Genomic DNA, 136,989 nt, shown 5'->3' with positions numbered 1-136,989 from the left:
CAGGCAAGAGATGGGGGAGAAAAAAATAAATAATATAGACAATATAACACCTGAAGTTGAAGCATTTCCTGATTTCAAAGAAAAACAAAATAAAAATCTTGTTTATTCTTGAGAATCAGCAATACGATATTAAAGCCATGAGTTACCTTAGCTCATGATTTATTTTTTTCTGAACAGACACTGAATGCCAGATCCAGGTTGTACATCATTTGCTTATCATTCATATAAGATCAAAGGCAATGTTTAAGTTCACAAGGCAATGAAGCTTTCAATTTTACTCTGAATTTTTACTCTAATTTGATTCTATCAATTGATAGGTTTTTTTTTGTTGTTGGTCATGGTTTTTTTTCATCAATGTTAAGTATTTATTTTATTTATTTAAAAGCAAGGCATAACTTTCAACAGCTATGGAGAAAGTGACTGCTATAACATTTGGAAAAGGATTGCTTCTGTCTGCATTTAAGCAGCAGATCATAAGCATTGCAGCTGATCAAGCATATCATATCAATCATTTTTCACAACAGAAGAAGAAAAATTGTGTAGACATCTCCTGCCTGGCAGAGGTAGACAGAAATGACAGAATGATCCTCATGATCTTGACCAAAATAGCAAAATAGTTTAAGCACTTCCACATTTTACAAACCAAGTTGTTTTTTTTTTTTTTTTTTTTTTTGTCTTGGCTAACAATGTTGTATGAGAATTGCATAGACCTAGTAAGGAAGAGATAGATCTCACAGAAACGTGTTTTACACTTGAGTCACTTTGTGATCAAACCATTTAGTCTTAATTGTTTGTTTTAAAACTGTGTCTTAACCACATTAGGAAGAATGTGGCTCTGTTAGTGGACATAGACCAGGCTTGAGTCATTACAAAAGATGTAAACAAACTGGATAGAGTCCAGAGAAGAGTAATAAAAATGATAAGAGGTGCAGAAAATGACCTATGAGGGAAGGTTGAAATAATGGAACTTGTTTAGTCTAGAAGAGTAAAGACTGAACTGGGACATGATCACAGTCTTTGAATGTGTACAGAGATCTCTCTACAGAGGAGAATGATCAACTGTTGTCCATGTTTGCCAAGGACAGGGCAAGCAATAATTTACCAAATTTGCAACAGAGAAGAATAAAGCTTGATATTAAGGGCAGATCTTCGATTAGAGTTGGCTAAATCACAGGATTCTTGGTTTGGAGAAGTTTCAAAAGGCTTTTCATGAGTACAGTTCTAGAAACAATACTGTACTGTAAAAATTCATAGCATTAAGACAAATAATCAGTCAAAAAGGATTAAATATAACAATTTGTCTGAGAGAATTTTCTCATAGTTCCTTTAAAATTCTATTAAACAGTTGAAAACAGTTTTTAACTGCTCATAAGAACCTGGAGATGCTCTGTAGGGCTTGGAGAAACCTTTTTCATGGTTTCTGTTCATAAATCTAATCAGATTTCTCTATATGTGGCATATTTTGTATCTTATTCGCACAAATGTATGGTATACATCTATTGACAAAGTCCTTTAATATAAGCTTAGAAGTGTAGCCCTTTGAAACAAAAGGACAGTCTTTATTCTTTAATATTATATAACTATATATATATAACTATAAAACTGCAGAAAATATTCACAGAGTGTGATTATCTTATAAATAAGGCAACTATAGACACAAAGTTACTCCTTTGGAAGAAAAGATGTTGTAAATTTAATTCTACCCATTCATCAGTCTCTGTATGTATAGATTGTCAATAGCCTATAAAATACTTATTTAAACAAAAGCAAATTTTGCAGTTTATTCAAGAGGTTATTAAACTTAATTGGCTTGAAAAGCTTCTCTCCTTTATAAGTAGCTGAGATAGATAATGAATATATATACATAGTTCAAAACCAAACCAAACCAAACCAAAACAATACATATATTCACATTTTCAATACATATGAAAACTATAGGTGGTATACATTATATGACTCTTTTCTGTCTTATCCTCAGAAACTGTTTACATTCATCTCAGTTGAAAAGACAATAACACCATCTGATGCAATTCTAAAGATTATAGTCTTATACAGACACTGCATAAATCATGCATCTCTACTATTAACTTGAATATACCATCTAAAAATTAAATTATATACTCTGAACAAAATTGTACAAGGTATTCAGAGCTATAAGCCCATTCAAGCATCTTTTGATGTTATCAAGCTGGGGGGTGGGGGGGAAGTCAAGTTTTTTTTATCATTCAACTTAAGCATTCACACTAAATTTCTTACACTTAGTATAGATATTATTCTTGGAAAGATAGCCCAGCACCTTAGAGGTGTTATAACAGAACATGGCTGTTAGGATAAATCTTACTGAAATTAATGGTATATGGATATATAGCTAAACTATACACTAATACTTGTTAAAGTTGGTTGCCTGAAGAAGAAATAAGTTCCATATTTTGAATTTACAGACTTTCATTTTGATCACTGACACTAAAACTGGAGTTGAGATAAGCCATTTATGATCAATACTAGAAGTGTAAGTAGCATCATCCAATCTTAGCATCCCAAGTAAGGTAACATTCATCATGTGAGAAAATATGCTTCATAAACCTGTCTGAAATACAGCTGTACTTGGACTGTTTCCAGAGACTAGATTAAAGATTGGGAATTTACTTACCAGAAGCACGTGTTTCTCTGAGATACACTGTTTGCATACATTACACCATACATTAAACTTTCAACCTAAGAACTGCAGCTATAACCAAAAAGTTCTCTATGCTAGTGCTATAGAGTGAAATTACCTCTGTTCTCTTTATCTAGGATCTTCTCTTACTTTCTTAGAGAGCATGCAGGAAAGAAGGGACAGTTTCACCACTGCCACAGGATGCATCTGACCTGAAATGCATATTAAAAGTGAGTTTATCAAAAGCTTAGCAGATCTGCAAACTGCAGAGTTAGGATCATAGCCCTGGTTGTTGAAGTAGTGGCCACTGCTTTCATAATGTGTGCCCACGCACATAAACTGAGTTAACTTTACTGTGCTATAGGAAGTCCTAAAACACCTTAGAATGGTTGAGACTTCCCAAATCTGCATCAGGAATAAACAGGTGAGAAGGTCTGCATAAAAGCTAATGCTCTGCCTAAATAAAAAGTTAATTGCATATTTAAACATTCTGATATAAATCATGTTGCTTTTGTTGAAGACAACTTATTAGTTCAGCCAAAAATATGTAAGTAAGTAAATAAATAAATAAATAGTTTACCTGACATTCATCATATTATTGTATTTTATTTATAAAATGGAAAACATCCCAATGGGGCAGCCTAGGGCATTCATTATCTATTTTAATACTTACATCATCAATGCCATAATTAGGGTTGGTTTTGACAAGGCTGGCCTTGGCATAGGATATACTGACAGTTACTCTATCAATTAACGTATATTGTGCATTCTCATCAATGCATTCACATGGCTGCACTGCCTTGAGCAATGCTAAACAGGGTCTCTGCTCAATGAGATAGAAAGATAACTTTAAACAGGGATACACCATGAATCTCTGAAATAGCATTTCACTAGCAGCAAGGATACAGAAGAATCCAGGTATGTTTGAGCTAAAGAAGACAAGCACAATTATAACTTGCTGTCTTTTTTTCTGGGATTTCTCAGTGTCAGAGCTCCAATAGCAACTGTACATATGTAATAAGGAACATACTTCATCCCTAAAAATAAAGAAGAATGTAGATTTGTACCCAACCAACTCTATTTTTGGAGGGTCTGGGGGTGTGGGAATGATTTTATTGATAAAACAAGAAGGTACAATAGTTCAAATAATTTCCTGGACTATTGGCTTTCATATGATTTCTTTTTTAAGATTTGAAAATTAATTATTTTTTAAACTGTTGCCTTTTTATAAGTTTCTGTTCAATAATTTTATTGAAAATGTTCACTTTCACCTATCTTCACATGAAAGTATCTTCATGTTTATAGTAGTCTGAATTACTTTTGTTCTGTGTCTTTCTAAGAAACTTAACCCTACTAAAGTCAGTGGATAAAGGATCTGGTTTGTAAAACCAGGGTAACAGAGACTGTAAGTTTCTCATGGAAATGAGAAAAAGGAAAGAAAAAAAGAAACCTAACAATGCTACTTCCCAAGTATAGACTCAATACCACCTGATATGGAGCAACTTCCTTAGACATGTAACTACTGAAAAGACGACCTTGGAATCACCACAAACAGTCCTTTAGAAGCATTAGCCCAGTTCTCAAAACAACAAATAAAGTATTGTAAATCAAAAATTGACAGTAAGGAAAGCAATAGAAAGGGCTTAGAAGCATCTGAATGTCAGCTGAATCTTGAAAACATTTCTATAAATATTGGCTTGGTTTCTATAAATTTTTTTCTATACTGTAGTAATGAACATATAAAAGGGTTATGCCTATGTTTGCTGCTACACTAGTCAACTCTCCAAGGATGTACATGCAATAGCACACACACAGAGCTTTTAAGTTCCTTTACAGTTAGCCAGACTGATTACTGAAGACTGAAAATTGCTTACAGATCATCAGTTTAAGAAACCTATATTAGAATCATAGAATCATTCAGGTTAGAAAAGACCTCTAAGATCATATAGCCCATCCTTTAACCTAGTACTAAAGTCCACCGCTAAACCATGCTACTAAGTTCTAAATCTACATGTTTCTTGAAGACCTCCAAGGATGGTGACTCAACCACTTCCCTGGGCAGCCTATTCCAATGCCGCACAATATATTCAGTAAAGAAGTCTACCCTAATATCCAACCTAAACCTCCCTGGCACAACTAGAGGCCACTTCCCCTCATTTTGTCACTCGGTGCTTGGGAGAAGAACCCAATCCTCACCTTGTTACTACTTCCTTTAAGATAATTGTAAAGTACAGTAAGATCTTCCCTGAGCCTTCTTTCCTCTGAGCTAAACAACCCCAGCTTCCTCAGCCACTCCTCATAAGACTTGTTCTCTAGACCCTTCACCAGATTTGTTGCCCTTCTTTGAACAAACTGTAGCACTTTTATGTCTTTCTTGAGTGAGGAGCCAAAAACTGAACACGGTATTTGAGGTGCAGCCTCACCAGAGATGAATACGGAGGGAAAATGACTTCACTAGTCCTTCTGACCACACTATTTCTGATGCAAGCCAGGATGCTGTTGGCCTTCTTCACCACCTGGGGATACTGCTGGCTCATACTCAGCCAACTATCCACAAATACCCCCAGTTCCCTTCCCAACTGGCAGCTTCCCAACAGCCAGCCACTCTTCCCCAGCCTGTAGCGTTGCATGGGGTTGTTGTACCCCAAGTGCCGGACCCGGCACTTAGTGTCCTTGAATTTCATACAGTTGGTGTCTGCCCATTGGTCCAGCCTGTCCAGATCCCTCTGCAGAGTCCTACTCCCCTCAAGCAGATCAACGCTTGTGCCTAACGTAGTGTCATCTGCAAACTTACTAAAGGGTGTTCTCGATCCCCTCACCCAGATCACTGGAACTAATACTGAAGTGGTTTGTCTACAAAGAAAAGGCAATATTAGGACTAAAGAGTATTTAATAGTGTAATTACCAGGAAAATTATGTAGAAGTTCTGTTTTTCAGCTTGTGAAAAATGACAGACCTACAAGTATTTCTTACTGCTCTGACAGCAAGCTATTTCACATCTTTCACTTTCTTAGTTTTGTTCAAAGAATTGAACAAGATTAAGTTATTGAAAAGTTATTAAGTTATTGAAAAGTCATGTTAGAGTGAGAAATGAAGATAGAAAAGATAATATGCAGGTAAAATAACTTGGTCATATAAAAAAAAGAAGCTATTTAACTGAAAATTAGAGACAATTTGAACCCTGAATAACCTGTGGTTCTTTCTCAAGGACTGGAACAAGGTTCTCCAGGAAAATCAGTAAAGATAACTTACAATGTCATCAGCAGCAGGAAATTGGAATAGCAGCTACTACCTGGAAACTCAATTCTGTTGAGAAGAAGGGTTGAGGGAAGAAACTAAATTGCAAACAGATGAGAGAAGTCTTTTCATTTATGCTATCCATGAGACGAATCTTGCTTTAGGTCCTTATAGGTGGTAAATACCAGAAAAGCTTTATTCAGTGTCTAAAAATAAATGCTTTGGCAGTCAAATCAGCAGTATGTAGGTAGTTCTTGATTTATTTTGCATGATCTTGGAACATATATCTGCTTGTAAATACTGGAAGAAGTGCTGAATTGATTAAAAACTGGGTGTGTCAAATATCACTGTTTTGGCAGGTATTTCACAAGCAACAGCAAAGGATATTTTACCTTTATAATCACATTGATTCCTTGAGAATCACCATCAGCAGATGAATAAATAGTAAATGATCAGTTTTGGAAAACTTCTGTTGCAAGGATACTCGCAGCTTAGTCTTCAGCTGGACTGTATGAGACTCTCCACATCTCTTCTGTCTAAGGGAATCTTCAATACTGCACAAAATTACTACTTGGAGAGCTCCTATTGCACTTAGTCAAACATTTCTTGAGAAAGTGGCTAGAAGTTCAGTCAATCAACTTGTCTTAAGTCAGCCTAGCATTTCATCTATGTGATGACTCCCCTAGGATGGGGAATTCCTAGACAACCCAGAAAATTAACAACTGAAATACACAGGATGTATACTCAGGCACAGCCATGACCACAGATGTAATTAAAGGACAGACATGAATATTACCCTCCCATTCCTCTTACAACTTAAATTCCATAGTTCTATAGCTCGTGCTATAAGTAATACTTTTTCAAATGTGTATTGGTATAACAGTATATTCTTGATTTAATCTTACATCTCAATATACATTACCAAAGCATCATAGTTTCAATTTTTATTTTATTTTATTTTATTTTATTTTTTTTTTTCATTTGGATATGGAAAAAAATGTCTTTATTACTTTTTGGGGCACACACCATATTTTAGTCCTTCCTACTCCTGGATAAGCATATGCCGAAAGCTTAATCAAAAGGTGGGACCACCTGTCTGAAAGTTAACACTTGACGATGTTAACTGTTCCAAATATTCACTTTTGCTTTTCACTTTTATACATGAAAGCAACTGTCCATTACATTTACAAACATTGCTGACAAACACTATCACTAATGGAATTTCCCGTCAGTCATGATCCAGGTATAGCCTTACATTTTATACTTACAATTTAAATTAGGTGGGCAACCCAATTATTTGCAAAGTACTTGTAGCGCAAATATATACCAAGGATATATTGCAAGTATATACCAAGTGCTAAGACACAAGGTAAGAATTGGTGTTCCCAGATGCTAATGTAGTGTAAATTATATTTTAAATGTCTTTCCTCTTTATTCTGTTCTTTAAAGTTTTTGCTGCTTCCTTCCCATGTATTCTATGTCTGTATGATCTGTCCTCTTTCTACAGCTGTGTTGTCCATTAATAGAAAATGATGTTTTACTTACCTGTGTTTTCTATAAAGACTAATCTTTGGTGTGACTCTTTGACTATTTCATAATGTTGACTACCAGGTTCTTTATCTTTCCTCTAAAAGAGCAACCCAGTTCCAGTAGCAAATATCACAAATATTTTTTTTCTTTTGCAGATGTGATTCTGCTGACAGAAATTCAGAATTTGCATATCTTTAAGCTTAACATTTAAAAGTCCCAGAAATTTTTTTTCCATACATTAAATAACTGTTAACTCTGCAAAACTATTTGTAGATCTATCTCCCTAATGTTTACCCAAAGTTGTTTTAGGTTTTCAGGTGAATATGTGCCAGCAGAATTGAGCCATATTCATCTATACAGTTTTTATTAAGCACTTTTACACTAGAATAAATAACTGTAATAAAACTGTTGGTAGATATGAAAAATTTCTTCTAAATTGCAAAATTAGAAAACTCTAGGTTTTCAAGAAAATAAAACAATAGACGTGTTCCTGTACCACATGTATAAATAGTGTTAAAACAATCCATGCTTCTGCAGACTTTTGGTGCTGAACATGGGGCTCAAGGAATTTGAGATAAGGATAGTTGAGAGAAGTAATGGGAAATTCAGTGTGGCCAGCAGGACTAGGGAAGTGATTGTCTCCCTGTACTCGGTTCTGGTGAGGCTGCACCTCGAGTACTGTGTTCAGTTTTGGGCCCCTCACTACAAGAAGGACATGGAGGTGCTCGAGCGAGTCCAGAGAAGGGCAACGAAGCTGGTGAGGGGTCTGGAGAACAAGTCTCATGAGGAGAGGCTGAGGGAGCTGGGATTGTTCAGCCTGGAGAAGAGGAGGCTCAGGGGCAACCTTATCGCACTCTATAGATACCTTAAAGGAGGCTGTAGCGAGGTGGGGGTTGGTCTATTCTCCCACATGCCTGGTGACAGGACGAGGGGGTGTAGGCTAAAGTTGCACCAGGGGAGGTTTAGGTTGGATATTAGGAAGAACTTCTTTACTGAAAGGGTTATTAGGCATTGGAATGGGCTACCCAGGGAAGTGGTTGAATCACCATCCCTGGAGGTCTTTAAAAGATGTTTAGATGTAGAGCTTAGTGATATGGTTTAGTGGAGGACTTGTTAGTGTTAGGTCAGAGGTTGGACTAGGTGATCTTGGAGGTCTCTTCCAACCTAGATGATTCTGTGATTCTGTGAAAACATGGACTGGATATTTTCTATGAATGTAACAGTTGTGAAGAATTCAAGAAAGTAGTAATTGTGAAGAATATGTTTTGTAGTTATGCAGTGAAGAGATGAGGATTATGTGTAAATTGTTCACTTTGTTGGTGTTGTGATGATGTTATGTTTATTTTGGTATGGGGAATTTTTTTATTTTTTTTTTTGGTGTAAGTGAACTTTGAAGACTGTGATGGTTGTGAAGTAAGAGTATATGTGATTATTCTTAAATATGCTTTTCACAGAGGTGAGAGGTGGAATGTAGTGGGTTTAACGTGGAAAAGTTTGGGCAGCAGGGTGCAATAGGGATGGCTTCTGTGAGAAGAGTCTAGAAGCTGCCCCATGTTAGCTAATGGGCCTGCCGCTGACTAGAGCCGAGCCAATAAGAGATACTGTTTGCACCTCCATGGGTGCGTATTTAAGAAAGGAAAAAACAAACAAACAAACAAGCAAAACTGCTGGGGAACAGCAGCTGAGAGAGAGAGGAGTGAGAAGCAGCCTTGCAGACACCAAGGTCGGTGAAGAAGAAGGGGGAGGAGGTGCTCCAGGCTCCAAGGCAGAAATTCCCCTGTGGCCTGTGGAGAGGACCATGGTGAAGCAGGTTGTCCCCCTGCAGCCCATGGTGTACCACCATGGAGCAGATCTCCATGCTGCAGCCCGTGGAGGAGATCATGGTGGAGCAGGTGGATCTGCCCTTGAAGGAGGCTGCGGCCTGTGGAGAACCCCTGCCAGAACAGATTCCAGGCCAGACCTGTAGCCCATGGAGAGGAGCCCATGCAGGAGCAGGTGACCTGGCAGGAGCCTGTGGGGGACCCAGGTTGGAGCAGTGTGCTCCTGACGGATGGACCCCGTGGTACAGACCCATATCTGGAGCAGTTCTTGAAAAACTGCAGCCTTTGGGAAGCCCATGCAGGATCAGTTTGGGAAGGACAGAATCCTATGGGAGGAACCCCATGTTGGAGCAGGGGAAGAGAAAGACTGAGGAGGAACAACGAAGAAGTGCTGTAGACTGACCACAATGCCTATTCCCCTGTTCCCTTGCGCCGCTCAGGGGGAGGAGGTGGAAGAGGGTGGATGGGGGGAAGGTGTTTTTGTGTTTCTTTCCTTTGTTTCTCACTTCTCTATCTTGCTAGTAATAGGCAATAAATCTTACTATCTCCCTACTCTGAGTCTGTTTTGCCTGTCATGATAATTGTTGAGTGGTGATCTCCCCATCCTTATCTCAGCCCTTGAGCCCATTTTATTCTGTTTTCTCCCCTTTTCCCTTTGAGAAGGGGGAGTGAGAGAGAAGCTGGGGTGGAGCTCAGCTGCCCACCTGTGTAAAACCACCACATTACTGCATCAGCAAGTCTCTATGCAGGCAGAGAATTCTCCTGCAACTTTTGAAATATTATTGGGGTCTTGAAATGAGCAGTTTTATGTACCCAATTCCAATGGATATTTGACCCAATTCAATAAAATACTATGCCTAACATTCTGGACCTTAACATATTTCCAGAATTCACATCAATAAACAAATTCAGAAAGAAGGATAGTTATTAACATCACGTTTTTAATTGGATCTCTCTTCATGAAAACAGTCAGGCCTGCATAACACATGGCTTGGCAGGGACACTTTTTAGTAACACATACTCATCCTTGGCTTATCCATTCCTGGTTGGATTGTGACTGCCAATACATATTCAATCACAGAATGCACATGGACAAGCCAACCACCAAATAACCAGATGCTCTGATAGCTCAACTTTGCATTCTAGTCTCTAAAAGAAGAGTGTAGGAAGAACAGAGCAAGAAACTATTTGTGGCACTTCTAAGCATTACTCAGGGTCATTGCCAAGCATTAGTTGTGGTTGATAAATAAAAATCTTTAGCATCTGATTCTCCAATTTGATATGTGAATTTTTAGTGCAGCTAGATCTCTTTGAAAACTTTTGTTTGTTTGTTTTTAACTCGTCTAATCATTTATCTTTCTCCTTTTCTCCTTATCATATCTCCTTTTAATGTTTTTCTAAGTGATCCTGTTTTAACTGCCAAATGACATCCAAAACCATCATTTCCAGCCAATGACTTCCATAGAATCATTTTTTTCACCTTGAGTATTGCAAGATGCAAATTTCCTGCCTCTTTGGAAAAATACATTCCTTAGAAAGGTTGTAAAATATCTCTGTGGACAAGCACAGAAGAAAAACATTCTAAAAGTGCTTTTCTAAATGAGTGGTTTCCAAACGCATGAAACAAAACTTTGCTTAAGTCATGTAATTTCTCTGCAAATGTTGTTCTCCTGCATCAGAGGCCACTTGGGGGGGGGGGGGGGGGGGAATACAAAACAACAACAAAAAAAGTTTATAGTTTCTCTTCTTTTTCTATTTATATTGGGAGAAATACTGCTAAGTATGCTCTGAAGAAAAAGACTAGAGGTAGTCAGTATCCTATTTCTCAACAGTGAATAGGAAAAGCTCTTAAGAATACAAAAACAGAACTTGCTAAGGAGACTTAAAGCCAATTTAAAAACGGAATAATTTGCATTATTTTGCTGAATTCAGCAAACGATTTTTCTAATCATTCAGAGTTATACACACAGTTAAATCACATAAATGAACATTTCTTCAAATAGCTTTTATTCTTGACAAACATTTTTGAAAAAAACACAACACAAAAAGGAGTCAAAATACTTACCTGATGATTTCTAATCTGCTGTTGTACTCCCACAACCGGTTGTCCCAAAACACTTTCTCTCTTCTTAAACAAGACTGTTGACTTGGTTTTTGGTGGATGATAGGAAAGCAGTAATTGTTGCTTATCTCAACTTTAGTAAGTCTATCAACAATTTCCCATAAGCTCTAAGTGGATAGTGAGGAGGACTGAAAACTGTTGCTTGAAAGGGTTGTGATCAGCAGCACGAAGTCCAGTTGGAAGCCAAGCATTAGTGGTGTCCCAAAGGGCTTTAAACCGGGCCCGACACTGTTTAACACCTTCGTTAATGACCTGGATAAAGGTTGAAGATTATACAAAACTGGGAGAAGTGGTTGATAGACCAGATGGTTGTGCTGCCATTCAGAAGAACATTGGCAGGTTGGAGCAATAGGAATGTTGGGAAGTTCAACAGAAGGTATTGCAAATTCCTGCACCTGGGGAGGAATAACCCTAGACACAGTACAGGCTGGGGTCTGACTGGTGGGAAAGCTTGCAGAAAAGGACCTAGGCATCCTGTGCAGCAAAGAAGGCCACAATATCTCTGGCTATAGTGTAAGCCATAGCAAACTTAAAAACAAGACCACTAGATCAGCAAGTAGATAACTAAGGAGAATTAGAATATAACATGCAATGGAAACTATATGTAATGTAACCTAAGATAAGACCGTTATGTTTGAATGAACTACAGTAAAAAGACTTCAGGAAAGTCTGTGATCCCCAGACAAGAGGACTGTCTGGCTGCCTGACCTGTAAAGTTTTTTAGCAGTATTGATCAAGACAGATGCTATTCATCAGTAGAGGTGTTTATGTATATGTGGCATTAGTCACCCAGGTCTTGGCATACTTAAACATGTAATGACAAAGGCTTTAGAAATTTGGTCTCTCTTGAGGAAAAAAAAAAAAAAAAGTTAACTACTTTAAAAGTAGTAAAAGTAGTAAAAGTTGCACCATCAAAAAGCAAAAACAGCATACGAGTCGCAAAAACAGTATACGAGTATACGTGTCAAAAAAAAAAAAAAAAGTGAAAACTTGTTTGGAAGTTGACCTTATCCTCTAAAGAGTTCTTCTGTAAACAACTTGGCTGTATCCCTTGAAAGTAAATTTAAAATCTTTAATTAATTGTCTCCAGTTCTTTTGGAACTTTTTTAATAAAGTTTTGCTGTAGTTCATTTAAGTACAAGATGATGAAACAATGAAGATAATATCTCCACATACTTCTTCACTAATCTTTTAATAGAAATAGAGGACAAAGTATTACAATTTCATAGTAAAAACCTTCCTGCCAATGAGTATGTGGAGATAGGTTTAGCTAGTTTACAAGACTTTTCTAGTTTTTGATTTTCCAGTACTGCTTGCAGTAAATTGGTGTACTACCAGCATGAACAATTACTAGGAAGAAAGAGAGAAAGAGAGAAAGAGAGAAAGAAACGGAGGAGATACAAACAGATACAAAGGACCTACTAAAGATCACTGGCACTATCCCTTGTCAGGATTTGGCTTCATCCTTTGTGATGTGAGTGTGATGTGAGATTGTTAATTATGTCTGTGGTTTTTCCCCAAGAATGCCTTGTTAAAGTGATGGGGAAATGAGTGCAAGCTAACAAGCTTCATCCCAACTTGAAGCATTTCTAAGGAAACAGAGCAGTGATGAGGTAAGTTTTGAGAGGGGCGGAGGACATAGATTTTAAATAATGGTTGCCTTACGACATGCATGTGAGAACACTTCTCTAATTTTGAACATATATAATGCACATAATATATTAAATAAATATAGTAAAATATGTAAAAATCTATTTAGTAACATAATTTTTTGATTCTTCCAAGACTGATTTGTATCAGTAACTTAGTATACAGATTATATAACTAAGTAGACTGATATGCACTCTCAGAAGGTTTTCAAACAGAATTGGGTATCGAATACCGTTCTCATTTTATGACAGAAATATACCAATGGTCTGAGAATTTGGCATTAATTTTGGAGACCAAAAATAAGTAACATTTCACCCAATAATGACATTATTAATCAACATAAAGTCTGCAGAGCAAAACATGCATAACAAACAATCTTGTTTAGTAATGTATTATATGAATTGAGAATAAGATTTTTTCTATATATTTATGATTTATCAGGACTGCTTCTATTCTTAGTTATTACACTTTCCTGTTTTCTGGTGATTGAGACCATGAAAAAATGAATGGGGAGAAAAGAGAGCAGAAGGGAGGACAATATTTCAAGGGTAAATTCAACACGATCTAAAGTCAAACACTACTGATGAAAGAATCCTGGGTCTGTCATTTAATTAGAATCACGGCACTGGGTAAAAGTGGTTTTGGTGGAGTAAGAAGACTGCAGAGAATCTGGAGGATTTAACATTTTTGGTTAGTGTTCTGTACATTATTTTTTTATGAGTTTAGAAATGAAAAAAAAAAGAACTGGTAGTTGGATCTGCACTGAGGCAGCTTCTTAGTATAAAAACATCAAAGAGATTAAACATGCTTTTATGCATGTTTAAGAGAAGGGAAAGAAAGAAAGAGTGAGAAAGGAATAAGTGAGATAATGACCATGAGAGAGATCAGGTAGAGGGATTAGATCAGCAGGGCATGAGATTGGATTAGGATAGCAGATTAGCATCTGTGATGACGAGAGGGAGGGGAAAAAGAAGAGGAAAGTTACCTCAAGTGTTGTCAATTTTCTCTTGGTAGAAGCTGGTTAGGTCTTCTGCAAAGATAGAAACATTCATTCTTCAAATCTGTCTTTTATCCTGCCTCCATGTCCTGAAAGAATCAAGTGTATTATGGACAAACAGGGCTTGGAATTTGGCAATACATTTAAAAACAAACCAAGCAAGGTCACCCAATTTGAATTTTCCACAAAGTTAAGAACAAGGAGAAGAAATAGCCACAAGAGGTGAATTTGTAATGATGCTGGCCAGATGACTCTTAATAAAGAAGGAATTTTAAAAGATCAACAGTTGCAGTGGTTTACCATAGGAGAAAATGACTGCTAGTATTGATGGAAAAAACTGAAGAGTGGGCTAGTAAAGGAGGTCAGAACAACAACAACAAAAATTAACAGTGATGAGTTCATAGTAGGAGCTCAAATGAAAAAGTCTGAAGAGGCTTCATAGCTGAAAGAGTTGGAGAGAAAGAGCTGAGTTACTGAGAGATGAAAGATGAAAATGCTAGGGGAGAAAAATTTTAGCAAAGGGTCATTTAAGTAATCATGAATACTAATTCTCAGCTCTAAGTAAAGAGATATAGTCAAAGAAATATGTCAGCTCACAGATCTGAAATATCATCTAGTTAGAAACTAAAACTTACTGAACAACTAATTGGAATATGACGAAGATAACTAATAAAAAAATCAAGGTAGATTTTTTTTTTTCCCCCAGACTGTGTTGCTGCTAGTGTTTCAGTTATATAGTTTCAAAAACTAGAGAGTAAGATGAGGCTTGAAAAGATCACAGTGACACACAGGAATGACAACCCAGAGGACATAGTGTCAGAAAGGAATATAAAATAAATTAAAGTCACTGAAGACTGAACATAATGTCAGTGAACAGTAGGACTTTGTTGACAGAGAATTTTGTAGCAAATGATAATTTCATCATTGCAGACAATTCAAGTACCACTTCATTATAAATTATCATTTTTCTTGCTCAGTGGAAAATTTAGTTGTCTGTGCCTGTAAAGCTTATTTTCTATCCCATTGGTACCTCTAAATTTCCTGTATGCAGTTATAGATATTTACTATATGGTATTTACTTCCCTTTAAGGTGGAAGCACATATTTTTTAATTTATTTTTTTCTACAGATCTAGTCTTTATGCCTTGGAAGCCTAATTCTTCTTGTACTCATTTAAGGAAGTATTCACAAGGGCAAGTTGTGATTTAATATTTTTATATATATATATATATATATACAGAGAGAGAGAGAGAGAGAGAGATTTTGTTAGGCTTCTCTCTAGTTAATGGAGAAAGAGAAGGTCATTCAGAACCTTTTTCAAAAGGGACACTAAACTGTAGGAGTTCAGAATTGTTTGACTAGCGGAGGTGCTAGCCAAATGTATTTTGTAAAGAGGATGTAAGTTTTGGTCTTTCACTGCTAGTTTTCTCTATTTCATTGCTATAAACTTTTGGAATAGTTCACAAGGTTAGTTTGACCTACTGTTCCTAAGCATCCAAAGAAAATAATAATTACACACTATCCTACCTAACATCCTGAAATTGAACAGAGAAACTAGAGAGAAAATGTGAAAACTGTTATATTTTTTACTCATTTCTCTATTCTGTAAAAATAGTTGCACATGTAGATATGTGAATTTTTGTTTGTTTTGAGTACAGTGTTTCATGAATGTATCCAGTTCTTGCAAATTAATTATAATTTCTGTGAATGTGCATATTTTCTAATTACTCTAAATGATTCATAACTGCTGGGAGATCACCTCATTTTACAGCTCACACTTGTCAGTATCATGGTCTCTGGCTGGTTATATATCACATCTGTTCTACTCCCCAAATCAAAGGAGGGAATCTCTTTATGGAAAGAACAGCAAGTAATCTTGTTTGTCAACAGTTGTTTTTGTTTATGTGTTAATCTAAAGAGAAGACATTTTAAAAAACTTTATTTTATTATTATTATTATTATTATTATTATTATTATTATTATTATTATTTATTTACCTCAGTTTTTGAAGGTGGTCTATAGTAAGAAAATATGAATGGAAGAGGTGTGAATTCTGACCTATCCCTCCAGGCACCATACTTCCCTGTAAACCGAAGTGATGTCAGGATAGCTTGTAAAGGTGTATCAAGTCCTTTGTGATGTATGTTTCATCAACCCAGTCTGCATCCCATGCATCTGTAACCTGGGCTATATAGAGTACTTAATTCAAAATGCAGGGCACAACTAAAAGCATAGAATTTCTGCTGGTAAATTAGATCACTATACCAAGTACTTTCTTCTAGGAATACTGCATAAATGAGTAACAGTTATGAGAAGCTTAATTCTTATTTGATAAGGTTCATATAAGAGATACCACATCACAATTAAAACCCTGATCCTGAATGATGATTTGCATGAATAAATAATATTTTTTTCTTTCCCCCATTTTTAGGAGCTTTAGCAAGAAAACAGTTATAAGAATCAAAAGAATTATTAATCCAAGACTTACAGCACAGGTTGTATTTCAAAGTTATTGTGTATGACAGATCTGGAAATAGACAACTGGAAAATTAGGCCTCATAAATTCTTTTAGAATTCACTTAATCTAATAATAAGTAGCAAAAAAGAAAAATCGCTGATTCCTGACACATAAATGTCATCAGTCTACTTTCAAACATTTTATAAATCTGAAGATGATGACAAAACAATTATTAAAATTAAACAAAAATTTTTTATTAGATTGCTAAGATTTTTATAAAGCATTAAATTCACATTTTTTTCAAACTGCAAATGGCAGAATTCTGAGAAAATACAGTGTAATATGTCTTTTGATAGATTTCCTACAAGTCAAAGATAGTACGAAGTGATAATCTAGCTACACTTCACTGGTATTTTAGTTCTTCATTCCTAATTTAGTTGGACGCTTCATCCTGATTCAGTGCTGCTTATTGTTCTAACTTAAAACAAAATGCCACTGAAGCCCATAGAAAAATGGTCCAAAACTGATTTGCTATATTTTTTTTTGCATACCAATATTTATAAATTTTGCCTTTCAGGCACTAGTAGGTAACACTGATTTAATTGGAGTTGGCTGTTTATGCAAATTGTTACAGTTCAGTGAAATCCACTCTCCCTCTTCCCTAACATGTTATGTTCAGTCTGAGCTACTAATGAGCAGGTGCATGGGTTTGCAGTCAGTATCTGTCTCCATGACAGAATTTCTCTGATTAGAAATATATATATATAATTAGCATTATTTACAAGTAGTGAATTTGTTGTCTGTTTGCTATATACACATATTTTATCTTTCTTCCACTCCCTCTCACACAATAAATAAATAAATAAATATGTTATGAAGATCCAGATAACATTTTCTATTATGCATTTTTAGGGTTCAGCTTGTTTTCCTGAGGTGACAAACACACTTGGATAAACAGAAACAGGCTTAGAAGCTTTGTTTTAGTCATACCTTCATATACTTGATATGGATTAATGCCAGAGGAGCTGGCTTGTTTTCTGTGGAAAAAAAAAATAAAAAAAAGGCACCACCAGAAAAGGAAAGGAGGATTTCAGGTTTACAATTAGTGAATTTCCATTTTAAAAGCAAAGACCTGTTTACGTGAACAGCCATTTTATTCCATGTCTTCACACAGACCTAAATAATACCTATGACTGTTGTGGAGATATTAGTGGAAGACCACCTGTATTTGCATTGTTACTTGCTGTTGAGACAGAGACAAACCAGAGGAATTTTGAAAATTAGCCCAAGAATGGATGAGGAAAAAGTCTTGCAGGAGTACAGCTTGGGGTTAATTTGTATCTAGAGGTGGATTGCAAAGATTTTTTATGTGGAAGATAGAATCATTAAGGTTGGAAAAGACCTCCAAGATCATCTGGTCCAGCCATCCCCCTACCACCAATGTCACCCACTAAACCATGTCCTTAAGCACCACATCCAACCTTTCCTTAAACACCACCAGGGACGGTGACTCCACCACCTCCCTGGGCAACCCGTTCCAATGTCTGACTACTCTTTCTGAGAAGAAACGTCTCCTCATTTCCAACCTAAACCTCCCCTGGCACAACTTGAGGCCATTCCCTCTAGTCCTATCACTAGTTACCTGCGAGGAGAAGCCGACCCCCAGCTCCCCACCACTTCCTTTCAGGTAGTTGTAGAGAGCAATGAGGTCTCCCCTGAGCCTCCTCTTCTCCAGACTGAACAAACCCAGTTCCCTCAGCAGTTCCTGTGGACAAATACACAAGCCCAAGCCCAATGATAACTTGAAGCTCAGGTATATACCATTTATTTGCAGTCATGTGGTCTAAAGATAAAATTTAGCAAATAAATGGAGCAACTGGAGATTGGGTGGAGCAGAGTACTACTATGATTAAGGAGAAATAAAGTAACTATAAGATGTTTTAACTACATTAGCTATGTATACAAATCATACTCAATTACTTGCCATAGTCATAACTTGCCAATTGCACAGACACTTTTGGGTGACAGTTTTTAATCAAGCTAGACGTGTAATTCCTTAAGGGAATAAGAAGTAGGTTGATATGACCTAAGTAATGATTTCTGCCCCCACCCCCGAAAGTATTTCTACCCTTCCTCCCCCTTCCCACCCTGTAAAGGAGAGAATGGTGTTTGTAGGTCATGTGAAAGTAAAAATAATATTTTATTGAGAGGAAATCAGTAATTCTTTTTAGTGTGATAGCAAGTATGTTTTAACTTGTGTCATATGTGAACTTGAAATTCACATATATGGGAAGATCATACACAGAAAAAAAGTATGAGAGTCTGCACTTAGACTACACAGATTATCTCATATTGTTATGGGCTATCATTTTCATTTAATTATGTGTCCTCAGAGGAATAATTTAGCTTCAGTGAAATATGCTGCAGTTGCTATATTCTTATGTTGTGTAACCTGCTTTAGAAAAGTAATCCTGCTTGGTTAAATTCTTAATCTCGAGTATTAAAATTTCTTTTGTTAGATTTAATTAAATTTAATATACTTTTTCCTTATACATACCTGAATAACCCATCCCCATTTTGGTCACAATTCACTTTGCATATTATTGGAATTGTATGAAAAAAGAAAGAAGAGATCCTACACTTGGAAAAGCCCAACAAAACCACATCAATATGCATATCAGTTCCACCTTCCTAATGATACATAACACACTATGTTCAGATAGTTTCAACAACCCCACATATCTCCTTCAGACTGAAACACTTACCGGTTATTAAGAATATGATGTAAATTTCACCTTCCTGGTCTATTGAGATACTGCTGAGAAACTAGACAATATCCTAACTATTAAATTCAGGTTGGGGGAGAGGGGGAGGAGAGTTGTTTTGTTTTCCTGTAGAAGAAAAATTAATTACAAGTATGGTATTTGGATATATTTGAAGAGCCAACCCTTTTTGCAGTCGCTCACGACACTGTATGTGTGTGCTGGTCTCCCTTCTAGCAATGAAGTCATTAGGGGAGAAAAGACGAGCATGATGGGCTTCTCTTCTCAAAATTCCTGTCCACGGAATGAGGCTTGTTTGCCCTCACATTTCTATTTATTTTCACCTGCTGACCATGCCGCATACTGTCCCTCAAAAATAGTAGTCATTTTTCTACATTGTTTCAAATCACACCTATTAAATTTTCTTAATTTTAACCTAACTATCCTCAAAAAAAAAAAAAATCACATACACTCACATAATAAAGAAAAAGTCTATGTTACAACAGCATAACTATACATGTAGTACCTTGGCACATACAATCTCCACCAGGACTCCACTCCAGCACATAGCTTCAGTGTTACAAGAGGTCTAGATGACTATATGCTAGAAGCCCAACTTCATAGCTCTCTGTGGGAGTGAAATAGTACCCACAGTACAGGAAGAAAGCAATTGCTTGACCTACCTGAGCACACACAAGTCCATGTGCCCTGATGAGCATATATCTGAGGGTGTTAGAGGAGCTGGCTGATGACACTGTAAAACCATAATCTGTCATCTTTGAGAGGTCGGGGCAATTGGGAGTCATTCCTGATGACTGAAAAAGGCAGACATCACGTCTATACTGAAGAATAAGAAGGAGGGTCCAGAAAGCTACAGGCCTCACCTAAATTTTAAATTTTAAACAGAATTTTAAGAGATGGTCATTACTTTTGTCTTTTAGAAGATAAACTATTGTATCAGAACAGTAAAGAGGAAGTTAAAGTATTAGTTTCATTACAGCAAAGAAAAAGAAAATAAATTATCATTTTCTGAAAGAAGGATAATTGAGAGCTAAGGAGATAATTTAAATGATGTGATGATTAAGGAGTAGAGTATTTAAAGAGCATCTGCTTAGATTTTCCAATAGAATACATTATCAATGCTTATTTATAAATAAAAATAAATATTATACTCCTTTCTAGTAAAATTTGTAAGGATAATTTGTTGTGGATCTCTTAAGAAAATGAGGCCATGAATAATGTTATACCATGTGCACAATGCTTAATAATAAAAAAGCAAACAAACAAACAAACAAACAAAAAAAATACTGTGTTCAGCAAGTGTATTATCTAGTTAACATTATCATTCAGTTATTTCTGTGTGTTACTTTTCTTAAACTTCCGAGTGGAAGAACATTTAAAGTTCCTCTGAGACTCTATTTTTAAATTGCCATATTTTCTTATCTAACCAGAAAATGCAAAGTTTGCAACTATAACACAAATGTGCATGCACATACACATTAGAGATTTTGAATTTTTTTTAAAAACTATGATTTTAAAAATGCATTTTATTATAAGTTTTTACACAAGCTGAATTTTCTGTTGCTTTGCCAATGACTATCACTTACCTATTCCTTAGCAGGATGTGTTGCTCCTACACATTATCTGCCAAACTGTCTGGCACATTTCCAGTCACAGTGAGACTCAAAATCTGCTAGTTAATTTTTGTGGAGCTGGCACCTATGTGTATTTGCCTGTAAAAATATGATTGCTTCCTTCCTTCATTTATTTATTTCCTGACTTTAATGGTTTTGCTTAAAACATTAGTGAAAGTGCCAGAGAAGTTATTGCTTGAATTGAAAACTTCATGACCTGGAGATTCAACATATCAAAAGGTCGTGTATCTTTATATAATGTGAAAAGGAGTTTTCTGTAGCTTTAATGCATGTACTCTTTTCCTGGTCATTTGCAAAATAATTTGTATTTCTAGAAAATTAAATGCAATACACTTTTGAGATTACTAAATAAAAAACACCAGTATCAACTAAAATAAGGTCTTTGTCCCATAGAAAACATAAAAAGTTCATTGTTTCTTAATGTTACAAGTACCTAATCATAGTATTGTGACTGGAGTGTATTGCAAAGTTTTTGAAGAATAAAACTAACAGGACTAGATGTAGGCATAGATGAAGTATGCAGCTGCCTGTGCAGCAGGGCATTTGCTTCTGGTGGTACCAAGAGGGTGATACCTGGGATGGTTCTGCAAGGTTCAGTGGAGACACTGCAGTCTAGCTCCCACCAACACAGTGTAGAGAGGAAGGAAGGCAGCATGAAGATTAGAGAGAACATTGTTTACTTCAGTACCCAAGTGACTGGAAGCTGCCCTGCCTATGCCCAGGAAGATCATAATCAGCTGTTAGATAGCACACATCTAACAGACTCTTCCTACCCCACAAAGCTACTTCTAAGATTGCAGAAGCCATCCTTGCAGGGCATGATGTCTTTTATTAACAGCACTCCTCACCACTGGCTTTTTCTCAGTATGGGTAGTATCGTAGAATCATTAAGGCTGGAAAAGACCTTCAAGATCATCTGGCCCAACCATCCTCTTACTACCAATGTCACACACTAAACCATGTCCCTAAGCACCAAGTCCAACCTTTCCTTAAACACCCCAGGGGTGGTGACACCACCACCTCAAAGTGTGTAAGGCCAGCTGAAGAAAGTGAGTAAAAATCAGGGACAGATGTGAAAAAGGAAGGCCACAAAGGAGAAGGGAGGGCTTGCAAGAGGCTGGGGTAAGAAAGCAAAGAAAGAACTGAACGGCGGCAGAAGAATTGATAGAGGAGATAGCTACCCAACACTTGGTTCCTCTCAACACTGTCTTCAGTGAAGCCTACCAAACTTCTATCCCACAAAATCCAACTCTTCATCTTTATTATCATAATTCAACTCCCATCAGCCTCTTCACCATATCATATACTCCATTTGAGTAACACAGTGAGGTAGGATTTTCCAAACAGTCACTAAAGCAAGGATGGATGAAATATGGTATTTCCTTTGCACTCTGAAACTCTGCTGTCAGTCAAGAAAAAAAGAAGTGCCCTTGGGTCTCCAGAAAAGTGACTCCTCCACCTCCTGTCTCTCTCAGTCTTCACTGAATCCTGGGACACAGTGCTGCAAATTCTTCTACTGTTAGATTGGCACAGTTATAGAATAAGAGTGTAAGACTGAGGTGTGCTCAAAGGAGGAAAATGATTCAACTCTGTGAAAGTGTTAATGTATTTTCTGCCTGGGGATTTTGCTAGTTTGTTTCAAATCTATGGATGACTTTTCCTTCTCAGGACTCAATTTTATTTCCCTTTTTATTCTGTGCTCATTGCAGCTTTTAAACACATTTCCTTTTATAGCCGATGTTTGCGAGGAGTTTAGAAAAGCATGTACGTGTCAGTGGAATGAGGCTAACAGCCTCTCAGATCTGCTGTTTGCCATACAGGGGAAGTTTGATGAGGTTGTCAGCTTCACATTCACAAGCCATTGAAAGAAACAAGGAACAAAAGCAGCGAGAGCACGGAGAACATAAAAAGAATAAAATAAAATAAAATAAAATAAAATAAAATAAAATAAAATAAAATAAAATAAAATAAAAATAAAATAAAATAAAATAAAATAAAATAAAATAAAATAAAATAAAATAAAATAAAATAAAAGGATGTGTATTAAAGCTGGAAGCAGGCTGAGTAGTGACAGCCATCTTATACCTCTCTATTGAGGAAGCTATCAGAAGGAAGGGGCGACTTGCACACCTGAAAAATTTGAGGGAAATGACAGATCAACTGAACTGGTAGGAAGCCTTGATTCACAAGTGTGAAGTAAAGACCACTTATTTCCAGAAGGTGAGGGGAAGCTGTGGCAGTTCAAAACTCTGCTGATCTAGATAAGGGTCCCCACTGGGAGGAGATAACATTTTGAAAGAAACCTCAGTTTCAGGGCAACAGTATTTGGGCAAATGAGGTTGAGCCTGACAGTCACATCAAGCTGTAGCGGTATAATGATATCCATAGGAGAAACTAGAGGAAGGTTAGTCAAGGTTCTTGAGTCAGTGTATTTCTTTCTTCCACAAAATACCAGCACTTACTCCTGAGCTTTACCACAGGTGGGCTCTAACAGTAACATTTTCACCAGCTCCTTCCTGGCAGGCTCCTGCATTCTAGCTGGTTTCTAGACTATGGCAAGTCCACAGACCACAGTAAGTTCCTATTTTGCAGAGGTGGCCAAAGCAAACAACCTGCTCTTCTCTGTTAAACACCAAATCATCATCAGGTAAGGGTAACAAATATTCTCTCCCAGTCTTCTCCAAGACACTGTAAACAAGGTTTCAAGTCCTACTGCAGGCTTAGAACCTCAGTATGAGCTTCTTCTTACAAGATAACTGGAAACATATAGGCTTGATCACTCAGATTGTTCAATTGAGACTTGAATAATTTTTCAAGGAGTTGCAACTGCCCTGACACTTCAGTGCCTACAAGAATTCTTTGACCTGGATATCTTCTGCCAGGAAGGCTTCTCCAGGCTTCTGCACAGACTTTCTCTAGGCTGGACATTGTTCAGAAAAATCTCATCTCTGGATGTCCTCTGGCAAAGTTTCTTCCTGGCCTGTGAAGAAGCAGCTGTGCTGCTACAAAACCTCTCTGCAACAAAATCACATTGGCTGACATTTCTGGATGACATGAAAGCATGCACATAATTCAATGAGATATGTAAAACCTGTAGGTCTTTAAACTGTATCTGGGAAGGAAGTTATTTTAAGATTCAGTAGGATAAGGAGTACTTGTAGTTGTATTAGAATGTAACTTCTGCCCTGTAATTAAAAATCATTATAAAAAAAACTTCAAATAATTTTTTAAATAGCACTAGACCCCACTCCAAATACAGACTCATGTCACTGCCAAAGTAAAGGTAAATGAAAGAGCAATATTAATCCAGGGTTTCTCCTGTGCTGTTTTGCAAAAGTTTGCAAATAACAAAGAGTAAAGCACACTTTTAGGAAGTAACAGGCAGTAAGAACAATCTCTGGGGACCTGACCCTGAAAAACTGCCTGAACTGAATTCCTGTGACTGTGGGCAGAAATTCTGCATTTTTTTTTATTCATTCAGAGATTGGGGAACCTAAAAATAGTTGTAAATGTATTGCTACTAAATAGACAGCACTATCAAAAACCAGCATATTCAGTCATAACTTCCAAACTGGAAATGTCCATGCTACAGAATTTTTAGCTGACATAGCAAATCAGAAGGAGTAATACTTCTCTTAAAATCACACCATAAGTAACATGCCAGAATATTTAAATTACTGTCCTACCCGGGTCTGTTATTTCTCTCCAAGTTCCATGATGTTCTAATGATAGCATATTTTGAACAGGAGATGAAAAGTTAAGTGTTTCTGTCTCTTACTCTACTAAAAGAATCTCATCAATGTGCATAAATACCTGAGGTGCAGGAGACAGAGGGATTTGGCCAACCTCTTTTCAGTGATTTGTGGGGATAGGACAAGGGGCAATGGCCATAAGATAGAGCACAGGAAGTTCCGCACCAACATGAGCAAGAATTTCTCCACAGTGAGGGTCATGGAGCACTGGAACAGGCTGCCAAGGGAGGTTGTGGAATCTCCTTCTCTGGAGATATTCAAGGCCTGTCTGGACACCTACCTGGGCAGCCTGCTCTAAGGAACTTGCTTTGGCAGGGGAGTTGGACCTGATGATCTTTCGAGGTCCCCTCCAACCCCTACAATTCTGTGATTCTGTGATTCTGTGAAAGAAAGAGGTAAATTCTGTTGTCTGACATGGGCGATCTCTTATAGGTATGACACTTTTTGTTTTTTTTTCTCATTTGGGTTATGAGATCCAGGCCTCTATTTGGTGTTGAAATTCACATTTTCCTTGATCTATGAGAAACTTTTATTTATGTATGTTGTTCATTATTCACCAAATGCCCTATTATATATGTGCTTCTTTATGGGATAAAGTTTTTAGATCACACTCCTTGCAGTGTCTGTTATTTTTTCCTTTTGCCTCACTTCCGTAAGTGCTAACTCTTAAGGACTACATGCATGAAAAGAAACTGACTTCCTCACAGGCCGTGACCTTTCATGCATAATATAAATTCACATATTATGGTTATAACATAGTTATAGTCTTTCAAGAGTACTGCAGAGATCTATTTGACATTATTGTATATAGAGTGAGGGCAAAGGGAGTTGAGCTACAAAGAGAACCAACTGTTTTTATTAATGCACAATTTCATAACTAATCATTTTGTTGAAGCATAACATACATCTTGGGAAGTAATGTATTTGTGTTAGACATTTGTAAATCTAACTAAGCATAAACGCTTGACTTCAAAGCATTCCTACTAGAGAATGATCATATTTTAACAAAATGCTCAAAAAGACTCGTCTTTTTGTTTGAAATAGTTATATCTGAAAGAAAAGTGTATTGCAAGGCATATTCTTGAATATTAGTATATATGAATATATCTCACTTTCACTGGCTAAAAACCATGAGATTAACTAAATATAGTCTGTAGATGAATATATCAGGGACCTGTTTTTTATTATTAATTAGCACTAGAAAACTGTTGTCTTGCAAGCAAACAAACTACTCCAAAGTTTATGCTGTTGCATTCTCACTAGATATTTAAATTGACAACAGCAGCTTCAAGACCAAGACAAAGAGTAATGTTTCTGTGCATTGTCCAATGCATGTTAAATTCTGCACACACATATAGCCCATAGGAAAGAAGAGAAAAATCACTAGGTTGAAGTAATCTTGCACTGAGATTGGCACATTTTACCTACACTTTTGGGTGAAGGATGAGCTAACTAATGCTGTGTTAGTTACTATGGCTCAGCTGACAGGCAAAATGTAGCAATCCTCAAATTTACTAGAGCTGATAAGTCAGCTGTGAAATATAACCTGTAACATGCAGCATTCTTAGCTTGGAAATATGTCTGTCAGTCCCACCAATTTCAGTAATGTTTTGCTAGAGACACTAATAATCTGCTTTGAAGAATCTGCTGGATATGTGGACATCAAGGAAAAATGGCTATGGTTATGTTTGGGGCAGTTCTGCCAAAGTTATGCTGAAAAGTTTGACTGAAGTTGTGTTGGTGTACCCTACTTTTGTAATGGAACTGACATGGGGGAGGGATTGGATTTATACAATTGATTTGCAAACACATTGAGGTGTGCCTTGGGCTTGCTCTAGAAGTTACCGTGTTTCAATGGTCTGTAGGAGCACAGACACACATACCTAAGGCTTGTGAACATTTATTTCAAGACATTGAAGATAACCACAGAGATGAATTTGAGTGAAGTGACACTCAGAGAGAATAAATAATTTCCAAATGCAAGTGTAACTTCCATTCTATCTTGAATGTGTCCACACCACTCAGAAACACTCTCTCCACCCATTGTTTTTTTCAGAAATCCTCTACCTACAGGACTTCTAAAGCTGCTACTTGAATACTAATATTGGGATCTCCTTTCTCCAGTCCCTGATAAATCATCACCCATGTTTGCAATATTAATAAAACTCAGAAATGTTATTGAAGGTTTTATAATCTCTTTGGTTTCTGGTATATAAGGCTTAAATGTCACACAGTAAATAGAAAAATATGCTGTAAAACAACCATAATGTAGCTGTAATAAATCAAAGTATGGTACTTATAAAATTGAGAACAATTAAAGACACAAGGTGACTAATCTCTGCTGAAAAAACTGTTTCTTCAGATGTATGTTATGCTGAATTTGCAGTGTTCTTGGCAAAAACATTTGCAGCCTGAAAACTGAGAATAAAGATCTGCTTATACTTAGTTCTAACCTATTCCCCTTTAGTTACTCGTTACCCTGATTTTTGCCATTCACTACAGCAGGTCAAAAGTTTTGATTGTTGTAAATTTTAATTAAAAAAAAGAACAAATTCACTTATCCCTGCAGTTTCCATCTTTATGAGCTTTAATGATTCTACCTTAGAATTACTTACAGATGGTTCTATGCTGTAGGCCGGCTCACACCAGATGCTGCTTTCCCATCAGATTTTAGTCAGAAGTGCTAAAACATCTCCATGATTTACCAGAGTTCCCAGTATAGCCGATAATGTTACTTAATACTGACTCTCTTCTAAGGCCTACCTTTGTTGGAATCCGTGCCCAAGTTTAATATTGTTTGTATAGCTTCTCTGTATAAATGTCTCAAAGGATTCAGATTTAGCACAGACAAATAATCCAGGAACTTCCCTAGCTGTTTATTTATAATTTTTCATTCTAATGATTACTTTGCTTGGAAAATCAGTACTTACTGGTCTTTAGTAATAGGTGTGAAGAGTCAGACTTTTGATTTCTTCCACTTTCAAGTAGTGGTTAGGTTCTAATTCTCTTTCGAATAAAATAATCATGTTATTGAAAATTAGATTTCATTCAGTTAAGTTACGAAGGAAATGTTTTGAAAACAGGCCTGCCAAGTAAGCATCATGGTATTCCTTGTGATACATGGCTTCATTTTCAGTCAGACAGTAAACTTCACAAGACAATCTCTCATCAAATACATAATTTTCCACCAGTCGTCACTGGATTTTGCTTCTTGAATTATTCAAAGTACAGTCCTTGCCTCAGAAACTAAATTAAGAACAACATGATTTTATTCAAAGAGAAAAAGAGAAAAAAAAAAAGAGAGAGAGAGAGAGAGAAAAGGTTATTCTATCTGGGGATTTGGAGTAAATATATGAGAATGTTAGTATTTGGGAATCTGAATAATTTAAGCTATAGCTGACAGAATGTAAAGAATACTGTGAAAACAAACTACCAGCATGTTATGCTCCTAGTTATTAATCAACATATTTAACAATAACATCCAGAAAAGAAAAAAAAATCTTGATGAATGTAGCTGAATTGCAAATTTTACTCTCTACTTTCCTTACTATCTGCAACCTGAAAAACAACTTGTAATGTATATTCTCTTAGGTATAGATTTTCTCCCCACTGATCAGATAAAAGATAAGTTCCTTTCCAGATTTTTTTGGGGAGTAAAGGAAATTGCTTATCTGAATTCATATTTGAACTGAGAAAGGAAACTTTTTATTTAAGGAAAACTACTTATGCTAAAGTCCTTTGCTACCATAGGGAATAGTTACCTTGGCTAATTATTAACTAGATTTCAGTCCTTAAACTGATTCCACATCTAATATAGTGGAGGTGTTCTCTCTTGTATTGCTAACTCTTCTCAGTACACTTTGTTGCAAGATATAATTCAATCACACACCCCACCCCACCCCACTCCACCCCACCCCCCCCAAAAAAAAAAGTTAAATTTTGAGTTATTTTATAGTAGAGAGGTGAGTGGTAACATTAAAGATATATAATTGAATGCTTGTACAAACTGATTTGTAAAATAATGTTATAACAAAACTCACTGCTAGATTTAAAAGCAATTAGAATAATTTTAATATTTTTTTCCTTTATTGCAACTAATTTTTCAAGCTTAAGATATGAAAACCTGACCTCACCACAGCCAATGGGAAAATGATCACACATTTCACAAGGGTCAGGATTTCATCTGCGGACTTTCCTTATAATCACAGGAGGGAGTTACTGGATGTAACTTATAAAGGGTAAAAGCTAAGTTGTTATTTACATCACTTCAGGCATGGAATGTTCTTCAGAGTCTATCATTGTGTGAGTCCCTATAGCATCTGAAAAAAAAAAAAAGAACCAAACACGCAAATTCACTGCTAATCTACATGTTCCCGTGTAAATGAGCCACTGGCTGTGAGGGTTTGGAGTGGTCCTTTTAAGCCATCTTTACCTGACTGGCCTATCCATTACACACTCAAACTTGTAAAAATCTCTCTGGTCAGCGCATAGAAGCAGGCAATGGGGAGGGGCAGAGAGTGGCACTCAGCCCGGGCATAGTTGTCTCCCTCCGAGAATGTATCACAATTCTCAAAATAAAAACCTACAAAATATTGTGCAGTTGAAGGTTAATTGCTGGTGGATTGGCACTTAATTCCCTGGAATAGTGACATAGGAATGAGCTCATTAACAACAATATTTATTCCTGGAACAGGGTATAGAAACAGCTCCTCTCCTGCTGCTCAGTTTTGCTTCCCTCCTGCAGTAATTCCCCTAACCCATACATTTAATTTCCTTAGACCATAGTGTCATCTGGCAGTAGTTGCACCTGTAACAGCTGTTGCTGGATGTGCCACACAGAGACACAGCCAGCATATTGTAGACTCATCCTCTCTGAGGTCCAGTTGTGTTGCTTGGATAAAGCACATTCCCCAGATGCTTGGTGTTTCTCTCCTCTTCCCCAAGTCCCAACCCTCCTCTACAACATACAATGTACTGCTAGAAGGCATTGTATGATCTCTCTGTAATCTCTTCAGGCAAAATTTTCCAATTTACTCTGAGAATAACACTACATGTTGTCAGGTTACTGAGATGTTTTAAATATTCATCTAGATACAATATAAAAGAGTTTGGTTCTACTGACGTTGTTTCCTGTAAGAGAAACAATTACAAAACAAAAGCACAAGAAAAGAAAACACAGATCTAGACTATGTTTATCAATTCACAGCTATCTGATGGGCCTCATGATCTTGGCTAAAAATGAATCTGGACTATTAGCCTTTCCTCTCTTACGACTTTTCTTGTGACACAAAAATCTCTTAAAGCTGCCTATTTCCTCTTCCTTCTATTAGAAGATGGATTTTCCTCTTGTAGAGAGCTGTGCTTTTTTATCCTTCCAACTTTGCTTACCACTCACTTATCACTTTTAAGAAATATGATTATTGCAAATTGATACTTCAAGTGATTTGTTCATTTTTTACTCTCAAACATAACTAAGATTTTTATTGCATTTGTATAACAAACCATTGCTTCCCGCTTGCTTGCTGTTTCCATAACCAGTTAGTGAAGAATCATGGGTTGGGCTAGATGACATACAGAAGTTCCTTCCAACTTTAGCTCTTCTGAAAACATCAATAAATTTCGCACCTTGAAGAACAATCACATTATTAAACTCCAAACTATGGAAAAATTACATCTTAACTAAGTCCCTATTGCATAACAGTTTCAGCTGAAACTAAAATTCTGAATACAACAAGTCCAGCAAGCATTTTGTTTGAATTATTATTTGAATTATTGATCCCACCAATGACTGGCTTATTTCATTTATGGATATGCTGATTGTCCCAAGTTCACCTGTCCCCATGGACAGTTATATCTCTTATCAAGTTTGTTTCCTTGAGGAAACAGAAAATCAGAAGTATTATGAGTGAATTAAACCAATTTACTGATCTATCTCTAGGGATCTGCAATTATACATTTCTCTATATACAAATTTTGTAGCCAGGCTACACTTTATCATTTGACAGAAATGTCTCTCAGTATGAAAAAACAGTGTGCTTATCCTCCAAGAGTTTAGTAATCCTATCTTTCCTGTAGAATTGTGCAGCCAAATTGTATGCTCATAAAAAAGTTGTCCAAAAATGCATGTAACTTCACACTTCATATAAGTAAATAGTAAAATAATATTTTTCCTACAACATAGTACATATTCTGGATTTTCTCCATGAATAAAAACTCATTTATTAACTTTTTTTGTATCATAAATTATTCTTCTAACTCTGAATATTCAGCTAAAATTTTACTTTATAGATTCACAATCCAATTGCACTGTTTTGGGATTCTGGGCCAGTTTCACCTGTATGCACAGGGTGTGCAGTTATGAACATCCATTTCCCCTAACTACAGACTTTTACAAAAGTCAGCTATAAGTTGCAGCACTGAAACATGGTGTCTATTCATACCCTGCAGCAAGAAGACATAGTTCAAATTTATATAAAGAAACATGTGGACTCTTTTTCTATGAGTGGCTGGACTACCCCTTTTGCCAATCTCATTACTCAGGGCTGCAGATACAAAGCTTGAGCCAGATTCTATTTTTCCTCCACCACCACCACCACTTAAACCTGACAGGCAGACTTTACCCAAGCTCTTGCATGTCTTGAAATAAAAACCTTAGAATCTAGCCTTTTAGGATTCCAGGATTTCTTTTTTCTTTTTTTTAATCATCTGTTTTATTGGAACCTGCTGGCCTTATCTACTTGATCAAGAGCAGACAACCACCACACACTATGACAGAAAAGAAAAAAATCACTTTCTTCTGACCAAGACTCTTCAATTTCTTCCTGCACATTTCCTGCTTTAACAGACGTTTAATTAACAATACATTTTATAAACAGAGGATGGTGGTCTCTCAGTGTCATGTCTGCTTAGCATAAATAGATGACTGCCCCACATCTAAAAAGTTAAAAATGCATGTCATAGGAGAAAAGGACTGCTTGGATTCATGCCAGTGGAATAATTTTTAGTAAAGCTGCATAATGTGAAGCTATGCAATTTTTGTTTTACTAACACTTCCCTTTCATTTAGGTGTAAATGTGCAACCAGAAGCCAATATACACTTTTGTCTGAAATACTTTTACAGCACTTTGCAACAGTTCCTGGAGTCTGTGATCAAACAGTACCCAACATCATTTTTGTGTGAAGCTATGGAGCTATATTTTTTTTTCTTTTTCTTTTTTTTTTTCTTTTCATTTTTTAGCATTAAAACAAAAGGAAATATATTTTTTTCCTCCACATACATTCAGCATTCACTATTCTATTTTGGCCCAAACTACTGTGTTTCAAATGCAAAGCTGCATTTTAAATTTATGGAATTAGCCACACTGCCATGTTAAGGACAGTTTCCTGATGGTGGGAAAGATATTAGAAGAATAACAGCTCTCAAGGTTTAAGTGGTGCTGCAGGGTATTAAGCTCCATAGAAGAGTTTGCATGTCAGAAGTGTCAGGTACTTTATATTCAAGGACAATTTCACAAAGGAGTTGGTCATGCTGTCCTTATGTTATGAAATCCAACAGGAATGGCATGGTTACCAGTTTAAAGACTTCGTAGAATTGGGCCTGTCACAGTGGCTGCTAGAGAGCTTTCTTTATTGAAGTGTTCTAAGGCAAACATTCCTGTAGGTATTTGCTATTAAATTGTTTAATAAAAGCCACATTGAGCTTTCAGTTCTCAAAATACTGAAAATTTGCATGAGAGCCTTAGGGCAAAATGCTGAATATAGGTTAAAACATCTATTGCAGGATTTAACCCTGGATACTTAACTAGAGTTGGCATAATGAAAAGAAACAGATTTACTACTCAGCTATACAAACCTGTGGCAGGCAGATAAATAACTGCTGAATGTTTCTTCTTCTTAATATTGCTCCTAAAATTGTACACAGCATTTTGTTTCATTAAAATTAAAGGAAAGTTAGGTATTCTGCGTACTAATATAGACAGATTACAGGTAAATTTCTACCATCTTCTGTTAAATTACTGTCTGCAACTCTTGAACATTATATGAAGGCGTGCAGATTATTAAAAGCTACAGCTATTCCAAATCAGTACCTATTAATTATCTCTAAGTAAAGCTGTCCCACTTTGTGTGTAACACTTAAAACACTACACCAGCAACTCTATATTTTACATAATTGAATGAGCTTGGTTTTTCTCTGCAATTAGCCCACCCATAAATTGAACAGTTTCAAGCAAAAGAGACGAGAGACCCTGTCCCCATACAACTTTGCCCTCTAACTTGGAGTGAGGAATATGAATCATCCCAAGGAATCGAGGGATTTCAGACTAGGCCTTAGAGTGATCAGAACTGACCTAAGAGGTTGTATTTTTCTCCCCTACTTTGTTTTAGTTGGCGTTAAGCATTAAAGGCTTATCTAACAGGATGCCTGTCTCCTCTGCAGGGTCCAGAGAAACACACATTTGCCTAACCCCACACGTTTGCCTAAGACATCTGAGAGTTCCTCTGCCAGCTCTCTGAGCTCATAGACACAAGCCAGCTGTGGTCTGGAAGCTATAGATCCATTTTAGTATGGCCTTGTGCCCAAACTAAAACATCTTGCTTCAGCAGAGCTGTGTTAATGACTAGATGGCTTCTGGACAGCAGCTGGTAAACATGGCCAGTTGCACTACAGGCAGCACAAGATCACTTGCCTATGCGTTTCCTTCAGACATAATTCTATTTGCAAGTCCCACAGCTAATTAGGTTTATAGAGTTTCCCATTTCTGTCAAGATTTCAACAGTGCCATACATGTCAAGCAACAGAGACAGGCACCCATGGGAATTGTCTGCAGAAAACTCTTAACACTTAGAGAAATTGAGTCTTCTCCACGCATAGAAAAGATTTGGAGTTCCAGATCAGGACAAGAGAATCTTTACCTCCTTTTTGCCTTTAGTTCATAGTCTTGTGAAGCAGATGAATAAACTTAGATGAAAGACATTAATGCATTGTAACCTTGGATAGTACTTAGGTTAAATATTCTGTTTACAAAGTGTATAAACTAGTGTATTCTGCTCAGTCTAATTAGGTTATTAATGATGCAAATTTACAGAAAATGTCAAATTGTTAGACAAAACAAAAACTGTTTTATTTCCACTGAATCTGTGCACAACTGCTGCATATACTTCAGAGACTACACATGGTAGAAATGTTCTTGCTCTACCCAGACAAGACAGGCTGACATTTCCAATACATGGTCTGAATATTTCTGAATACAGTAATTTGTTGTTGTTGTTGTTGTTTGTTTGTTTGTTTTTGTTTGTTTGTTTTTGTTTGTTTGTTTGTTTTGGGGGGGGATTTATTTGCTTTTGATTAAAAAAAATTACATGAAGCCCACTTTCCTAGTCAAACTACTGATAAGATTTGCATGCTTATTTGTTTTGTTTGGGACAATTCTACCATGTATTTTGGAATTTTAATTCCAAGTTTCAGATTCAAATCTGTCAGTGACCATATTGAACATTACATCATTTGTTCACAGTTTAGGTGGATTAATGAAAAAAAAAGGAACAATGTCTGCTGATATTTGCAGGATAGTGGAATTACGTAGTAGATCACATGCATTTCATATATGCCTTACATTACTGCTGGAATGCTATTTGCCTATATGGAGGTGCAGCCCTGATGTATATCATGAATGTGATCAAGCATTCTCACTTGGTACATTATATTAATCAGACAACAATGAAATAAATTGCAGAAGCATATTATTTATTAGCAAGAGTGTAGCATGACTAAAGCTTGGTTGAGCATCAGAACATCTCGTATATCTGAGTAGACAACATAATTAATCCAAGCTGTGCACATGCCATTCTTAGTGATGTGCTTGAGGAAAATATTCAGACTAATTACTATTACACAATGATTAATTTATTAACTATTGTTGACATTATTGTTTTGCTGTTTTGAATAACCTCTAGGGATGCCATTGTAAAGAATCCAGACACTTTTTATTTCATGTACAAAGAGGCAGGCAAAACAGATGGGACAGAATGATCATTCTAACTAAGCATTTTAAAATCTCTGTACATGCACAAACACCACTCACGCGAGAGTTAACATGAGATCTATTGCAAATTCAATATTTCCTATTCACTATGATATGGATTACTCAGTGAAATTCACTGATCTTTATCTTTTTTCATCTTTTTTTTTTTAATTTTAATTGACATGTCTTATGAATAGTCATATTGAAATGTTGTGGATGCCCCATCCCTGGAAGTGTTAGATGGCCAAGTTAGATGGGGATTTGAGCAACCTGGGTCGAGTGGTAGGTGTCTCAACCCATGGCTGGGGGGATTGGAATTAGATGATCTGTAAGGTCCCTTCCAACCTAAACCATTCTGTGATTCTATGATATGTATATAAGCATCATATTTGTGCACACTACCTGAAATGGAAACAGAACAGGTTTTCAGCAGAAAATACTGCCCTCTATAATAATTTGTTCATTCCTTCAGGTCAAAATCGTTAAAAATGCAAATTAAATATCAAATTAAATGGAGAAATGTGACTAGTCTGTTCATAACAGCCAAAGATTTTGTGCAAAGAGTTTTGTTAAATTTTCAGAAAAATATTTTCATTTTGTTGCTTATGAATATGGATTATTTAATACTATACAGGATAATTTAGCCATAGAAATACATGCAGAGCTCTGAGATTCCACTTCTATATACATGCAAAAACAATAAAACCATAAAACATTATTATTCTACATCATATCTATTCTTATAGGAGTAGTACCATTTTAGACTCCCATGGGTATCTGATATACATTGGGCTAGGAAATATGAAAGAGGACTGATGGGGAACCTCATGTTTCTAGATTCAGGATCAGGGACAATAACAAAAGGCATCTAGAATGGCATGAGATTCCTATGTTTAAGTCGACTCCCTAATTGTCTGTAACAGAGGTCGTACTTAAATACATCACTAGTAGAAACCATTATACCTCAAAAACTAAGAGATTGATCCAAATACTTCAGATACATTGATGGAAAAAAAATATGAAAAGCTATTTAGAACTTGCTGGTTGCTTTTGACTTACTACTGTAGATTCGGTAAAGATATAATCTGAAAAACAAATGGAGGAAATGCAGGCAAAATCCATATTAATTCTTCTTTGCTTCAGCAGCAAAAGAATTCACACAATCCCTTCCAAAGTTCTTTTTAAGCATTGTTGCTTCCTTCATTCATCATATGTGGAAGTATATGAATATTTTGCTGCCCCTGAGAATATACATAAAAAGACAGTTTAAGCAGGAAAATTTAGACTAGATTGTAATTAGCTTAACTTCAGCTTTGCCACTGTTTATGTTTGAATCTCTGTCACAATCTCAATTAAAGTGTTAATCCTTCTTTAATTTTAATAATCCTTAATTATATGTGTGCCACAAGTAATACAAACACATTGTTCTATAACCTTATCTACTGCCAGCCTCCTAACTGACTGGGGTCCTCCGTTAACATATATCCAATCATAATGTACATTATCAGGTACTTTCTAACAGCATTTTACCACTGCTACTCTACTGCCATATTTATCTCATATTACTGATCAAGTTTCTGGACTACAGTTGGTTTTATTCCAGTCAAATAAACTTAATACAATATAAACATTTGTGGATATAAATACAGTTTCAGCATTTTATCAGGCTGGCTAAAAGGTCTCACATACCTAGTCCCAGGGTTTTGACTACTGGACATTGAAATGATAGAGTTGTTCAGCAGTCTAAGAAAATAAATATGACAACGATTTTGAAAGAGATCAGTAATAGTGAGATATAATCGAATATAATCTACTGCTTAGATTTAGGAACAGAACCCTTATCTTTAATATTAAAGACCAAATTCCTACTGAACCACACAAAGTTGAACCTCTCCCGTTTCTCAGATCCCTGTACTATCTTGAGGTTAAAAGGACATATTTTTAAAGATCCAAATATAGAGATATTTTAAGTATTTGTGCTACCATCCAGCACTGTAGAAATGATAGTTTTGAGCCTAGAACAAAAGGCAATGACAACAATTCTGGGCAAAGCACCAGCCTTAAGTCACAACAGAAACCAAATGAAGTGCTCCAAGGGCTGAAACAACACTCCAGAGCAGTCAGCAGCAGTTTCCTTTTCATGCCGTTACTCCCAGAAATACCTCTGTGGGCGTGCAGTTTGGGGAGGAAAGAAACCATGACCAGGAAATCCAGAGGAAGTCCTGTGGTCCCATCAGCTTACTTTTAGGCAAATGAATGCAATTGGATCACTCTTTAGTTTCAAATTCTGATGCAGATTGAGAAGAGAGACTGGACAAGCAACTGCACCAAGGAAGAGAAGGCATCTATCTCCAGGCCCCTGTGGAGAAAGCTGAGGGGCAGTGTGTGCAAAAACTAAACCTTATCTAACTTCTATATTTCTTGTGTAATTAAACAGAGCTCTGCAATAGCACTTGCCATTCTGAATGTCTTATTAACCAAAATAGAGACATGTCTTGCTAACTGTGTTTTTCCAATCTTTCTCACCTCAACTCTGCACCATCTGTCTTTAAATCATAAATATACTAATAACATTTATCCTTTCAAGTTCTAATCACCTAAGCTCACTAATCCCTGTGTTATCTTTGTTGTTTTTTTTGACATTGCATGTCACCCACTTGTCAGCTGCTGTAGTATTTAAGCTTTGAATATCTCTCACAGAAAATAAAGACATTTAAATGAAGGCAAATTAATACACAGTTCATTGAACCCCTTACAAATACACATACAAACTCTTTGTATACAACATATTGTATCAATGTCCCCTGTTGTGAATAACATTCTGCTGACAGACTCATGCTCAGCTCATGTCCATTGCACAGACTAGGTAGAGCAAACAGAGGCAAGTTCTGCAGAATTTTGTTGATAATGGGAGCCTCTGAGAGCAGAATCTAACTCAGAACCATGGCTTTTAGGTCATGGTCCCCATTTTTTGATAATAGGAATGTTCTCTATATTTCTCTAAATATTTGTTCAATTAACATTTAAGTATTCAAGCAGTTAGTTTTACACTGTATTTACTGGGAAATTATTCTTAAAAAAAATAAATATCAAAATTTGAGTTAACTTAGAACATTATTTTCTGTTATTTTTTATGTTTCTCCTCATTTCCTAATTTGAAATGAAAGATGCTGATACAAATGCTAAAATATTTAGGAGGCAGCAGTGGTTTAAGTATAATGTTTTAAAATCCCTTCACCTTTTACTGTAGCTCCAAGCCAGCTTCTGAAGAGAGAGGAAAAGCAGGAAAAATAAGGGGCTGAAGAGTGCCAAACAGAGCAGATGCTCTTGGCTTCTTTATACCTTCCTCTCAAAATTTCTAGGGCCAGATTTGGTACATGACTCTTCCTAGAAAGTTGGTCTCTGACATGATAAAATTTCCTGTGCAGATACATGTGCAGATACATTCATCTGCATAAGAAATGACAAAGAAATGAGTAGAAGTCCTAAATTAGAAAAGTTATAGAACACGAAGAGAAGCTGGAAAGCTAAAAAAAAGACTGAAATAAAGGCCAGAAAATAAGTTGACCTTAGCAAAATCTATCCAAATATTCACTCCTTACAGAAAAATATGCAACATGTCACATCCTCCCTATTCACAGTGAAACAAGTATGTCTCTTTCAGCATCTGCTCTTGCTTATCATCTCCGTGTAAGTATGTGCAAAATAAAAGCTACGTTAAAACAGAAAAGGAAGAATAAAGTCAGTGTATTTCTCTCTACATTTTCAGCAATACTCATTTCACCTAGTAAGGTTGCCACTTCCCAGTTCCTAAGCTTGCTTTGGGTGGCCAACATAGCATATTCTGCAAAGACTACCAAAGCTGCTGACATTGTATTTTTCTACTGTTCATCATAATATTTAGAAATTGTTTTAGAAATTTCCATAAGCAAAATCACACATCACTTACATACAAAAGGCTTGTTCAGAAGATCCTACTTAGAGTCCTGTTTATTAACTGGTGACTCTATATTAAAGACAGCAAATGTAGAAAAACACTCATAGGTTTAGTCACCAATAACTGTCCATAGAAGAGTTGGAAAATGAACGATAGACAATTACCTTCACTGTGTAACTGTTTGCCCAGGTTTATTGTATTTTTTTTGAATTATATTTTATGCCTTTTAAATATCTTTTAAAAAGTATACTATTTTCCCTAGAAGAAAATTAAAAGCATATTTTTATCATCTTTTAAAATATTGCTGTCATCTTATTTGCATCTTATTAACATATTTTATAAGCAAATGTTTATGGTATAATTAATCCTCTGAGAAGTAAGTAAAGCCACAGTGTTAAACTATAGCACTTAGGCAGATTTATATCCTTGCCAAAGTAATTATAACTGTATTAATTCAAAGCCTGCTTTCCATGACGGAACTGGAAGAGAAAACAATCAATGACTTGTGGTTCAAATCAGTCTTGAGATATATGTAGACTATATTTTGCATCAGTCTATATTGTTTTCCTCTGTAAAAACAAACAAAAATATAATTGTGTATTTACACATTTTTTCTTATACTTCAATTTCATTCTGAAATCTAAGGGACCAGATTCAAAACCATTTATCCTCAAAATTAAAAACAGAACAAAACAAAACAGTACTTAAATGTCCTTTCAGTACTTAAACTTTAAATTCAGACCAAAAAAAAAAAAAAAAAAAAAGCCCTTTAATTCTCCAAACTAAGAAATTTCTCTGTGTTCCTCCCTAATGACGCAGTCAAGCAGCTCTTGTTTAGTAAGGAATTATTTGAACCATAGTTATCTATCTACTGACAAAGCACATTATCAATACTAGTGTTTGTGTATAAAAATATGTAAGTCTGATCATTTCCTTTTTTTTTGAGATTTGTGCCAGGCCAAGCTGTCATACAGTCCCTTCAAGGAGAAGGCATGCTGCCAATGGCACTCTCTCTCTGTGTGCTTTCCTGCCTCCAATAAATAGATAATTCACCTGGAATGTTTCCTGAAGAGAAAACACCTCAAAATATGTGGCTACTCAATTTAAGGAAAAAAAAAAAAAAAAGTCGTATTTGTTTACACTCATTAGAGATTCAGAGACCTTCAGTATATCATAACTGCTTTTTCACAGAGCTAAATGCTTTTTCGATAAGGCTTCTGTTCTCCATAGCTAATTAGGGCTTGGCTGATCTGGGTTTCCCTGACCTGGCAGGAACAAAGCTCAAATAAAGGCCAAGTACCTGAAGTGGCAAACCAACTTTTTTTTTTAGGTAGGAATGAGGGATTTGTAGTTCAGGCTAGAGATAGAAATTACACCCAAGGAAAAGAGATGACAAAAGTCAAAATTAAAATAGGTTTTCCTCATGAAACAAACAGTAGCATGTGGCTTAAACAGAACAGGGCAAAACCCTGAAGCAGAGAGATTTTGTCAAGGGCAGTGTTTACCAAGAACAGCTACTTGCATGATGCCTTGCCTCCTTTTTCTCTCCCCTTACCATGTGACATGGATGGTTCAGTTATGTGAGAAGAAAAATTACATGGCTTCATGACCACCCATATATACAGCAGCATCCAGTTCTGCTGAAAATGGAAGCTTCAAATAGTCTTCATCTTGGGTGTTAGAGTTCAAGTGTTTCGTATCTCTATTTGAGCAGAGTTCAGTCTCTGTTTCCTGTGAAACATCATGCTTTACCATCTTATTGACCCACTGAAATTCATCACAGAAAGTCGTAAGTGCAAAGTTTAAATAAATATACATATTTTAAAAATCATTTTTAAAGTAGAAATTTCTAAAATTTTTTTAATATTATCTGGGTAAAAATTCAACTTCTATGAATCATTGCTCTCTGTAGCAAATTTCCTGATGCCTCTCAAGTCATTTAGATGCACAAGTGATATATTTCACAAATTTAGGCAGATAATTTAATAAGCTAGTCTACTCACACATCCTATACAGTAAATGGAGAGAATCTGTGTTCTAAAACAACATTTGAACTACATGCTAATAAGTAGGAAAGCTCCCCATCATCTTCCTACGAAACAGTGGTAAAGCTAAGGATTGCTGAACTGGATTTCATGAAACAAACAAACAAAAACAAAAACCAACCAACCAACCAAACAAACAAACAAAAACACCCAAACATACACACACACACACTCTTAGCATAACTGAGAAAGGAGATTTAGGCACCACCCTGAAACTGTGACTCAAAAACACAAGCCCTTTCCTGAAGTCAGATTCTGCCACCAACGCATTCCTTCCCTTTACAAGAGACATAGCAGTAAGAAAAGGAAGTAATTTTAATAAACGCTAGCAGATGAAATGTTTTATTTTATACACACACACACCCCTTCAAATATCTATATTGAAGTTTCACTTTTTCTTACTAGATTTGAATCTGTAATATTTGCTCACGGGGATCCTTCACTTTAGGGAAGTATTCTCTCTCTGAAATTAATTCAGTACATAGTAAACTAAAATAGTTCCTTGGGATACAGAAAGGAAATTACAAGAATAACCAATAATCAGAATCCTTACATTAACGATAATGTCATACACAAGTTATTGCAGAGCTTAGAGACAAAAATGTGTGTCTATGAAGCTGGAAGAAGTAGAGTCAGATCTGTTTCCACATCAGATTCACATTTGAGGTATGAAAATACAGCAGAAGGGAGCAGTAGTATCATTACTTGCTACATGTATTATATTAGGATTTTGGCCTTTTCTAGGCTTAGATGACTCATTATAAATAAATAACTAAACCACATGGTTTATTTAATGGAACAGATATTATAGGATCTTGGTGGCTATGAAAATATTGTAAGGTGATATTTTATATACCTGAGAAAAATAGTTATTTCCAGGGTTGGCAGCAGCTAAAACATGGCTTTCAGTATCTAAGGATCAAGTACAGGCACATAAGTCCTCATTATCTCTCCATGTCTTTATTTTTTTGGAGGTATAATACAGTTAACATGTATTTCCTACTTCCAAAATTTAATTGTGAGGATGAATAAATTAAAAACTGGCAAGCACTCAAATGCCCCAGTAAAAGGATGTGTAAATGTGCTGCAAGTAGATTTAGTTGTGTCTTCTCCATTTAACTTGATTCATAAAATTATGAATGAATAAGCACCTTGAGCAAGAATGTTAGATTGTCCACACAATCATTAACTGCATTTCTGTGTGAGTAGCATACAAAGTGTAGCATTTAGGAGGATTTTGCCTCTGCACAGTAGCACTCTGTGCCTGGTCACTGTGGGGGACAATCCCCAGTCCCTGGGAGACTTTGGTTGAGACTCTGCCTTTGGCCCCCAGCAGCCACAGCTCCCAGTGTCCCAAAGCCAGGTCTGAAATTGACCATGGTTCTGCTGATCTGGGACTCATACTGACCCATGGGCCTACATCCTGGCTTGGCCTCATCCTGTCCCCAGAGAGGTGCCCAGTTCCTGGAGCTGGGGCCCTGGATGCTGGGGCCTTGCCAGCTGCTATTGCCAGAAGTTCACAAGCCTTTCCATTCCATGCTCCATAGGTTCAGCTGGCCCCTCACTACGTGTGAAACCCAGCCCTTCCTCATGGTGCTGACAGCAGTTTCCTTGGCTTGTCACCTTGCCTCTAATGGTCAGTGGTTTCCTGCATCCTCTTCAGCTGGCTTTACCTCTAGCCAGGGCCTAGGCAGTGACCTAGTCACTTTCCTGCAGCCTCAACAGCATGTAATCAAATCCAGAGTCCTGACTTAAATTTCTCTGTAAATACCTCGTTATGCTGCTGGAGGTGCAGATTGGAAAAGGTTATAGTGATGTAGTGATGTTCTACTGGTCAGAAGAGAACCCAGAAACTGTTATACAAACTGACTACAGCAGTTCACCGTGGCTTAAGAAAGACCAAACTTGTCCAAGGTTCTCTGCAGTGGCCTCAAAAAAGTGCTTGCCTTTGGGAAATAGTAAAGTCAATTGTTTAGTAGAGAAGGCCAAATAAATAAATAAATAAAATAAAAACAAATAATCTCATTTTATTTAAAACAAACAAACAAACAGCAACACTGTTAAAAAATGCATAAATAAATAGATGGAGACTTATGAGTACCATGACATAAATCAATACTAAATTTCAGACAGACACAAGAATGACATTAATCTCTTCTGCTGCTAAAGTTAGGAAGAAACAACAAAAACAACAACAAAAAAACACATATTTTATTTTAAATTTACTCTGTCTTTAAGGGAAGATTAACCTTCTAGCTTGCGCAGATTTACCCAGACTTGCAGATTTGGAACTAAACTCACTTAAAGATGTAGCACCATGTAGTCCCAGAAACACCATGTAGTTTCCCTTGGATGCTGGATACATCAAATTCTATGTGCTTCACTTAACCACTTAGCCACAGCAGCCATACACTATCATTTATTTCTGTTTTACCAACTGACCTAGCACACATTGATTCTGTTAGTGCTAATTATAATGTAGCAAAATGTTCTATTTTGACAATATTGTTATATGTCAGCAATGAATTTTTCACTTACCAGTAAAAAGTTTTGCCTGGGAACAGCTAGTGACTCCTTTTCTGAATTGTTCACCCAAAAATACACATCAAAAATGCCTCTTTACAATTGATTGCAAGACTGTTTTCTGTCTTACAGGCTGGACTTGCAGGTGAGTTCAGTAAAGTCCCTGGCCATTGTCTTCTTTCCTTGTGCTGTCACCTAGCCTCAGTTCTATCCCAAACAGCTTCTCCTTGCCCCATCTCTGATCACACTAGCAATGTGGTCTTCGAACACATTATTCCCTTCCTCACCTGTTGAAAACTGCTCTTCCATTCATGGGAGAAAAAAATTAAAAAATTGTCTGTGTCTTACAAATACATTCCCTGCATAACATGGAAACATTAACGTAACATTCTCCTTACCAATGGAAACAATTTGCTCCACTAATCCCTATTTTACAACATCTGATATTGTCCCCTACTCCCTTCACTTAGGAGAAGCACTTTCACAGCAGCCCACAAAATACTCATTCGTTCTTTCTCCTCCTTTCTTATCTTCCTCATGATACCAGCAATTTCTCATCTTTTTTAACCTACCACCTGGATTTATCTATTTAATTTCATCAGTTTGGGAGAACTATGCTTTCACTATAGACACTTTACATACTAATGTAGAAAAGCTTTTTTGGTTAGTTAGATTGTAGATTTTAGTTTTATGTGGAGTCACTGAATGCCTCCATCTCTCTCTCTCCATTTACTGTGTAGGGAAATCAGACAACCTTATTCTTAATTTAGATAGGATACATGCAGTGCTAAACACATGACCAAATCTCAAGAGTAAACTCAACACTATCCAGCAATGCTTCTACTAGAGAATATTTATGAATATCTTGGTGTATAGAATTTGAAGCATTATTTTGGGAGTAGATATATAAACAAAAGAGGCACTGCCCAAGTTATTTTTCCAGCCTTCCTAGCTGAATTTGAACAAAGCAGCTGGTGACATAAGTAAGAAAGCAGCCAGAATTTACAGCTTTCTCAAGACAGACAAGTGACACTACTGTAAGTTTAACCTAAACCATCTAGGGGCTTCAAAAACAGTAATTTTACTGTCTTACAAATCATCATGAATTATTCAACAAGTAACACTTAAAAGAATAAGTGCAAGCAGTCAAATTGCATAAGCTTTCCATTTCTTAGACCTGAGTGTAGAAAAAATTAACTTGTAACTGAAGCTGTGATTTCAAAGATTGTCTGCATAGAGAGGACTATCAAATAGATAAAATGAAGGATATAGAGTAACAGAAATACAAGAAATAAATGTTACCATTGGTTTTTCACAAGAATACAAATGATTTTTTTAGAAAATCAGTTACAAAAGAATTGGCTTCCTTTTGAGCAACCACTGTGTGGACTACACTGGCAATAATTTCTAGGTACACTAGCAGATAAGATATTTGGACACTATTCTGGTATCTTTTTGGTACAGGACAGGAATTATCCTACAAATATTTAGGACTCAGCTGTCCTATACATAGTTAAAGATATCTGGTGACAAAGTCTCAATGTCGATTTGTCTGCTGTACTAGTTTTACATTTCTTATCATTTTTAAAATAGACTCTAATCTTTCCATCTCTGCTAAGATACAACAGGAAAGTAGTTCAGATAAATCCATACTACTTTGATGGACAAGTGGTGCTTGATGAGGGAATTTTATTTAGCAATAGAAGCTACAACATTTAATATTGCTCTGGTTACACCAGAATGAGAAAATCCTTCCTTTAAAAATATGGCGGGATAGCTAAGCAAACACAGGACTGCAATTTATGTACTATATATTCTTTCTGACAGCTCACTAGCATTTCGTTGGTCTGTTCTGAGTGAACAATGTACAATGATATGAACTGTTGTTAGCAAAAGGCAATGGTGATCCTTTCATGAAAGTATCACTGCATAGTGTGTTCAGATAGTTGACCAAACACAAAAAAGACACAAGTGCAACAGAAAAGCACAAGTTCTGTATGAATTACTAAAAGAGGTGTATGTAATTGCTCATATATTAAACACAGGATTGTTTAATGTTATGTTGAAATCCATGCTACACTATTTTGTTCTGACTATCTACCTGTTCTTGCAGTTTTATGAGGTGTTAATAAGCTTCATAAAGCTTAGCAATCTACACTGATGACCCAGAGCACTGAAGTTATCTGTGTAACTGGAGTAACTCATTTTCAAATCACATCCATGCTACAGAATGTGTTTACCTAAATGATTATCTGTATAATTATTCTTAAGATCAAATGGTGAAGATAAATGTATTATTATTGCAGAATAAGCCTGTCACATCAAACATGGTGGACAAGTGCTGTTGAATGCCAGATGGCATAAACATAATGCTAATGAGATCTTCTGCATATAACCGTAACTTCACATTCTTTGAAGACACACACCACTGATGTGAATTAGTGCAAAACTGCCCCCTGCAGTCACAAGGCTTTTCTGAACATGGATGGTCTTTCCTCATGTCTTATATCAGCTGATCCTTGTCATGACTCAGATATACAAAGGATATATGGAGCAGATATCTGGCATTCACAGACTGAGATCTGGCCAAATGGGAAATAGGCCATGCAGGACACAGAGAGAAGGTCACTTTCATCACAAGCCAAGACTGTGGAAACTGTTCTAGACATTAGCAGACCTTTATGTAGAAATTCAGCATGGAAGAAGATGCATAGCCTATGCCATTACAGCCAAAGTAAACAGTCCTAACAGGACTCTCTTATTTCTCTATTTTTGTATGAGACATCAGAAACATTTGCCTATGTGACGGTGAAATACTTAAATTCAGCGCATAAAATACCACATCATTATTCATTTGCAATACTTTAATGTCAGCAATCCTTTCTGGTAGTGACCAGTTAGGCCAAAGACTGTTATATGTTTCTTTTTTAGGTATATAATATTAGGGGAAGGCAAGTAGAGAAAATAAAAATAATAATTAAAAAAAAAATCTAAAATACCAGAAGACCTTTCCTACTTTGTACAAGCTGGCAGTGTGCCCAGGTGGCCAAGAAGGCCAATGGATCCTGGCTTGTATCAGGAATAGGGTAGCCAGCAGGACCAGGGAGGAGATCATCCCCCTGTACTCTGCTCTGGTGAGGCCACACCTCAAGTGCTGTGTTCAGTTTTGGACCCCTCAGTACAAGAAAGACATCGAGGTCCTGCAACATGTTCAGAGAAGGGCTACGAAGCTGGTGAAGGGCCTGGAACACAAGTTCTATGAGGAGTGACTGAGGGAACTGAGGTTGTTCAGACTGAAGAGGAGGGCTCAGGGGAGACCTTATTGTTCTCTATAGCCACCTGAAAGGAAGTGGTGGGGAGCTGGGGGTCAGCCTCTTCTCACACGTAACTAATGATAGGAGAAGAAGGAATGGCCTCAAGTTGTGCCAGGGGAGGTTTAGGTTGGAAATGAGGAGACATTTCTTCTCAGAAAGAGTAGTCAGACATTGGAACGGGTTGCCCAGGGAGGTGGTGGAGTCACCGTCCCTGGTGGTGGTTAAGGAAAGGTTGGACATGGTGCTTAGGGACATGGTTTAGTGGGTGACATTGGTGGTAGGGGGATGGTTGGACCAGATGGTCTTGGAGGTCTTTTCCAACACTAATGATTCTATGATTCTGTTGGGTTGACAGTTTTTAATCATAGCCTGGTTTCCATCCTCAGCTAATTGAATATCATAGTACAGCAAGAATTCCTGGATATTTGGTAGTTTGAATTACTCTGGAGAGACATTGCCTTTTCTGTTTCTTTTTCCTTAGCAATTGTACAGGCTTCACATAGCTGCTTACAGTCAGCCACAAAATGCACATCAAATATATCATTAAATAATGATGGGAAAGCATGGAAGTGTTTTAAATATTTTTAAACTAAATAAAAGTCACTGTGTTATTTCAACTTCAGAAAAACTTAAGTTACATAGAACAGTTTTTCCCTCTATCCGATCTATCACATAGTCAACCACTAAGAGGGAAAATCAAAATTATATATTGTGTCATTACTTATTAACTCAGTATTATATGTCATTACTTATTATATGTCATTACTTATTAACAGAGGTATTTGGCTTGTTCATGTCTATCCTGTGCCTAGAACAAAGTTGTCAAGAAAGATCATTAATTTTTAGGAAATGTAAAACTTAGGGAGTAGGAGAGGAAAAGTGTCAGTCAAAACAGTTTTTATTCTTTAACCTGGTATAATGCAGTTCCTTCAGACAGAAATGTCTTTGCGCCTGAAATTTCACATACATCAAGGTTATTTGTATAGTACAAGTACAGTATATATATAACTGCATTTTCTTGCAGAAAAGAAAATCAATCTATCATGTTTTACAAGACTGTACCTAATTATAGAGTATAGCTGTTGCTAGTCTCCTCCTAAAGTTCTATTTAGAAAGAAACAGGCAGAGAGAAAAGCATAGTATTTAAGGACAGAAAGACTGTTAGATTATCCAATTTTTTATATTTTGGAGGCCAACACATCTTTATATGTGTAGCCTAATAATTTATGAATTAATGTAGTATATTTCTTTAGAAAAACCTCCATCCTTAATTCTTTCTTGATGTTTTCAGAGACTCCATCTGCACCGTTGATATAATTAACTTTATGAAGAGATTGTTAGTGAATTAGAGCCATTCCAAATTTGAATCTGCATAAAACCAGCTTCCAGCTTTTGGTCTGCATTGTACCTCTCCCTACAAATTTATGAAGTCCCTTTGTGTCTTTCTCTTGGGAAAGTAATTAAACATGGAAATCCATTCATTACTCTGTAGCCTTTAAAAATCAACTAGGCAGACTGAGCCTTTTAATCGTCTCATTCTAGCATATATTTTCCAACTTCCAGACAATGGTATTCTTTCCCTGCACTTTCTTCATTTATGCAAAAAAACATACTTAACTTGAAGCTGTACAGATAAGACATAGTTAAGATGCAGCTATAGAGCAGTGCAGAGAAGGCACAGTTACGTGTTGCAATGCAACATGTTACAAAAGCAGCACCACTTCTGCCTATCAGTAAAATGCTTTTAAACACATCTAACAAGAACCTTGAACTCTCCTCAGAGTTTTTGGGATACGATCCTTCATTCTGTATATATCGTCTCTATTCTATACTCCTAGACGTGTAGCCCTGCTTTTGCTAATATTAAAGCAGCATGAAAAAAAGTTCTGTGTTATAAATCAGTCTGTCATCTGATAATCCACATAATGACCAGATTTCAGTGATTACTTAACAAGACTTTTATCAGCAACAACTTCATACTTCCAAATATAAATCAGAAGTATTTAATAGGCTTTAAAAACATTAATTTATGTGTAGACCCTTGTCAACAATACGCCCAGTTAGTAACAAGTCATTGCTGACAATTCCTTTAGAATCAGCTTCTTAGATGTTTGTAACTTGTTTAAACATGCCTTTGGAAGGTACACATAGAAAACATAGAATATATAGAACATAGAAGAAAAAAAAAAAAAGTGTGATCATTGCACTGACAAAATTAGTTAAAATGAGAAAAAGACCCCAAAATGCCACCTTCAAGAACAGATGATTGAATTCACCCAATCTATCAATCACATGCAACTTATATAGATAAATGTGTTTAGAATTAGGGAAAAAAATAGTGAAAGTTCTTCATGTTGTGCCCCTAACATAGTCCTTGCCAGAATCTTACAGACTGAGACAATGAGGTGGATAAACATGCTCTCCCACAACTTCTAATCTGTTTGTGCAGAGTGGCAATTTATTACAGAATCACAGAATCTCAGAATGATTGAGTTTGGAAAGGACCTCTGGAGGCTATTTGGTCCAACCCCCTGCTCTAGCAGGACCACCCAGAGCAGATTGACCAGGACCATGTGCAGGCAGCTCTTGAAGATCTCTGCCACCTGCACAGTATGGATCTTCCTGTGTTCCACTTCGTGCCCATTGCCTTTTATCCTGTCACTGGGCACCACTGTAAAGATCCGGGCTCTGTTTTCTTTGCACCCTCCCTTCAGGTACAAAACGTACTGTACTTCTCTCCTTGTTGAAATACCTGAGTTTGCACTGGGAGATGGTGAGAAGGTAAAAAGCATATGTTTTTTAGCAAAGGCTACAAATACAGAAGCACAGTGCAGTATGTTTTCCAGGATATTTGGAGGGGTTGGAATATGATGGGTAAAAGCTATGATGTTTCTGATTTGGTTGTGCCTTTTCAAGTCTTATCCCTTTTTCTCCCCATACTTCAGGTCCCTTCTTTCCTATGAATAAATGCCAGAAGATAAAAATAAATTAATATCACTTTTATCAGTGTGAGAGCTAAATCATGGAGAGAGTGAGTCAAATCTCAACATTACATCCAACTCTTTTTGTTACTGTTGGATTTTCTGTAGTTAAGAAGATACAGGAATTCTATTTAGGAATGATAGATGAAGAAAACATAGAGCTTCTTCTGCTGGAAGTTTTGACTAGATCTCATCTTCCTTGAGATATTTTGCAAATATCATGTTGCAAATTATTATTAGACCTTATGTTGTTTTAAAAATAAAAAATCCACGTGACAAGAATATTATGGTACATGTGTCTTCACTAGCTTAAAGCTATCAATCATCATGATGAAATAGACATAAGTTATGAGATTTCCATGGAGGATAGAATACTGGACCAGTGAGAGAATGTTATAATCCAGCTGTAGCAATAATTCCAAATAGCTTTCAGACGTTGAAGTCCTAATAAACTTAAACACTTGTGTAAGCCAGATTTATTGAAACAGTTTCACATATCATGAAGTGTTTTTTTCTTCTTTTTTTTTTCTGTATTATTTTATTTTTTTATTATTATTATTATTTTATTATTATTTTCTGGGAATAGCACCAGATTCCTTGGAATATGTACTCCCTAGCCTACCACAGAGTCTACCAAAAACATCACATGCCTTTTCTTCTCTTCATTCCTCATGCACCACATATATTATCAGCATTAAAAAATAACATAGTTCACTATTTTATGCTGTACACATTAAAATTAAAGCAGACCAAGAAGATTGTTTTACTCACTAAAATAAGATGCATGTTACCAAGCTTACATCTGAGACAGCAGTTATCTGACAGCTCACATGTGATCTTGCCTTGAATATCTGGAAAAATTTTCACAGTCTTGTTTATTTCCCTTTTTAATTAGGAAAGAGGTAAGTTTGCTCTAATTTTTGTATCTGCATACTTCATTGATACATTTTTGGCATTCGTTCATATTATTTTAGACTAATATGTTTTTGGCTTAATATGATTTGTCCTATATTTCTTGGTTCTCCCCCCAGTGCTCTAGGATTTCTTCGATTGAGATTTTATGTTTGAGTCATCTCCTGGAATTTCTGTCTTTTCCATGATGGCTTGTTCTTTCAAGAATATATATTTCTTTCCACATCCCTGATTTATTCAAAATAGCTCTTCCATTGGCATCTGCATTTCATTTCTGTCTACAAATTTAAAGGCAAATAATATAATTTGGGGAGTGCTAAGCACCATTCTCTCCTTTTAAGCACAAACCAGTGTGGAATTTCTCCCTCTTCTTTCCAATAATATTTTAAACACATGACAACACAGCTTACTTCTCTTTCACAGAACAGTAGTCTTCACCATGCTGTGAGGTCTTCAGGATCTCTTGAGTCCAGGGACATTCTAGTTCAGTTCTAGTGTAATCAACTAGAAGACAGGCCTGAAATACATTGTTTTGTCTCATGTTAATAAGACTACAAGTTAAATAAGCCCTGAAGGGCCATAGAGTTAAGATATATGGAATAACTTCTTCCTTTTTTTTTTTTTTTTCAGTGCACATTTTAAAATATTGATACTAAAATTTAGTTCTTGCGTCAGTAGAAGATGTTCAGGAACAGAAGAAAAGATAAAGAATTTCTGTATAGTAGAAAGAGAGGCTTCTATATGGAACCTTAGCTAAGAAAGAAAAACAGAATTTTGGAGTGTTAAAGCTGTTTAAGATGGTGTTTACTGAAGAGCTTCCTCATTTTTATAGAATGAACTTAGCTGCTGTTCTGCATTTTTCTAAGAAAAAAAAATCAGTTCAACTCAATACTTCAAAATTCTCAATAATACTACCAAATAACTATTATGAATGCAAGTAAAGAATAATTAGGAGAGCTGACCAAAGCACTCCAGAGAAGATACATCAATTTTAGTAGAAAGGACTCCATTTTCATCCCAGTTACATTGAATGGAAAGAATCATAGAGTCATAGAATGGCTTGGGTTGGAAGAGACTAAAAAGATCACCTACTTCCAAGCATCCTGTCATGGGAAGGGATGACACCCACTAGACCAGATTGCTAAGGGCCTCGTCCAACTTGGTCTTGAACACCAACGGGGATGGGGCATCCACAATTTCTCTTGGCAACCTGTTCCAGTGTCTCACCACCCTCTGAGTGAAGAATTTCCTCATAACTTCTAATCTAAATCTCCCCTCTTTTAGTTTAAAACTATTCCCCCTTTTTCTGTCATTGTATGCCCAAGCAAAACGTTGCTCTCCATCTTTATTATAAGTATGGGAAAGCTGAAATAAGGTCACCCTGGAGCCTTCTCTTCTCCAGTGTGAACATACTCAGCTCTCTCAGCCTGTCTTCCTAGGAGAGGTGCTCCAATCCTCTGGTCAAATTCATGGCCCTCCTCTGGACCTGCTCTAACAGCCCCACATCCTGCTTGTGCTGGGGCTCCCAGGCCTGGATGCACTCCAAGTGGGGCCTCATGAGGGCAGAGCAGAGGGGCACAATCACCTCCCTCACCCTGCTGGCCATTCCTCTGTCGATGCAGCCCAGGATGCAGTTAGCCTTCTGGGCTGCAAGCACTCACTGCTGGTTCATGTTGAGCTTTTCATCCACCAGAATCCCCAAGTCCTTCTCTGCAGGGCTGCTCTCAATGAGTTCTTGCTCATGTCTGGGATTGCCCTGGCCCAGGTGCAGCACTTTGCACTTAGACTTGTTGAACCTCATTAGGTTCACATGGGCCTACTTTTGTAGCCCTCTGAATGAAGAATTTCCTCCTAACTTCTGATTTAAATCTCCCCTCTTTTAGTTTAAAATCATTCCCCCTTGTTCTGTCATTGTATGCTCAAGCAAAATGTTGCTCTCTATCTTTATTATAAGTATTAGAAAGCTGAAATAAGGTTCTCCCTGCCCTTCACTGTGAGTTAATTTGTTTGGAAGTAGGACAAATCATCGTTCCCTTGCAAGGTGCTAAATATATCAAGTTCACAGATGTTTAGAGATACAAAAACATTAAACAGCATTTTCACATAGCACATTGAATTGCATCATCCAGTAACATGAGGAAAGACTAAAAATCTGCTTGAAGTACTTTGAGGACAACACTATAACGTAAGTTTATTGTGTCTAATGAAAGATAAGGAGATCATTAAAGACAAAACAGTAATGGCTGTAGTTGAAAAATAGTGTCTAATAAAAACTTAGAAGCAACTTACAAAGTAAGAGACAATAATTATATCAGTTTGTTGATTACAAAGAAAAACGTAAATGTTAGAGAACAATACACTATACTTAGTAGAACTTAATAGAACAACGCAATCAGATATAAGGTACCCATACATAAGCCAGTAGGTTGGTAGAAGTTTATGTATGTAGCAGATGAAAAGAAGGATGATGACACTTTGATTTAAAAATATTCTTAAGCATACACTACCCTCAAGACTGAGTCAGCTCATATAACTTTATTTGCTCAGTGGAGATTTTACTTTGAAGTGAAGTAAAATTCTCTCTTTATGAAAGTTCTTTTATTCACTTCTGAAAGTATTTCCTCTCAGTATTTGGAAACAAGGTATTCATCAATCCTTAACAGAGCTATTTTGGGAAAAGCAAACAGCAAACATTAAAATAAATAAATAAATAAAACTGAAACAAGCTGTCTTATTTTTTTCTAATTAAAGTGTTATAAAACAGATATTGTCAATTTTGCTACTAAAGGATAGTTTAGGTGGAAATGACAAAATATAGGAATGGGAACAGCGTTTGTTTTACTGTGATTGGAAATAGTCTTGACTGTGAGGTAATGCTGTTGTATCCAGATAGAGATAGCTTTATCTGTCACTGTATATCAGACATATAGAAGCTCTGAGAGAGGGTTAGCTTCCAGGTGATTTTTGCAGCGTTAGGGTTGTGGTGACTGTGCACAACTGACAGATCCCCAAATGGCAGTCAGCACAGATTTATGAGGTGCAGTGAAAATTTTACCCCCACATTTGTCTGCTTCAAGCCTTTTGCTTCTTTAATTTTCAAATCCTCCTGTTAAACAAATAAATAAATAGACAATCAAATCAAATTAAACTTTGCTGTTAGGAACTGTCACAGCAGAAATTTCCACTGGATATAGGTATCAGCATGTTTATGAGCCTTCAGGGACAAAGAGCTTTCGTCTTCAAATATTTAAATTCATAGGAACACAGGATCTTAATTGTGCAAATAACAGTTGATAATTTAAATAAGGAAAGATGAGACAGGTGCAAAAAGGATTACCAGAGGAGCCCAGTAAATCATAATCAATAAGTACACACATCTGCTGGATGGATTAGTCTCTTCACAATACAGGATGCAATGAATTGACACAAGAGGCTACTCTCATGTAGAGTGATATGAGAGGTTAAGTGATATGACAGAATTACTCATAAGCACCTACAGCTTTATGGGTGTCTTCATCTCCAAAAGGCAAAGATAGTAGCAAAATAGAATGAAGAACAGAACTGAATGGCATGCTGCTCTCTGCATAGAGCAGAGATTGTCCTCTGAGTAGTTCCCACCATGTTCAGCTGGACCATCTGTGGCTCTAGTTCTGCCCTACGCAAGTGTTTCTGTACATTACAAATTTCCTGTCTCTACTGCTCAGCAGAGTATCAGGTGCTGTAGCTCTTAGGAATCTAAATGCTTAGTTCTTGTGTCTCTTAACACCTTGCTTCTCCTCCTGTGCTATTCCCCTACACACGTTGTACATTGTCATGCAATTTTGGTAGAAACTTTGATCTTCCCATGGAATTTCCCATTTTCTCCACCTCTGAACCGGTATTCACATTAAACCTAGCCAATTCCAAATGTCCTAAAAAAAAAAAAAAAAAAAAAAAAAAAAAAGATCAGAGAGAGATACAACTTCCATTTCAGTGCATTGCTACTTTTTTTTTTTTTTCTTGCACTGTCTCATTCCAGTTATCAAGAATGTTACCAAAGAGCACTGAGTATCAGTGCTACATTCCCAGGAAATAGAATTACAATAAGCAACACTGAGGTCCAGACCACCTAATTTAGGGAGGGAATGCCATAGCACTGAATCAGCTGGCACAAAGGAGCACTGCCAGCAGCATAGGTACAGCTGGTATATGTCCTGCTTAGCTCCTTATGCAGTTAGCTGCAAGCAATTGTCACAGCTCATTTTCATATTCCAGTTTTAAGGCACTGGTACAGTCCTGTCCTTTTCACACTCAATAGATACTGCAGAGTATCATAACAGTATTCCATGTCTAAACTGCCCTGTGTTGACGCTTTCAAGTGTTTGCCTGGGCACAGAATGAAGACAAATGGAACTGTGGCAGACTGAGTGCTGATCCTATTGGTTTTGAAAACTTTGGTGTACAAACATCAGCTTGTTTGATGTAGTCAAAAGCATGCTTGGATGAAAATAATATTTGTGTTCATATCTCTTCATCTGAGCAATCTCCAAGGGTACTTTATGCCTATTCAAGGTGCCATGAAGAAAATGCATGAGTTATATGGATCTTCATAACTTCCAGCAGGAGCGGGAAAAGTACCATAAGGCAGAGGCACATTTAATGAGAGAAGTAGGCTTCAAAAAGGAGAAGAAATAGAATCTGTGGTTTGTTCTCTCTGTTAGCCCTCTCTTAAGACCAAATGCATAAAATGACCTTCTACTATGAAAAGATCAAAAACTGAACAGTCTTAAATGTTTTTGATGCTGATTAAAAAGTCACTTTTGGTTTCAAAAATGGAAGCTGGCCTGTAAAAGATTATCAACAGACCTTATGATACTGAGTGGCAGGGCACAACAAGAAAATTAAATTTGGTGTGCACAACCATAAAGTAATGCACATAAGAAAAGTCATATTGTTTACTTATGTACATATACAATGATAGGCTTTGAGCTAACACTTACTACCAAAGAGTGAGATCTGTAATCTAAATATTTCAGTGAAAACATCAATTCATTGCTCAACAGTAGTAAAATAGCCAACGAGAATGTTAACTAGGAAAAGAATAATAATTACATAAATTATAATCACTTAATATATATATAACAGAGACCAGAAGACTATTGAAAAAATGTGCTTTGTAAGTAAGAGTGTATGGCCATCAAGGAACATTTCAAATATAAGATACCAATTTAGCTTTTAGCAACTGATATAGTAATCATTTCTTGAACTTGTTGCTTCATATAAAAAAGTACAAAAGCGACCATATTCAGTGTAAAACTGGAGGATGGTTTCAATGAGTATTTTCAGCAAATGTCCTTAGCAGAAACATCTTTAATAAAAGGGCACTGCACAGAAATTTTCTGATACTGCAAGTAGGTCAATGGATCAAATACAATAGCTACAATAGCAAAGGGCAGAATTGTAGCACTTCCATATAATTATGGGAATTATAAGGACAAACGAACATCAAAGGTAAACTGATTGCACTCAGACATGGTAAAATCAGCCTACATGGATGGTAAATTGATGCTGGTATGATATGAACTATTGAAAACAATATAAATCCCTGGGTCAAAGAGTAAATGTCATGCTATCAAATGGCATAAACTAATCTGTCAAATTTTAGTATCATTTTCTTACAGTGAAGGTACATGAGAGCTTTGCAAAAATTTTTGCATCCTGTTTTGCCACTGGTTTCATCTCTTTTATGTCCTCATAAATATTGACATGGTGGCTTTTTAATAATGATAGCTTACATTTGATTTTTTGAACACCTGCCTGTGAGTAGGCGATAAGGCTTGCATATTCACGGAGGCAATGAAGAGGTAAGTGTCCAAGGCTGGGGTTAAGCTCAGCTGTTAAAACAGTTAATGGAGGAGAAAAGAAATGAAATGTAGGCCAGTAACAAATTGTGTAGGGAGTTCAATCCCATACTCCAGTGCAGTAGTAGTTGTGCTATCTCTCCTTATTCCTCTTATTTGTACTTCTCCTTTATTTCTTTATTTTCCCAACTCATCTCCAGTGCAGGTAGCACCTGGCCATAGGACGAAAAGAGTGGTTGGGTTGGATTCTTGCTTCCCCAGAATCACAGCCACTCATCTTAGCCTTCCGCACCAACCAGATGTTGCAACTCACAGCCTCTCACTCTAAACCTCCCTGTGCTAGGTAGTTGTGACATATCTGGGAGAAATGTCTTCATTTTTGTTGACCAATGGAACCTTTGGACCCAAGTGAGTTAGGGATCCCATAGGTTATTAATAGGATTATGTGAGATCCAAAGGGTTCTGACTTCTTTGGCTAGATTGAAATTAGGTCTCTACATAAGGGGGGGTTCCTGTGCCTGATGTATCCATCTATCTTTTCTCCAAGTCTCTCTCTTTTTTTTTTTTTTGTCCCCTGCTGAAAATATCTATAGCCATTTATACAATCTTTATGATATGAACTGAATGTGTATTCATGTTGTTTTTTTTTTTATATCCCAGTAACTCCACCCTCACTTTTACAAGACTTCACAAAGGGTACCTTCCTGTTTGTCCAAAAAGTGAGTTAGCAAATTTTTGCTTTCTATATTTCTGCCTGTCTTCATTTTCAAAGCTTTCTGTGGTTATTTTCTTCTTAAAACTAATGTCTTGTTCTATGCTGAAAATTCTGTTTCTGACCCTTACAATTTTTTTATACTGTCACATTGCCTATTTGGTTTTGGAGGTTTTGGGTTTTGTTTTTCCAAGAATGACTTTTCTGATCACAGAACTCTGCATTGTGGGAAGAGTTCCTTAGAGAACTCTGCCAGGCTGTCTTGCTGCCTTTTTTTGAGTGATGCCTTTAGACAGCGTACAGTGGAGCCACTCTGCACCTCACTGGTCATCATGAAGTCATTCTTTCCATGTATACTTTACTAGATCTGTTTTACTCTATGGTTTAACCTCTTTGAGATGAGAATGGGGTATTTTCCTTGCATTTCTGTAACACCCAAAACACAGCCTAGGACACCTTCCACAGCGCTGTGATAGAAAATAAAAATAGTTTCAGCAACAGAGAAAACTGAACTTTGCTTTATTGTCTCCATCCACCCAGATTCAGGTTAAATCACTGGTGGCCTTGTGAAAATATACCAGAAGATCAATATTATTTGCCTACGGTGGTTTTCATTCAGAAGTCTTTGGTGTAAGGGTGTTTGAGAAAGGTGATCAGTTAACCAGAGTAAAAGACCAGGATGGGACATTACTATAGCTGCTGGCCCTGTCCCTACCCAATATTCTCTGTCACTATAGAAATTAGAGAAAACCTTTTGAACATGCAATGACAACATGTTTATAGGAAAAGACATAAGTAAACCTTATTTTTGAAGCCAAGCTGTTACTTAGGTTTAATGATAAGGAAAAAAAAAAAAGGGGGGGGGAAAGGAAAGCTGGAAGAGAAAACAAATCTGTGAGATTGTTTAACTTGGAAAAAAAACAAAGCTTACTTAAAAGCATACCATCGCCTCTCAGCTTCTATGGCCTGCAGATTTTTATTTATACTTATTTTATTTTTCAAATAACCACCTTCCACAATTGGTCCCTACAATCTAGGCCTATTGACAAGTTTTAAAACAAAAGAAAAACATCATATGTTTCAGGTTAAATAGTACAATGACTATGTTACACTATTTTTTATTTTCTTTACTACTGAATGTAGTAGCTTTGCATCTAGGTGCTATGGTGATAAATGGTGACAGATGTAATAATAGAGGGAGGGTACAGAAAATCTGGTTTTAATTCCAGTCATTCAGAGCATATTGAGCATCAAAAAGCCTCTAGGGCCAAAAAGAAAGAAGGAATCCATGCCACAGCTATCTCAAAGAATATCTTGCTTCCAGAAAAAAACACTTCTTCCAAAAAAACTTCTTCCAAATTAGAAGAATGGTGGGTTTGTCTTTTCTAATTCATTTCACATACTATTTTTCCTCTTTGCCAACATTTTAACTCTGTGTTTTAATCTCTGCTTAGTGTCTTATAACATCTGTTTATAAATTCCCAAAGGTAGGGAGCTGAGCACTTAATAGGAAGAAGATGTCTTTATTCTCACAAAGTAAGATGAATTTCTTGATTTAGCATATTGGATTTGAGACCCAAAACTACATTAAACAAACCAGATGAGGTTTTCTCGTTGGAATTCTCATTTCCCAAAAACTCCTTTTCAGAAAAGGGCATTTTTTCTGTTTCTCCTTTCATTATCTTCAGTCCCTTGAGGAGTGAAAGAAGGGATGAGGGACTTTTTTTTTTTTTTTTTTTTTTTTTTACTTGAGAGATTGAAATGAAAACAAATGAGAGTGGAAAATACAAACGCAAGACTTAAAACTGAAGCTTTTCTCAGAACCTCTGATCTCTATTCTGGGCTTCCCTGGCCTCATCCTTTCTCTTCTAGCTGTAGTACTTCTGAGCCACCCACAGACTTGTTTTGGCCAATGAAATATGGCCAAACTTCTATGAAATCTGTAACTCACAGAGAAACATGGTTACCTATCTCACCATTCTGACACTAGATTTCAGATACATTTCTGTATTTTCAGTATGAATATTGCCTTCAACATGGATTAGAATGTAGCTTGAAATCTTTGCTCTTATCAAAAGAATACAAAGACAACAAGTTTGAGAAATAACCATGTAAAGAATAAATAAAAACAGCAAAGGACAGCAACATTCTAGCCAGGACTACAGAGGGAGTAACTAAGCCAACAGCTGTGAGTAAGGAGCTGATTAGAAACAGCTGCTTTAATATATTATTGCCCAGCCAGAATGTAACAGTACCTGGAGAAGGTATGGGCTGGTCTGACTGGTGTGTGGTAGGACCCAGCATAGCTTTGATGCTAAAAGACAGCAATTTAGAAAGAAGAAACAAAACCCCTTTCGATGTAAGAATAAGGCAGCTGTACACTATTTGACAAGGAATCCCTGGGCAACATTTCCATGCTATTCTGTAGAGGGAGAAGTAATCACAGAATCACAGAATGGTTGAGGTTGAAAGGGACCTCTAGAGATCATCTAGCCCAAGCTCCCTGCTCAAGCAGGGTCACCTAGAGCATGTTACACAGGATCACATCCAGGTGGGTTTTGAATATCTCCAAAGAAGGAGACTTCACAACATCTCTGGGCAGCCTCTTCCAGTACTCTGTCACCTGAACCATAAAGAAGTTCTTCCTTCAACTTGCCAAGGTGATCGGCTCCGGGGCAGACATGTTTTGCAGTGTAGTGGGGGATCGAGGCAGGCAGGGCTTTTTTTCAGCATCGAGGCCACTTGAAGCAGCCGAGGGAGCCTCCAGGAGCAGGCAGCCCTCGTGAGGGAGGCTGACAAGGTGTAGGAGGAGCCAGCAGCGCCCCCTCCCCGGCCGTTCAAAAGCAGCCCCTAAGGGAGCGCGAGTGACCAGGAGTGTGGCAAACAAGATGGGCAAACTGGGCGAGGCGCATCAGAAGGTCATGGCGCAGCAGTTTGCGTGGCAGTGCATGCAGGCAGGGCGAGCGGGGAGGGCCCCTCGCCACTCTTTTGCAGCGGTCTTTCCCATCAGTACTTGTAACCTGCTTGTGAGGAACCTGGCCATGGTATTAACTAGGCAGAAAACCATGGCCTCCGCATCTCTTGCGGCCTCTCCAGCCACAGTCACCGATGTGGCTACTCAGATGGAGGGCTCAGGGAAACACGCAGCTGTCCAGGTCTTGGGCTGCAGGGTGTGCCCGAGTCTTCTGTTGGTATCCGACAGCAACAGCAAGGGTTATGCCTGTGGGAGGTATACCCAGGTTGAAGAGCTGCTCAGCCAGGTAGCAGAGCTTCAGGAGGAGGTGAGCAGGCTCAGGAGCATCAGGGAGTCAGAGAGGGAAATTGACTGGTGGAGGTGTACTCTACCCTCTCAGAGACAGACTCACGAGCTTGCCACAGCACAAGTGTCTCCTTCTACACAGAAGACAAAAGTTCCCTCATCCCGCCAGGCAGTAGGAGGAGACCTAGGCCAAGGCGGGGAATGGAGGCAGATTCCTGTTCGGGGTGGTAGGCGAGCCCCGTCCCTGCCCACCTCACCTTCCCATCTACCCTTATATAACAGGTATGAAGGTCTAGAACACGACAGTCAGAACAACGATGTAGACGAAAGCCCGCCCCAGTTGGAGAGTGTGCCTAAGGCAAGGCAACCTACCCCCCACATTGCTACATCTTCTGTCAAAAAAGAAAGAAGGGTTATTGTCATGGGGGACTCCCTTTAGAAAGGGACAGAGGGCCCAATATGCTGACCGGAACAACCCACAGGGAAGTCTGTTGCCTCCCTGGGGCTCGGGTGAGAGACTTTGCTAAGAAAGTCAAGCACCTGGTATGGCCCACCGACTACTACCCGCTACTAGTCTTTCAGGTTGGTAATGATGAGGTAGCAATGAGAAGTCTGAGAGCGATCAAAAGGGACTTTAGGGCTTTGGGGCAACTACTTAAAGGATCAGGGGCACAAGTTGTGTTTGCCTCTGTCCTTCCGATAGGGGGGATCGATGCTGACAAAAAGACTCATCACATTAATACGTGGCTTCAGGACTGGTGCAACTGGCAGAACTTGGGGTTTTTCGGTCATGGAAAGGTCTACGTGACACTGTGCCTGCTGACACTAGATGGGATGCGCCTCTCTCAGAGAAGGATAAGGATTTTTGCTCAGGAGTTGGCAGGGCTGATAGATAGGGCTTTAAAGGGCTTTAAGGGGGAAAGGGATAAAACCAGGCATGCTGGTGATGAGCTAAGGGATGGTGTGCTAGAATCAGAGGGACTGTGTGCTAGTGAGGCCCTTCAGTCGACTCCACAAGGTGCTGCGTGTAGGAGGCACATTTGAAGTGCTTCTACACAAACGCATGCAGTATGAGGAATAAAATGGATGAGCTAGAAGTCTTGGTCCAGTCCCACAGCTATGACATCATCAGCATAAGCGAAACCTGGTGGGATTAGTCCTGTGGCTGGTGTGTTGCAATAGATGGTTACAGGCTCTTCAGGAGGGACAGGCAGGGTAGGCGAGGTGGTGGGGTGGCGATGTATGTGAAGCATGAGCTGGACTGTGTGGAACTTCAAGTTGGCGATGGCAAAGTTGAGAGCCTCTGGGTAAGGATTAAGGGACGAACAAATAAAGGCGATGTCGTTGTGGAAGTCTATTACAGACCACCTGGCCAGGACGACAACGCTGATGAGTTCTTTGCAGAACTAAGAGATGCCTCAAGATCAGCTTCCCTTGTCCTTAGGGAGGATTTCAACTTGCCAGATGTCAACTGGGATCACCACATGGCTGACACGAGCAAGTCCAGGAGGTTCATAAAGCACCTAGATGATAACTTCTTGGTGCAGGTGCTAAGGGAGCCAACTAGGAAAGGTGCCCTCCTAGATCTGTTGCTGGAGAACAGAGAGGGTCTTGTGGGAGACGTGGCAATTGGCAGCCGTCTCGGTCATAGTGACTGTGAAGTGGTTGAGTTTAGAATTTATGGTGACAGAAGGAAAACAGCCACCAAAACTTCAGCCCTGGATGTGGGGAAAGCAGACTTCAGGCTGCTCAGGGAACTAGTCAGCAATGTCCCCTGGGAAACTGCTTTTGAAGGCATTGGCATCCATCAGTGCTGGTCAATCTTTAAGCACTGCCTCCTAAAAGCACAAGATGAGGCAATTCCAAAATATCGAGATTCAGGCAGGTGGGGCAGAAGGCCGGCCTGGCTGACCAGGGATCTTCTACGGGAGCTAAGGCGAAAAAAGAAAGTGTACAGCTGCTGGAAGGAGGGTCAGGTGACGACGAAGGAATATAGGGATGCTGTTCGTGTTTGTAGGGAGAAAATTCGTGTGGCCAAAGCCCAACTAGAGTTGAAGCTGGCCATGTCTGTGGGAGACAATAAAAAAGTTTTTTTTAGATATGTGAACAGAAAAAGGAGAACCAAAGAAAACATAGGTCTGCTACTTGATGGGGAAGGTATCCTCACAGACAATGACATATGCAAAACAGAGACGTTTAATACTTCCTTCGCCTCTGTATTCAACACTGATGATGGCTTCAGGACCCAGGGTGCCCTGAGCTGGAGGACCCTGACGGTGGGAATGATAAACTCCCAACCGACCCTGAACGTGTGCGGGATTTAATGCTCCACCTGGATCCATACAAGTCCGTGGGTCTGGATGGGATTCATCCCAGGGTGCTTAAAGAGCTGTCAGACATCATCGCGGGACCTCTCTCAATTATTTTTCAATGAACTTGGGAATCTGGAGAGGTCCCAGTAGACTGGAAGCTGGCAAACATTGTGCCAATTTTCAAGAAGGGCAAGAAAGAAGACCCTAGCAATTACAGGCCTGTCAGTCTCACGTCAGTGCCTGGTAAAATTATGGAGAGGATGATCCTTGAAGTTATTGAAGCGCACCTGGGGGACAATGCAGTCATTAGTCCCAGCCAACATGGGTTCATGAGGGGTACGTCCTGCCTAACAAATTTGATTTCCTTTTATGATAAGATCACCCATCTAGTCGATCAAGGGAAACCAGCTGATGTGATCTTTTTGGACTTCAGCAAAGCTTTTGACACGGTTTCCCATAGGATACTACTGGACAAAATGTCCAGCATACAGCTAAACAAAAACATCATACGATGGGTGAGCAATTGGCTGACGGGCAGGGCTCAAAGGGTTGTGGTAAATGGGGCCACATCAGGCTGGCGGATGGTCACTAGTGGGGTCCCTCAAGGCTCCATTTTAGGGCCAGTCCTCTTCAATGTTTTTATAAATGACTTGGATGTAGGACTAGAAGGTGTTTTGAGCAAATTTGCCAACGACACCAAACTTGGAGGAGTTGTGGACTCGGATGAGGGTGGAAAGGCCTTGCAGAGAGATCTGGATAGATTGGAGAGCTGGGTGATCACCAATCACATGAAGTTTAACAAAAACAAGTGCTGGGTCCTGCACCTGGGATGGGGCAACCCTGGGTATATGTACAGACTGGGCAACAAGATGCTGGAGAGCAGCCCCGCAGAGAGGGATCTGGGGGTTGTGGTTGACAGCAAGTTGAATATGAGCCAGCAGTGTGCCCTGGCAGCCAGGAGGGCCAACTGTATCCTGGGATGCATCAAGCATGGCATTGCTAGTCGGTCGAGGGAAGTGATTGTCCCGCTCCACTCTGCGCTGGTGCGGCCTCGCCTCGAGTACTGTGTGCAGTTCTGGGCACCACAGTACAAAAAGGACATTAAACTGTTGGAGAGTGTCCAGAGGAGGGCGACGAAGGTGGTGAAGGGTCTAGAGGGGAAGACATATGAGGAGCGGCTGAGGTCACTTGGCCTGTTCAGTCTGGAGAAGAGGAGGCTGAGGGGAGACCTCATCGCAGTCTACAACTTCCTTGCGAGAGGGAGTGGAGAGGCAGGTGACCTATTCTCCGTAATCACCAGTGATAGGACCCACAGGAACGCTGTCAAGCTGAGGCAGGGGAGGTTTAGGCTGGACATCAGGAAGAGGTTCTTCACCGAGGGGGTGGTCGCACACTGGAACAGGCTCCCCAGTGAAGTAGTCACTGCACCAAGCCTGTCTGAATTTAAGAAGCAATTGGACTGTGCACTTAGTCACATGGTCTAAACTTTTGGGCAGACCTGTGCGGTGCCAGGAGTTGGACTTGGTGATCCTTATGGGTCCCTTCCAACTGGGGATATTCTATGATTCTATGATTCTATGATTCTTATATGGCAATGAAACTTCCTGTAGTTCAGTTTATACTCATTACCCCTTGTCTTATCAGTGGACACCACTGAGAAGAGTTTGGCCTCATCCTCTTTACGTCGTCCCCAAAGGTATTTATGGAGGCTGATAAGGTCCCCTCTCAATCTCCGCTTCTCCAGGCCCAGCTCTCTTAGTCTTTCCTCATAAGGCCATAGAAGTTATCAGGATAACAAAGCCTACACTGAGGGAAAGGATAGACACAACCAATCTGGGGCAGTGGTTTTCAGTGGTCAGTTAATCACAAGAATTGTGATCTGGGCACAATGATCAACATGTGTTGTCTATGCCTCTATGCCTGACCATAAAATCTCACTTCTCACTTCATACCAGATTCTTTGTCAATCAATCAAAAATGCTTGGAATAAAAGAACTGAGACAAATGGGTGGCAACTGTTATCATCACAATATAAGTTTAAATAAGAAATATGTAGCAATTGTGCTTTGGAATCTTCCCAAATATTTGTTTGATATGTTACCAGCCAAATACTTTCAGTATACCCTTCAGTTTATGATACTATTTTCTCTCAGTATTTTCTCTTCTACAGGGCTATTACACTCTCTTCACACTCACAGAAGGTTTCTGTTGTTCACAGTGAGTGCATGATGTGTTTTTGTTGGCACCCCATTTAGCTGAAGAATAAATGCCTGAATAAAATTTACTTATTGAAAACAAATGCTGCAAAAAAGGTAAACCCATGAGTTTGCAGTTCTCAGTGGAAAATTATTTTGACTTCGCCAGGTAAACTAAAGATATGTATTAAATAAGTAACCCCTTAATAAATTTAAATACCCACCCTGGAAAATAGTTTCTTTTTATGTTCTTTATTCCACCAAAACTGCATTGCAGTTTTCCAGTCTTTATATTTACATTATTTGCAACTCTTTCCATAAGTGCCAGTACAAATGTAACTGATGATAATCCCAAATAGTCATACAATGTTCCTGAAAGCAAGGTGCATTTCTGAGCATTTTTTTTTCTGATGCGCAATAATATATATGTATATATTAACAAAGCTTCATAATATAAAATATCTTCCATGGCAAGTAAAACTTCCCCACAGCTTATTCAGATTTCAGTTACATAGACTTCAGCATTTCAAGTTAGTGCAAATAATGAAAGTAAGAGCCTGAGCAAAATGATGTAAATACAATGGAACAAGAGAGACAGCAAAATTTTTACCAACTCCCTGCATGTGGTTATAACATTTAATCAGTATATTATTAGTATTCTTTATATACAATGTATTTAAATAATTGGCTTGTCTGAACTATAGGCAACAAATTTACAAATTAAAATAAAATAATGTTTCACACAAATATGGAATGTCCCAACAATATATGAAAATAAAATGCATCTAGTAACAAAATGTTGTAAATCAAAAAGGTAAAAGATGTCTTCTCTGTCTTGGAAGATTTCAAGGCACTTTCTTGGCAAATCAGAATTCTCTCCTTAGTAGAAAGTCTACAAGAGAAAAGGACATACCATTTTATAACTAGTTTCAAAACACAGAGGAAGACTGCTTAATAATTCAATATAATTCTGTTTGTAAATCAGAGTTTCCTGTGGGTTGCACAAATCTTAACTCCAGACTGCCAGTGGGTCTTGCCCTCCTGTCAACACCAAGGAATTTTGCAGTGGTGAATCACCAGAGCTGATGCTGAGATGTTTTACTCATAGCAATCCACACTGCACATCTCACCAGTTTCCCACGCATGTAGTCATGTGCATTTCTAGATTTTGGATTCCATTAAATGCTTCACTTCCATTTGCAATCAACTGAATTAAAAATAGTAATAATAATGATAATAACAACAACTCTAAAAGCCGTAGCCCTACTGTGACCTTCTCCATGGTCCTGAAACACAACCCGCAGCAGCTCCCCTTCAGCTCCCACTGCCACGCACTACCAACACCGAGGGGAAGACTGGATTCTCCCAGACAAAACTTCATTTCTAACATTAATAGACCCCATCATCTTTTTGTTCTCAGGCATTTACAGGGGAGGGAATAAAATATTTGCGTAATAGCACTGCAGTTCTTTTTATGAGGAGAATGAAGCCTATTTTAGTGCATGCAGAAGAAATGTTTAAAAATAGCTGTCAGGACTTTGAGCAAAAGACCCTCTGTCTTGGAGGCAACTGAGAATTTCCAGGATTCTCTCATATTTTAAAACAAAGGTAAATTCCTTTATGTGAAACTGTAACTAGGACCCAGTCCTCTGTAAGCTGTCATGAGGGTGGAGAGGAAAACAGATCCTCTGAGCCAAAAGGTGGAGTAGAAGCAATCACAAAGTCATGTAATATCATTTAAATATACTTTTACATCACAATCATCACAACCTTTATTTGCATGAAAAAAAAAATCCTTACACCAAAATCAACGTAACATTGTTGACTGTTATGTTGATCACAACACCAACAAAATGGACAATTTGCACACACTCCAACCCTTTACCACATTATTATAGCACATATTCTTCACAATTATTATATTGTAGATTATTCACAGTGATTCTATTCTTAAAAAATGTGCTGCTATTTTGTCAGAGGGAGGACAGAGCAGCTCTTGCTGCCCTTCATCCTTCTCAGGAGAATGTGTCCATTCCAAGAAGGTACCGGATACCTCTAGTGGAAACTAGCCACTCTGTCTACCTGGTGGAAGAACAGAGCAAGGGAGTACAGAGGCAGCTGGGAAACACTCAGATCATAGCTCTAGTTTTTCTTATAATGTTCTCCCTATTTTTAACATTGTAGGGAGTAAGTCAGCCTAGGTACAATTTTATATGAACACAGTGCACATGGCATATATTTTCTTCCCCACACATTACCTCTGAATGTATTTTTGGCAGGCCACATAGAACAGCTAGATCTGCAAATCAGGAAAAGCTTTTGATCCTTTTATATTTTAAAACTGGAAAGAGGTTATGATAGAGGCTTCTGTACTGAGGATATGGAAGTAGACCTTTGATTCAACAGCTTGAAAGGAAAAAAAGTATCAGAACTTCCAGAAATCTTTCTGGAAGGTGTATACCATGAACCCAGAGGAGTAAAGAGATACAGATGGAGGGCAAACAGAGACTAAATAGATTAAAGTGCATAAACCAAGAGATTTCTGGGATGGTTTAAAATGCTGGGATTTGAATGAGAAAACCTACAAACATGCAGGTATGTAAGGATGTAAAAAAAAAAAAAATGGCAGTCAGAAAAGGATTCCTGCTTTCAGTTACAAAAAGGATATCCTGGCAAAGTAACAACATCCCTTAGTCAGTCTCACGTTTAGTGCCCCTGATATATTCAAGAGCATCTGCAAGACCCAGAAGGCAAGAGGTCAAACAGACTGAAAATAGTTAAGAACAGAAATGAAGAGGCGAAAGAAATTGTCATTTCTTCTCAGCACTGAAATATTGCCATATTCTTCTAAGCATTTTCACACAGTCACCAGAATGAAACCCACCTCTACTTGCGAATCAAATCAGCTAACACTGACTCATATCCTACTCTTCCTTTCTTATTCTTGATTAGTATGAATTGAAGTCTTGATGCAGAAAGAAGTGACATACACTACTCCCACAAACTCCAGGCAGCACTTGTCAGAAGGAGGTGGTAAGAGGAAACCATCTTTGAAAAAAATTAAATAAATCATTTTTCACTGATTTTATATCTTAGCCCATAATAACCAGCGTGGTATTTCAAATTAGTGTGAGAACTGTAAACAATATTTGGTGATATTCAAACTGCTAGAAAAAACAGCTCAGTTGGAGATGTTACTTTTATCAGTGACACTGATGTTTAATTAGCATATTTAACATGCTAGTGAATGAGTTTGAACTGGTACCTTCCATAGCTTGTTACTGAAAGACTTCAGCTTTGTCACATCTTTATATTCAGTTTACTCCCATCACCATTTATGGTATTAACTTTAGACAAATTTTCAGGAGACAATTTGGGAATGACAAGTGATCCTGAAGATAAATAAAGTGACAGCATGTCTGTTATGATTTCAGACCTGAGACCAAGGCTTTCTGTTTCTTCCATGCATGAACAGCAAACAAACAAACAAACAAACAAACAAACAAAAAACCTTGTAACAAATGTATTAAGTCCTTACACACTTTTCACCTTCACCAGTTAGTCTTCTCAAAATTTTGATAGCAAGATGTGATCCAGAGCATAATTTTGCTCTATAGTACCACCTGTGACTGGGGCATGTATCAGAGACATCTGTGATTCTGTGTATTACCATGAGGTACTAGGCAGTTCTTAGAGCAATGCCAGAACTGCACGTTGATGCACTTAATATAACATTTCTGTATACACACTTGATAACAAGGTACAAATGTGAAGTAAATCATTAGACCATTAAACAAATAAAAAACACGAGTGGGAAAAAATGATACTTACATAACAAATATCCTAGGACTGTGTACACAAAGGGCTCATTGCTAATCTTGTTAGCAACCTTGCACATCTTTTATAATCTGTAAAACAAAATTACCATCAGAATAATGAATCTCAGTTGTCAGATACCCTCAAAAACTGCATCAAATTAAATGTAGAACTTGTACTAGAATTTCAGGCTGTCTACATAATGAAAACATTCTCTGATGGAAATTCATGACATCATGAGCGCAAAATGCAAATTTATACCTTATCCTAGCTGAGGCCCTAGAGGAAATGTGAGAGATGGAAGCAGTTCATTTTCTACTAGACAGTTCCCTCCTAAGATGTAGAAGACCAGGTTCAATTCCCAACTTTACCTGAAGGAACTTAACTCATTACTTGGGAGGCTATTCCTATACACAGGCTATGAGGTACTGAGGTCAGGCCCTTTCAGACTTTTTTGTTGTTCCACTTACTATTAACATTAATAGGAATCCATATTTTCCATGTCTAAATAAATCTTAACCATCAGATGAGAGGTACTAGTCTTACTTGCTCTTTCTCTAGTGTCCTCTGTTCAAATGGCCGTTTGTTTCAAGTGGTCCCTGAGCCACTGACATCCTTTCTGATGGAAAGACCTAAGCATTTAGTAACAAGGAATACTAAATACAATCTTCTTTTCTTGTTTGATAAGTTTCTTGATAAAACCTAACAGAAATTGTGTCATACAACAAGGGACTGAATGCTAACCTGGGATCAGTGCTTCAGGGAATGTTGTTAAAGAACTTAACTGTGTCAGTAGGATAGGAAGTAACCCATCCTCAGAAGTCCTATGGCAGCTAGGGTTTGCCTGAAACAAAACAACAAACTCCTCTAAAGACACTGGAAAAGATCCTGGCTGTGATCAGCCTTGATAACTACTCTAAACCTTGAATGCTGGACAGGTGAGTGTTCAATTCTTTTAGATCAATAGAACGTTTAAGACTGAATGAAAGTCATTGCCTGCTTTGGGTCTGATTGAAGAAAAGGATAAATAAAACCTGCTTTGGCTTTAATCACATTTTTAACTTAATATCCATGCTGCTAGTTAAACTTAAAAATCAGTTCCTCACACAGTTCAAACTGCAATCAGGTTTAGAGAAAAGTTTGATTACAAGAGAAATATTATGACTGTGTTTCTTAATACGGACAGAAGCACTCAGAGAAGATGGGGAAGTCCAAATAATATCTATGTACTGTGGATCCATATATTCAAGGTATGCAATATGCAACATGCTTGGCATTTTGTTATGCAGCATATGAGATGTATATCTAGCCTACTCATTATGTGCCTACTTACAATGCTGTATGTATAACCTTTGAGAATTAGCCTTTGACTTCTATATTTCAACTTCTGACCAGCATAAGGGCAGATAAAGATGAGGGCTGCCCTTTCTAAAGCCACATCCTCTGAGGTGCTGAGCTTTTGTGAGAAGTAAAGCCTCTCAGCTGCTCACAAAAAGTGCTCATCATCTTGCAAAGTGTGACAAGGAGTGTCATTGTTTTTTTAATGTTAAATCCTGAAAAATTTCCAAAGTGTGCCACTCCATAGTAAGTGCTTACACATCACTGAGATCCACATTTGCTAATGAAATGGCATAGCTTATTCTCCAGTTACTTTCTTTGAATTGTTCATTCGACTAGAGATTGCTAACTTAATTGTAATGGACTTTTTTGGTTTGTTTGTTTATTTGTTCAATTTTTCTTTGTTTTATCCATTTAATAAGACATTAGGATAGTTTTCTTTTTCAGTAAATCTTTCTGACACATTTGCATTCAGTCTGTCTTGCAGCAAAACTTCTGTTGATCTCATAGTGGAATACTACTTGATAAGAAATGCATGGGTCAGTAACAGAAATGACGAATAAATTGCTTTTTTGTTCTTTAACAGTGGGCATATATTAGATAATTGCCATCAGAAACTGGCACGTAGTCAAAAACAACATAAAAACATGTAATTGACAGTTAATGGAAGGTAGGGAATTTTTCAGATTTCATCTTATTGCATGAGTAGAGCTAATGAGAGTGGGAAGGAGAATATGGCTTCATATCCCACCTCTGTGTAGGCACGCCTGTTTTTTTTTTTCCCCAGAGTTTTCATTTCATTTATGTTAGTCTCACTTATAAGGATCTCTATTTTATTTAGTTGACTGTAACTGCATGTACTAACAGAAATTAATTTGTGCATTGTAAGACCTTCAATGTATTCTGTAGAATATTGCTAAAGTGAAGAGAAAATGTTACAGAAGAATCAGCACATCAAACACTGAGCAGGAAAAGCAAGTTGCTTCTAACCAAGTATCACAGTCGGATTTTAATTGACTTTAGTTACAACTTACAAGCTGGCGTTGAGCAGTCCCTTGTGTTGTGATACAGCCGATGAAAGTGCTTGCTACACTCTGATGAAAATGTGACTGGCCCTGTTTGAGAGTAAGCAGGAATTAACCACAACCTTTCAATGTCACTATTTCGCAGCTTCAATGAATCATGTCAAGATATAGAATTAACTTCAAGGTGTTTTGATAAAATTATGCTTAACCTTTTGCTACACCTTAAACAACTATGACGCAACACAACTATAACAATGTCTGCTACTAAAATAACAGGAAACATTTTTATTACTACACTAGTATGCTCATGATCCAGGTAACAGAAAAATGGAAATGGTAGACTGCCTCACCTTTGAAATTCTATTAATTCCAAATAAATGGTACAGTTTGTGGTGAAAAATAGAATGTTGCGACTACAATATTTAGTTAGTTCAATAGTCAGTATTATAATGTAGGAATAATGTAGAAGGAATGCAGACATTATTTCTGAAGATAGATAAAAGCAACATTTTAAGCAAATATGAGTTTTTAAGCCCTGCAAAGATGAAGTAGTTTGATCTACTAATGCTTCTAATTTGCACATTGTTTAGAAGCTCTGTATGAATATGATGTGGGTGTTGAGGAGAAAAATACAGCCAAAAAGTATCTAAGAATCTAATCTCTTGTTGAAGCAGTCCTAGCAAGAAAGGGTGCAGACCTGCAGAGGGCAGCATGTGTTTTAAACGTTTGGATGAGGCAAATCCCTGTGTGCTCAGGGTGTTGTATGCTATGTGTCTGGTCTTCCAGTCTCTTCTTTTCCCTGGAAATTCAGTGTCATCTACCCATAACAATATTTCATAAGAATATACATCTACTGGTCTCCAAACCATGGCTGACAGGCAACACTGCTTTGACTAACTTTCCAGTCAGAGAAAAATATTATGTATTTCTGGGCAACAGTTATTTATTTCACCACTTGAAAGGTGGTTTAGCAGCCTGGTGAAATATAGGGAGCCAATACTCTCTGGATAATGGAGGCCAACTACCACAAGCTTGCAAGAAGATTTCTCCCTATGACAGTGAACTGACTTGAACATTGGATATATTTTACAGTAATGTGTGGATTTCATGAGATTTTTCAGCCACAGGTAATCTTTTGAATAAACTGACAAAGCTGCCTTTGCAACTTTGAACTGGAAGATTGCTGCTATTTTTTATCTGAGTGTGTAATTAGGCTCTAGAGAAAGTATGCAATTTGAAATTATCCAAGATATATGGAGATAACATCAGCTTAGTCACTAAATAAATTTTATGTCCCTTAAGATAATATATGGTTTTCAAACTTTCCTCCTTGCCATCAAAAATAGTCTGTTAATTTTATTTGTGCCTTATAGAGCAATCTGTGTCAGCTGGCTTTTCAAGCTGAATTGATAGATAGCTTTATGACTCACAATATTATTTATGATTTTTCCTACAGTCAAGAATTGTTACATACAGATCTTATTTGGCTTTAAAATGTCTACTATTCTTGGCAAACTACAAGCGTAAAATAATTCTCTTAACCCTGAAACTCTACAGATAATGGACTGTGAAGATAGTGTTGATTTCCCTTTCCACTCTTCTCTTCCCCAACTCCATTAATTCAGGATGTCCAAATTCTTGCACGAGCAAGGACTATATTGGAATAGTTTACTTAAATAAGGTTGATAGAAAAAGGATTATGATTTGAACAGAATAAAGAAAAACACATTTAGGTTGTATTTTAGGAAAATGACTGTGGATTACAGGATCTAATAAAGCTGTGGAAAAGACAAATCGGGCAGAAAACCCCACCACTGAAGATCCTCAAGAATAATTAAAGAGAAAAAAAAATGTAGGAAGCAATTCTGAGCCAATAATGAAATAAACTTCCAAGAATTTTGGAATAAACCTGCTTTGCTTATTAATTCCATCTATTCTTAGTCAAATAATTTCAGCAATTTTGATAGCAGCTACTCATGCAGGAAAGGACTATTAATTTAACAAATGGCTCCAGAAACAAGCCTTTGAGTACTTTTTGATCTTTTTCCTTTCTGTGATTTAGTATTCTCAAAATATCTTATGTAAAACTCATGGCTGTTTTTCACTATAGTTTCTGAGTAATGAAACGTGCTATGTATTCATCATTTATCCTACTCAGATTCTTATGTTGATCTTGTTATGATGGCTGAGAAGTTTCCAAATTTAACAATGAAAAGGAAACAGATAAATTATTAATATAAACAACACTTTCTTGTCTGTCCTCCCCAGAATGGTAATTTCTAGTATTCCTGTGCTACATAGGATAACACAATTGCACCTTTCATTACTTTTTCATACGAATTGACAATAATAAGGTTCATAATTATTCTTGATTACTGTGGGAGTGAAGGGGCAGCTGGGTGTAGCATTTTTGCTGCAGATGCTGTTAGACTGGAGTTAGCTGTTGGCAGAAAGACCCTTACTGACGTGCTTATTCTGAAGATTTGAGGACTCCCCTGACATACAGAGGACACAACAAATTCTTTCCTTTCTTGCCAAGGACTGTTCAAAATTTTCAAAGAGGAAAGACATAATTATCTCAAATTCTATTTTGTTGCACCAACTGCTTTCTATTTCTCTAGGTTTTAGTTTCACTAATCCCAATAATACTTAAAATCACCAACAGATTTGCAGTATCATACTTTGAGACCTTCACTTTTCTGCATTTCAGAACATTTGGAAGAAGAAAATAAAGAATCAGCACAAGCATGTTGATGTTGCTGCTGACAGCTAATTTTGCTTATGGTCAGTACAATAATTTTCCCAGTAGTCACAAAACAAAGTATAAAAAGCAAGTGTATTATACCACTACATCTCATTTTTCAAGTAAAAGCACTTGACTGCAATCATATTAAGTTTCCATATTTAAAATAGCAAATGATTTTTCTGATTCATCTACACTTTCTTGGTTTAAATCCTTTCTTGTTCTGTTTGTTTGCTGTATTAAAATAAGCAAGCACACATATATGTCATGAGATAGAACAAAGCGTTTTGGTGATGTAGTGAAAACTTACAGTCACATGGATCTGATTCTGAAAGATATATGTAGTCCAATGAGTAGTTAAAATTGGCAGACTTAAAAATTGATATGGAAGGACTCACAAAAAATATGGAAAAATACATATACATTTAAAATTAAAAATGTACTGAGTTCTCTCATTGAAATATTGTTTGCCAGAGATAACAGATATGTGCTCACATATATTACATTTTTAACAACACATTGCAAATTGTTTGCATGTAGATATACAATACAGTATACATAGGATGCAAGCATTATATTCAGTACCTACAACTACTAATCTGTAGTGTAGCTGAAAATGAACAAGCAACAACAGGATCATAAAAATGAAACAACGGGTTTTAAATCATTAATGTTTTAACTTACCATGTTTTTAAAGGTATTTTAGCCTAGATTATTTAAAGAGAGTCCATGTGATTAGAATTCTTTAAAATGTTCTAGCCCTAAGTGATGGAAATATAACTTCAAAAATGTTAAACTTAGTGTATAACCTCAGAAAAGCTAACAGCGTGACTTTTTTTTTTTTGTTCTTGTTGTTGTTGCATCTTAGAATATGCATCTGTGGATAAAATTAAGTGCAAACAACTTGCCTTACCTGTAAAATGTTTTATGAACTTGTCTTTTAGACTGGAATCTCTTGGGAAAATTTCTAAGGAGAGAAGAAAAAAATGTATCTATGTAGTATAGGAATTACAAAAAAAAAAAAAAAAGGCAAAATATGAGAAGAAGTCTACTGTAATAATAGAATAACTCAATAAATATCCAAATTAATCTGGGTACTTTCACATACTTTTCCTTTTTCTTTTAATCCAAAAAGAAATGTCAAATTGTCATCATAAAAGCATACACTATCACATTTTCTGTCATTTGAACATCTTAGAAGTGAATTGAGCTGTACTTTTAGAAAGACCATAAATATTATAAATATGTTATCATGTAATGACAAGTGTTTGAGTACCTGAACAAATTATGTAAAATACTGAACCAAATACCCAAATGTTGGGTATTGAAATTACAGGAACATGAAGAGAAAAGTAGATAGGCCAAGACTATTTTTATAGTCATTATTAGTCAAAAAATAGTATTCCTCTCCTATGAATATTGCTGTGAATTTTAAAACACACCATTTTCAAATATGGTACTTTTTCCAAAAAGTACAAGAGAAAGTACCTGTCTCAGAACAGCCACAAGAAACAGGCAAAACAGAAATCTGAGCTAACACAAAAACTCTACTCACTAGGATTTATTTATTTATTTATTTATTCATTTGCAATAAGATGTTGTCTCTGGCTTACAGCAGAAGCTTTTGATACAAGTAAAAATTCTTAAAACTAGTGCATCTCCCTCAAGTCTTATTTTTTTTCAACTGAAAAACTGTATTAAAAATTGTTCAGTAGATGTAGTTATTACTGCAGACAGAAACTGTACATAACAGCTATATGCTATGTTAAATTTAAAAGAAATGCCTTTCTTAGCAGTAATGCATTTTACATTGCAATGTCTCAGCATTAGGACCTGCAGCCAAACATATTTATTCACTAAAAATATCTCCTTACCACTTATGCCATTTTAAATCTCTGTATTCTGCTACTTTTTTTTTTTCTAATTCACAGTCTGATTTAACATTTAGCTTAGAAGAGAGCAAGCTCCCTTACATACTATAGAAAGATGTTGTTTTTCTGCCGAAATAAATTCTTAACACTGGCCTTAAGCAGTTTCTCAGAGGTCATGAGTGTATTTTTAGGCTGAGATTTTAAAATAAAATCACAGAATCACAGAATCACAGAATTGTAGGGGTTGGAAGGGGACCTCGAAAGATCATCGGGTCCAACCCCCCTGCCAAAGCAGGCTCCTTAGAGCAGGCTGCCCAGGTAGGCATCCAGACAGGCCTTGAATTTCTCTAGAGAAGGAGACTCCACAACCTCCCTAGGCAGCCTGTTCCAGTACTCTGTCACCCTCACCTTGAAGAAGTTCTTTTGCATGCTGGTGCGGAACTTCCTGTGCTCTATCTTGTGGCCATTGCCCCTTGTCCTATCCCCACAAATCACTGAAAAGAGGTTGGCCAAATCCCTCTGTCTCCCACACCTCAGATATTTATACACATTGATAAGATCCCCTCTCAGTCTTCTCCCGGCTGAACAGACCCAGGTCTCGCAGCCCTTCCTCATAGGGAAGATGCTCCAGGCCCCGTATCATCTTTGTGGCCCTCCGCTGGACTCTTTCCAGGAGTTCCCTGTCTTTTTTGTACCGGGGAGCCCAGAACTGGACACAGTACTCCAGGTGAGGCCCGACCAGGGCAGAGTAGAGGGGGAGGATCACCTCCCTTGACCTGCTGGCCACACTCCTTTTAACGCACGCCAGGATCCCATTGGCCCTCTTGGCCATGAGGGCACACTGCCGGCTCATGGTCAACCTGTCGTCCACCAGGACCCCCAGGTCCTTCTCCTCAGAGCTCCTCTCCAGCAGGTCGTCCCCCAGCCTGTACCGATACATCTGGTTGTTCCTTCCCAGGTGCAGGACTCTACACTTGCTCTTATTAAACCTCATTTGGTTTATTCCTGCCCATCTCTCCAGCCGGTCCAGGTCTCGCTGAATGGCGGCACAACCTTCTGGTGTGTCAGCTACTCCTCCCAGCTTCGTGTCATCGGCATGCTTGCTGAGGGCAGACACTATTCCCTCATCAAGGTCGTCGATGAAGATGTTGAACAAAACTGGACCCAGCACTGACCCCTGGGAACACTGCTCGTCACAGGTCTCCAGCCGGACTCTGCGCCACCGATCACCACCCTTTGAGCTTGGCCAGTCAGCCAGTTCTCAACCCACCTAACTGTCCACTCCTCTATCCCACACTTTCTCAGCTTTGCTATCAGGATGTCGTGGGAGACAGTATCAAAAGCCTTGCTAAAGTCAAGGTAGATGACATCCACTGATCTGCCCCCATCTACCCAGCTGGTGATGTCTTCATAGAAGGCAACGAGGTTGGTCGAGCACGACTTCCCCTTGGTAAATCCATGCTGACTACTCCTCATAACATTCTTCTCTTCCAATTGCTTGGAGATGACATCCAGAACGAGCTGTTCCAACACCTTTCCAGGGACAGAGGTGAGACTGACTGGCCTTTAGTTTCCCGGATCCTCCTTCTTGCCCTTCTTGAAGACCGGAGTGACATTGGCTATCCTCCAATCTTCAGGCACCTCTCCTGTTCTCCAGGACCTTTCAAAGATGACAGAGAACGGTTCGGCGATCACCTCTGCCAACTCACTTAGCACACGTGCATGCATCCCATCGGGACCCATGGATTTGTGTGTGTTGAGTCCACTCAGGCGCTCCCCAACTACCCTCAGGTCGACCATGGGGGAGCCCTCCGTTTCCCAGCCCCTTTCTCCCCCCACCAGGGTCGAGGAGTCCTGAGAGGGAGTCCTTGAAGCAAAGACTGAAGCAAAGAAAGCATTCAGTATCTCCACCTTCTCGGCATCTCCCGTTACCAGGACACCCCCCCTCATTCAGCAAGGGACCTACATTAAAAAATGTCTAAGTCTTTAGATTGTAAACTAAAATGCCTAATTAAAATGCAACTTAGCAAGATCAGGGGACCTAACTTACTTGAAAATCTCAGTTTTAACTGACATCTATTTCATTTGTTTCCTAATTTCAAATGAATATCACCCCTTAAGCTTAGAATTTTACTGATGTACTGTATGTCAAGTACGGATTTACTGATATATCAAGTACTTTAAAATTGCTCAGAATGAAGCGTAAGAAGAGACAAAATAGTGAAACAATCTGGATGAGTTTTGGATGGGATGCCTCAAGTGAACCAGTACAGAGAAATAACTGAAACCTGGTGAAGGCTGGTCAAAGAAGAGACCATTCAGGCTCTGACAAAAAACTTTTAGATCCAGGCCCTTTCAAACTGTATAGAATTTGCTAGGGGAACAGTAATCTCCTTTTACCCCATAAAATCTGTTAGGAAAATCTGTAATAAAACCAGGACAGAAGATGTCTTTCTATCCTCAACCAAGGATGACAGAAGGCCAAAACCCCACCCTTAAATACACAGACAGCAAAACAGGATAAAAGATTTGATGCTCAGGAAAGGAGTTCAGGATTTCAGGCATAAACTGCAGCTGTAGCTGAGAATGAATGCTGCAGGGTATGCTTCCCACGAGCAACCTCCATTGGGTTCAGGGTTCTCCCGAGCCTGGCTATGCCTGTCCCTACAGGAATGGGTCAGCCGTGTGCAGGGCAGCAGCTGAATGACACTGACTGCATGCCCACTCCTCCCCTGACACAGCTGCCAGCCCTCCAGGCAGCAGGCAACATCTCCAGGCAACATCTTTTCAACATGTGCCTATGTTTCAGCTTTCTTGAAGCATTCTATTTCTTCCAGTACAGTGTGTTTTGTAATGCAGTCAGTGAGCCCCTAGCTCTCCGCAAAGACAACCGCAGTTCATTTGTATAAAAGGCACGGGCAGCACAGGTTACTGAAACACTTCTGTCCACTTGCTATAATGGCACAAGCAGCTCTATTAGATCTACGAACTATTAATTGCCTGACACAAGCACAGTAATTTTCTTCTGTCTTTCAGCAGCATAGCTGGACACTGGCACTGCTAATGAGAACTGGCAAACTATTTCTGCCATATGTATTTTCTATTAGCTTCCTCAACAACAGGTTTCCAGAACTATCCACGTTGAATGTAGTGAAGCCCTCCTGTCTGTGCACAACTACAAGGCTGAGGTCTCAAAGGACTTAGGATTTAAATCAAACTAATGAACATCCTTTTAGAATGGAACAGTTATCACTGACTCCTGACCAGATCACACTGCAACCAGAAGCAGGATCTCAAGTCCATACAGGGTGCTTTTATAAGGTGATCAAGACAGAACCATTACGCTAGGTTATTCTGGCTTCTAACCTGCTCCTAGTTGCTCAGTACATGCTGCATGTGGTACCTGACACCTATTAAGTCAGATCCCTTAATATCCTTTCTCGCTCATACCTTCACAGAGCAAGTGAAATTATTTTGATATATAAATTTCACAAAGAAAAAGCAGAAACATATAATAACACACAATAACAAGATAGATTGGCAAAGTATTGCTAAAATCAAAACACTGTGAAGTAACACTGGGCAAAAATACAAAAGAAACAGGAAAATGAAAGAATGAATTGTAAGTGTGAAACACACATGAATGGGAAGTATTGAGTGGAGGTGGTTTATTCAATCCATTCTTGCCTCAAGACCATGCTACACAAACTAGTAAAGTACAGCCAGTATATATCCTATGGGAGAGGGTAACAGACTGTTTTTTTATCAGCTGGGAGAACATTCAGACTGTGCCATTCTTCTGCACAATCTTACAAAACCTGCATGGCTCTCCAGAGATAATGCATCTGAGTTAAAATGCACTTGTGCTATTCACCCTGAGTTCAGCCTTATAATCTCAGATTATAATCATAAATAAACTTAATTCAACGAGTTCTTTTTTACCTACATGAGGACTTCTGTATGTGTCTGTAGATTATTCCTAACCTGGGCCAAAATGCTGCCCATCCTACACTGCTTCCACAGACAGCAGTGAACACGGGCAGCTATTAATGGTGCTAATACAGATCTTCTACTATCTGCTGCTTAAAATACTCAGAATATAAAACTATAAGGTGAAAATATACAGATGTGACAAATGTAGAGGGTTTTCCAGCTTCAAAGACAGAATGGCTAAGTTTATACTGCAGTTTCAATCATAAATGATCCTTGCTGTTAATTTTCTTAATCTGAGTTGTGATGCCTTGTAGAAGGACTTGGGACTTCAGGTAAAAGGCGAAAGGATGTGCCAGTTTTATCCCATGATTAAATGAATGAGATGGTGGTTAGTTATTCACAAAGCCTGCATGAGAGCTAGCAAGCTCTGAGTTAACAGGCAGTGAGCAACAGCTGCTCCGGATCTCTGCTGTAACCACGATTTTGTTGTAAACTTTCCAAAGTTGATTTAAACCACTGTTGTAAAGCTAATGACGTAGAAAATTATTCTGCACACTTTTCAGTTGCTATTCAGTGTTTGGTAGCTGAGATGAATGCTTAATTTTTCACAACTTTGGACTTGCTCATCGAGAGGTAGAAAACTAAATAAGCCACAGCCATGGGCTAGGGCATGAGCTTAACCTGCAATAAAGACATAGCTGTATCACCTTGGATGTGGATTTCCACTTTTCTGTCTCTCAGTGTTTTGTGTGTTCAAATTGCAAAGCTGTGACAGCAGGTGCCAATTTTTTACCCTGTGTTTCCACTGTCTCTAGCACCATGACAGTGCCTGAAGAATTCATGTCCTGCTGTAATATAAAAAGCAAGAAGAGAGATGCTTGCAGCACTGAAACAGGCCAAATCCCCACAACGCAGCTTGTTGGTTTGGGGCATCAAAGTCCCACGTCCTGAGGTGATATCACCTTTGCAGAAAAAAATCAAGATCTCAACTTGTTTATGTCCCCAACAGGCAGCCTTTGCTTATTTTAGCTTATTCAGGGAAGCAATTTAAGTCAACCATCAAAAATTATTCCTTCTCTTGGCCTAGTCCGGCTCTACACCAGTGGTCCTACAATGTACAGCTGAAGGCTATACTGTAGGCATGCACAGAAAATGTAAAGTGTCAGAGCTCAGGCCCTGCTTCATTTTCCAAGTCCCTTAACCCTTCTATGTAAGAAAAAGAAATCTTCACCAAGAATCATGATCTTCACTTTTTGTAAGAATATCCATGCATCTCAAAATAATAAACAATAAAACAATAAAAGATAAAAGGCACATTTTCTTCAATTGCTTAAAAAAAGAAGCAGGGGTGGGTGGTTGGGGGGGAGGGAGGGGGAAATAAACGCTAAAGCATTGTTAAAAAGTTTCTCCACAGCAGGTAAATGCTTCAGGAAAATATAAGTGTATCTAACAGAACACAAAAATAGAAATGACATTATTTGTTAGATTTAAAAACAGGTGCTAAAGTGCTCTTCAAATCACACTTCAATTAAAGTATTTAAAGCCTGGCATTTTTAGCCAGCTTTAATAATTTTCCATTTTTCAGAATAACTGTTGTTAACTCAGAATAGCCACTTTTAATTTCTACAGCATTCCTCAAAATTACATGTCAAATGATGGAACAACAGGCCTTTCTGTTTCTTATTTTCTGCACTTCAAGGAGTTACCTAAGACAGTTAGCCAGACAGTTCAAAAGACTATAACCGCACAAAAAACTTGTTTGCAAATACACATAGTCCAACATAAGGTCAATAGGAACAATAATGTATGTTATTATATCTTACAATGATTATATGATCCTGATTTGTTTTATATTATAAACATATTTTGTTTAAAGTAATTTTATAACTGTGGAATTTATAAAAAAAAATTTTATTGTGTATTTTCTTTTTTGCCTGTAAAATAGCAGGAAAAAAAATAATTAAAAAAAATGCCAGCAGTGAGATGCATCTGACTTCTGTTATAAACTCAAATGCTCAAGCTTCTGAAAATGTTGTTTTGACATGAAAGTAGCATGTAATTGTTTTTCTTCTTTATAATATAACTTCAGATCAAGAAAATGGTTACAAAACAGTAGTTTTAGCAAACCTTTAATTAAAAGTGACATTTTGAAGGACAAGACTCTCCAAAGCTTCAACTTAACACAGGTTGTATTTTTTCACAGGAACTGTGCAGTGGCTGAAATATCATTGTCAGCAAAACGGTCTTGAGTACTTGTTAAAATAGACAAGTCCCATTCAATTGAATGGAGCTTTTTTTCACTGGAGACACCCCTTAGTGTCTAAAGATGGCAAGTCTTGTGTACTATGACAATACTACAAGGTGTAACAGTTTGGATACTTGCAGCAATGCCAAGACAGATTTAATTAAAGTTAAAAAAAAAAAAAAAGTGATAAAAAGTCATAGTAAAATCTTTCAAATGTAAATTCATAAAAGAAGTGGTAAGGTGTCAGAAGAACTTAAATAACAGAGATGAAAACAGACAGAAAAAAAGAGGAAAATATCCTAGTGAAGAGATATACCTAAAAGATGAATGAATGGAACAACATTGCAATGAGAGGATGAAAGCATCCTCCACATGATAACATTTTCTCTTAAAAATATTTACAAAAAACCTTTAAAAAAAAAACAGACAAACAAACAAACACAAAAGATATGCAAAAATCTTAATGATCCAAATAATCTCTCCTCTGTATGCCTTAACTATGCAATGATTTCTACAAATGGTAGGAAGCAATGCACAATCTCAGTGTAAGGAAAAAAAAATAAGGAAGAAAAAGTCTCTCAAAATCAACAAGTAACATAGAAGACAGTACAGAGATAAGGCATCCTAGTGGAGAAAAAATTGTTAACATTCATTTTAATAAGATTATGTTGTGGTGTTGAATAAATTATAGGCATTTGACTACAGTCAGTGTCACACATGGGAATCACATGGCAAAATGTCCCGTGAATAAATGGAGTGTGAAGCATGCACCTAGAGATCTGATCCAGGTATTTCTCTTAGATGTAGACAGAAATATATGGTCACCATGGTGGGCTGCTGTCGCAGGTTGTCAATCCCATTTCCTGGCTAAGGCATTTGCCACAAGATAGCTTCATGGTTCTTGGAAGAATGGCTCCTAACTGCAGCAGATGTTAAGGAGAATTGAATTAATTAACATATACCGCTTTCTTCAGCACCCTGACCAATTAAAAAGCATCAGTTTCCTACTTTCATTCTTATACTTCGGCAGTGAACACATTGCTCAAATCTCTTACTTCAGCTTTCATGGCTGGACAAAGTTCTATCTGCAAAACCGAGATCTTCCAGTAGCTTTGGCTATGTTGTAAATGCTGGTTTTATATACTGCTATTCCGCTGCAAGCAGAAAGGTATTGCTTTTTGTTCAGCAAAAAATAGCTATATTAATACAGATTTAAAAGTTTCTGTGGATCCTCATGTGGTGTCTGACACATCAGAGAAACACTGCTGAAAATGTAACTCCCTGTTCAGGGACCACCAATTGATTCTGGGGTCTGTCCAATAGTGCTCCTTATCCCTAGGACAAATTTGTGGTTATGTTACATCTCACTTCACAGACTGATATTTTTAATGCATTTTCTATTGCACTTTCCCATTGGGAGGCAAGAAAAAACATTTCTTTGTTCAACAGAGATCAAATCCTTCCATCCTTAACTATCATAAATCATTAAACGTTTTTTTTTGTAGTATTAGAAATAACTGCCTTGTGAGAAAATATCTACTTAATGCAATTTAATTCTTCTCAGTCTCCTCATTCATGGGTTCTATCACATAAGCTCAATTTCTGCTTTGTTTTGCTTTTTTCCCCAATTTTTTTTCATAATTAAAATCTTTGTAATAATTTCTATTTGTCTCAGCAATTTGTTTGTTTACACACACATACACACATGCACACACACAGACTGCTTTCCCCCAATAGATTTGCAATTCATTCCTGTAGACAAGGGAAAATATCTATTTCTGTGTGCAGTTCCAAGACGTCACTGTGTTACTACTTCTGTTAAGTAACACACACAGTTCCCACTTTTATTTTGAGACTTTGATGTGTACACACTAAGTTCCTCAGGGCATAGAAGGAAAATGAGTCAATGCTCCAGACAGATGCATTCCTTTCCCTATGTAATACCATTGTTTGAAATTCAAAACTTACCAGATGCTTCCAAGTGTCGTGTAATGAAGATTACAATAAATTAACAAGGATTTTTAGCATTTTCTACTCTTGTTTGCTCCACCAGGTAAAAAAAAAAAAAAAAAAAAAGTATCTTACTATTTTCTGAGAAAAAAAAAAAAATCAAATAAACCCCCAAACAACGTTACTTGGTTTTGCAGAGATGACAGCATCTGCTCAAGAGAAAATCCTGAGTTAATCTACAACTGCATACCACTGCCATCTACTGAATATAGAATATGCTGAATGTACTCATACATACCTTTCTACTCTGAGAGATGAGTTTACGAGGTTTCCAACTTACTCAATGTAAAGGGAGCTCTTTCCGTTCTTGCAATTCAAAGTTTACTCTAGAGCTTAAGGGTTGCAAATAGAGCACAATTAACAATTCATAATGAATGACTTGGTCAATTTATCTTCTGCTTCTCCAGGAGTAAACATAAACAGTATCGTAATCTCTCTGGATTCATTTGCTGTCCACAAAACCTTTGTTCAGTACTTTGACTTTATTTATAGTGAAGATTTGGAATGCACACTGTGATATTTGTTTGTACCTCATTAGTCAAGTCTTAAAATGCTAGTTCTGCTCCCAGATCAAATAAATGCTTTCACACTTATTTATTTTTTCAGGCTTGAACCTGTGCTTCTAAGGATACTTAAACCAGTGACTGAATGTTCACTTTCCCTGATATTCATTCCAGTAATATTTTTCTGATGTGAGGATGGCAAAAACTACTCCATTTACATGCTGAGTAATGGAAGTATTGAACTATATTTTCAAATTCTCCCCACTCTAGTTATGAATAAAATATCTGGTGGTACATATACTAAATTAAGTCTTTATTCTGTGACACTCATTACACTTGAGTGATGAAGTGGGTTGAGGTATCAGTCAGTTTAGATGTACAATGGCATGACTGTAAAGTGAAAACCGAACAGGGCTTGCTTTCATTGTGGTTGATCCAGTCTGCCATGTCAGTCGCCACTGGCAAGAGCACTAGATTTAAAACAAAACAACAACAACAAAAAAACAACAACAACAACAAAAAAGTGTAATTCTTAAATGTGCTAAAGGTAAAAAGAAGCACCAGCTTCTGAAGTCTCAGCCTGTCGTTTAGTCATGATTTCTATATTTTTTTCCTTTCTTTCCTCTTTCAATCCACCACATGCAGTGCCAGTCACTTGTTCTTATCCCAGAGACTCTACTTGGCTACATTATCTATTTCTTGCTCATGCTGGTAAGTCTTAGTATATCAGTCATTCCCTTAAATCCAGGGTGATTAATATTCATAGAGAATTTGCAGGGGGATAACTATTTGGTCCTACCAAAATTATAGTATTGCAAATACTGAACATTTTCAAAAATACACAAAGTTACTGTACAATGGGTTTCCTTAAAACAGATAATAAAAACAGATGACAATTTCTACAAACCATAGTAATGTGAGAAAAGAAAAACATATAAAGAGCAAAGAAATAAATCTCTCCTAATTCAGCATGCCAATTTTTTTTTGTTTCTGTAAAACTATATGTTTATATGTCCTCAGAACATTTGTTTGAGGGATTGACATCCATGCACAGTTTGGAATACCAGTACAGTTTGGGTACTTCAGATTTGAAATACCCAATTTCTAGTTCATCTTTTGTTTGGAATGGAATAATTTTTATTTTTTTTCTTAAAGTAGTCTTGAAGTAGTTTGAAGTACTGGCTTTTTATACCGGCAAGGGTCAAATTCCACTCTCACTCACAGCTGCACAGTCCCCTTCATGCATCAATGCCCCATTAATGTAATTGCAAGGGAATTATAGAAGGGGGTTTAGACTCAAATATTTTTCATCTGTGTTTTTACTATTGAGACATTCAGGTGGATACCAAGAAAACAGATGACTAACTTTAGGCACTTGATTTCATAAAGTTAGATGTACAGACTTCATTTGAATGATGGGGTAGTAAGCTCTAACAACACTGTTATAAAGAGCATGGAAGATTCTGTGTATTGTTAAAATATAAATAGTAGCACACACACACAAAACCAAACAACAACAACATCAAAAGCAAAAAAACAACAACAACAAAACACAAGGCAAATGTGATTTGGAGCTTTCTTCAGGAAGCAAAAGGATATTTATTTATGTCTGCTAACTGATAAAACAGGCAAGAGAAGTCTTACATTAGCTAGGAAACGTCCAGTTCTTTTAAAAGTTTATGAACAAGATTCTAGAATGTGTTGCCTGAAATAACAGAAGGCTGGATTAAATAAATCCCGTAGGTTCCAGCAATGATTCTAAGTGTGCAACACTAGCTTGAAGTCAACAGATATGAAGTCAACAGATACCTCACATATGTCCTGTGTGCTATTACCCCCATTAGGTAACAGCCTACAGTGCCTAAGAGGAATTTCTTCTGGAGTCCACCCTCCTACCTCTCCCCTAGAATTCCGTTTATGAAATGCTAAGTATTACATAGAAACTATGCAAGCTTGTAAATATATGATGATAAGCCACACAAACATGTCTTTTTTTACCTTGGAAAGAAAAAGCATTTGTTTCCTATAGTGTTTTATTGCTAACTCTCTCATTCTTTGTTTATTCCCAAATCAGTAAACAGGGTTAGTTTCTGAATTAATTCAGAATGTGGCTCTTTGCCACACTTCTAGCACAGGGTTAGATCACAAAGAATGTCTGTTTTCCAGCTCCTTTTTGGTAGTTTCAGGTTGTAAAAAAACTAATGGTTTCATTAAAAAAAAAAAGTGCATATAATTAAATAGATAGCATAAAGAAAGCGTGTTTTTTCAGGTTTCTTTTTCCAAAATACCAGAACTATAATTCTACTGTCTTCTGCAGTCTCAGAAGACATATGTGCTCATTTGTGTGAGAAACCATAACTCATTCTCCCTTCTACAAAGGAAAATCCGAATTCTATATTTTTTTCACTGCTGCAGATTCCTCTCCATTCATCTGAGACAGGAAGAAAATGAAAGTGAAGATTGTCTCCTTTTTGAAGAAAGAGAGGACTTTAGTCCCATAATCATTGTACACCCCTGCTGGATCTTAGAGGCCATAATGAAAGAGGTGTCCTGTCAACACTCCTGTGCTATTATAGCTATCTTTGTGGTCCTCTTGCCAATGTAGACCCTCCCAAACACAATCTGTATGACAGCTGCCTTCTTTCATAGAGGTGAAAGGAGATGTAGGTGATACAAAGTCCTCTGAGACAAGTATTTGTGTCTTTTTTTTTTCTTTTTCTTTTTTTTTTTTTTTTTAATGCTTCAAGTGAAATCAGTCCTTCAACAGAAACTTTCACAAAATCAAAACAGGAAGAGCAAACAAATTAAATACATACAAATTTTACTCAAGTTTGCTCCTTTTCTTTTTATGATGATGTTACTTGGGAAAGATACAGAAGTACTTTCTTTTATAATCCAGCTTTCTGACTTGAATCTACAGGACCATCTTTGAGACACCACAGGTGCTCACGTTTTATCAGTTTCTCACTCCCTGTGACCAGCATCATCATAGCTTATAAAAATGAAAGCACCTGTGACAGTAGAAGGCAGGAGCAAGAACACACATCCAAAAGTAAGAGAACAAAAGTAGGAGAAATAGGAATAGAAGTATTTGGTGTTCATCTTGTGTCACTATAGTACCTACACAGTATTCAAGTCACAGGAGATGATCATCTGCTTAGGATTCCTGTCCTCACTCATATCTAAGCCACTTCTTCAGAAGTTACGTTGGAAAACTATTTTTCACTAAGTTCCTCCAGCAATCTGAACAGTGGAAAAACTTTCAGTCATGGGAAGATGATAAAGACCTGCTCACATTCACAGGAAGGATCCAACCAGCTGCTGTCCCCAGTCTTCCGTGCCCATGCCGTACTTTTGCCCAACCGTTGCACTTTGTCTTCTTCCCTCTCCACTCTCCTTTTGGCCTCCTTGCCTTGGCTGGTCTCCGCCAAGCTGTGAGTGGGAGCAGGGAGTGACAGGAATAGTTAGCAGCAATTGTTGCTATGAAGACAACTATCGGCACGAACAGTAATTCCAGGGAGGCCTTCCTACCTCGGCAGAGAGACGACTATTTACAGCCTCAAAGAGGTTGCCAGCCTCCAGTTCAACACCCTCTTAAGGGCAACAGATTATCCCTAGAGTTGGCTCCTGCGAGCCTGGGCACTGAGCTGTGGGAAGGACATAACCTGAGACTGGAGGAAGCTAACTCACTTGAGCTGCAGAAGCAGCATTTAATCACATCTGAAGGGCTAGGACAGGCAAACAGGGAATGGGCAGGACAGTTTTTCCTGCTCTGAACTGGGTTTTCAATGCTGGTAATACCATGTTTGTCCTCTCTCCAAACCCCTGCTTTGATTTTTCTTTGCTTAACTCAGGAAAGGAAAATAATTGCTAATTATGTGCTCAGAAAAAATCTTAGAAAAAGAAATCACACCCTGATGCTGGTTAAAAGACCGCACTTTTATTACTATTATTGATATTATCATCATGAACTTGGATATGTTGAACTGTGGCTGGCCAGGGGACAGAGGTGCTTGCCAGCCCCTCCCAGCCACCACCCTCTGATGCCCTCTGTGGTGTGAATGCAGAAATCAGCACCTACAAAATGTTCTAAATCAGAATATTTCTGCCAGTATCTTCTACGTATGTCCAAAAATATAATACTAAGTAATTTCTTTATACTCCATTTATAATATCATCAGTTACATGCTGTAACAACAGACATTTATCATCCACATGGAATTTGCAGAAATACATGTCAGTCTGCAAATTGGTTGCAGATCTTTTCAGACCATTTTCAGTCACCTGTTTACCAATATTTCCCTCTTTTGGTAGAATTACATGAAAACTTTTAGCCAGGTAATTGCTGCACATGTTGCCTTTTCCCCAAATCAGTTGCATGTGTGAAGCCTTCTCATAAAATCTTTCAGTTCTTCCTGAATGATTCTTTCAAGTTTTCAGCTTCTACTGTTTTTCTTCTGATCCTGCTAAGCCTTCATGACTGAAAAAGGGTGGTGGTTTTTTTTTTGTCTCTTTGTTTAAATTTATTTAATAGAAAATTTAAAAATGTCAAAGAAAGCATCAAATACTGTAACTATGGAAGAAAAAAAGTCTTATTCCCTGTTATTCATAAAAGGTAACAAACACATGTGTTCATTAAGGAAGAAGAAAAATCCAAATTTTCACTATAAAGTTGTTAGGCTTTCAGATCAGTAGTGTTTCTCAATGGGACAGTTTGAAGATAATATCTCTCAATTGCGACATAGGTCTAATTCTGATATTGTCCGAGCTTTAATCTGAGAATGTATTAAAATGAGGAAAATACATATGTGTCTCAATGTTTCTCTTTGAAATTAGCTACTGTCAGAAACCGACATCTGAATCTGGAGTTCCAATTTCCACAGTTAGAGTCTTAGGAGCCATTGTCTGCGTGTCAAATTTTGAAATAAAAACTAAAAGCAACTAAGCAAATACATTCTGTTTAAAGTCTTAGCCTATGTCATACATTCTGTTTAAAGTCTTAGCCTATGTCCACAATAATAAAACACAAATTGCATACTAGCAGCTCTCTAGGATTTCTGACTGGTACAAAAATGATTCTAGGAGCTGTCATACACTCCAGTAACAGTTCTGATGTTTGAAAGACACTGGAAGGAGAGCGTGGCCTGATTCTGTTCTCCTTGATTTCAATAGAAGCAAAAACAGGTCCTCAATCTGTGTGTAATTCACATGATCTACTTAGCTAAACAATTAAGTCACAGCTCTGACATCTGATATTTATTTTAAGTTCTTTGAGCCAGATTCTCTTCTCTGAGCTAACCCTTTTTTCTATTCTGGTGGCACAAAGGCTGTAACAACCGTGGATATTCCCAGCTGGAGATTCTCCCAGCATGAATAAGTCTTTACCTGTCTGGCAAAACCAGCTTTCATGTTATTTCCTCCTCCTTTGCACCCTCTGAACCTTAGCCATCTTATGTGAAAGAATAAGAGGCCTGACTACAACATTGGTTACCATGCTTCAAATACTTTTAGCCTGCATACTCTTCAAATTAAAGCTGTCTGCTTTATTTAAAATAATCCAGAAACTATTGTATATAATGTGAAAACATAGTGTAGTATGATGCTCCTTTTGTGGTATTTCAGAAGACAAAATTGAAGATTTGTCTGAGGTGTGCTATCAGTGAGACACCCAGAAAGCTCTGGACCTTTAAAATATAGGTTCCTCCTATCTGTGGAGGCCATGCTTAAGAATTTGAGCATATTGTAAGGTGATCTTTAAAGAAACGGCCCTCAATCCAAGCAAGCCAAATGCTCAAACCCCTTCCCCACCCCAAGATGGCAGAGGTTGTACTGAGAGGTAGCCTGAAGAAATATTCAACTGAAAAAACACAGTTTCATCAAATTGAGTGACTGTCAACCACAGCCCGAGTGTGGAACCTTGTGGTTAAATGGCTGTTCCTTTTACATTATTTTAGGTGACATACGCAATGGCAATGGAAATATCTTCAAACAAGTGTAGCTTTTAAAGTAGATTAAAAAAATCAGGATGCAGTTTACTGCTGCTCTTTTTTGAATTTACCTGAAGTAATGTCCCACTGTGTGACTGATCTGCTGGGAAAAGTGAATCCTTACAGAAGGACTGCTCTGTATATGTGATGTGGAAAGTAGTGGAACAACACTGAACCACTGTGAAGATGTCACCAAGTATTCAAACCTACATCTCTTTAGCTATGCTTACATTGTCAAGGAATTCATCAAGGCTCTGACTCCAGTCTCAAGATGTACTCACTGTCAACATTCCAATTCCTTGTGTCTGTGCTTTTGCTTTGTCACCAAAACTCTGGAGTTCTCTGGAAGACAAAGATCAAGTCGATGCTGATGCATAGCACAGGCCCAAGCTCTTACCCAACAGTGTGCAGTGGTTGGAATGTCACAAACAGATATTACAGTGCACACTCTGCCTTGACCAGATGAAGTTATTGAGTTCAGAAGTAACTGGAAGCAGGAAGCAAGCAGACCTCAAACCCAAACAGCAGACAGGGAAGTAAATATGGTGTGTCTAACCTAAGGAGACTCTAAGTTTCTGTTTGGGCACCCCACTTCTTTTGTTGTATTCTCTTTAGCTGCAATGAAGTTGTGCCCCATTTCTGGTCAGAATCATATTCTAAAATGTGAGTTTGCATGAACACTTACAATGAACATTAAATCTACAAAAAAAAAAAAAAAAAGAAAGAAAGAAAGAAATCTGCATAAACCTATCACATCTGGCTTCTGGACTTGCACTGGCATATAATGGCCCAGCAGATTAGGCACACAGCTTCGTGTACTAAGATTTCTGGCCAAGGAAATGAGTCAACCTGGGAGGTAAACAACATCAAAGAGAGTAATATTCAGAATGCAACGGTCCCTTCTGATCCAATGCTTTCTAATCAGCCACTTTCCAATAATTCATTAAGACTGAACAATGTGGGGTTCTCCTAGGGCTTCAGCCAACCATAATGAAATTATAACAGGATATATTTACAAGGCTGAATATCTTGAACTCAGTTATAATGATGTTTATTAGTAATTCTTCAATAGCTGCTAAGAAAGCATATTTGTATTAGTTAATCCTTGCCTGTGGAGACCTTTATATTCGTTTCGCAAAAGAACATTAAGAAGCAAGGATTTGCTTTTTCTCTTCTCTGTAAATCCCCATTTCTATCAGAAAATACTGTGGGATCAAGAAATAAGCCAAATCTAGTGTATACGATTACTTTTCTTCTATTACGATTAGTGATCACCCTAGAAAACAAAACTGGAATGTATACAGATATAGACCTAGATTAATATAATCTGGCAACTTTTACATCTGAAAAAAATTGAAAAAAAAATAGCAACCATTGTTTGTATTGCTAGCCCCTTGACTAGCAACACACATATATAGATAAGTACTATGTGCATAATTCAAAAGCACCCCCCATTTTTTTTCTCTCCAGTCAGATGTAGACATGTAAAACATTGAAATACGTCTATTTTGAAAATCAAAAAAAAAGTCTCAAAATAATTACAGACATGATATTTGAGTTTATGCAGGTGGCTTTTGTTTGTTTGCTTGTTTGTTTGTTTTCCCCTAAGAGAGTCCAATCAAGAGGTTAAGATATCCCTCAAGGAATTCAAATGGCAAACATTATGAAACCCCGGCTATTTTGAATACTAAATTGTGAATAAGTACTTCACCATCTCCAAGAGGAAAGATGTATTATAATAGTAATTGTTCATTAAAATATAAAAAGACAATTAATAATAATAATAATAATAATGAGACATATAGGTAGGATTGGTCAAACTATTCAAGGCATTAATTTACTGAAGCTGTATTTTTCCTATTCATATCTTTTCTATAACAAACAACAATTTCTATTCAATTATCAGCTACTTGGAATCACTTAACTATTAAGGCAGATATTTCAGCTGAATCTACAGACTCCAAACTACGTTTGGAAAGTTATTGGAGAGCTCTTGACTGAAGGCAGTACTACTCTTAGAACGAGATACAGAGACCAGATATTGATAAATATGAAGAGGAAATTCACTTTTTGCAATTCTGCAACACTCTATGAAAGTATTCTGTTTTAGCTATCGTGGCTGCTAATAAATGTAGATTCTAGAATATTTACATGAATCAAATACATGAACAGCTGCAATACATCAAAAGAAATATATGAACTAGTTAAATCATCTGAATGAAAGCTGATGACGTGCTCAACTGCATACAAGCCAAACTCAGCACTGACAAACATAGGCAAACTCTGTTGGAGTGAAAGGAAATGGAATTGAGTTTGCCAAAGATGAATTAAGTCCCGGTCTTTTTGAAAGATGAATAGGCTCCAGGTTGATTGCTGTGTAAATGGTAATGTTTAACTGTACTTTACATTTCGTATGCTAATTTTAGAAATGTTTCTATTTCTTTCTGAATTAAAACAGATTCAGAACTATCATAGTAGATTAATAACCCATAGATTCTCACTTATTCCAAACTGCTATCTTAAAGGTGTTCCTCGTGAACGTATGCTAGATTTATACCCAGGCTACGGTCATTTTACTCTATCACATACAGGAGGAGATGTCTTAGAAATGATAACTGAAATCAAAATATTTTGAGTATGAGATATAAATACATCAAGCATAGTGAGCTATTGAGCTATTTAGACACTGATATTCAAGGTCTTTTGAAGAAACATAAAACCATACATTTCACTGGGCCAAAATTTTCCAGGCAGAAATCTTTGGCCTTTAAATAAATAAATAAATAAATAAGAAAACACTTTCCACATCCTGAAACTGAGATAGTTTTATGCTTCTCTGGTTCTTAATACTGCTTTCCCTGTTATAATATTCTGGTACTCAGAGATGGTGAGAGTAACTGCAAAGAAAAGGAACTGGGTCAGCACAAACCATGTTACTCCCAGCATTCAAGAAGTCTTCTATCTAATCTAAGGTTCCTTGCTCTACTCCTTACTCTAACAAGAAAAGAGTTGCTGCTCCAGACAGACATAAAGAAGGAGAAGCAAGGCCTTTCTGAAGGGCCTGATCTGGGTAGGCAGACTTCAGGATAAATATGCAGTTTGTATCTGTTCTAAGGATTCTGAAAGCCCTGACTGAAGCTTAGATAAGGGATCTTTAGTTCTGTGAAGTTGAATCACATATGTACACATGGAGTGATGCCACCATGCAGGTAATGTAGAATTACTCTGTTCATGAGTAGTACATCTGGGTGTAGAATTTGTTACACGTGCACCGGTCATTTCCACACATGATTTATTTTGTAGTAATCCCTTTTCCAGAAGGTCATCAATTTCCCTAACATTTGGAAAATAGCTCATAATGGTGAGAAAACCTTTGTATATTAACTTCACAGGCAAACTTGGGATTTGATCACATAATAAGGGGAAGCACAAATTGTAAGATATGTCTTGCTAAATTGGTACTAACAGGTCCATCCAAACTTTAGGCCTGTGGTATAAAATGTCTGTTATTAGCCTGCTTCAGATTGTCTTCCAAACCAGAATGTTTCAAAGGACAACACAAGAAATCTTCACATTGGTATATTTTGGCAATGAGCTTTTGTCCATGATGTAAAAGATGAGTTCTGAAAATATTTTTCCTAAATTTCCTTTACCAAATATCCCAGTTTTCCTATGGCAGGACTAGGGAAGTGATTGTCCCCATGTACTCAGTTCTGGTGAGGCCGCACCTTGAGTACCGTGTTTAGTTTTGGGCCCCTCACTACAAGAAGGACACCGAGGTGTTCGAGCAAGCCCAGAGAAGGGCAACAAAGCTGGTGAGGGGTCTGGAGAACAAGTCTCATGAGGAGAGGCAGAGGGAGCTGGGGTTGTTTAGCCTGGAGAAGAGGAGGCTCAGGGGCGACCTTATCGCTCTCTACAGTTACCTTAAAGGAAGCTGTAGCGAGGTGGGGGTTGGTCTGTTCTCCCACGTGCCTGGTGACAGGACGAGGGGGAAGGGGCTAAAGTTGCACCAGGGGAGGTTTAATTTGGATATTAGGAAGAAATTCTTTACCAAGAGGGTTGTTAGGTGTTGGAATGGGCTGCCCAGGGAAGTGGTTGAGTCACCATCCCTGGAGGTCTTTAAAAGATGTTTAGATGTAGAGCTTAGTGATATGGTTTAGTGGAGGACTTGTTAGGATTAGGTCAGAGGTTGGACTAGGTTATCTTGGAGGTCTCTTCCAATCTAGATGATTCTGTGATTCTGTGAAAGAGGATAAAGAGGTGGACCTGAAAACTATGCTGTCTCATTTCAAAAAAATCTTAACATTAAATTTGGAAATTTTGGAATTCTAGTGTCTAAAAATATTTGTACTTTGACCACAACTGTGAAGGAAGAGATTACTTTTTTTTTTTTTTTTTTAACTCTTTTTCCCTATTAACTGAACCATATAAACACACTGAATTAGGTAGTAATAAATAAGAATTAAATAATCACTTATATCATGATGCATCATCTTTCCACTCAAGAGAAACTAGTGCTCTAGAATGGCCATCACTTCTCTGCATCTTGATCAAGATCAACATCATGACATATACTCAATTTTTAATGATTTACCTTGCTTGGTTCTGGGAGAAGCAGCTGGAAGCTCATGTAGATGACTACAGTCTCAAGAGAACAATCTGTACATGGGGGCTGTCAGTCAGAGGTGATACAAAGCGTAAACTGGAAGCCAGCATAAACTGATGTCTACATCAGTCTGCATGAGGTGTTGTGGGTGATCAGCTTTATAGCCAAGGGACTGGCTCCATCACACAGGGACAAAGCTGTTGCTATTGATCCTTCACCAAGGTAGAAGTGAATAACTAGCTTTATGAAGACAAAATTAAAACATAATTCTTAAAAGTATGTTTCTGAGATCTTTCACACGCATAGCATACAAGAATAAAGTTATTTCCTTGTACAATTATTATGATGATGTTCACGGAAATGTATGGGGATGTAAACATTACTGCATATGATTTAAAAACAAACAAATAAACAAAAACATTGTCAGTTATTAAAATTTCAAAAACAAATGAGAAGCATCTCATGTTAGGTATGCTATGCCAATAAAAGACAAGGAAGAAGTAATTAGTCTATCACAATTACAGTAGTAACATCACAGCTATTTCCTCAACTATTTTAATTTAATGGGATTCAAGGTTTTTAATTAATCTGAGGCATATATCCAGTATTGTCCCATATACTGATAAGGATACATTTCTGAACACTTCATTTCAAATGTTCCTTCTACTGAAGCACATATAGTTTGACATCATAAACAGTAAGGGTTAAGGAAAAAAGAGTTAATGCTTTCTAGTAGGGTTTTGCTTTTACTTCTTTCCTTTATATTGCAGGTTCAAGTCAAAAGGGGAACATAATTTAAAAAAAGTCTTGATTAAATTTGTGCCGTATTCCTCCTAAAGTTGTATAAGATCGGCAAGGAACATTAAAATAATTGTTTTAATGATGCAAAATTAAAAGTTTATTTTCAACCTATAGATTCCTATAGTAAGAGAACGTACTAAAATGTAATCTAGCCAACTTACTTCAGTTGACAAAGACCTAATTGACTTAAATATAAATAAATAAATAAAGTGTTGAGATATTCTTTGTTCCATCGGTGTTAAACATTTTTAGGCACCGTTTCTGTAAAAACATTGGAGCAATTAGTGGCACATCAATGATTTTTTGCCCAGTAGACATAATAAAACATAGAATAATATAAATATGGCCACTAACCAATGAAATGCTTAGATCCTTCATGTGTTAAATTCTGTTTATACCCTACAGATAAAGAATTGCACCCTCAGTATATAATCAATATTCAATCAATTCTCTCACTGGAGCAAACATTTTCCATTTGACCGACATTAAATAATGCCCAAAACACAAATGACAATAGCCTGTAGAACTTCCACTGAAGTAGTAACCTCTAATTCACAAGTGACAAAATGAACTATGCATCCTTAAATTGAATAGAAATGCCTAACCATGAATTGAGGTTAACAGAAGAAAGACTCTTTCTAGCAAAATGCTTTCCATTATATATCTTCTTCTTATCATTTTCAAATTTCATTTTTGACATATTTTCCTCACTAGAGTTAAGTTTCACTTGTGATCTCATGGGATGGACTGTATGCAGCTGCTGAAGTTTTGACAATAAAAACACAACTGCCCCAGAGAATATGCTTTTTTCTAATTAAAAAAAAAAAATCTTGTTCTATGTAACTCTGCTTATTTATGCATAATATACCACTGAAAATTTTAATTCTCGAGAAAACACGTGTAGCACAATTAATATAGAGATATTCCCTCTTTCCCCCAAAACTACTTTCTGGGCACTTGGAGAGAGCATCTTTAAGAATTAATGATTGATAGTTCATGATCCCAAAGATGGCAGTGGCACTATGCATTGGAAATCAAGTCAGCCTCCCTTTTCTTTCTGCGGCCTTCCAATGGTTATTGTCCTACACAGAAAGTGTATGTGTGAGGGTGTGTGCCTATATGTTGGACATACATATATTTACACTTCTCATCTTCTTAAATCTTTCTCCATGTATACATATTTATTTTAAAAGCTTAAAATAATCTCTACATATGAAGCAGCGTATTTTCAAGGCCCATACGTATTTGCTAAACAATAAATATCCTACAAAGCCTTACACTTCCGTACTACCACTCTTTCACACCTCAGAGCCTTTCCCTAGTAGATTAACACCTGAAATAACAAACTAGTAAAACACTGAGACCTGACACATTTTTATTTTATTTTATTTTATTTTGTGATAATCAGAACTTCATGTCTACAAGAAAGAAAAAAAAAAAAAAAAAGAAAAAAAAAGGAAATAACTCTTTAGTTTGCTCACAGGCACAGTACCAAGTTAGTCTAATTCAAAATGAATGCCATAGTTCCTGGATTACAGACAGTTATGTACTTGGATCTACTTTGAAGTGAAACCTCTGTTTTATTTGTTGTTCACTTCTCTGCATATTGGAGGAGTGCTGGTGCACTTCAGGTATAAACCTGGCGTAATTCAGTAAGAATTCTGATATTCATTTTTCTGGGGCTAGAACTGTACATATTATTAATTGCTTATATTGTCATGCTAAATACAAGATGCATTTTTTTAAATACAAAAATGGACTAAAATGAAAACCAAAAAATCTCTCCCTATTGAATAAAGAAGTCACTGTTTTTTGTTGTTGTTTTTGTTGTTGTCAATAGCAGCTCAACAAAAAGAGCTTTTGCATATGCTATCATTGTATTTTGCCCCTCATTACAGCATACTACCATCTGAAATACTTTCTGCCCAGTGTACTACAATTCCACAGTTTCTTCCTTCAGGTGCCAGAACAGCATGCAATGTCACATAGATTCTGAAACTATTGAGCAGCCTTGGTTTGCACTGTGTATAACGGAAGTTAGAGCAGAGGCCCTTGGAAAACCAGTGGAATCATTTCATTTGAAGGACTATTCTGATGACCTTCATTATATTTTAAATCCCAATGTACATATCAATTACAAATTGACAAGAATTAGTTTTGTTCTTGCTCACTCATTAGCTATCAGAATTCATCCATGGGCTCAAAGTTCTCCACCACAATAAAGAAGATCTCTGGCTTATCCTAGATTTCAGATATCTTCTGTTCAGCAGCCTAGTTCTATTGCCTGGTAATCATGCTTGCCAAATACACAGAATCAATATTAGAAGACATGTTGTACAATAAACCTAAGAACTTGCCTTGCAGTTGAGGCAAGAAATGCAGCAGCAGAGTTACAGGTTATAAAGTTGTCATATCCAAGAAGGAGCTGGACGCAATGATAGATATCAGCCCTTAAATGGAACTGAAGGTTGAGAGAACATAGATGTTCTGCAGCATTTGGGGCTTAATTTAAACAAGAAACTAAGAAAGCTGGCATGCAAACTAGATGCACCAAGATCATTGACATCTTAAAGTCTGGAGAACTAATACAAACGTAACATATTCTGGAAGGAAGTGATGGTGATAATTAACAACTGAATTGAATGAAAGGCAGTAAAGTCAATGATCATTCTATTAAAAATAGCAAAAATGCTGGGAAAGGTATATATTACAAATATGCACTTAGCAGAATTGTAACTTGGAGGTATGGAACTGTATATTTATTACAGGAAACAATAAGTAATGGGTCATAACGTGCCCAATATCAACTTGCTAGGAGAATTTATCACAGAAAATTTGAGTATGACTTTGAGATAAAAATACTATCAATGTAATTAATGAACAGTAATTCTCTCTCCTCGTCCAAATAAAATACTATGTAACAAAAATCTACCCTGCCTACTTGCATTTTTTGGGTAGGATTGACACCTAATCTTGGTACCAGCTGAGACAGTGGTTATTTCCACTGAACTTATTGGGACCGTTAAGATTTCTGCATCATGGTGTGGAGAGATAGATCCCCTCTGACCTTGTCTCAGTAACGATTAGCCTGAGCAACATGTTGTACCATGGCATCTATACCACTTTCAATGTCCAAGTTAGTGGGTATATACAGGTGTTCTTCTGAGAGGACTTATATCCAATGATCCATTCATCTTGTTAATTCTATGAGAACAAGTTTTCTCCTAATTACCGTATTTTATATATGCAGCATTATAATTTACACACCTATCATGCCTATCCCAATAAAAATAAAGAAAACTGAGCACCATAACCATTTGGAATATCGATTATATTAAACCTACCCACCAACTTCACAGTAAAAATAATTTGAAACTTCAAATGTAGAATCAGGAATATTTTCTATAAGCAAACAAAAAAAAATTTATTTTTTAATGTAACTATTAATCTTTTAATACAATTTCACCCAGTATTCTGCTAATTTCTGAGGTAATGTCTGTTTTGGTAAACATGATTTTAGAGGATGCCATTTTTATTAACTCTCATTTTCTTTATCCCTTCTAAATATCCCTTTCTGTCCAGCAATTCCTATCAACACAATATACTTAAAAAAATCTAATAGGAATAATAGTTGGACAAGACATAGATATTACAAAGAACTCTGTATTACACTGTACCATACATTACAATTTCCTTGGGACGAGGTTTAGTTGTATCCTTAGTTGTATCCTTTTTTATTCCAGACCTGTAATTATATTCACTGAAGTAGTTTAGTATTAGGCACAGCGGGTCTTGCAGAATTAGGGATTTCTATCTGGAACTATCACTGGACTTTCACAAGATTTTTTTAAGTGAGTAAAAAGAACAAAAGTTTTCTTATGCCTTAAGTAAGGTTGCATGGTTATGATTCAACTGTAAACTAAAATAAACCCAAACTTATCTTTCAAATCTAACTCATTTTGAATAAGAGTTAAATTAGCACCATGTCATGGGACAACGTATAGTTTTGTTCTGCTGATGTATAAGACATTTGGCATAAAACTGAACTCTTAAGTTTAACCTTAGATTTTAAATAGTTTGGGGCCCAAATTCTCTTCTCTGATATGTTATTCTAAATCTGAAGTAGATATGCTCAGGAGGCTAATTTGAACACACTGGTAAATCGAGAGCAATATTTATCTTCATTCCTTCATGCTTGAAAAATAACTTATCAAAATGTTTTAAAATGTCTTGCTGGTCTCCCAGTACAAAGACAAATTTCAGCTCCCTACTCCTTGTAAGCTTGTATAGCTCATTTCTCCACTGTCATGGGGAATATGCATGGAAAGAACAGTTAATGCAAAGTTTTTTATTTCGCAAGACTTCTTTCAATCTAAATGCATGGAAGCTATTTTGGTTCTGTGGAAAGTGTTTGGATAAAGGTAACAAAGAAAATCTCATGAGAATGACAAACTATTCTAGTTCCCCCAATGTGATATTCAAAAATAACCTGATGTTGAATCCTGTCTTTGTGAAAATACGTATTTGGGTTCTTCATGAAAAGACGACCATGGTTACACATCAGAAACTGTGGGAGAGTTATGAAAAAGACTGCCCGTGAGGAGCTTTCATAACTACACTTGAAAACTGCATGAGGCACTTAATTTAAATAAATAATAATAAATAAAAAAACACACAAACACAGATTTCATAGAAATCAGGCAAAGTAAAGTATATTATGACAGAAAATTTAATACCACTAGATATAACAACTCAAAGAAACAACTTATATTTTCAGTGACATCCTACTAGAAATCCTAGCAGAAGATGAAGACAGCTTTTTGATTAGTTGGAATATATATTTCTTCTGAATATAGTCTTCAGAGTAAGTGCTCACTCTCACTAACGAAGTCACCAAGAAAAAAAAAATAATAAAAAAATGGACAGATCTGTCTGAGAAGGCCTTTGGACACGTGGGGATAAAAGGGAGAAGTAAAGTCAGCTGAATGATGGGCGAATGAGTGTCTTTACGGCAGACGTAGGTGCCATTCTTGGTCTTGTAAGACACATGATACAACTCTTCATATGGATGAGAAATACACAACACAGGATATATCCCTGACACCTAAGGGGAAAAAGACCTAAAGAGTCATTTCCAGGCAGGAGCACAACAGCTCAATGCAGGTTTGAGCATCCATCCTATTTCAGTGCTGCTGTTTCAGTCCATCCCATTTCAGTGGCTGCCTATGTGGTCATGTTCCATTGCCCCCCAATGAACCCAGAAGAAGTACAGCACAGCTGTTATTTCCCTGACACAGCTCAACACCAGAGCCTGTCCTTGAGTTGTCTGCAAGCCACTTTCACACTGGGCATCACAGACCAACCAGTCTTGTCCTACACTCTGTTTTATGTATCTACAAATGAGCAGTACCTGAGCAGGATGCCTGACAGTTAGTGTCTCACCTTTCTGTTTCCAGACTCACTGAAGACACACAATGATTGACTTTCCATTGACTTTCTTTGACTTTCCATTATGGCCTGAGCTAAGTGTACAGTCCCCACGGCAGTAAGGATGAGGTCCCATCCCCTCTTGACTCCTCATCCTTCATCCTGTGCTCCAGTCACTTGCCTCCTAGAATTCACCTGCTGGCACACCAGGCCAGCTCTCCTCACTATGCAAAAAGTTAACTAAGCCCAAAAACTGAAATAAAATACAAAGCATGTGGGGAGATTCAGGGCAGTGACCTGAATTAGCTCATCATGTGGATAGATTAAAGCTAGAACCAGTTCTCAGAGCCCAGGAGGGAAAGTGTATTTCAACCCTCCTGTTATTCAGCTCATTGATAATACGGAGTTTCTTTTCCATGGAAAAGAAAAAAGGGAAAATGCACAAAAATGGGGTTTCCTTGCATTCTTTCTTCTATATAAGGCATTGCTCTGGATGTTTTGCGTTTCAAATGCAAGAAGCAGTTGAGCTGCTCAATTCTTTTCTAAGTCAAACACGGGTCTGATTTTCTGCAATAAGAGCTGCCAATCCAAATATATAACTGATTCTAAATGATTCTAAACTCAGTATGTAGCTGAATGCAACACATTTCCTGACTGACGGGAACATTAACTGTTCTTTTCAGCTGATGCTCAGGTACTACCAGCTGTAGTATAAAGCTGCAGTTAATGTGCTGGTGACAGGAGTTATAAGAAAAGGGTTGATGACTTGCATATAAAGCCTCACAGTTTTTTCCCCCCAAACATATCATCAAAACAGATACTAGTTTGTATCCTTGCTGGTTTTTATTCAAAGAAGGGACGAATATGAAAACTTGACTGTTTTTTAAGCTCTAGATCTGCCCTGTCTGCACTGGAGAAAACTCACTTTGTGACTGCCCACAGGACACTGCACCTGTGCCAGTGACGACTGGAGACATCCTCCCTTTAAGGATGTTCAGCAATTTCACCCCTGTAGCGTACAATATATTTATTAAAACTAAAGGTTAACAGAAAATAAAGCCTTATTACGTATAATACTGATCAAGAAAATTCATTTTCAAAGCTGCATAAATATTTGGGAGCTTTATGCAACTACTAAGTTAGGAATAAACATCTTAAATGAGAGATAACTGTTGTCCACAACAGACTTTTTCCCTAAGCCACATTATACTAGTAACTATTGCTCTCGAGTTTGTACTTTTCTTTTTTTCATTCTCTTGAAAAGAAGACCTATATGAGGTATTTTGTATTCTGCCTTGAAAAGGCCTTTTGCATTTTTTTTTTCCTTGAAAAGTGTACGTTGAGGGTTTGCCCACAGAACATAAAGAATTAAGCAAAAGTAAACAATCACCCATGACCAGTCACACTGAAAACCAGCAGCATATTTTTCAGTCAGGATACAACTCTGTGGCAATCTGGTTTGGGCTGCCCGTAACCACCTGTTCTGAAAAAGCAAGAAAATCTAGAAATTCATAGGAACACTACTACCCCTTTCCATGAAACAACTAATAACGTGGGGCAGATCACACAGCAGAAGCTTCTAAGGCCAGAACTTAATTATTTTTTACTTGATTTGTCTCCTTTTTTTTTGTCCAGTTTCCTCAGACTGTACAATGATCACACTGTGCGAGTGTCTGTGCCACTCAGTTACTCACCTGCTAACTTCTGAACTTGTCACCCCATTTCAAGACTTTATGAAATAAGGCGTGTAATTTTCTTCACAATAAACCACTGATCAGAGATGAGCAACCTACCATGCGACTTCTGGGTGGCTGCATCTCAACTTCACCTACTACTAGCTATTTACAGGGGCGCTCTCCAGAGAGGCAAATCCCTAAGAAACCAAACTCTTAGTTTCCCTCTTCTTGGTTTCTCTTCACTAGGGTCTCTGGCAGGCATCAAGTAAAAAAAAAAAAAAGTCAGTGGGTTACAGCCCAAGAGATAGTCATTGTTTAATCTCCTTCTTGCTGAACTGCACCACCCTAACCCCCACGAATCCCTCAGGCAGTGCCACTCTATCAGGAAATGTTTTGGATGGCTTTGCATGAAAACTAGCTGTGGCAGAGGTGACCTGCTGCCAGGCCTCCTGGCCAAGCACAGTCCGTGCCCACCACCACGCAGCTGTGCTTGGATCTGAACCGTCCCCACTTGTCACGGCCAGACCTGGCCGGGGTCGGTGGCAGGGAAGGCTCCCGGCCCTGCAGGAGCATCCTCCGGGAAGGTGCAGCAAGCCCCGTGCCCAGCACGCACCGCATCCTATGCGCCCACCCCAGCGAGCCTAGAAAAAGGCATCGCACGATGAACCGTTCGAGTTGAAGAGGAAGTTTACAGGAGTACGTCGGGACATCTGCTTCCCCGATCATTTTTCCCCTTTGTTCACATCAGAGCAGCGGTTCTAAATCTGGAACGGGGCTTCCGCGGAGCCACGCTCAGAGGAGGCTGGAGGTCAGCCCGAGCGACCCTCTCTTCCCTCGGGACCCCCAGCCCCAACCTCCCTTGGGGCGCAGGGGCTCCCCCGCGGGCGCGGAGCCGAGCAGCCCTCGGCAGTGCTCGACCCCACCAAAGGCAGAAAGAAACCTCCCCGGGGGCCGGGGCTGGCAGCGCGGCGGCTCTTCCTTACCTCGTACCGCAGGGGGCTGCCGGGGGGCGGCGGCGGCGGCCGTGATGGGTCGGGGGTCGGGCGGCGGGGCGCCGCCGCTGTACCGCCGGGAGATGACCCGGTCCCGCCGCGGGGGCCGGGGGGGCAGCGGGCGGCCGTCGTCGCCCAGGGCTTGCAGGAGGAGGTCGAGGAGCGCCCCCCGCTCGGCTCCGGTGGCGGGCACGTCCCTGCCCTCGGCGCCCGGCGGCGGCGGGGCCGAGGCCAGCAGCAGGAGCACGATGGCGGGCAGCGCCTGGCGTTTCTTCGCCCCTCGCATCTCTGCGGCGCTGGGAGGAGGCAGAGAGCGAAGGCGGTCAGCTCCGGGCCCGGCCCGCAGCCCCCCCGCCCGCCCCCCATGCCGCGGCCGCCCAGGCTCCCGCACGCCGACCCCGCGGGATGGCGGCGGGATGCGGGGCCCCGACGGGACCCCCAGGGCCGGCTCCGGCAGCCCCCGGGCAGCCCCCGCCGCGTTCCGCCGGCTCCCCGGTGATGAAGAAGGATTAGGGGAAAGGCATTAGCCCCCCCGCACGGAGCGCGCTGCGGGGCTTTGCGGGGGATTTGCTCGGCCGCCGTTGCCCCCCGGGGGTCCTGCGATGGGGGCTGCCTCCGTCCTTCGCCCTCGAAGCGGGGCGGCACGGCACGGCACGGCTCGGCATGGCACGGCACGGCTCGGTACGGCTCGGCACGGCGGCTCCCGGGCGGGAGCGGACAGAAGGACAGCCGCACGGAGCTGAGTTTGTGGCGAGTCGCATCGGAAACCGCCGCGAAGCAGGGCGTAAAGGGCAAACCCAGTTACACGGGGCTGAGGCGCCGTAATGCCCCTAAGTAAGCTAGCCTAATTATAGCCAACGGTTCGGATTAAGGGGGAGGCAGGAGAATTCGGTTCTCTACCAACTGCTTTATACTTGGCCTCGCTCGCAAATCCTCTTTGGGCGAAAGAGTTAATCGGAGCCGCTGGGGAGACGGCTCTCCCCGACGGCCCGGGACCCTCTGTCCGTCCGTCCATCCGTCCGTCCGCCGCCCGGCAGAGCCGCGGGAAGAGCCGGCGCTGGAGGAGCAGGGGCGCGGGGACCCCCGGCTCCAGAAGGGCCGGGACGCCCCCTCCGAAGAGGTGGCAGCTTACCTTCCTTCAAGCACGGGCAAACCCCGGCGAGCGGCCGCGGGCCAGGGACAGACGTCCTCTGCCGTCGCCCGAGAGCCCGTGTCCCCTCGGAGGCTCCGCCGGGCGCGGAGCGGGGCGGTCGGCGCTGAGCCCGAGGAGGGGGGATGCGCCCTCCAGGGCCATGCGCTTCTCTTATATAGTCCGTACCGGAGTACTCATTCAAGTACTATCGACTTTAGGTGGGTGGCAGTCTATGGAGACACCTCTGGTAATCACTCTTGGGCTCAGAGAAGGTCTTTTCTGACAAACTCCCTCCTCCCCGTTTGTCCCCCGGTGGATGGCAACTGAAAGCTGCGCTTGAAGAGCCTCTGATCTATTCGTGAAATTAGATTTCCCCGAAGACTGGGAAACGCTTACTAATAAAGCTGCCGGCTCAAGAGATTAAAATGTGCTTTAACTTAGGGGGATTCCCTTGGGAATACAGCAGGAGAACTATTTTTTTCCCCTCTTACTGAACAAGGAAGCCATGAGCGCATACAGATTTGGTTCTGTTTGGACAGCGAGGGAAGTGGTAGACTGTCTTTGGTGGGTGAATTCACAAAAGAGACACCTTGTGAAAGTCTGTTTCTCTCCTTTTTTTTTTCTTTTCTTACTTTTGACAACTAGACTTAATGAAAAGATAGCAAAAGAAGACGCTGACCTGATGAATCTCACAAGTTAAAGTAACTTGCATCCTAGAGCCGTAAAAAAGTGAAAAAATAATTGGTGAAGGAGATCTCTGCTTTCAGAAAGCAGTGCATACAGGTGGTCTGGGAGTAGATTGTAAAGCAATACACGTTTTAAAATCATACCAGACAATATTTCACATTATGACAGAATTTGCAAGTGTAACTCTTCATCAGAAAGTACCCCGAGATATTTAATTAATAAGAGTGGAAGAAAAATAAAAAACACTTGAAATATCCTTGAATATGTGAAAATGGAGATTTTAGATTTGGAAGAAATTTGAACTGTTTGCATCTGTCTGACATATGATATTTCTCTACAAACTTTGTCTCTTTCCCAAAAGGTCATGCCTACCCTTCTCTGGTTATCTCAGGCAGAGCACACACAGGGCTGCATCTCACAGGGGCTGTGTCTGCGCTGCTGATGGGAAAACAGCTTCTTGCCCACCTCCACAGAGGGAAATACCACAGAGATTGGGGATCAAACCACATTAAACTATTCAAGGGTTATGAAGGGTTGTACCATTTTTTTAAAATTATTATTTTTTTAAGATGTCGGTGTTTTAAGAGGAAGAGTTGTACCACTTTTTTATTATCATTTTTTTTAAGAGGTCGGTGCATTGCACTAAGCAAATTGGCCTGACCTGTGGATTCCCAGGATAACGGAAGGGAAGTGGCAATCTCTCATGATTTACTGCTTCTGTCTCTTTATTGGGGGCATATAAGGATTTTTTTTCTGGTCAAGGTGACAGGCCAAGTGAAGAGAAAAAAAGGAGAGCTGTTACAAGTTGAGAAATAAAGAAGTGTGCCTATTTAACAACTCTAAAACAAATCCCAAACCTTCTCTTCCCTTGTTTGTTTTATATTGTTCTTAGAGATGTATATTGCCACCACAGAATGGGACTGAATTGTCCTGTAGAAATGATCAGAGCATTACCTTGATTTGGGCTCCTTTGCACACCTTCATAACTGGTCATAGATTAGGTTTACACCTTTTAGCACTGGAAACAGGACCCGTGGAAGTCTACATGGCACTATTAAGAGAGATTTTTTTTTCTCACTTAAAAAAAATACAAACAACAGTCTTTATTGGATATCTTTTCAAGACAGGTAGCAGAATACTCACAGGAACTAAAAACAATATTGCAAAAAGCAAGCAAATAACACCTCTTCCCCATGCCCCCAAAAGATCTCCAAGGCCTGCAAGCTGCCATAGCTGGCTATGCAATCATGATGAACAACATCCTGAAACTGCTCATTTGGGAAGGTTTGTGAGTTCCTGAGCAAGCACTGTCAAATATATCACCTACTTTCCACGGGTTTCTAAGATACAATCCTGTTAGTGTCTTATTTATTTTTAAAAAAAAAAAAAAAATGTTTTAAAACTCTATACCAGAACTCAACTAGGCCTGTTACCACAGTGAGCCACCCAGCTTTAACTTTCTCCTTTATCTCCACTGTCACTTGCTTTCCAAAGTAGGGATCCTTTGGAAAAGCTGTATCTTCCTTTCCTTGGATTGACATTGTACTCATCCAGAGGACAATAAACTGTTTCTTAACTACTGTTTTAAATTGAAACAAATTGACAGGGCGGGCACTTCATTTATTACCAGGATTTTCCTTTTTCTTTTTTTTTTTTCAATATTATCCTTTGTGTATTTTCAAAAGGAATAAACAAGAGGTCAAGTAAAACAAGAGAGTAGCTTTCTCTGAGAGGCAGATCTGTCAGGCCCTAAAGTTACTGCAATGATTCCCATTCACTGATGTGGGGGTTGGATCAAGCCTTAAAATGAAAAGAACCAATTAGAGCCATGCATATCTAAATCACAAGCTTTAAGTAGCTTTTTCAGATTATTTTATTCCTTAAAGACTTCTTAAAAACAACAACAAAAACCAAAAACATTTGTTTTCTACTATTCTGCAAAGCCTTTTTAAAATTGTCTTAATATTTGAATTCTTCAGAGAGTATTTGAAGGAATGACAGCCATAGATAAACCAAAGGAAGATGACTGCTTTACTAATCCCAGGCAATTCTGGCAGGTTGAAAACCCATTCTCAGGTCACAGTCACATTGACCCTTTTTGTTCATAGCCCTACCATGCCTCCTCCTCATTACATGGAGAAAGAACCTCAGCATGAGGTTTACATCAAAGAGAGCATCTTAAGACTGCACTCAGTGTCTTGTTTAGGAAAATGAAAGCATGTTCATAGTAAACCCAAAATAAGTCCGGTTATTTGCTTCTTTTAGCCAGTGGATTTAAACAAGTGAATCACATTTATTTCCTGTGGCATGTTCTTTTTGGTTCTGATGTGTCTTAGCCACGAGTCTATCACTGAATGAAGTTAAAAGCAAACTAGTTAAATCAAAGAATCATAGGGCTGACAGGGACTTGGAGAGATGATCTAGTGCTTTCCATTGCCCAAGGCAGAACCAACTATACCTATGTCAACAGGGCTCAGTAAGAAACTAACCTTTATTTTTTCCCATCAAGCTCAATACTTCAACCCAAATCCATTAAATGAACGATTGGTAAATGTTGGTTTAGTAGTTATTTTTTTATCTCAGGATTTATAGTGAAATATAAACATTATCTAAATGTATTCCCAAAGCACATACTCAAATAAAAGACAAGCTAAAGCAAAGATTTAAAATTTAGGTGTCTCACTGTTTCTAAATAAATCTGTCAGCCAAAGATTTCCATGGCCACTCAGCTAAAACACAATGAAAAACAGAGAGAAATCCTGGTTCTGTTGAAGTCTATGGGAATTTTCCTGTTGACTTTGTTGAGCTGGGATTTAAAGCAGGGTTGTTACTAAAGCAGAGATGAGGAAGTGAAAAATGACCACAGAAATATGAATGTATTAGCCAAGGCAGTAATTTATAGATGCCTGCTCTGATTTCTGATCAGTAACAGAGGATTCAGGCTGGTTTTTAAATCACACAATTTTTTTTTTTAATCAGAGTATTTAAATAGCCATATATATGCGCCTATTAAAGCTGATATAAAAATACTCTTTGTGTAGAGGACTTGATCAGATGATTGCCTGCATAACTTTGCCATTCTTTGTATCTATGAATCTACAGATTTATTTTTTTCCAATATTTCTTCCAGCAACTTTTAAGTCACAGGACTTGCTGATGAATTGACAGACTGTGGAAGGCCATACTGTTTAAGTAAAATAATACTGCTAAAAGAGATGTGAGAATCTGAGTGCCATATATATATCATAACTGGAAACTTACTTAATCTCTTAAATTCATGAAAAAAATGTTATAGAAATAGAGAATTGTGGTATATTCTTACTGAATTTTAGTTAGCATGTCAGCTCTGTTGTAGTGGAAATTAAACTAGAGATTTAAAAATGTATTCCACAAAATCAATATCATAGTCTTTCCACTTGAAGTATAGCAATTAGTTTTACTATTATAAACATATCTAACTATTTTTGACTAAAGTGTTAAAATGATCTTTACTGACTTTTTCATTAAGAAATTCTGTCCTGAGGTCATCCTCATCTGGGTTTTGGAGGAGTTTTCTCCATGGAACTAAGACATAAGGAGTCATTTCTGGAGGACTTCTGGCTCCCCTGTGCTCTGGAAGGCTCAGCTGGAAACATGAATCAGCTTCTTAAAACTAAAACTAACCTGCAATTTTTTCAACAGAAATCAAAGAAGGGAGTAGGGAGAAAGAGTTTCAGTAGTGAAGGTTTTGATTGTGCCCCATCTGATTAGCTGCCTGCATCTGGGACTGTTCAGTTGAACGTGGACTGCAGGAGAAGCTAACTCCTTCAAAAGTATTGTCTAGATGTTATTTCACAAAAATCTACTTCTAATTATTTCTCCCACAGGACAATTGGTATTGGGAAGTTAAGAGCAAGAAATGCTCATAAAAATGCCTTTAAAACTGTTTCTCATAGAAGATCTTCTGCAAACCTTCCAAAAAAAAAAAAATGAGGAAAGACTTCAAACCCTGACAGATTTTTCAGGACCTCAGAGTGGTCTACTGAGAATGGGGCTCAAGGGCCAAGCAATACACAGTCTGACTAAAGGAACCTTTAGAACTGCTTTCAGTCCTTCATACTTTGTTGAGATGGGTGATTTGAAATCAGTTATCTGCATTACCATGTCTCTGAAGACTGACAGTTTATCTTAGAAAAATGTCCAATAGTTGTTTTGCTTATTGTCAGCTTCTGATTTGGCCAGAATTACTTTTAAGAAGGAAACAGCAGTCCCCACAAGAGTCCTGTGGCAGGCACCTGCTCTTATGGCACCCCACCTCCAAAACAAAAATAGGTACCAAATATTCCCACTAGTTGGGGTCCTTCTCTTTTGAACCCAGTCCTGGATTCTCAGCTGTGTTGGGTGTACCCAGAAGATAACATCCTGTTTCTAAGGACATGACAGCTTTTACACCTGTCCTTATAGATGTTAGAATTAATCCACAGATGCAGTGAGTCAAGAATAAATTTACTGCCTGACACTGAAGACACCTTCATCATGTGCCATTCATGAGAGCAGACAGGAACTTACTGCCAGCACCAAAATAACTTTGTATGTGACATGGCTTCCTAGAAGAGCTCCGTCTCACCAATATGAGGGCCATCATCTAACCAAACAGATCTATTTCCTTTCAACAAATCAAAACTAAACCATGTTTTCAGAGTTGGCAGCTAGGGAAATATCAAGCACAAGACCTTACATTCAAGTCTTGGAGTCTCTGATTTAGAAAAAAAAATATTTAATTTCCTCACTCAGTGAGAGCCTTCAATCAGGGGAACCTGAACCTAGGGATTTGAGGAGGCAAAGATGCAATGGCAGCCTTCACCACAGATGGGGAGAGTCACTGCAGGTGTGCTGCATTAGAGTGGTATAAGAGTCTAGAGCTCACTGCCCCCCTCTGCTGAGGTAATCATCTTTAAAAGAAAGAACATTTTGATAAGAAAGTCCTGCCAGGAATCCACAGTGGCAAACAAGGAGGCTTGAAAAGTTTTTTGAAAAAATGATCTATATGGACCACCCCAAATGAGAAAGTTAAGTTCATGCAACCTCCACACGGAGCAGAAGTTGAGACATGTGGTGTCATTCCCCACAGCAAAGATATTTCCTGATGATATATTACATTAAGGATAGACTTCCATAGTGGTACCTTGTGGTTGAACCCTGATTCCTCATCTGATTTCCCAGCGGGCCAGCAATTATAACACTGGAAAAGGCAAAACTAGTGGATTCACCCCAATCAGATGACAGTAGAAGCAAGCCTCAAAAGCTTCTTAACAGAAGTCCTAAATCGAGCAGGATGTGGCACAGCCTGTGCACGCCCATACATATGCAGAGATGGTCAGGTGTGCAGGACTCACTGCGTATGTGGTGCAAAGTTGCTGAACCTGCCACACACTGATGGTCATGATGCTTCAGAGCAAAAAAAAAAAAAAAAAAAAAAAAAAATCAAATGAGGTAACTTCATTTAGTTGAATGGCATGCACGTCGCCGTTGATTTGAGAAGAGATTTTCAGCAGGAATCAATTTGTAGACTAGCAGATAACAATGGAAACTGGTCGCCATTGCCAGTGCAGGCCAATTTGGGTACTGGAACAAGAAAGGCACCATTACTTGTGATGCAGCCAGATGCAGAGAGTGAAACTATCTCAGTGTGGACTCCAACCTGCAAAAAAACAGTTGTTCTGAAATAAAAGTTGTAACTGGCCAAAGCAGTTCTGCTTATATCCAGAAAGAGGAATCTCAACTGAAATGATTTCTCCCTGGTGAAACTGCTACTCAAGTCTTGTACTTCAGTCAACAATTCAAATCTTGGGAAGAATAATGGAATCTGGAGACAAACCAGAAACATGCTTTTAAGTTTGGGAAAAAATGTTAAAACACTCAAGCTTATCAGAGAGAACCTTAAGCTTAGCCTATAAATACCTACTCAGAAAATAAAAGATGTTAGGGAACTCTTTAATTTAGGAACATGAATTTGGAAAAGACCATGATGGTCATTCAGTCTGTAAAACCTAAAATTACCATCAAGAATGCAATAGACACTTGCTTCAAACAGAGTACAAAACATGCACTCCACATGCCCCTACACACTTGGGATGAAACAGTTTTTAAAATAGACTAAAGCAAGCTTAAAATGCCTGTAAGAGACTAAAAGACAACGTATAATGTCTGAAGGAAAATCAAGGGGAAAAAATCAAGAACAAGACAATGCCTTAAGTGCTTAGAGGAGTGGGGATTTTTTTTAATAAACTGACCCAAGGAACCAGGTCATCTACTTGCTTATGAATGTCAGAATGTTTCTGCCTACCTGACTTGGAGGAAAAAAATCATGATGACTCCAGCCCTGGTGACTGATTTATATCTGAGCCTGTGATTATGATACACTAGCTGAGCAGCTGAGAATGTAATGACATACTAATGGATCTTTTTGACATCCTGTCTCCAGCTGTGAAAGTCTCTGGTGACTCAAAGGAAGGGAAAAAGGAAAAAAAAAAAAAAATCTCTTCCTCCTCTCCCTTTCCTGAGGCAAACAAGGCGTCTAAGGGATGCTTAGGAATGGTCCCTACTTTCATCAGCTGACTAGAAAAAATGAGGTTAAAGCATCTGAAATGGAATAGGTGAGCAGCGATCCTGTGACTTCCAAATTCCCTTGGATATATCTACTGGTTATTTCTAACAGACTAGTTCTAGGTGCATCATGGTTTGTTAACAGAGGCCTGAATTTCTCTCTCTTTTTTTTTTTTTTTTTGGATTTCTTATTAATTCTCCAAAAATAAAATAACAAGTGTAGAGAAATAGATGATAGTAGATTTTGTCTGGTTTTAAGATGTCTATCCTTCAATAAAAATTAATTTTTAGAAGTCCTATAGCCAATGACAGAGAAAATCACTTTACAGTAAATCATATCAATGTTTTTAGGTCTTAAACCAAAGAAATGCTCTGTTTAAATTGTTAACATTGGATTTGAAATCTATTTGAAGATCTTGCCATATCCTTCGTCTTAACTGAGGCCTTTGATGATTTTGAGTGGCACAAGTAAATTGCACACTATGCAAAATGCATTTCACTTTGCTTTCCCTTCTCTTGTGTTGCAAGATGGAATTTTTGAGGAACCCAGCTCCAATATTGTAGCCCAAAAAAGAAGTAGATATTCATAAGTCTTTGCAGTCATACCTCTGTCTGTCCTCTTTTCTTCTCTCTCTGCCATGGTAGTCCTAAATTTAAAATATTCGGTTTACTTCAGCTGCCTCAGTTTCTGTTTGGTATACATTGGTTGGTCCCGTCTTCTTCTTTTCTGCCATCCTTCCCCCACATTGTTCTTTTTACTTTTCATTTAAAATGGCATATAATGCTACAGCTGAAATATCAAACATGTCACTCATGAAGTTTTTTAGACATTCTTTGTGTTTTTAACAAACAGAAAGCCACACTGAAATTTTTTGTTATCTAGGAAAGGAAGAAACCATACTAAACACACACATAATTTCTGCTAAACATTAGTGTCTTGGTATCCAAATTATGACAATTTAATAAACAGGTTAAGTAATACTTTTTTACATTGTTTATGTTTTAATCTTGTTAATTTGTTTTATTGTTGGTAGTGTTTTCTTCTTTTATTCTCTATGGTTTTGTTTGTTTGTTTGTTTGTTTTTCAAATTGACTTGGGCATTTTTAAGGAATAAAGATTGACTGACAGAAAATCAAGCTGTGTTAATTACATGCTGTATTGTTGTTGGAGATTTATTTTCAGTTCAGTTGAAACCAATATTAAAACTGAAAATTGTGCTGAAGTTGTACATTCCTGATTCTGAATTATTACATCTTTTGCCACAAATCCTTGCAGTATGACCCTATGGGAGCTAAGCAATGCTTATCTCATTACTTCCACTGCATCCATTTTTGGGCACCACTGAAGAGGCTCTTCAGATCATGTAACCCATTTTACATTAGCATCATCTCTCTGTTAAAACTGGGGATCCTGTAATGAAAAAGGAACTCTACTGGTACAGAAAAAATAAAATAAATAATTAAAAAATAATAATATATATATATCAACCATTGCCAGCCAATGACAGGATTAACATGAGGCACACCACGAGGCTGCATTAGAGGTTGTTAAAACAGCCCTAAAGGCGCTCACTCAGCTCACTGCTTGGAAGTAGCCTTGCCTACAGCACACAGCCCCTTCCAGACCCGGGGAAGTGGCTGACCTTGCTCTGACAGACAGCAAAATGCTGGTGCTGGCAAGCAGCCAGGGGATCTGATTCCCAGATGATGAATCAAAGGCACAGGGATGGGGGGGCTTGCCCCTGGGGACATTCTCAGGCACTGGTGAACAGGTGTTTATTGGTTTTGGTTGATGACTTCTTTTTGGTTGATAAATGCCACGGAGAGCCTATTTGGAGAAGCTTTACACCAAAACGGCCTTGGCAATTTTGTGCCTGAACTGAAGGACAGAAAGGACAGCGTACAAAGTCCACTTACAGTGATTTACCCATTGCTCAGTTTTGCCTTTTAATATTACTCTGCTTTTCATAACTGAAAAGTAACATGAACATTAATTATACTTTGTTAAAATCTTTCTTTCTTTGGCTTGTTTTCCGGGGGCAATGAATTTTCACCCAATTACATTGTTTGTCTGCAGCTTCATGCATGATTTAAACCAAGATAATTTGGCATGGCTGCCAAAAAGATCAATGCCATACTCTTCATGCCTCTGGCCACCAAATGTCTGCCCCTAAGCTGGCACCTCTGTTTTGCTGGCAGAGGTGTTCAGGTGTTTGCTTGCTGAATAGGGTCAGGATACTGATTCAAGCTAAAGTTACTTCCCAATGGCTCATTTCCCCATGCACCCCAGTACATACCACATAGCTTCTCTTGTAGAAAAAGAGAAGCAGATAGTGTGAAGATATCAGTAAGGAGCTGGTATCAGACTCTGTCTTCCAGAAGCAATGCTGACTTACAGTGTTCACAGATATCCCAACAGCATTTGAGTCCACTGGCCATCGGCATAAGATTACTCTTTTATACCAGCTATAGCAATCTTGGCTGCCCTTGCTTTTGCTTTTCTCTTCAAATTTCTTATCCAAGTAAAGACGCTGGACATTGAAAGGAACTAAAAACCTTTACAAGGAATGCTCTGCTCTTCTGACTTCCATCTGAGGAGGTAAACAGAGAATTGACTCAGCAGGAAGTGGACCCAGTACTGCATTCATTACTGTTCCATCTCTCCTGCCTCATCTGTTTTCCTTCCTCCACAATTCTCTTTTCATTATCATTTCAGGAATTTAAACATGTTGCTGAGCAAACTGCACAAGCCTTCCGCAGCAGCTGTGAATCTCACCTGCTAGGCAGCACCAAGAAAAGCTAGACAAAGCCTGTATTTCCTAAGCCTCCTCTTCCCTTCTCTTCTAAATAAAAGAATATAAAACAGATTTCAGCTGCCAGGCATGATGCTGTAGAGGGTCTATAAAATGTTGTGAAAAATCTGTTACTAAAGCTAGCGGATCTAAGATAAGCAGATCTTGGCCCAGACAAAGACCCTTAGCTGTTTGAGGAGGAAGACTAAGAGTAAGGATAGCCTCTCACACTGCTTGCCTGCAACATATGGACCTTTACTAAATCTCATTTGAGCAGGTTTAACTTATTTGGATGTAAGCCCTACTAAATATTTGGAGAGTAATTCAGATTAAAAAAAAATCTACAACCCATAGCCCCCTTTTTGTTCAGTGTGACACAGTGTCATCTCTGTATGGCAGAAGCATAAATACTGCAGACAATGCTGGAAAAGAAAGAATACAGATATCTTTGACAAATGACTCCAGTGACACAGTTGAAGCACTCCCACTCAGTTGTCCTAAGCAGCTACCTATCTAAAATGTACTTTGCAGCTACTTTAATCCCTAGCTCAATTTTCCCTAGTAGAAGATTACTTAAACAACCAAATGGTGGGGAACTACACAACAAGGACTTCATTGTCCCATTAGGTGCTGTTTCCTTTTTTAGTCTTATTCACCTCACCTTTGTCTCTATAATGTCTTTTTATATTGACTAGTTTATTGGCAGAGACCTTGTCTTTTGCTCCCTGTGGAAAGCTTCTTTTCTACTATTCTTAACAATAATAACACTAAATGAGTCAAGAAGAAAATTTAAGTAGGAAAGATAACAAGATTCATGGAGGAGGTAGAAAAATTGTTGATTGAGTACAGAAGCAGTAACAAAGTGAGGAGGAAAGACGCAAGGCAATGAAGGGTTAAGAGAGGAGGAGAAGAAAGTCTGAGTCAATGCAGAGTAGGAGGAGGTGATTAAGAAGGAATCAAAAATTTGAATTTTAAAAGGAAGGTTTTTGTTACAATAAAATTGGAAGGGAAGGAAAAAAAATTGAAAGACAAAATCTTGAATAAGTAGAAGGAAGGCAATTGTACTCCACACCTTTTCTACAATGTGAAGAAACTCAAGCAAATGCAGAATAAATGAAAGCATTAGAATAGGCTAGCTAGAGAAGAAGAAAAGGATAGTGAGCTGGGGTAGGAAGGAAATTAGAACAAGTAAAAATGTTTGATGTATAGAGGGATAGAAGCTGAGGGATATGTGTATTGGTCTAAATATTATATTCAGCTTATTTTCTTGGAAAACGAACGAGTATTTCCACAGGAAGAGATACACTGGAGTTGAGCACAGGAAAGAGAAGAAAAAGAAAACTAAATTTTATAAATTGGAAGAGAGGCATTTACAAGAGAAATACTACTTTTAAAAAGTAGTAATTTATGGACAAAACCATAATAGCCATAAGAAATCTATAAGTCAAAATGTCACTAAATATATACCTGCAACACATACAGAATGTCAGATACATTTCATACACTTCTCACACATTAATTGTCTTAAATAGATTTTGTTTGGTATGTTAGTTTGATTTCATGCTATTTACTAGCTGAAAACATTCCAAAGTAAAATATTTTCTCTGGCATAGGGCATTAGATTGGCATTTGGCATGCTACTGAGGTAAATAAAAGACCATGAACTTGACGTTGCTGTTGCGTAACCACAGATGATGTTCTTTAGCTATTATCTACTTATGAAACAATCCTCGAGCTTTTATAAAGCGACTCTGAGCATTGCTAAAGCATGAGACATTCATCGCTTTCTAATGTCTAAAACCTAAAGACATTGTCTCTTCAGGAAGAATTTCCCCCCAGATTGTCCCCATTTCTCTCAGATCCTTTGAATCATTCTCAAATGACTTACTTCCTCTGTTTTTTGGTGTTTTGTTTTGTTTGTTTTATAATACCTGTGTGCCTTTCACTGTCATCAGCTTCCCACACCTCCATGGTTCTCTTTCCTTTTTTCTTGAGCTGTACTTGAATACTGTTCTGATACAGCTCTACATCTTGAAAGTGAATAAGCATTAGTGCAGTGCTACCTAAACAACATATTTGGGAACAACTCTTCATTCTTCTACACAACACAGAAACATTGAAGCTCATTAGTTGTCTCTGAAGGAAAACTGCTCCATCAGAGAACACTGATTAAACAGGACATATGGATCCTACAGGAGTCCATCAAAAAATTCAGCAGAAATAATACAGGTTTCCAGGCAGTCTGCCTTGACAAAGCACTAGCCAGTTGGCTGGCAGCAGGGTGGGCAGGTTGCCAGCTCTCTGGGACCCTTGACTTCCCTGTCAGAGCAGCTGGGTCTTCAGGAAGCTAATAAGCCAGCTCAGCAGCTGGGACAAAGAGCATCCAGGAGAGCGATCAGAGAGGTGGGAAGAAAAAGATTTTGGCAGATGGGAAAGCAAGAGAGACATTAGAGGAATCTCATTCCCGTGGAAAGAGTTGAGTTTCTGGCTTTTCATCCTGATCCAGGAACAAATATATATACATATTTATAATATACATGAAAAAAATACATGTATACATACCTGTGTATGTTTATATATATGTATACCTATTTAAAATGTTATTTCTTGTGAGAAAGGAAATCCTTCTAGCTGGCTGTAATAAATTGTTGCTGTCCTCTGCCATGAAGATTACAAGTAGGCAAATATAGGTCAAAATTAGGGAAGCTAGCTGATTAAAGTAAATGCCATGACGTTGTCAGTGCACATTATTACAATTAAATATGGGATAACATGGGATAGGGTTGAACTGAGACAGTGTATTTTTTTTAGTCCTGTGTCAAACGATCATCACTAAATAATTTTTAAGGCTTTATTAAGCATGGTAAAAATAGTATGGTGAGAAAAATAAGCATAATTAATATATTTTTACTTATAAATCATATCTTTATATTTGTAAATATAAAGATATTTACTTATAAATGTATTTACACTTATAAATACTTACCTCATAAATATAATAAGTACATTTATACTTATAAATATATTTGTAGCTGAAATAGAGCTTCTGTATCAGCAATATTTTTTCTTACCTTTCTCCTGCCTCATTCTTTATAACAAAATACTTCCTCAGTTTGGCAATCTTCAGGGGAAAAAAAAAAAAAAGCTGAGAGGAGAGGATCTCAAGCACTTTTTGAGAACCTTCTAATGCTGGTTCTTGAAGCCAAAGAGCAAATTACGGGAAAGATTAAAGAAAACAATAGCAAAGGCAGGAACCACTCTGTTCTGTCACTAGAATGGACTCCTCTGGCATCACTGCTTCAGAGCGGTGAACAGTCTCTCTGTCCTGACAGCTCCTCAGGGAGGTGGCCAATAGAGCCACATGAATCTGCTGAGGACATTGCTTTCATCTGATCAAAAGCTGAAAGAGCATTTCAGGGGTTGCAGTCTTGGCTGACAGGACCAACCTTCCCAGTTTTGTCTGGCCAATATATGGAGTAGGGAAGAGAGGGATGACTGAGGCAGAGACACACTACTGTCGTGAAAGTGTGACTACTGGTGACTGACCAGAAGGACAAAAAATACAAAGCCACAGTTAACAATCTTTATATCTCCTTTTTTCCCCTTGTATGTATGACAAGGGGAAATTAAGAAAGAAGTGAAGTATAAAAGAAGCAGGAAATCTCATGGCTTGGATGTGGAAACCACTCCTTCCTATAGATCCTCCTCCTAATTTCTCTCACTAGCACTTTTCACCGCAGCATATGTACAAGGTACAGCTCTGCTGCTGAGTGCTCTTATGCAGGTCCCAGATAAGTTTTCACTCCTCTAAAAGAAGTTTCCTACAAAAGTTGCTAGAGATCATCTCCAGGCTAATGCTAGCTATCAACCTTGTCTCTCCTTTTCTTCCTGAGAAGTGATGATCCCTCCTTCTCTGGGTCACCAGAAGTGACTCGCCTGGCTGTCCTGCTGTTTCTGATTGCATCAACATCTACTCTCCACGGGACTTCAGAGCCGGTTCCCTCTGCCTAAGTCCACACAACAACTCACCTGTATGCCCATGGAAAGTCCTAAATCAATAGTTAAATATACCTGTCTGCTTTTATGCTATGAGAATATACACCTGTCAAATGTCTGATGCAAGGGGAGGGCCTATGAAAGTACAGATCATCTGATTGTTTTTATTGATGAAAGTAAATAATGAATGTGAAAAACGCATTGTTATAATAGTATCTAATATAAACCAGTAGAGGAAAATGTAATATTTTGTTTTCTTGTAAAGGAATAATTTTCAGAATCTTATTTATTATATAATGCCAAATGAAAGATACTCTCCCACCCACCCCCCGCCCCCAAAAAGAAAAGAGGTCTAAACTAAAGTTAACAATATAGTATTTCTTCTTGTTTTGATAGTGAAATGTTTCTTCTCTTCTAAGTATCTAAATAATTTAATTCAGTAAACCTGTAACATAAATATAGCTTTCAATGTCTGCATGCTTTGATCTTCTTAATACTGGCAGGTCTCTGTTGCCTCCCACTCTTGATTTTGTTAACAGCAGTTTAAGCAACAATCCTTTTGAGATAAAAGGATTAAAACTTTGTTAAAATATTCTCTTATAAAACTCAAACATTCATAAAGCTTGTCAGACAGCTTTGCTTGTCTTGTACTTCCAGAGCGCAGAATGAAACCCTTGGTTTACGCCAAGCAGTGTGGCAGTCCCTGGGGACATTAAAGGCCCATTGCAAGGCAATGCCAACATTTCTTGCTCTAATAAACTGAGAGCATGACATCACCTGTCATGTTTGTTTTGCACAAATGCACTGCAAAAAGTGCAACTGTGGGCACACAAGCCCTGTTCAGCCCATAGTTCCAAGTACCCAGCAGCCCTGCTGCCTTTGTGGGGACAGTCCCTTCCCTGAGCTGCCATGGTACCTTGTTCCGAGGTAAGAGCCTAGTGCACTTCCACCTGGCCAGATTTCTCCTCTGGTCTTTTTGGTGATGGTAGGAACAAGCAGCTCATTTCATTGTACCAAACATCTTGGTACTGCACCATCTCTCTTTCCATAGCCAGAGAGCATCACTGGCTAAAATAGCCTGTGTTTAAAAAGAGGCAAAGATGCCCCAACTACATTGAAATAGCCATTTATTTTTAAAATAGAGATTTATTTTTATTAGAGATTTTCTTCTATAAAAATAATAACAAATATTCCCTAATAGTTTTCCATATGGTATTATGACATATATTTTCTCAACCACCAGAAACAGTCTCTTTTTCTCATGACAATAATTGTTGAGTGATCTCTCTGTCCTTACCTCAACCCTTGAGACCCTTCCATCATATTTTCTTCCCATCTCTTCCTTTGAGGAAGAGGAGTGAGTGAGTGTTTGTGGTGTTGTTTAGCTGCTTATCAGCATCCAAAATATATAATTGAAGTATAAAGCAGTAGAAATTAAGAAACTTTACTTTTGTGTTATAACACAGTTGCAGTTATAGCATTACTTATAGTACATTTATGCCTTATCACCTTTCTAGCATAAATAGCTACAATTTCTAATAAAGTTAGTGACATTGAGCCTTTGAAGGCTTGTTTCAAATTAGTTTTGACTGATTTTTTTATTTATGCATATGCAGATTTTCTGAACAGTCAAAATAATGATGCTAATTCCCTGGAGCTCTCCCAGCTAAGTGTTTTCTTCTGAAAACATGAGCACAGTCTAATAGTTACCATATAAATTGTGAGCTGTGTTGTAACAGACAAAATCAGCCAAATAACACAAAGAAAATTAGGATAAACAGTGCACATTTCATGTGCTGTAGTAGTCTAATTTTTTCTAAAAAATCATCATTAGACATGGTAGGCTGAGAAGATATATCATCATCTTTAACTATGTAGTGTGTTAAATTTCAGGTAAATTATGTAATTTATAGTGCATTATCGTAGTAGGACACTATTGTTAGCTTATTTGTTACCAATAGATGGCAGTGATCACTCAGTTTCCTGCAGGAGTGAAAAATGTGGAACAAAAGTCAGGTGTCAGGAAATGGGTGAGTATTCAAGTAGATCTGCCTGTAAATGAAGGAGTTATTGCTGTTAGTATTGTGCTTTTAACCAGAACATTACCATACTTTCATACGTTCAAGAATAGTGTAGTCCTTGGATTAAGGAAACCTCTTTTGATGCTTACTTTGAAACCAATTCCATATCCTCATATCAACCTACTGGACTGAAGTATTACCATTGAGTTATTCATCCTTCCTGAGGAGGCACATGGATGAGTGTACATCCTTTGATAGCAAATATCACATGGTTTGTAGGCATCTCTTCTCTGCAGCCTTCCATCACTGCTTTCCACTGTGTTTCTCATGCTTAATGGGCAGCTAGCAAGGGTAACTCAGCAGGCAGTCACCTCTCTCTTTGGAAAGGTAGACTCAAAAGCAGAGCAGATGGACAATAAATTTTGGGGACAAGAATGAGAAATTTTCTGAATAATTGGTTTTGTGTTTCTGGTGATACAAACAATCCCCTCAGCTGTTGTCTAAGTTCAAAATCTCTCACTTGCTGTGAACAAAACAGAAATCCTCTTGGACTGCTACGCTATTAGCATGAAAGCAACAGAAGAGCAAAGTGTATCTTTACTTAGTCTGTTTTGGTCTCTTTCTGATCCAGATGCTTCTTACTGTGCTTGAGCATTCCATAGTTCTCAGCAGTATGTATGTGTTTTCTCCAGTGACTAAGAACATGTAAGCGTTTGTGGTCACTCCTCAGAGAGATCAGCCAACTCCTGGAAAGGCCCACAGTTACAGCTGGTGTAATATTTAACACATTTTTTTCTCTTCCAGCATTTCCATAGCTTGCTAAGACACAAGATGACTTCAGTTCCACCCTTATCTCTAGCTGTGTCTTCATCATATTTCTGTCCATAGCTAACCCTCTCATAGCTTTGATAAAGGAATTATCTACTTTCCTTGTCTTACATGGCCACTCTCAGATATTTACTTTCCACTGTCTTAAAGGAAAATTGACCCTTCCCAACCATTTCTCAAGTCTTCTGAAGCCTTTGACTTGGCTAATCACTGTAGATCTATTAAACGGCTTAGGCATTTAACTCCTGCTTTAAACATCTAAGCCCAAACTGTAGATCCTCAAAATATCACCCTTATCTGTCACCTAATCATACTTACATCTGTAGTCTGAAAGCAATTCTGGTTTCATAGAGTCTTCTGAATATTTGATGGTCATCTAGTGATCAACACTATATTAAAGCTCCACAAAGATTCACAGATAAATACTTCCCTTGCTGAGCTGATTCTCAGAACAGTATTTATACTCATACACCCCAAAGGAGAAGTAACACTAGCAGCATATTTTTATTCATTAGCACAGTGATTATAAACATACCCGAAGTGAAGAAAAACAAAGCTAATTCCATTTTCTACCTAAGAACCTTTCAGACCACAGCTCTGAAGAGAATGGCCTAACTCCAGGCTATAAAGTGTTTTGAAATTTTCCAGCTGTTCATATCTGTATAGCTGAAAATTCACATTAACAGAGGCAGAGCCCAATCCTTACCTTCCCTAAAGACTTCCCAAGCCAATAAGTTATTTTTTCCTTCCATCCTCCTTCTTCTCTTTCCTACCACCATTTGTATTGCATGTAGGTTTTCCTAATGACAGGATAAGTGTTATGGATATGAAACTAATAAGGAAGAAATAACCTCTTTCTAACCTCAAGCTAAGTTCCTAACTGCCTAGAGGAACTAGTGATTTCTGTAGATCCATGTCAAAGCCTCACAGAATGACAAAAGGGCTCTCTCCCTATACCTCTGCAAGTACTAACCAAATTTCTGATCATTTCCATTGCTTAACAAATTTGTAACCAGGACATTTTCCCTAGAAGCAAAAGTCTCCACTATTAGAATGATCATGTTATCCAGATCTCAGCTGCAACACACTAATTAACATGGATGAATATGTGAGAACAAAAATTTATTCATTTTGGTTACAGTATCTTAGATTGGAAATATCTTGGGTTTTTAAGAGAGATCACTGTAAGGATAAACAGGCATTCCTCATCTACCAAGCTTCTTCTGAATTATTACAAACACTTAGACAGTAATTTTCTCTAAATGCCTCAGTAATAAGTCAGTTGAGAGAGCAGGTTTTTCATTCATATCAGAAATATCATAAAAACACCTGCTCATGCTAATTTGGTGCTTCCACTCTGTGCTCATCTGGAAGCCAAAGATGTTACGGAAAGCAAAACACGCGTGGTTTATGTTTGTTGAAAGGTTTGAATGTTTCCATCTTACCTAATTTAGTGTATGAATTCATATACAAGAAAACTGTATTCCAGTAAGGATTATTATTTTTCTTAGTAGCATTGAGAAATCCCCATGCGAGACAGGAGCTCTTTAGTACTAGGCACTGTTATAGGTAACAAAACCCTGCCTGAAGGGATTCTCTGCATAAATAGACAAGACAGCCAAAACAAAGGCGGAAGTGTTTTACAGATGAGACACTGAGGTACGAACAGATTAAATGTCTTGTTCACTTATGCCTGTAGCAGCAGCAGAAACTGATCGAAGATCATTAAGTCCCACATCACCGCCTTAAGGAAAAGATAATTTGTCTTTTTCTTTCTTTTTTTTTTTTCCCCCCACTGTGAAGATGACATCACAAGAGACACCCACTTGCAGTGAAATATCACTACCACACCCATTACCATCACATTCACTTTTCTTCTTGGAAAGAGAAGCAATATTATTCCTGCTATAAGTGAGCTGGAAATTGGAGCAAATTGATACCAAATTATCTAAGATGGAAAAAATAAGGACTAACTGTGAAGAACTGCAGAAGGACTACATGACTGGACTACAAAATGACAGATGAAGTTCAGTGTGAATAAATGGATCCTGATTCACATGGGGAAAATAATTCTAACTTTACCTATCAAATTAAGCTTTGATCTGATCATTAGCAGTAGGAGTAAGATGTTGGGGCTGTGAATAATAGTTTCATGATATGGCAGTTTCATGCATAAAACTGCATAAAAGCAGTCAAAAAACCACTAGCCAAGTGTTAATACTTGCTAGGAATGGAATAGAGAAGAAAGATATAGAGGATAAAGCACCATTCTGCCACCTACAAATCTTCAGCCTGCCTGCACTGTGTATGTATTCCAGTTCTCCCATCTCAGAAAGGACAAAATAAAACTGAAAAAACAGAGGTGGACAACCAGGCTGGTCAAAGGTATGGAGTGGATCCTACCCTGAGGACCAAAGAAGAACTCTTTAATTTGGAAAAGAAAAGATTATGAGACACCATGCCAGAGGTCAACAAATTCATGAGTGTCACAGAGGGTTTGGATTGTTCAGTTTGTCTTCTGCTACAAGAAACTGGGGAGACTCAAATGTTTCTAGTAGGAACCAGATCAAACCAAATAAAAACAATGATTGTACAGGAGATGTATGATAATACATGATTCATCAGATATTTGAGCTATGCAACTCCTTGCCACTGAATCCTGTAGAAGGTGAAAACTAATATGAGTTAAGATGAGGGAAGACTGAACAGAAAATTCATCCATCAAATGTCTCTAATTACACAAACAAATTTATCTTAAATTCCTCAGCACAAAATGGCAAGAAACTGGGAGAGTACTAAGGGGAAGTTTCCTACTAGCTTCCTTGGTCTCATATTCTTCCCTTGGTCATCTGCTTTTAGCAGCAGTTGGAAACAATATGAGTTAGATGGACCTTTGGTGTTTTCTTATGTGCCATATAATGAATGATGATTTGAGAGAATATATCATTATTATCCCCAAAGTTTCTAAAATTCTCCTACTGCAGCCTAAAATTATTTCACTACAACAGGTACCTAAAAATCTTCAAGGTTAATTGGCTGATGCTGTTTAGCATAGTGCAATATGAAACAATTGTAAACAAGTTTGCAAAACCGAAATATCTCATTTTTTTTCTTTATATATACAGTATATTCACAGAAAAATCAGTCTATCTTTACACTGATGGTTTGGGTCAACGCTTATAAAACACATCTAACTCCCTTTGTTCGCACTGATATTTTTACCAATGAAAAGTTTATATTATTCCTCTAAAAATAATGATTAAAAAAAGAATATGTAATGTTTTGTAGACTACACCTGGTAGCAAACACCTTTTTGAACTTTCTTGCCTCCATCCTTAACTTGAAACATGAAAGTGGTGTACCTAAATACAAGGTTTCCATTCAAGAAAAACTAACTTCAGTTTGTCCTAAAAAGAAAAAGGGGAAATACACATAAAACATGCTTAATCTGTTGGTAGTTACCTTAGACATGTAATATAATGGTGGCTGGAGATCTTTCATTTACTTTGAAAAGCCATGTCGTCAATGTCATATAAATACACTGAAAGACATGCTGACTATCCAGCAACTCTGATAATCTAAAATAAGATTTAAATTCAGTCTGTGAAAGCTGTAGCCCCGTTAATAACATGCTGTTGTGGACCTTCACCATGTCACAGCAGAAGGAGATTGCAAGTGTGGTACTTAAACCTCAGAGGATAACTGCTACACACTTTGCCGTAAAAACTGCATTCATTCCATATGGCACCACCACCAACACTGTATCTCGTGCTCTCTTTAGCACTGTTTTACCAGCTTTCTGTTCTAGCTGAGGCAGTTCTATGATTGTTTAATCTCTGCCTCTTGCTTATATGCACCTTGATCCTACCTCCACTCCACACTCTGCTTTGACACCTTAATCTAAATCTTTGAAGTGTTTATTGCCTAGCCCAGTCCATCATTTCAAAGGAGAGAAGGAAGCCATTAAGAGGGTTTGAAAACTCTGGAACAGAAATACCAAGAGGGATTCTGAACACATTACCAGAGGAGGAACAGCAAGATTTTGATGTAGCCTGAATACAAAACACAGAGTATACTGCAGACAAACAGAGACCATGGACAAAGCTAGGAATATGGCCAACAACTGCAGAGAAAAAGGATGGGGACAAGATTGCAGGGACAGTTAAGATGAAGACGCATGTTTAATCAGATAAGAGGGCTGCTAACGAGGAGTCTGGATTTAGAACTGAATGTACAGTTAAAAGGGAAATCATAGAGATTGGTATAATAATGGTACCTAGAAATGATGTGAGCTAATTAAATGCTTTCCTTTGAAGATATCTAAAAATTCTAACTTTTAATTTCTAGCCTGTCTCCTGAGAGTTCCCCCAAGAACTATCAAAAGTGCCATAAATGGTGGTGGCAGTAGTTTTAGCAGGATAGTCACTACATTAGAATCACTAGTGAGTGCTTCAGTTAAGAAGGTTATGGAACAGGCAATAAGCCATGAAAAAATGGGCAAATCCACCAGCTAGCAGAACATAAATATCCAAGGGGAGGGAGTCTGTTCCCAAGATTATTTTCTCCCTTCAGACTAATTGAGGAGGGTCACAAATGACCTTCTAGAAAGACCATTTAAGTGACTTCCTCTTTGCAAGGGAAAGCACAATTTAGGATCTGTCTCATTCTTGTATTGAAGTGGGTGGACTGGGTGGGAGGGAAGAGAAATCTCTTCTGCAGAGACTAGCAAACCTCAAGCCACCACACAGGCATGTTTGGGTACCTATGGGTTGTTTTACTTGTTTGTTTCACATAGCTGTCTGAGAGCACGCAAAGATGATGAGCCAGAATTCCCTGAAATGTTTCCACTAAAAGAGAGGATGTAGAAAAACTGCTGCAGCACTGACTGGGGCAAGTCATGTTCTCTGCATCTGTCTCTATGGAGCTCCCAGTGATGACAGCACTAAGGCTATCCTCAGTTTAAATCTAAGCTTCATGAAGTTTTAGGTATACACGGTTTTCTGATCATTAATTATGGAAAAAATATATATATATATGTATATTTAAGCAAAGAAAATAATATCTTCTGTAAAGCCAACAGTGTGTGACTAGTAGTTTGTGGCCCTGTAGAGGGGCAAGTGGGACAGAGAGTAAGGGATACTCAACTCTACCTAGTACTCAGAACTTGTTGACTGAAGAGGGTTTTTTTTTGCTACGGGAAATCACTGACTGAAAGCAGTTTGACTAGAGGTAGTTCCCTTAGTCAAGGATAGGAAGCAAAGATGGGAACATGTGTGTACAAGTCATTTTATTTTGGTCTTAACCCAGCTAGGTTGTGTCTGTTCAAAAGTGATGTTGTCCTAGGTCATCAAAAGTTTTAGCTTTAGAGGTGCTAGGAAACATGCAGTGGACTTCAACTGACTACTGTTCTCATTTCAATAGTGAATATAGTGAAGTGCATTACATTAAATTTACTGCCTTCTGACAAATTCTCACATTTTTTGACACATCATAAAATACACTAAAAGTTATTCATAGGATCTCCCCAGCTCAGAGAAACTGAGACAAACCCCATTTTAACCTTTTCCTTACTATATCCCCAGTCATGAAATGATTTCTGTGTGGAGGTAGAAACTGTGATACAGAGCTGAAAAACTTCAAAGGAGACCTCCCTAAGTCTGTTTTTAAGAAGAAACAGACATAATCTGATAGTCCAGATGTTCTTACTGGTCCTTGATGTCTGCCTATAACTCAAAAAGAAAGGTGACCTCCATACAGTGCAAGGAGGTGGCTTCAGCAGAGGGTAAAATACAGGACGACAACATCTTTTTTGTCTGGTAATACAATACCATCATGGTGGAGGAAAGAGAGCTACCACAGGAATGCCCATATGCTACATGAGGTGAGGCTTTAATAAGGTGATTTTCTTTGTTTATCAATCTGTATATAACACGATATCTTGTAAGCACAATATTTGATTAAAGATGTCAGGGAATGTTCAGTAAATACTGGAAAAGGAGATGGTGGGGAGAAACAGAACTCCTGTTCTCATGTTCATAATGTTTAAACAAATCTGTAATTATTTATAGATGAAACAATGAGCTTACATCTGTCATAACTATCTTCCAGGAAAATAAAAGCTCTTGGCTCAATTCTGACTGCTTTCCAGTGGAGCTAAAAATTCTAGATTTCAAGAAGTAAATCTTAATCTTAACAGTAAGAAGCATTTAAGTACAAGCAGGTACGTAAAAGTCACTGCACAATAACTTAGCATATGTTACAGTTAGACAAATAAAGAGGAATGCTTTGGAATATGAAGGAATAGACAAATGGCAATCTTCTGTATTTGAAAAACAATTTGCAAATTATTGCATCTGAAAGCTAACATTAAGTAAGCAAGTGAATATAGAGTATTTGTAACAGATATAAATAATGGAGCAACCACTGTTGTAGTTTTATTATTCTGACTATAAATTAATTGATTACATGAAAATCAGCTTAAAATATTACTTTGGTGTGGGTGCAACATTTACTTACACAATCCACTTAGATCCTAGATATACTTTTTTTTTTTTTTTAATATTATTTCCCATGTAAGCTAGTCTAGCCTGGGTATGCTCAGCGGAACTAATAATCACTATGGCAAAAATAAAACACATAAGACAAACAGAAAATGGCAGATAATTTTTTGTCTTTCTCCTTAAGTTGCCTCCAACATGAGGTGCACAGCTGAATTAACCAAAGCATGAACCCAAAACAGAGAACTTGCAGCCAGTGTCCCTTGTAACACCTCATTCCTCTGTTGTACCTGTTTAGTCATTGATATCAATTACATCCCATCCAACATTATTCCCATTTCAATATTAGTCAAAAGGAGAAAAGGGTGGGAAAAAAAGGGTAGAATGTGAAACCAAAGAGACAAAGAAAACTTTTCACTGCCTTGCTGATTCATCTTACAAAACTAATCAGCTGGAAAGCTTTTAAAAATGAACATTTATATATTGCCTTGTTTCTTTTCATATATAAATCTATGTTTAATTTGGCATTAGATTTGTTTTCTGCTTTGAGTCTGAAGAATCATCCCAGACTCCAGAGGAATAGATCATGTATTTTTTGGCATGTATTTCACTAGATTTTATTCCAGTGTAAAATTTTAAGTCATCTGTGGCCCACACTTCCATAGCTGACTCAGTGCATGACATTCATAAATAATGTAATTTATGACACAGAACTTAATACCACTAAGACAGGAAGGCGGGAAGTTTTCCCAGATCAGAACACCTTTTTTTTTTTTTCATATGAGCCTTGATAAGTGTTAACAATTTCTCTTTGACCTTTTTAGACAGGAGTTCAGACTTCTCACTCCTGGACTGCAGCTACAGAATGCCTTGATGATTTCTTGAGTCTCCAGTCAGTGCCAGACAAGAGCTTAGTTTAACAAACTTACTGCTGTTTATTTGTGACTCATTGGTCTCTCATTCACTTCTGAATAAATCCAGAGACATTGCTGCTTACCTTAAGTCTGCATGCATTTTGCATTTCAGAAACGTGAGAAAGTACCTCTTTTTCCATCTGTTACAGAAGCTCTGAAACATTTAAGCTCCTCATGTAATTGGCCTGAGAGGAATTTTTATGGTTTTAATGACTTTTGGGTCACAATGCCAGATTCATTGCTATCCTCAAGCGTAAGTACAAAAGGAATAGCTGTCATTAAGAGCCTGAAAATACCCGTTGATTTTGAATTCCTGGAAAAGCAAGAAAACATTATTAGATGTTTAATTCCACACTAAGACTTACAACAAGCATATGTGGTAATGCAAGTGATACATTAGAACCAATCTGTGCATAATAAATAATAATAAACAAAGATTATTTGTTAAGCTCAGGTGTCAAAAAATACCTTTCTTGATTCAGTGAGAGACCCACAGAGAGGACACAATAGCAATTCAATAATAGTATAATCTATATTTAGATTAGGAACAGTCTCCTAATTAGTGAGGCCACATGCATAACAGACCTTTAAAAAATAAAATCAGCTCTGAATAGTCACTGTCAGAAATGTATTTTAGCTGGGGCTAGCACCACTTGGCAGGTCACCAGTTGGGATCATTTCCAGGCCACACAGAGAAGTTGCAGTAGATGCTGATGCTGATAACTCTGTGTGGTTTTGCTCCTCCAGTAGCTTTATTAATATTCCTTATCTTTAGTCACTGACACAACTAGAGGAACATCTATAGAAGATTTTGGGGTGGGTATAAAACTACTCATTTCAAATGCAAGAAGGCTATGCTAATGTCAAAAATCTCATTCAACATGCTAAAAAAAAACAGCAAATGCATTTTAATTTTACCGATAATTTGCAACTTTTGTATAGGTTCTATTCTGGAACAGTTATCTTAGTAGTAACGTAGATTTGTTGAATCATGACAGATATATAATACTCTCCTGGATTCTGGCTAACTTGTTATGATGCTGGTTAGAAAAATCTCATTTGTAAAACCCAAACATTTCATATTAACAGATAAGTATTAAAATACAATATGATCTCTCAGTAAAATCTAAGAAAAATAAGCATGCTCTAAGGCATATAAATCAGGGTTACAAACTCAAAATGCTTTATATTAAAACACTGTACAGAGTTCTAACCTACAAAATTTAGAAGAGGTAAATGTTATAAAGTACAAACAACCAAGGCAAGATTCTCAGCTGAGAAAAATAATTGATCACCAGCTCTAACTAAATTTTTAAATGACTATAGCTAGAGTTAACCAAGCTATTAAGAGTATTAGCTGCTGCAAGGAGATAAAATATGACCAAAACAGTAATGTTACAAATACAGACCTCAGATATACAACTTGATGGTGAAAAAGAAAGGTTTACATCGCTCACATACCAGCATTCACTTGAGAATCCAAATGCCCTAAATAGGACGTTGGGAGAAAAAGTAGTTCCCTAGTAGGCAATATGTGTATTCTCTTTGAGACACAACATCCCTGATTCACTTCCTTTTGAAGTCTGTCTCCATCCAATCAAGAGGACTATCAAGTCAGATGATCTTTGTTTCAGGAAAGAGATGCTGGGAAAATAATCTTCACAACCCACCCTTCCCTCTGAGTCACTTCTCTTGCCACTTTTATTTCTTTCAAATGGATCTGTATCCTGTAAAGACACACACACACACACACTAAAAAAAAAAAAAAGAGAGCAGGAAAGGTTTTCCACCCATTTAGCTACCTGTTGCACTGACTGTATGGCACAGATATAGCAAAAATAGATTCTATGTAATGAAGCAAAGGTGTGATCTACCTCATAAAGGAAGGGGTGCACAGTTCCTTTTTTCCAAGGGAAAAATGTAATTTATGTCAATTGAAACTTTAATTTTAATTTGGATTCACATAGGGAACTTTTTAATAAACCTCTTATTTTAAATGTTATCAAAAGCTTTTATCGTAGCTCTAGCTTTAAGGTGACATTAACCCTAATTTGCACATCTTTAACTGGATGAAGTCTACCACAGTTATGGTAAATTACTCCTTCCTCGTGCGGAAGAAAGCAGTGAGGGACCAATGAATTATAAAAGGGAGAGAAGCCTTTTTGTGAAACATATATACACAAATTTAATCTCTCAAAATTATAGCAGCACCAATTTATTGTACTCTGAACTTATTAAAATAAAATCATCCATTTTCTCTGACTTTAATATAGCTCCACTGCAAGTTTAAATGTGTCTTGAAAGAATCCTATTATGGCAGTATTTTGTTAAGCAATACAATTAAACTTGGACAGTGTTTCTGTCTAGATTAACCTCAATAACATTCCAGCCAACATGATCCTTGACATGACGTAGCAAGTGAACACATATGTATAGGGTTGAAAATGGGCTTACACTTATCTGCAAGTGAAATGGCAAGAGAGATGTCCAGTTAGTCAAATGGAAATTATTTAAACAGCTATGATGTCTTCTGAGTTCTTTAATCTCTGTCTCAGAAGACAAAACAAACTTATCTTTCAAAAGTATACTGGCATCTGTTGAGTTTCACTCATTAAGGGAATCAAAATGAGAACAGAATCCATGGACGGCTTTCCACCTGTTGTCATGAATATCAATAGTCTGAACAGACCAAATTCTTTTCTTCTTCTCATTAAATCTGTATAACTCCACTGGGTCCAATTACTTCACATCATTACTGAACTCAGCTCCATAAAGATACTAATTTAATTTATTAAGTTGTTCATCCCTTGCTAATAATAAAGTTAATATGTGTATACATATATACACAAGTATAACTGCCTTCCTTCCTCCTCCTCCTCCTCCTCCTGCATCCTTTCATTTTCAATGTCATCTTGGCCAGAGATGAGAAGCACAACAGGTGTGTTGGACAAAAAATACCTACCATGAACAAAAGTGAGCAGTACAAAAATCCTTCATGTTGACCAAGGAGGAATAAAAAGATGTCATCAGAGAGACTAAAAGCATCCATGCACGTATTGTAAGGAAGATAATAGGAAAAAAAGAAAATCCATTCCAATAACTCAACATTTTCCACCCTCTGTGGCTGAATACAGTTTCAGAAACTGCTAATTTACTAAAAATTTGGGATTAAAACCAGAAATATTTACTGCTATAATTATCCTTTAAAGAATGTGTAAAGAAAGTTTTACTTAGCTGTTTTTGCTCTATCACTAAAGAAAGTGTATACCACTGTAATGTATCACAGATCCATGAATAAGTGAAGCAACTTCTATTTGATGATCATGACTAATTACTTATGTACAAACTTTTCTACTGTGTTTCTACCTACAGAATATTCGTAAGACTTTATGACATTCCTGTTCCCAGGCTATACTCTCTGATCCTGCAGATCCTCATAGGATAAATATATTATCAAGACAAATAAAGCTCTCCTTAAGGATATTTGTGTGATTTAAAGAAGCCTTGCAAGATAAGCTTGGAATATTTGCTATGTAGTTATAACTCACTCAATGATGATTTTTACTTTTTTTTTTTTTTTTAATTTTCTAAAAAGGGGTTGAAATCATCACTGCTTCTGTTAGATACTACACTCTGGGATGAATACTCAACTTTTCACCTTTGTCATATTCTTCCTTGATCACATATTCGTGAATGATTTGCTGTTCCTCAGATTTACTCCTGGTGACACGAAATCAAAAATGTTTCTACTAAGGTATTTATTTCCAGTGTTTCTGGGTTGCTCTAGTGCTATTCTGGCATGTCACCAACCAGACTGAGATACAAAACATGGAATAAGGAGGCAAAGTCAGTGGATTTTAGTAAGTAGAATCTAGGTTTCACTAGAGTTGGCCTGTGTTTGTTAGTATGAAAGTAAGAGAGAAGATAGCAAATGCAAGGCCCTTTAGCTGTACACTCTAGCATGACTCCTGTTCCAGACAGGGTATCTCTCTCTCCCTAAGTTTATGAGAACTCTTTTCAATGCTTTGAATTTATGAGGATTAAAATTAATCAGCCAGTCTGAGGAACACTCAGACTTGAAGAAGTTTCTAAGTTTTTCTTTGAGGGTCTCCTGGGAATACAATACCTGTCCACTCAGCGGTAAGGATGACTGCATGCTTCATTCAGCTACTGAGCAAACTCTTGTGTTTCATCTAAGGTTGACAAGGAGTTCTGAGTTTTGTGTGATCTTGAACTGCCACTCAGACACTCCGTGACCCATTTTCTTCATCTGTAAAATGGTGTAGAATTGCTCAAGTAGAATCCTGAGATCCTCGGATGAGAGACATTATATAAGTGCAGCTCCTGTATGCTCCTGCAAGACAGTAACTGCTGAGAGCCCAGAGGAACAGCTGAGCTCTCAGAGTCTAAGACCTGTAGGAATCACACTGTGTGAGAGAAAATTGTGCCAGTGTCACCTCTGGAGTTAAGCAGTAGCTAGTAAATGATTGCTCTTCCATTAGTAAAGATGAAAGCAGAGTGAGCATATGCCCTTCAGGTACAGCAGAGAAATGGCACTGCCTTCCTCATCACCCTTCCATTATTGGCCATAGCGTTGTTCTCAGTCTTGCATTATGTGGGTTGATTCTCCAGCATTAGCACAATGGGAAGCAGTCTGCAGTGTCTGCTTTTAGAGGAGATCAATGTTGCTCTTTCTGCATGAAGTTCCAAGTTCCATCTTCTCACGGGAATATAAAGCTGGAAGTGATCACAGAACATCTAGTTTTACACCCTTCTTCAAAACACACCACTGTCATTTCTGACAGATGCATGCCCAGTGTATTCTGAAGAGCCTACAGTGGTGATAATCCACCACCTCCATAAGGAGACTACTTCAATGCTGTAAGAAATTTTTCTTCCAGTATAATCTATTGTCACTTCTTATTATAATTTAAACACATTATCCCTAGTCCTACTTAAATCAGGACAAGTGTATTTATTCTTTTTATGTCTATCTTTCACATAATTGGAGACTACAATCAAATTTTCCTCAAACCTTCACTTCCTTGAAATAACACCCATCTTTGGGAAAGCTTAGTGACAGTACTTTTCATTTGTTTTCTGAGGCTCCAAGAGAAGCTTTCTGCTTTTTATTGCTTTTTTATGTCCTGCAAAAGAATTGCCTTGACCGTTGCTCCAGACTTGTTTCTGGGAGTGGCTGGTACAATAACACAGCCTGCACCAGCTCCTCAGATATATCATTATTTTAGATTTTAAAGGCAAAAGTTATTGTCTGGAAATATTAAATCATATCACTAAGAATTACCTAACCCTTGAACCAGGTTTTAAACTGTGATTCACTGCAGACATCAATCAATAGTAGAAATAAGCATTTTTCCAGGAAGGCAGAAACTCCTTAATAGAAGACTAAAGCTAATAAAAGAAGATCTGTCTCTTAAATCATAGTCCACCTTACAGAAAAGCCAAGAATCTATAACATTGTTGCATTACTGAAATTGCCTATTAGAGTCCTTGGAGAATTTCCCTTAAGACCTTTGAAACATTTAGACCAAGAAAGGAACAGAAGGGAAACTACTTTTGATTTTCATCTTGTGTTATTTAACTTGAAAGCAAAGATAAAGCAAGGCAGTGAATTCAGCTGGAGGCGTCATTTTCTGGAGGATGTATTTGCTTAAAATATTCTGACACCAGCAGTTAGGGGGAAAAAATGGAATTCTGCTGTAAAAGCATCAGCATTTTCACAGACCTGGGGCTCTTCTCAATGTTGCTTTGCCTTACTTTAGCAAGTCTGACTCTAGCTTCATAAAAAGACACACTGAAAAGGTTCATCTGAAAAGTAGGTTTCCCAAAATCAAGTTATTTTTCCTTCCCTTTTCTGCCCAGATTGTATTAGAAGTCACTCCCAAGCATGACACTTTCAGTAAATGCCCACCTACAAACAATATACTTGAGTAAGGAGAAAAAGAGTCACTAGTTAGTGACCAAAAAACCATTCTTCTATATCCTGAAAAACAGCAGACTAAAAGCAGAGTGCTCTCTCCAGAGAGCGCAAAATAAGACAATCTATCATTGTAAATGGAAAGGGATTGACTTTTTCAATGGAAATGGTATCTCCCAGTTCATGTAAGCCAAAGTGAAATGAAAAATTGCCATTACTGTGCAGATGATGTACTACCTACCTAAGATGGATTTTCTCTCTTTTACTTACTAAATACTCAGAAGTCCGCAGAGAAAGGTGATGTGATCATGATAATAAATTTTACATCTCTTTTACTCTGATTTGCTGTCTGGGAATTGTAACTCACTTTCAAAATAGAAGCTTAACAGAGAAGAAAAGTCAGTTCCCCGTTGGTACCTCTCTGCAAACTGACAGATTATGAAATAGACTCAAGTAAGAAATTGTGTAATCTCTCTGTAAATGGCATTTTGTTGCATGGCATAGATTTATACCAGGTAATCTGTAAGAAAGGCTAAAACACCTTCATTCCTCAGTGAAATTCTTAAGCCTACTTAAGAAAAAGCACTGGGCAAGCAGGAAGGAGGTGCAATTTTCCTCCTCCATCATCTTACTGTGCTTATGAAACCTCCTAAATTCTTTAAAAAGATCATCTCAGTTAACCAGGCTTCTTCATCTTTCTTCCTGAGACTGAGCACTGAAGTAACTGGTCTTTCTAAGCTTTACTAGGAAGCAGAACCATACCTTGTTCTTCACGGGCAGTGAAAGAGTTAGCACAGCAACATGCTCAGCAAACATAATAGCCCTACTACCTGTACAGATACTTGCTACAACAGGCATCTTCATCTTCAGTATGTTACTTATTTGCCCTGTCAACCTAAAATAGTTGGTCCAGAAATGAAAGGGGAAAAAATGTGTAAGATTAAAAAATGGAATAAAGTATGACAATATGCCAATGACATTATGACATTTTTAATGAGATGAATAAATATATTCAGAAATATTCTTACTCAGTGGATTTGTATTGAGTTATTAGTCTGCTTTTGAATCTATTAGATCTATTAATATCAGTACATTGTGAAAAAACATTCTGAAACTCTTCTTAATCATCTAAGAACTGGAAAAGAACTGGAAATGTGTTTTCTTACAAGCTTGTTTATATCACCATGCACTGCCTGGGAAAAACAGGAAAGGTGCAACTAGAATCAATTTAAAAAAAATAAAAAATAAACGGTGGTCAAATAAGCCAAATTCTCTCTTCTAGTCTTACCTGCCTAAAGCCTGATTTTTTCAACAAATCTTGAAAGAGAAAAAGAATTGAAGTCAGTATTTAGGTACCCAAGTTTGCAGATTTCAGGCTTTAACAGTTACACCTTACAGTCAGTGAAAATAATAATATGCTTACCTAATTTCTCCTCAAAATAATTAAAGTATCAATCACTAAAAGTTCTGAAACATTTTCTGATATTTGGTATTTGTTAGATAATATCCAATATATAATGAACAAGATGACTTTTTTTATTTTTTCTTTAAGTCATAAATGTATCAACTCCAACAGGCAGAAACAGGTATGGCAGACATTATTCAGACACCCATAATATGTAATCCCCTTCCTTAAAATGTTCACATGCTGCATTTACACAATGAAATATAATTTCCTTTCAAAAAAAGAAAGCATTTTAATTCATATAAATGAAAAATTTGCCAGTGCAAGAACCAAGGTGTAAATACACTCAAAGCTGTAATGCAGATTATATCCTCATAATGTTTACTGGTTTTGAAGGATAAACCTGATATTACTAAAATTCTTGCCCAAGGATAGGTTTATAAAAAACTTTTTTCAAACAAGAACACTCATTTTTAAGCAGCAGTGTTCCCTTTCTGAGTGGCAGATTCTATTTTCTGTGACTAACAAGTT

At 37.8% G+C, this 136,989-nt stretch overlaps 1 protein-coding gene across 11 annotated transcripts; it reads right to left on the bottom strand.

Moving 5' to 3' along the window:
* Positions 1 to 64,946: 64,946 nt before the first annotated feature.
* Positions 64,947 to 132,012, bottom strand: ALKAL1 (ALK and LTK ligand 1). 11 transcript variants are annotated; one of them, XM_083825262.1, is made up of 9 exons: positions 130,577 to 132,012; positions 112,674 to 129,428; positions 111,245 to 111,327; positions 104,796 to 111,162; positions 103,655 to 103,959; positions 74,526 to 74,579; positions 70,879 to 70,959; positions 68,522 to 68,598; positions 64,947 to 65,582 (listed from the first exon to the last, which is right to left on the bottom strand). In XM_083825262.1, exons 5-8 carry the CDS (start codon positions 103,947 to 103,949, stop codon positions 68,534 to 68,536), a joined length of 495 nt encoding a protein of 164 aa, XP_083681388.1. In that variant the 5' UTR covers positions 103,950 to 103,959; positions 104,796 to 111,162; positions 111,245 to 111,327; positions 112,674 to 129,428; positions 130,577 to 132,012; the 3' UTR covers positions 64,947 to 65,582; positions 68,522 to 68,533. The 11 variants fall into 11 exon arrangements, with proteins under 11 accessions (XP_083681388.1, XP_083681386.1, XP_083681390.1 ...); XM_083825260.1 differs by having other exon boundaries at positions 104,796 to 111,327; positions 112,674 to 112,857; positions 114,365 to 129,428; XM_083825264.1 differs by having other exon boundaries at positions 104,796 to 111,327; positions 112,674 to 113,478; positions 114,844 to 129,428.
* Positions 132,013 to 136,989: the final 4,977 nt, after the last annotated feature.

The sequence above is a fragment of the Anser anser genome (genome assembly GCF_964211835.1).
Source record: "Anser anser genome assembly, chromosome: 2".
NCBI lineage: Eukaryota > Metazoa > Chordata > Aves > Anseriformes > Anatidae > Anser > Anser anser.
Note: the sequence above shows the minus strand (reverse complement) of the source record. Positions and strands in the feature narration are given on the sequence as shown.

What these genes read in the sequence shown, in the direction of transcription:
- ALKAL1 (XM_083825256.1), bottom strand. Translation starts at nt 103,949, where the DNA reads ATGCGAGGGGCGAAGAAACGCCAGGCGCTGCCCGCCATCGTGCTCCTG. An exon ending in GTTCATAAAACATTTTACAG is followed by an intron (nt 70,960 to 74,525) that starts GTAAGGCAAGTT and finishes ACTCTCAAACAG; the next exon opens with GGCCAGTCACATTTTCATCA. An exon ending in GGACTGCTCAACGCCAGCTT is followed by an intron (nt 68,599 to 70,878) that starts GTAAGTTGTAAC and finishes TTTGTTTTACAG; the next exon opens with ATTATAAAAGATGTGCAAGG.